Here is a 122,302-nt window from a genome sequence, read left to right as displayed (position 1 = left end):
GGAACAGAAGTAGATGTTGTTTAAGAAAAAAAGTTTGACGCCTTTCACGATGTACGACAAAGGCACATTGATCCCAAAAACTCACTCTTCAACACGTTGTGCTCAGGTGAGCTGGAAGTCTAAATTGTCTACTATTCTTGACTGGGCATATTGAGGTCGATTTTAATGGAGCAAAACAATATACAAAACAAAAACAAACGGTTGTATTCATTTTCAAAACTTTTGGGGGAAATCCTTATGAATTATTGATTATTATCTTAAGTGTGGCTACGTGTAAAACAGTTGTAGGGGGTAAAAAAAAGTATAATTTACAGAACTCGATATATATATAATATATTAAAGTACTTTTTAGACACCTGTTTGACAGTTGAAGAAAGGAGAGAGAGAAATGAAGTAAAAAATAAAAAATGTACTTTCGTCTTTATGAAGTTAAATAAACAAATTGGGTTTATATTTGGTTATTTTTAAAAGGGACAAACTTTGCCTTTTATCCGAATTGAAGATAGGTAGATAGTTTTTGCAATGTTTTAAACATAGAGCTCTGTTTGTTTTGTAGTAAAGAAACTAGTTGATTTAAAAAGAATAAATATTTAAAAAGAAAAACAGTATGTTTATTATAGAATGATGGCCATCTATTTAAGTGTAGCATCAGTTCAACTTGGTGATTTATAAAAAAACTAATTATAAATTGTTTTATCGTCGCTTAATTAAACAAGAGGGCAATGATAAGGTAATTATATCGCTCACATGATTATGAAGGCTCAACTCCAATTTCCAGGATATTTGGACTGGAACAGTATCACTTAGAGTGTTAACAATGTTTTGTCCATATTTGTGGACCGTGTTACCTAGTTTTTGACCCCAGTGACCAATATTCAAACTTGATCTTTAAATGATCATAACAACCTTTCTGGCCAATTTCCATGAAAATTGGCCATGGTTTGAAACATTTATGTTTCCTAAACTGTTCATAATGTTGTTTTCTTTTTCAAATTTTTGGGAGGGGGGGGGCGTTTACCTAGGTTTTTAACCATCAGTAAACAGACAGCTTTCGTGTTTTTTGATTTTCGTTGAAATGATTTCTTTTAATTTTAATAAGATGCTTATATTCCCTCTTTAATGTTTCAATAATGTTATTGATTATGGTGACAAACAGACACGTTCCGTGGTACTCACACAAATGTCAATTTAAACCAAGTTATTTTAGTAATAATTGTTATTTATTTAATCTCTGTGCATTAAATGCCGTTGATCATCATAAAAAATAACATATTTTGAAAAAATGCCTTGTAAATGATTGATTTTGAATAAAAATCCTAAAATTTGAAATCGTCATATCAAAGTCATTATTTATTTTTTTGTCATCAACCTTTGGAAAATAAACCATACTTATATTATTGGGAACCGTTCTCAATTTTTTCTATCTTTTCTCAAAAAAAAATATTACGTAACGTCAAAACCATTTATGCGACTTTTTTGTCACCATACATATTAACTAATTAAAGATAATTAAATCTAAGACTGATTGATAATTAAGTCGCTGATTAAGCAAACAAAAAATCCCTGACACGGTTCCCCTCCGTAATGAATTTCCTTTTTCATGTGCTTTGAATTTATTTTACTTCTTTTTTTTTTTTTTTTTCCTTTTTACTTTTCTTAAAACCGCATGTTAATTGCTTGATTATTAAAAATGTTATGCCGATTCAAAGTTAGTCCGACCGCATCAAACGAAGTGTCGTAAATCGGCTGTTCTCTTTCGGACCCCTACGTTCACGCTAAATAATCGCACTAATACACAAATATCGCACCAGAGAGGGTCACAAGTTGCGGTACATACTCTAACAACATTTTATGACCCAGTGACATCTGACCAATTAAAAAGCTGCTGATTAATATAACAGTTTATAAGCCGAAATTTCTTCAGTTCTTTAACGTGATTTACTGGTCCGTCTGGTATCCTGTCGCACATGTCACGTGACCTATCGGTAAAGTTGAGGCAATCAGTTGGGGAAATGGAACGCAATTGCGCACCGCTAGCGGGGTATTTAATTGTTTCCTTTTGAAGTTTATTATTACATGTATTATTATCATCAAGCATTATTATTGTATTATACCAGTGTCACTTCTGCCTGTGTATTCGTGTATGAAATTCCGTTAAAATATAAAATAAAATAACAAAAAACTGAGCTTCTGACAGTCTTTTAAAGTCCATGGTAGATGTACAAATAAGAACGGGATATTATATATTTTTTCCACCAAATTGATAATGCTTCACATATTTTTAATAGAAAATAAAAGGTATTACTCGATCATTATGATCTGGCCTTCTTGATTTCTATTATTATGAATATCATCTATGCACGGGCATAGAGAATCCAGTTTCTGCCGGGATAGACAATAAATTTCATACTTTGTCCAGCGCAGAATTTATTTAGTACTGGTGTCCGATTTACTGGGCGAACAATTTATTTTCACAAAGAATAGTATTTAATATCTTTTTTTTTTGTATTCATAGAGAAATAATCATCCTTAGACAATCTTAAAATGGTTTAGAAATTTGTCAGGGGACACCTTACCACAAGTCATATAGGCGTTAACATAAAAAATGTTGTCTGTTTTTTTGTTGTTGTTTTACTTGACATTGTTTTAGAAAAAACGAGGTTGAATGTAAGTAAGCCCTTGAATCCGTACAAAAAGTCCATAAACTCAATGTAATATCTTATCAGATTAAACGGAACAGACAAATTATTTTCACAACATTAGGATATTTTAAGCAACTACATTTTAATCAACCCCGTGGTCGTGCGATTTTGCCGCTATGCTTAATTATTTATGTTTCATACATTATGTTACGTACATTGCCCGACAATTTCTTAATTTATAAAAAAGGCTAATTGTTGAGATTTTCATAAAAGATGTACGGTGAATGTACGATACATGTATTACGAGAAGTATGGACCAGTATGGACCTGTAATTCACGGATATATGGAACTACCGATTTCCCTCATTGTGCCTCAACAGGGGCGGAGCGTTATCGATAATCGACAGGTTACGCGAATAGGCAGATACAAATAGTATTGGTACCGTTTTAAAACGTTTAAAAACACATTTTTTCGGACTAACTGCTTTCCAAAATTAAATCACGAATGTGTTCAGAAAAAGGTTGATAAATCTACTTAGCAAAAAATCTGATTTTAGGTATTTTCAGTGATAATTGACTCCGTTGTCACCTTAAATCGAATTGTTTTTGATAAAGCAAAATAATTTGTGTATTTATTAATTAGCTTTTTAAGTGTTTTTGGAATAATTTTTCAAAAGTGGGGAGTCTATGTTCGATTTGTTGTGGACTTTAAACCACTTGCCTATCATCACTTTGGGTTCGAATCCCACAAGAGACATTGGATTTTCTTCATGTGAGAAATCTATCCAACTTTAAACTGAGGGAACGTCAGTGTATCTACTAAGGTGTCCGTTGTGTCTGAAATAATGCACGGTGGATATCTGAGGTCTTCTGTAACCAGTAAAGTTGAAAGTCGCCATATGACTTACACCTGTGTTGGTGCGACATAAAATCCAAACCAAGGTAAAATTGTGTAAATAAAACAAAAAGAACCAAATATTCTGTGCCTGTACATATATCGTAAGCAATATGCAACCAAAAATTTAAGTCGTTGAATACACAGTTGCATATATACAGTTGGGTAGGGGTGGGAGGGGTAACGATATTACACAAATCAATTCTGTACATTTTTTAATGTGAAAAATATATATTCGGTAACAATTCTATTCCTATGTCAACAAACAAAACATAGTGCACTTTGTACCCACTTAAATCTCACAATATGAAACAATTACATTATAACAATGTTTCTCTACAATGCCTGAACTTTATAAATTGCATAAACATTTTGTAAACGTAATACATTTTCTACATAGGTATAATTAAAAATTATATATATTGAATGTATTATATATTCAGACTTTACAATATTAAAATCATAAAAACCATATTTATATCAGAATACAAAGTATTTTCAACGTAATAACACGTAGCCTTTTTCAGTCAATCTCCATAATTGATAAACAAAAATTACAAAAATAGTAATATATGACTGATACATGTACATGTAAACAACATTACAAAGTTTTCACTGTGATGTTTTCAGTAAAATTTGTCGGTTCATCAATGAGTTCCATAGTCGTTAACTCAACAGAGTGAAGCTATATTTAAATTTGCATAACAATTTTGGGTATTTGAATGAATATATTGGAAAAAAATAGTATCGATAGCCAGAGAAAATGAGTCGTCTATTAAGATATTGTCAACTGAGTCAGCATTAGGTGGCATACACAAATTGCTATTTAAGAATCTTTTGTTTTGTAACGCAATGTAACCTCAAACCATATTATTCAAAATTATTTATTTCAAGATAACCCCTCTGTTAAAACTGAAGTTGGTTTTTTAACATAGATAATTACAACTCAATAATTGTATCCGTGTTTGTCTTTACGAAGAGGCGAGTGAAATGTAGAAATTCACAGAATTTCTCAGTTTTCTTTGTAAACAGATTCGCTTTCCGAATTCGAAACAACTCAATAGACAATAATACAATCTCTTGATTTGAATGCTTTGAACATTATTTTATACAAAAGACAGGTGATTGTTAGGTAAAGGATCAAAAAGAGAAGATAAAACACAGGCAATCTAGCTGTATTGACTCTAGAGTTCTTGTGAGCATCGTCACAATTTTGAAATAGGTGTGTGTTTTAAAACTCAAATAAACAAATTCATAACGCTACTTGCATTGAAGGCTGACGATATCTTTAGCTTTATTTAAAACCGTTTTGTGATATCTATAAAGTTATTGTCACTTTATTACAGGTAGGTCAATGTTCAGACGCAAATACCTAGTTTCAATGTCGAATTTTGGAAACAAACTTAATTGAACTGTAAATGAAACTTATCAATAGGACATACATTTTTTTAAATGGGGCTTTATATATGTATAAGTGATTTAGAGAGGAGAGAAAAGAGCAAAAATATAAAAAAATGGTAGATAAATAAGAGTACAAATATTGTAGTAAAGCGAAATTTCAAGCTGGTCAAACATATCACAAGTTGTGGTAAACAAATTATCAATATATATTTACTCAAAACCGTATTTACTCAACCCTTTCACACACGCGCGCGCCCACACACTCATACACATGCACACAAACACAGAGTCGTATGCATATTCTTTAATACAGTAAATGTACATGAAAAAAACCCCAGAAGATATCCACAATTGCGCGCATGCACGCACGCATATTCATAATTACTTATATGCATAGTGTCAAGTTTACATACCAAAACTGTATATGTACATGTTTATATATAAAATATTTACATAAGTGTATACACTGTTTCATGTCATCCTGGTCAAATAAACAAGCAGCACACGAAATCTTTGTTTTTAAAATGAGTATAATATGAGATTATATAATACAATGATATATATATAATATACAAATATGTACTTTGTAAGGTGACAACAGACACTTTCCATGGTACTCACACAAATGTCATTTAAACCAACTTATTTTAATAATAATTGTTATTTATCTAATCTTTGTGCATTAAATGTCGTTGACCATCATAAAAAATAACATATTTGAAAAAATTGCATTGTAAATGATTGATTTTGAATAAAAATCCTAAAATTTTAAATCCTTATATCAAAGTCATTTTTTTATTTTTTTGTCATCAAACTTTTGGTATATTAACATACTTATAATATCTGGGGAACCGTGTCTCATATTTTTTCTATATTTTCTCAAAAAAATATTACGTAACGTCAAACATTTTATGCGACTTTTTTCACCATACATACTACGTAATGAAAGATAATTAAGTCGCTAATTGAGCAAACAAAAATCCCTGACACGGTTCCCTCTGTAAATGAATTCCCTTTCATGTGATTCAAACCGCATGTTAATTGCTTGATTATTAAAAAAGTTATGCCGATTAAAAGTTAGTCCGACCCGCATCAAACGAAGTGTCATAAATCGGCTGTTCTCTCACGGACCCCTACTTTTCACGCTTATTAATTGCATAACACACAAATATCGCACTAGAGAGGGTCACAATTTGCCTTTAACATGCTCTAACAACATTTTATGACCCAGTGACATCTGACCAATTAAAAAGCTGCTGATTAAAATCAGTTTATATATCAAATCTTAACGTGATTTACTTGCGAACAATTTATTCAAAGCATTCACTGATAATATATTTTAATATCTTTTTTATTGATTCATAGAGAAATAATCATCCTTAGGCAATCATAAAAATGGTTTAGAAATTTGTCAGGGACCCCTTACCACAAAATAGAGAGAAATAAGAAGTCATATAGGCGTTCACATAAAAAATGTTGTTTTTTGTTGTTGTTTTACTTGACATTGTTAGATACGAGGTTGAATGTAAAGCAAGCCCTTGAATCCGTACAAAAGTCCATAAACTCAATGTAATATCAATCAGATTAACGGGACAAACAAATTATTATTTCACACATTATGGATATTTTAGCAGTCAATCCGTGGTCGTGCGATTTTCCGCTATGCTTAATTATTTATGTTACATACTTTATGTTACGTACATTGGTCGACAATTTCATAATTTATAAAAAAAGGCTAAATAAAAGGTAGACAATAAATGTCGAGATATTCATAAAAGATGTTCAGTATTTGTACGATACATGTATTACGAGTATTATGGAGCGGTAATTCACGGATATATGGAACAACCGATTTCCCTCATTGATGCCTAAACAGGGGGCGGAGCGCTATCGATAATTGACAGGTTACGCGAATAGCAGATAAAAAAGGGTATAGGTACCGTTTAAAAACGTTTTAAAACACATTTTTCGGACTAACTGCTTCCAAAATTAAATCACGAATGTGCTCAGAAAAGGTTAATAAATCTACCAAGCAAAAATCTCGTTTTATGTATTTTCAGTGATAATTGACTCCGCTGTCACCTTAAGCTGTTGAAAATGATGTGATATTTACTGAAAAAAATGATATTGACCTCGGCTGTCACCTCAGTTAATATTAATATTTTCAGTACATTTTCAACAGCTAAAAAGTCCATATTTGTATATAATCAAACATGTTACATATTATTCAACACCAAAACAAAAAAACTTTTAAAAATTACACATCATCAAAATGTTCTGTAAATATAACACGTAAACATATAAACATATTACATATTACACCAGTTGCACATATGATCAACATGACCAACATATGACATAAGAACATACTACAACATACACAATATAAGATCATCATAACACAACCAGTATTGCATGTCCACTATATAATATCATCAATATGGTATACATATGACATGGCATCATACTAAGACAATCATCATTGCATATCCATTATATAACATCATCAACATGTCATTTTTATGGCATGACACCATATAACCACAACCAGCATTGCATGCCCGCTATATGATATCATCAACAAAAGATTTTCTACACAAGGGCTCGAAAAAAGAAAACGCTGTTTTGAATTTATACCAACACAATTTGTTGTTGTAAGATTTGTTTTTTTTATCACATTCCTGAACAAGAAATTGAGTTTACAGTTTGAGCTACATGTTTTATAATTTTTTTCCGTGGAAGAACTAATGAAAAATAAGTTAAAAAACCTATACAGACTGCGTTGTAACTATGTTATATTATAACGGATGACCGTACCAGAGGCATGTGCTGTCAAGAGGGCGTTAGCTGTATATATGTATCATTTAACAAAAGTTGAGATTACACTTAAATCACGCACATATGAATACAATACCGTCATAAATAGTTCTTCCCTCTGAAAAACCTTTGCAAACGCGCAATTATGTCTCCTTTTTCTTCGAAAAGGAAACCAGTAATGGAAATCTATTAACCCAGGCTTCCATAACCTGTTCCAATGTTTTGCATTCATCATCTGCTTCTTGATCATTCCTAAATATGTCCTTTTCTATTTTGACCTCGTGTGTTTCTGTATCAACTGAAAGTAATAGTCATACTTATTTTCAGAAAAATTACTACTTTTCTAGACAGAATTCATGGACAAAAAAGGTGAATATCAAGTACCGGTAGAAACGTTTTTATATAACATTCTAATAGTATAACAAATATTAATTAGGTTCTAAATATTAAAGCTTTTATTTTTAAATTAAATGCATATTCTTCACATTTGCTTTAGAGTGACAGTTTGACATTAAACCTCACAATAATTATGTTTCGACAATTAAATTCTTTTTTTGCGACAATCGAATTCAACATTTTCAACAATTTTAGGAAGTAAATTTTATTTGAAAGTATTTTTCATAACAGCCAATACAGCTATTTTGTCTCTTATGCTTAAATGTGAATTTGTCTATAATGTAAGGTGTGAAATATAATAAAAGTAACGTTGATTGTATGTATTTTTTCACACCTAACAAAATATAACCAATGGACTGTCAGCATTTGCACCTCGTAATGTTCAAATAGAAAATAACATTGGATCCAATTTTTTTCAATTTAGCCTCGTTGTCAATATCAAATCCATATCATACCCCATATGATACCATTTTCATTTCATGAGTCCAAAAAATTCATATATGTTCAGAACACATATCAAATTATTTCTATTTATTGAAGAAACAAAGTTCTGTCAATATGTCAAAACGGTAATGCGGAATAAAGAGGTCATTAAACATTTTTGACAATATTATTTCTACTGGCTCGTACACAGCTGCAAATATAATATCAGACTTGGCTAGCGCCTTGTCAAAAATAGCTATGACATATGTGTACTCGTAAAAAGAGTTCAGTGTTGTACTCATGTACAAATGTAGGATAACCTCATAATATCAGACATTTGATGCATAACAACAAAAACGATAGTATTATGCATGATGTTGGCAAGTGTGAGATATATATTTCGATATTACGTATATTTATATAGCAGACAATAAAATATTCGGTTACAAAACATAAATATTAAAGTGACATAATGTCCATCCAATGATAAATGGTCTGAGAACAGGTTAAAATCATAATAACATGACATTTTTTCATTATTGGTTCAATCTTATATTTTACTGAGGAAATATAATCAATAATCCACATGACCAACGGAAATGCCTATACATATCCTTTAGAATGTCCCTGATAGGTGCAATTCTTAAAAAGTTTGGGGCCGTCTTTTTATATTTTAGATCGTCCATATAGTGTATCATAAATATCTATTTTTTTCTTTATCCATTATTGGTCAATCATCCTTTTAAAAGTCAATCTTTTGAAATACTAGTTTATCACTTATGCAACTCAACTTGACAGTGAAAAAATGAGCATAATGTCACTTTAATCATAATTATCAATGTTCATACTATATTACTTTTTTCAGTCAGTAGTATATGGGAATATCCAGATATTACATTTCTGTTGATCTTATTAATATTTTAAATACGTATTGAAAATATGTCAATGGTAAAACAATTACATTTTATGAAAACGTGTCCATTGTAGACCAATCCACTCAAATACAATTAAGGTATAAAATAAAAACTTTGGTTGTACATTTATTTACCTTTGAATGCCTTAAGAAGCATAAGTTTGACCTCATTAATGTTTTTCAGATATTCAAGTGGAAGACGAATTGGTGTTTTTCCATCTTTTGAAGAAAATTCTATATGAACCACATCTTCTGTAAAAAAAGCAATGTCATCCCAAGTACTTTTTAGATGCCTATTTGGAGGAGGTGCCTTATGTTTTAAGTGTTTGTTAACGTAATCAAATAAGCTATCAATGGATATGTATTCTGTCCTCTTGTCCCAATAGGATAAACAATGCTGGCAATTCTCAGAACATTCTCTTTTCTCTGATCTAGCTTTTAATCCTTGAATAACATACGTTGTAAATAAACTGCCTTCATCTTTTAAAATTGCCTTTTTATCCTCGCTGCATGCATTCATCTGAACGAATTTTCTCTGTTTATCTTCAAATTCTACCATTGGGGGAAAACAACGGTCAAGAAATAGAATCAGTTTATCAATTTTGTTCAATGTTTGTAACTGTTCTTCAAAGGCATTTAATGATATCAACTCTGATGATTTCCCAAGCTGAAACATGTTTGTTTCGGAATACTCATTTAGCCCCCCGTCATCTCCATGGCACGAAATGTATATCAATAATGTATCGATATCATCATTTTTAGCAAAGTATGCAATATGCTCCTGAATTTTCGTCCATGTTGGCGTTTCTTCCTTTCTGGTGTCTGCCTTTGTATCGACCGGTACAACTGTCCTCACGTTACATTTACTATAGTAAATAATTGTATTATGATTTATTTTATCCCAAATGACAAAATTAATATATTTTTTTCTTTTTTTTTATAATTGATATTTATATATCTTACCAATACATGTTAGCATACATAAAACACTGTCTTGTTATGAGAAAAACGTTAAACTATAGTTTTACCGGAGTAGTCTATAGCAAAAATAAATTTTGTAATCCCTTAATGGATAGCTCAAAATAGAGATAATGGACAAAGCTATTTAACGAATCTAACAAGGTTAATCGCTCAAAATGTTAAATGCTAGTTTACCTTATACCAATAATGCGTGGTGCCTTTGAGGTAACTACTCTCTCTAACTCAAGTATTTCTCTCTTCATGGCTGCTGCTTTGTCAGGATTTTCATCATCACCCGCAATAAGTAATGCTCCCCATTTACTGCCTTTGATATATAAAAGAGAAATGTTCGAAGATTCATTATGGTTTATCAAGAGTATCGAAAGTCGAACTAAGCGGGAACTAAGTATAATCAGGCATATATATAACAGACATAAAGCAGATTTATTATGATCTGAACGACCCTCATACAACACAAAAAGCATTTTGATGCTTAGGTCCGCTAGAATACGTTTCAAACCAAAACGTTATTTTTAAAATGATCTGAAACTCCGACATCCGGCTGCGGATGAAAGATTATGTGCAAATATAACCTATCATGTTTATATGATTACTTATTTAACGTATTATTACACATCGATTAGGCAGCTTTGTAGGTCATATGGGGCATTAATGTACATCGATTTTAACAAAAGTGTCACCTATAATTATATTTTGCCGTCATATTGAAGTCTAAAACTGAAAACAATAACCATAACCAGTATCATTAAATATAAATATATATAATTATTTATGCACATCTGTTATGACTGATATCCCCCTTGTGGCTGAAAATTTGCTCTTAAGGGTGTAAGCATCAGAATTGCCGCCACAGTTGATCTCTGCGTGATCTTAAGAGGCGACTAATTGGTATAAGACATCTCTTAGCTCCAGCAGATTAGTTGCTTTTGGCTCCTGATGTTGCTTTAAGATTTAACACCCGCTGTTGGCTAAAGTCATCTTATCTGTTTATTGCGTCATTAGACCATAATTGCGATTGTGAGCCGAAAAAACAAACAAATGAATGATATAAATATTTTCATCGGGAAAGACTTATTCATTAAAGTTTTGTTAATTTTGATTGTTTTTTAGCTTTACTGTTTAAGGTGTCACTACAGGTGTCCCTTCATCCAGAATGTTACACATGCACAGGAACTGGAGTAGAAAAACTGACATTCCGTTATTTACCTGTATAGCTTCCTTGAATAAATAATCTTAAGTCAAATTGGTTAGAACCCATTGTGGTTTTGTAAGTGATTTGAAGTCAATGACCTTAACGACAAAGCCACGGCGGCCCTCGTTTTTTAAGATTTTCGACAGCAAAGAACATTCGGCAGCCAAAAAGGTATTGTTACAGCAACTAAAAACAATTGCTCTGTATTTAACAGAAAGTTTTTTCATTTGTAATTTGCATTTGTTATTTGTATACATTATTGGGCGATTTAGATAACAATTATGAAATAAATAAATTAATTAATTAATAAATTACAAAAATATGCATATACATGAACTCGTATAATCATACCTATCACAGATTTCAATGTCGCTCCACAATAACATGTTACTGGATTTAGAATACTATTTTTCTCGCAGGCAATACAGACTTGTATCTTCTGATTGCAGTTGGCATAATGATTATCGGTCAACGAAGAATTTTTAGCTGAAAGTACAAAAGTTTATATAGGACAGCAAGACTAGTGCTTATGTAAAACTAAAGCGAATTGATGTTTTGTCTCCATAAATATAGATGCTGTATATGCTAGATAAACGATAATGCACATTTGTTCATCTTCACGAGTCCTTTGAAACTTGTATCATTTAAATGTTAAGCCCTCTTCAAAACAGCGGCCCGAGAGTTATTTATAGCGCGCAAGGGACGTCCGTTTCTAACAAAGAAGATAGAGAAACGAATCGGCGTTTCATTAATATACATAAAGTGGACCGTTCGAGGGGTTTTATCATTTTTGTATTTGATCAATGCCAAATTTCATTTACCGCAATAACTCTTTTGATTTGACAATTATATGACTGGTCATGTAACCTTTATATACACCTTCACGTTGTAATATGTCTTAAATCACTATTAGTTTTATAGCAATTATAAATAAATTAAAAAAATCCCGTCTGACAGACATTTCATTGTGCCATGATAACTGCACAATTGTAAAAAATAATAAGTGGGCATACCTTAAAAATACCGAGAGTTATGGGTCTAGTCATTTTCACTTGAACATTCACTTGTTTTTTTTTTAGTTCAGATCTATAATTGGCACATTTCAATGTGATTTACTTAATAAATGGTCTTCATTGTTTTCACGTAATTGTTTATTTTCCCTTTTTATCATGGCATTGTTTCATTGCAATCATTCGGCTGAAATCCAAACGTAGAAGGTTAAGCAAAAAATGAATGCAAACTTTTAAAGCGGACACTCCACCTCTGAAATGCTGAATAAGTAATAGTTCTGGTTGTTAAAGATAAAGCGATGCATAATTTCCATCTCGCTACGTAATCTGCTGTAGTCAAATAATCAATATTATTTTACAATAGATTAAGCGCTTGAATTTGGTTTGCAAATCATGGTCTTGCAATTACATAATAAGGTAAAGAAGCAGACGCTTTTTTGGTTGGGTCTATTATGTTTTGTTTAGGGGGGGGGGGTTGTCATACACACATTTTAATTGATATGCATTTATTTTTTTTCCAACGATTTTAATTATTTTAAAATGTTTTATGCATCATTTGTTAATAAAATTGTCCGATAAAAGGTAAAATTTTAATAAAAATGAAAATAATTCACACCTTTATGTGTATTGATCACGTGACGGTTTAAGCCAATGAAAAAACATCAACATACGGACAGGCAGAGAAAAGGTTCGAAAAAAAAAAAAAATCGATAATCATTATGTAGCAAACAGACATTTAATTGCAAGTTTTAATTTCATATTATTTTTTCGGCAGAAGAAACTGTCCGAAAAGGGTCAGGCATTGTCGTAACGAAAAATGGCTGCCGTTTACAGTAGCACGTGCTTATCCAAAACACCACCGCGACTTAGCGCGGGAATAATAACTATAGTTAACCTGGGCGCGTCGTATAGGATGAAAAAAGTTTTTTTATATAAATTGTATTTTAAATGTCTTTAGGTTTTATTGGATCAATCAATAACATATATTGATGCTTTTGTAAATAGATACTCATATTAGTCCGATTAAAGTAAATTTTAGCGTCAAACAAATTGCAACACAAGCTTTTTTTTTACAGTTTTGGTCCGATGTACACATCATATAAAACAGGTAAAAACCCTAAAAAATCTAACCTTGGCAAACCAGAGAAAAAAGCAATTCAAAATATGCATTTTTTCGAGTTTTTATATGGCTCTGCTTGTACACCATACACAGAGTTTTATGCTGTAACCGGTGTCGAGGTAATTGTTATGATTACGACAAGAAGAGAAAACTGCAAGAGACCATTATATTATTAGAAGTTCAGAAACAAGAAAAAATGTTGAACGTATATTTATTTAAGACAAGTTGCAGAAAGAACATAAACTTTGTGGCGATGTTGTCAGTAAAGTTGAAACCTTCGACTTTCATGTTTAAATCAAGTCTTTGTGTAAAACAAAATACTTTAAGAGTGAAGTGAAGACCTAGGAAGAATTAAAGGCGTAAATGTCCTCCTGTCAGCTAAAATACGTTACCACCATTGTTATAACAGTAACAGTTGAACATTTCAAGACATTCTTTTCATGAAAAGTGCAAACACACGACTTGCGAATCTAGTGAAAAAGACCAACAGCAGTTTTGGAGAAAGCTTTTTAACCACGATGCAATACTTTTGAAAGTTATTAAAAGGACAATTTCTTTTAATGTGACTAGGTGTAGTCGAACTAATGAGCATTATGAGAGACATAGAGAAGTGGAAATAATTCGGAATTCTCTTTATATAATAAGGAAGAAATCATAAATAGGGTTAACAAGATGTAATGGCATTCAAATGTGAAATATTTTTTAAAACAACCTAACTTTTTAATGATATAAAAATTGACATTTTGTACATATAAAATTCTAAATTTTGAACCATTATTAAAGATATTACTACAGCTCATTTTCAGCATAAAAATTGAAGGTACAATCTTAACTTACTTGTTTTGCAATATAAATAATTGAACAATGCTGGCGATGATAAATGAAGTTATTTCTACGAAATCATGTATAAATGATAATTTGCATAAAATTTATGAGACTTTGGTAACGTACAAATATGTTAAATGACTTAGCAAAAGTCTCTATGACGAGTTACTTTAAAAAATTGAGTATATTACAAGGTGCAGTGTTAGTAGGATGAATAACTCAGTTTGTTCTCTATATTTTCATAAATCTTTCAAAAATAGTTAAAAATTGCTAGAATATTGTCACAGTAATTGATGTAACGTATGTTTCATTTTGCTTTTAAAATGTCATGAGTGATTAAGTTTCTTTATTTATATAAGCTTATGTGATATAAGTAATAGAAAGAGCACCGAAACACGAGGCTATCTGATTTGTACGAGGGGGCATAGCCCCCGAGTATTAATCAGATTGCCGAGTGTTTGGTGTTCTTTCTCTTTTGTATCATAGTCAAACATAAAAGCACGTTCCCTGTTGACACAATATGAAACCCCGGCAAAAATGAGCCAATGAACGAACATCTGAATATGACATTTCTGTCGCTTTCCCTTTCTCTGCCGTCACAATATGTAAACCCCAGCAAAAATGAGCCAATCAATGGGCATGCTCTGGAGTGCGGGTAACTAATACCCGCACTCCAGTTAACGCACTGTGCATGTATATGTATACGATTTAACCCTGACACATTTTCAATAGAAAAGTCTCCAAACTATGATACAAATATTGTTTGAACCTCTTATCAATTGTAAATATTATGTTTTTTTAAGATAATGTAATTCAAACGTTTTGCATTTTTAATATGAGTGGGTGGGGTAATAATCTTGTGTGTCACGAGTGAATAAATAATAAGAAAGGCCAAACCTCATATTGTTCATTGCCAATTCTATTTTTATGAACACCAAATATAAGTTGGCGAAAAAACTACCACTCTATTACAGAGAAAGACAAGAAGTCGCCACATATTAAACATAACGATATTATACATAACGATTTTTATCCCTTGACAGGTACTCGTAAACTACCTTCCATAAGTCAAGTTTCCGAAGGTATATTTTTTAGGGTTTTACTACAAGGTCGATGCATATATATTGTTTGCAAAATACTAAAGAAAGCTTGTGTTGCAATTTGCTTGATGTCAAGCTACAAATACTCAAAACTTTAGTGGCCTATATCTCAAGTTCAAAATTGTAATATTTTTCTTAAATGTCTTTAGGGTTTTAAATTACGATGAAATTCTACCTTTGATGTATTAGAAAGGGTGTTAATGTCCTGCCAGATAAAAAGTGGACAGATCGTGACCGTGTTAGCTATGTTAACAAACAAATTTACGCGGGAATAAATGGTGTTTTATTGCCTCTATTATTATTTCTGTTGGTTTGCACATTTTCATATATTCTGATCAGTGGAAGACGTGTAATTTTGTGATTATGTTTTAAACATTCAGTTGGCCGTGCATTTTTATATATATATTTTGTTTTCCTTGAAATCATTTTTTTTTCATCTGAAGGAAAGCAACTTTAATATGATGATACATTTATTACATGAAAATGATGACATGTTTGTTCATTTTACATAACACCTTTCATGCAGCAAATCAGAAGTAAGTATGCAATCGTACCTATATAACATACGAATGTATGTAATATTTTTCTTGTTTATAAGAATGTGGATACCGATATATGTCCATATAGATGTAACGCGTTTACTTAAACAAGTGTGTATGTTATCTCAAATGCCTTATATTGAAATTTAAGTTGGCGTTCCGTCCACGGTATTTGTCTCAGTGTGGCCTATCCGATGTCTCTTTTTATTTGTGAATGGTAAAATTAAAAGGGTGTGGCTTATACAGTGAAGTTAGTGGGTTATTGTCCGGAAAACAATATGATTACTTAACTGATGTCACATTTTAACATTTTTAATGACCGTGTCCGTCGTCTGTCGTTTTCTACAATTTCTTTTAACAACCATTTTTCAAAAAAAACATTTGACAAAACTTCATAGAAATAGACCTTAAACTATGATGCATATATAGGTGACTCAAGTTAAAAAGATTTATAGCGTGCAGCATATCCTTGTAATCTTTTTTTTTAAATCATATGCCCCGCCATTGTTCTCTTGCCTTTTTGGCTAAAAAGGAAAATACATTTTTAAAATTCTTCTGATATGAAACTGCAATGCCAATAGCTTAGATATTTGACATATGACATTGCAAATGAACCTCTACAAAATGATATGTAACTCGTGTCCTTTGGTCTAAACTGGTCCCCGCCTTGGGTCACTGGCTTAACATAGACTTGTAAAGTAAAATGATTTAAAAGTCTTCTTCTAAGAAACTGCAATGTCAAGTACTTTGGTATCTAGCACCACCTTGCAGCCATGTTCATGTGCAGATATATAAGTCATGCCCCGAGAACAAAATTGACCCCGCCCTTTGGGGTTTGTTTGTTTTATATATACTTTTATTTTAAACTTCTTTTGTAAAACAACAATATAATGCCCAGAAATTAGATAGTTGGCATGTTAAGCTCTACTTAAGTTATACAAGTCAAATCCTTATGTTAAAAAATGCCCACTTTGTTTATATGAACTTGTATGGTGAAAATGTATTAAAATATTTTTGTTTGTCGAAGCAATGTAAAGAGTTTAAACATTTTGCATTTTTCATCACCTTGTCGTTTGCAACAAAAATTTTATAAATCATGTCCCTGGATTCAAACTTTACCCATCCCAGTGGTCACTCACTTAAGGCATGCCCCTTGGGTCAAAAGTGACCTGGTCTATTGTTATGGATAATATGTTAATACAGGCTTGCACAGTAAGAAATCCTTGAACAACTTGTTTTTTTCAGTACAACCTAGGGCTAATATATTCTAATTTAAGCATAATATTGTGGACCCTCTTGCCAGTTAAAATAAAGACTTAAGGAATATACGATATTCTTCTTTGAAAGCTAAAGGCCAAGACATTACGATTTTTTAATGTATCATCACTTTGTGGTCCTCAGTTTGAGGCCCCGTAAAATTGTAAAAAGGGCCCCTCATGATTGTTTCCTGGAAGTTTTAATGACTTTGGTTAATTTGGTGTTTTTATAGACATCGCACAAAATTTATATTTTGTCAATAACATAACACAGTAATGAATAGAATTATTCAAGGTAAAGAACACAAAATCAAGTGAATAAACTTTGGAATAAATTATTTCGTAACATTACTAAAGATAGCGTGTTTTTTTTTATAGATTTACTTCCGAGTTCAGAATCGACATTAGCGCGCTACTTTATCTAGCGAAATAACATTACTTAACTCAGTTAAAGAGAATACAGTTCGGTACAGCCAAAAAAGAAAGGCTTTCATACGGTTATTTATTTCAAACGTGAAAAGATTTCAGTTTATCAAATTATACCAAGACAAAACACAAGAAAAGAAAGAAACAAAAAAGAAAATGACAAAATAAACTCTTGTAAGCCAAGTTTAACTATTTCTATTTTTGTCAATAACATGCCACAGTATTGTATAGAATTTATCCAGGTATAGTACTCAAAATTCGTCAAGTGAATAAACTTTAGAATAATTTAGTTCGTAACATTACTTATTTAAAAGAAAGCGTGTTTTTATATATTTACTACCAATAAAGTTCCCGATCTTTACAATAACTTTTTTTTTTGGGGGGGGGGGGGGGGGTTACGTCACATCGACACAGTATAGATCATATCGCGACGTTCCAACTTTACTGGTGGAGGAAGACCTCAGGTGCCCTTCCGTGCATTATTTCAGGCACGAACGGGCACCTGAGTAGAACCACCGAAGTTTCGTAAGCTAGCTAGATATCTTCCTCACATGAAAATCCAAAGTTTATGTTGGGATTCGACCGGTGTGGTAAGGGGAAAGTGGTTTGAAGTCAACGACCTTCACCACTCGGCCACGTTACAATAATTTACCGTAAAAATATTTTAAGCATGTAATACATTTGAAATGCCCTTGATATATAATAGACATTGTTTCAATGAATTTGATATTATCATAGAATTTTATTCTCGGCTATACAACGAGAAACAATGCATACTCGTAACACTTATGATAAAATTGATAGTAAAAAATCTGCATTCGCCTCCCTAATACGGACCTATATAAAAACCCGCTGTTTTCTTGTCCAAAAGAGATAATTCTTAAATTTATGCTCAATTTATGGACATGGTGAGCTGTCCTGTGCATCAGTTACTAGGTGGTGGAATAACGTCCTCGCAAGATGCACCATGTGGCCATCGAAGAAAGGCAGCAACCAGTCCCATGGTAGAAAATGTCAGAGAAATTGACAGATGCAAGATTCAATGTTAGGAAATAACCTGTATAAATAGGGGAACTCATTCAATACTAAGGAAGCACCTTTAAATGCATAAGATAACTGCGCCATGGATACCCTATTTGCTTACTCTTCCGCGTAAAATGGCAAAATTTTTGCTTAAAATATACCCAAAATAAAACAATCTCGCGTTTGGAATATCGTCACAATCGACGAGACATGGGTACATTTATATGAGCCCAAACGAAAAACAAGATATGGGCTACAAAACACATAAAAAGGCCATATATAGCCAAAGCACAATGCGCGTAAGAAAGATCAAGTATGCAGTTTTCCTCACGAATCAAGGACCGGCTATACAAAGAGTTATCCGAAAGGTAAATCGGTCAATAGCATGTTCTACAGATGCGCTGTTCAAAAAAAGTTGAAGGAATATTTCAATAGACGTAGGCCCGTGACAGGTTTTCTGGGGGGTCAAGCTGCTGCATGACAACGTGTCTAGCCACAAAGCGGCTATTGTACGCGATCTTTTAAGGCAGGAAAGGATTGTAGAGCTTCCGAACCCGCCGTATTCCCCAGACCTTGCCCCCTGTGACTACTTCCTGTTCCCGAGTCTCAAAAAGTACCCCCTCACTAACAAAAAACAAAACACGCAAAGATCTTGATTCAGCCATATTCCAGTTTTTTAAGGGTATACCCAGAAACGACTATAAAACTGCCTTTAAAAATTGGATAAAAAAGTGCATAGCTCACGGAGGTGAATACTTTGAAGGAATCCAATAATTGGTTTGTTTGATTAACAATTCCTTGCTAGATATGCTAGGAATTGCATTCCAATTTGAACATCCCTCGTATTGAAATTTTCAAAACACCAAAACCTTATTAGTATAACTTGTAACGGTAATTGATGAAGTAGTAAAAAAGTTATTAAGTTGCCAAGTTACTATTTCATGTCTCCAGTTTATGTACTTTGACATTGTTCAAACCTTTTACCAAAAGGTGATGCTAAATGATAATGTTAAGGGTAAACACCTTACGTACAACGGAATAAGTAAAAGATATATGTTTTGCCCTTTTGTTTAGATGTTTCATTCTCATTGTAAGAATTAAAGAACATATTTTTGATAATTTCTAAGAGATGGCGACTAAACTAAAATGTGAATAAGATAAAATTATCCGATTTAAAATAAAAAGGAGCAAAATTTTGAAAAAAATGGATTATGTGAATAGCATATTACTTGCATGAAATAGTTTGGATAGTTCTACGAAAATAGACTTGAACGGTCTAAAGGTTAACAAGCGTCAATGCCAACGAGATGGTCCTAACATTAGTCCACATTTTTCTCTTAAAATTATTTACAATAATATTTTGTAATTCTTAAACATTATACCCTGTAATCAATAAAAGTTAGATTGTTAAAGATATATTATGCTCATCTTTGAGTGAAATATTTGTATTGCTGAAAATTGTGTAAAGCTATTTAATTATTACTGAATGCGTCTTATTACAGAAAAGAATGTACAAACTGTGGATGTCAAAATACTTCTTTGTTCACATTTTGCTATTTTAATATCAAATATTCTCCGATAGTTTTCTACATCTAACATGCTTTAAAACCATTATTTAGGCATTATTTAACTCATAATTCTGAGTCATAATGTGCCTTGAAAGTAAAGAACTTACAGATTGGATTAATGATACAATGATGACATTTTTCCTCTTGACATTCATACATGGGTATTCCTTTTTTCCATACAATGTCCTAAAATTATCGTAAATATTTCAATAAAACCAGAGTGAAATACATTGTAAAATAGTTATAAATATAGAATTGAGAATTTCTTTAATTATCCGTTTAAACAGAATGTCCTGATTTGATAAAACATTCATTAAAATACATTGTATTGTCGTGATTCATATGGAATCATTATCATACAATAATTTTTCAGTCGATTTAAATTTGACCAAAACGGGAATAAAATCGTTTTTAAATATGATTGTGTATTTTTATTGATATGAATGTGTTATTATTGAATATTTCAATATATCTCTTCTGTCCCTATGCGTATAGCAAACTATGTCATCTGTTATGATTAAATGTCCTGTTCCCTTATTTAATTAACAAAGATTGATAACAAGAGCTGTCAAGGAAGACAGCAAAGCTCGACTAATTAAAAACTGGACGCAGTAAGGGAGACAAAACTATGAATGATATTAATATCTTTGTATCAGTATCAAGAAAACACTCAAAAGTTTAATATCTTTGCACATCATTATATGCATATGACCTTGTCAATTAATGTTAAACTGACATTTCTATTTCTTTTCAATTGTAAAGGACAAAGATTAGAAATCTGAAGTAAATCCTTTAAAAAAATAAAAATGATTAAAGCAAAAAGAATTTGAAGATTTTAAAGTAAATTATAAGTTCAAAGGGGAAATAACTCTTGAAAAAAAGATGCTAGAGTTATGAACCCGGTAATGCATGATATGAGTAATGACTAAGAGCAATGAATTATTTGTTTAAAGCAGATACAATGTATAATAACAAAGATAATACTAATATATAGACCCTTTCATTTAATACCGTATTCAAGTTGTCGCCCTTGGATGACGTCATTGGGGGATACGGTGGACAATGCCGATACGATTAAGTACAATAAAAAGAGGGATATAAAGATCTTAATCCTTTCTCTTGTAAGATTGGCAGATTGAAATTGCCAACATTTTGTGTAATTGAATAAGATATAACATAAAAAGGATGGTGAGATGAATAAAAATGTTTACTATAATAAGATTAACGATTTGTTTTAATAATAGACCATATTGCTGGGTAACTGATCATGATTACCATTTTCGTTAGATTCTTAATAATGAAAATTTTACTTGGCTGTTAAATCGTACAAACTTGCTTATACCAGAGATATAGATAATGTATCTATGTCTCTGCTAATATGCAATACCCAAAAGATATTTTGAGTTTCAAAAATGTAAGGATTCTGTAGTTTCGAAACACGGCTGCGTAATAATTAATTGCAAAATACTGCATGGTAACTTATAAAAATCATTTTGATTTAAGCATTACTAAGACAAACAAGATATGTTTGTAAAACATGTATGCCCCCTATCAGCAGCCAATTAGTCATGTGATAAGGTTATTATGCATGACTTCTGACCCAGTGATCAAACAATTAATAAGGGTTATAAAGTATCTACTGGTCATGACCTTGACCTTTGACCTCTTGACCCAAAACTCAATAGGGGTCATCTGCTGGTCACGACCAATCATCATACAAAGTTTGAAGTTCCTAGGCCTAGGCGTTTTTAGTAAATTGATCAGAAACCGTTTTTACCTACAAGGTCAATGTGACCTTGACCTTTGACCCCTTGACCCCAAAATCAATAGGGTCATCTGCTGGTCATGACCAATCACCATGCCTAGGTTGAAGTTCCTAGGCCTAAGGGTTCTCTTATTATTGATCGGAAACCGTTTTAACATACAAGGTCAATGTGACCTTGACCTTTGACCCCAAAATCAATAGGGGTCATCTGCTGGTCATGACCAATCACCATGCCAAGTTTGAAGTTCCTAGGCCGAAGTGTTCTTTAGTTATTGATCAGAAACCGTTTTTACTTACAAGGTCATTGTGACCTTGACCTTTGACCCCTTAATCCCAAAATCAATAGGAGTTATCTGCTGGTCATGACAAATCACCATACCAAGTTTGAAGTTCCTAGGCCTAAGTGTTCTTGAGTTATTGATCAGAAACCGTTTTTACTTAAAAGGTCAATGTGACCTTGACCTTTGACCCCTTCACCTAAAACTCAATAGGGGTCATCTGCTGGTCATGACCAATCATCACACAAAGGTTGAAGTTCCTAGGCCTAAGCGTTTTTAGTTAATTGATCGGAAACCATTTTTACCTACAAGGTCAATGTGACCTTGACCTTTGACCCCTTGACCCTATAATCAATAGGTCATCTGCTGGTCATGACCAATCACCATACCAAGTTTTAAGTTCCTAGGCATAAGGGTTCTTAAGTTATTGATCGGAAAGCATTTTTACCTACAAGGTCAATGTGACCTTGCCCTTTAACCCCTTAACCCCAAAATCAATAGGGGTCATCTGATTGGTCATAACCAATCACCATACCAAGTTTGAAGTTCCTAGGCCTTAAGGTTCTTTAGTTATTGATTGGAAACCGTTTTTACCTACAAGGTCAATGTGACCTTGACCTTTGACCCCTTGACCCCAAAATCAATAGGGGTCATCTACTGATCATGACCAATCACCATACCAAGTTTGAAGTTCCTAGGCCTTAAGGTTCTTTAGTTATTGATCGGAAACGGTTTTTGCTTTCAAGGTCAATGTGACCTTGACCTTTGACCCCTTGACCCCAAACTCAATAGGGGTCATCTACTGATCATGACCAATCACCATACCAAGTTTGAAGTTCCTAGGCCTTAAGGTTCTTTAGTTATTGATCGGAAACCGTTTTTGCTTTCAAGGTCAATGTGACCTTGACCTTTGACCCCTTGATCCCAAAATCAATAGGGGTCATCTACTGGTCATGACCAATCACCATACCAAGTTTGAAGTTCCTAGGCCTCAAGGTTCTTTAGTTATTGATCGGAAACCGTTTTTGCTTTCAAGGTCAATGTGACCTTGACCTTTGACCCCTTGACCCCAAAATCAATAGGGGTCATCTACTGGTCATGACCAATCACCATACCAAGTTTGAAGTTCCTAGGCCTTAGGGTTCTTTAGTTATCACTCGGAAACCATTTGGTCTACGGACCGACGGACCGACAGACCGACGGACCGACAAGTGCAAAGCAATATACCCCCTTTTCTTCGAAATGGGGGCATAAAAACAACAACATAAATCTATGTAATTTCAAAAAAAAAAATGTAAAGGCATAAAAAGTAAAATTCTTTTGAATGTACTTGACTGTATACTATTTGTGTCTACAAAAATGCACTCTCAAAAAATCGTACATCACACCAATATTTTTAAGCTGGTAAAGTAATATTTTCAACTGGATATTTCTTAATTCATACTCAGCTTATCAAATATTTAAAAAAAAAAGAAAGTTGTGAAACACGTTCACAGAAATTCGTACTTAACTGAATTATAATTTTACGTATTTTTGACTGTGCCAGTTGGTAGGACTCTTGATCGAGTATCAAATCAGTAAGGCATGACCAATAATGTCCCTAGGATGATCCATAACAAAATTCGGACCATAAATATTTTGACAACTAACAAAAGTGACGGAATCTGATGTAATGTTATAACTCTAAAAAATGCACCCTGGTGATTTATGATATCACAGCCAATTAAGTGCCGCTTGTATATACAACATATGCACCCAGTTAATTAATATGTTACGGCCCAGTGGCGCTTATATATACACATCTATTTATCTATGAAATAAGTAACTGGGAAAAGGTGTCTATTTTTATAATCATAAGAATAGATTTTTAATATCAAAATTATCTTAATATCTTCTGGTGTGAATCTAAAATTATAAAAGTCATTGCCAGATGGGTTTCCTTCTTTCCGGAATATTTATAAAATTATATCCTTCACTGGTTCTTTGAAATATTTTTATACGGCATAATGAAAAAGTAAGTATTGGCAGAATGCATTCTGTTATTGTTCTATTAAAGCTTGAAAAACAATCATTTAAAGACATTGGCAATCTTATCACAAATACGCCGGAATTTTCTAAATGACTGAAAATAACAGAGAAAACTAGAAAATGACCATTTAAATTTATAATAGGCAATTTCAGTGTGTATGGGTGTTTATATAATATAAAAATTTGATTTAGTTACTAGCTTCTTATACTGGCATTAGAGCAAATCTAGATCTAATAAATATATTCACTTTGAAATTTCGCTGTTTCACTCCGTAGCGATAATTAATCTCAATCTTTGTTTTTGTATTTTTTTCTATTGTCTTGATATTGAATTTATGTATGCATGGGTAAGTTTTACATGGTAGAATCATAATTGAACGATCAGTATTTACGTATTTAACTTTTCAATAAGCTAACATTCTATGCGGCCTGCATAGTTTTATCCCCCATTTACGTCACATCCGGTAAGGGAAGTAACTCTTCCCTGACTGTTATCGCTTAAATGAAAGGGTCTATATAACTTGTAATTATATATATATATATATATATATATATATATATATATATATATATATATATATATATATATATATAATTTACAAATACAGTCTAAATTCAACAAGAGGGCCATGATGGCCCTGAGGTCGCTCACCTGTATATAGCCCCCTCCCCCCGGGCCAATTTTTTCCCAAGGGCTTTTATTTGTTTATTTGAACAGACTTGGTAGACACCCATAAGAAGATGTTTCATGCTAAACATCTAAGTTCTAGCTCATTGGGTTTTTAAAAAGAAGATTTTTTAAAGTTTTTACTATACACATATAGTTAAAAACAATGACACCCCTGGGGCAGGGCCAGTTTTGACCCCAGGGCTTTTATTTGAACAAACTTTGTAGATATTTACTAAAAGATGTTTCATGCTTAATATCTAAACTCTAGCTATTTGGTTTTTTTCAAAGAAGATTTTTAAGTTGTTGCTATACACAAAAAAAGGAAAATCAATGACCCCCGGGCAGGGCCAATTTTGACCCCAGGGCTTTTATTTGAACAAACTTTGTAGACACTGATTAGAAGATGTTTCATGCTTAATATCTAAACTCTAGCTATATGGGTTTTTTCAAAGAAGATTTTTTAAGTTTTTACTATATGCATATAGGGAAAATCTATGACCCCCTGGGGCGGGACCATTTTTGACCCCAGGGCTTTTATTTGAACAAACTTGGTAGACACTAGAAGATGTTTCATGCCAAATATCTTAGCTCTAGCTCTTTGGGTTCTTTAAAAGAAGATTTCTTTAAGTTTTTACTATATGCATATAGGGAAAATCAATGACCCCCTGGGGCGGGGCCAATTTTGACCCCAGGGCTTTTATTTTAACAAACTTGGTAGACACTCACTAGAAGATGTTTCATGCCAAATATCTAAGCTCTAGCTCTTATGGTTGTTTAAAAGAAGATTTTTAAATATTTTTCTTTCGGTTGCCATGGCAACCAGAGTTCTGCATGGAATTAAATTCTTTGAACAATTTTTAAAGGTGACCACCAAAAGAACATTCCTGTGAAGTTTGGATGAAATTGGCTCAGTGGTTTATGAGGAGATGTCATTTAAAGCAAAAGTTTACGGACGGACGACGGACGGACGGACGCCGGACGAAAAGCGATCACAAAAACTCACCCTGTCACTTTGTAAAGTAAAAAATAGCATCTGTGAATTTAATTTCCAAGTTCAAGGGGGAATAATTCTGGAAAATAGTCATGCTACAGTAATGAACCTTACCACACAACATTTGGGTAATGATATGAATTAAATTTTGTAAGTTTAAAGTAGATTCTTAAAAAATATAGATGTTATAATATTATTTAGGAAAATGCTATTTTCAAGCGGGGATAATCTGAAAATATTGCTTCTAAAACTATGAACCTTGTCACATAAGATGTGGTTGATGATAAGGAATATGAATTTGTTTGCAGTAGGTACATATAAAACTAAAGAAGTTATAGTAAAAAAAATAACATCTTAAAGAAAAAATCTTAGTTCATGGCAGATAATTCTTGCAATATTGGTGCTAGAGTTATGAACCGTGTCAATTAAGATGTGGCAAATGATAAGGGACATATATTTAAAGTATGAAGTTAATCCTTTAAGAAATGAAGACGTAACAGTAAAAATAATATTTTTAAGGAAAATTCTAAGTTCGAGGGGAGATAAATCTTAAAATAATTGTGCTAGAGTTATGATCCTTGACACATAAGATGTGGTTGATGATAAGAAACATCTATTCGAAGCAAAAGTTGATCCCTTAAGGAATAAAGAAGAAACAGTAAAAATAATATTTTTAAGGAAAGTAAAAGGGGAGATTAATCTAAATATATTGGTGCTAGAGTTATGAACCTTGTCATATAAGATGTGGTTTATGATGAAAGCATATATTTGAAGGTTGAAGTTCATACCTTAAGAAATGAAAAAGATATAGTGAAAAATATTTTACAGCACCAAAACTTCAATCTGAAATCTGGACGCGGACGCCTGTGATGTAGTTTTTCATCCGAGATGTCCAATGTTCGAACTCATCCAAGCAATTACCTAGACAAGTATCCTGCCCAAGTTTGATAATAATTGAGTCAAAAATGTGACCACTAGAGTGTTAACAAGGTTTCTCAATATTTGGGCGGTGTGACCTAGGTTTTGCCCCGAGTGACCCATATTCAAAATTGACAAAGACATTATCAAAACAAACTTTCGATAAAAACAGTAACCACAAAGTGTTAACAATATTTTTAAATTTTAGTCTTGTGACCTAGTTTTTCATTCGAGATGACCCATGTTCAGGTTCATCCGAGCAATTACCTAGACAAGCATTCTAACCAAGTTTAATGATAATTAAGACAAAAATGTGACCACCAGAGTGTAAACAAGGTTTTCCCATATTTGGGCAGTGTGACCTAGTTTTGACCACAGGTGACCCATATCTTTACATAGAAATCATCAAAACAAACTTTCAGACCAATTTCCAGGACATTTGGACCAAAACAGTAGTCACTAGAGTGTTAACAAGATTTTTCTATTTTTAGCTCCTTTGACTTAGTTTTCCAGATGAGATGACCCATGTTCAAATTCTTCCGAGCAGAAACGTAAACAAGCATTCTGACCAAGTTTGATTACAATCGAGTTAAAAATATGACCACTAGAGTGTTAACAAGGATTTTCCATATTTGGGCGGTGTGACCAAATTTTTGACCCCAGGTGACCCATATTCGAAATTGACCTAGAAATCATCAAAAGAATTGTTTAACCAGTTTTCAGGATAATTGGATCAAAATACTAGTCAGTAGAGTGTTAAAAATATTTTTCTATTTTTAGCTCCTGTGACCTAGTATTTTATCCGATAGGACCCATGTTCAAACTCATCCGAGCAATTACATAGACAAGCATTCTGACCAAGTTTGATGACAATTGAGTGTTAACAAGGTTTTTCCATATTTGGGCGATGTGACCTAGTTTTGGCCCCCAGTTGACCCTTATTCGAACTTGATCTAGAAATCATCAAGAGGAACTTTCAGACTAATTTTCAGGATATTGTAATCAAAACAGTAGCAACTAGAGTGTTAACAAAATTTTTATATTCTTAGCTTCTGTGACCTAATTTTTCATCATGACCAATGTTCGAACTTATCCAAGCAATTGCATAGACAAGCATCCTGACAAAGTTTGTTGATGATTGCAGCAAAAATGTGACCGCTAGAATATTAACGAAACAATGTTGACGGACAACGGACATTCAACGATCCTAAAAGCTCATCCTGAGCTAGCTCAAGTGAGCTAAAAGGCATTATTATGACTTAAAAGAATTAAAAGCCTTAATTTCTAGTTTTCTGATAACGGATAATAATGCAGATTCAAGTTCAAATCTTCATCCTAGAACAGTACTATTTTGCATGCAGGGTATTGAATTACAAACAAAAATGGCCTGTCAAAAACATAATCACCTTTAATAATAACTTCTTTATTGAATCATCTTATTGATATGAGTTGCCACGTGAAATATGATGAAATAAAGGGAACATATTGTTAAATACCTTGCTTTTGTTATAAATATGTGGTCCGGAAGTATTTTTGTCTGTTTAACACCATTTGAATTTCTGAACAGTTTTGTATCAAAATCAATCTTAAAGGTAAATATCAAATTTGTTTTTCATGACAAACCATACGGCCTTTCATAACTTTATACGGAATTAAATGGTTTTAGAAACATACTTGTAATTTTTCAATAATATTTGTTTCAAAATCTTCGATAGTCCATGTAAACTTCTCTAAACACATCTGGGACAATTCATTAAGCGTTTCTCTTATTTCTTCATCGACCCAAACTTTTCTCTGCAAAAAAATATACTAATATACATTTACTAACATACATATATAACTTGTAATAAATCGTTTCAATAACTTATGTGAATCATTTAAAAGCATTCAAGCCTCTTTGAGTCGTGACAATTACTTCTGTGATTTAATAACAAAGAATTAAATAATAAGAAAGAAATTGTTAAAATGTTAGTTTCCTGTCTACTTTTATGTACATTAAAAATGGCAATTTTCTATTTTACGTTCAAATATATAAGTTAATAGTTTATTTGTTCCTGTAACTTGTTAAAAAAAGGACATGCAAAACCAAAGCTTTGATCAAATATAAGAAAATAGTTCAATATGTCATATTCCTATCAAATATCGTTTATTAATTATTACTTATATCTTACTTCATTTTTTTCAAAAGAAACAATATTTTGCGTCGTGTTCTAATATATAATGTTAAAAATTCAATTTACTTTTCTACATATGTACACAAACCTAATTTTCAGTATCGGACTTCAAAAAAATAGTAACCGTGAAGTGAAAGCAATAAATTTACTAATTACATGCTTTTTAGAAGGAAGTGAAATTGTACTTTTAGACATTTACAATGAAAATATCAAAACATAATGTCTCAGTACACGACCTTTATTTGAAGTTGTGGAAAAAAAAAATTTAACATGAAAATTTTGATGCCATGATACTTCGTGACGGAGAGCATAAAATTTGTTGCGGAAAAATAAATCAACATAACTCAAACCACTTAAACATGCAATTTAATAACAATTTATATTAATAAAATATATTTCGATATTTCATGCAACAAAAACAGATATCCTCTTTCATATAAAACTAAGAGGAAAAGCTAGAAACTTACATCCAAGTTATCTCTAATCTGATTTACATCCATGTTCTCTAATTGAACTGGATTTTTTTCTGCAGGTCCTAGGCTTGTCAATAGTTCCCGGATAACTGATAGAAATAACAGAAAACAGTAATACGCAAAAACGTTTTAGATTTAAACTACAATTTATAATCGCATTTTCCATACAATACAATTTTAAGTTTAAATACATGCAAAATGTATATTACTGATGCGATATTCTGGTCATAGTTAAATGTTAACAAATATTGAAATACAAAATATGGTAAACAAGATAAACAAAGAAAAGCAGCGTCGTTAAATGAACGCATCCCCCACAAGTCCCAGCAACAGGGGCCAGCGGCCAGGATGACCCCAATCAAAACAGGTCAGGACACAAGGCAGAACACGAGATGACTATCACTTCATAATACATGAAAGGAAATAAAAGTAGCCGACAAGGAAACCAAAAACAATTAACTGTTTAATAGGTCAATAAAGTAAAAGGGCACAGGGGAAGGGGACTTGAGAAACGGGAAACGGGAGGGGCAAAACGTAATATCGAGACTACTCGAAATTTGACATGTTTTGTTCATTCAGGAATAAATGGTACAGGACAGGGAGGCATCCAGGAACGTTTGTTTGTTTGATTTGGTTTTACGTCACACCGACACAGTATAGGTCATATGGCGACGTTCAAGCTTTACTGGTGGGAAGACCTCGGTGCCCTTCCCTGATTATTGAGGACGAATAATTGATAGAACCCAGGAACTTATTTTTATGAAAGGGGGTGGGGCGATTTCAACTTAAAATTCCCCGATTTAATTTGTGATTCAAATTTTTTAAAAATAGGAAAATTCAACGTTTTAAAACAAAGCAATTCACGAATTGACGATTTCAGCTTCACGAAGTCACTTTTTGAACTTTAAGTTACCTAATTTCAACTTCATCTATTCACAATTTCAACATCGCAAATTCAAATTCATGAATTTACGAATTCGTCTTCACGAATTCACGATTTTAACTTCATGAATTCAAGATTTCAACTTCATGGATTCACGATTTCTACTTCATGAGTTCAAATTTACAAATTCGCGATAAACTTAATGAAGTTGAAATCGTTACTTTGTGAAGCTGAAATCGTGAATTCATGAAATTGAAATTGTGACTTCGTGAAGTTGAAATCGTGAATTCATGAAATTGAAATTGTGACTTCGTGAAGTTGAAATCGTGAATTCATAAACTTGTAATAGTAAATTCGTAAAGTTATGATCGTAAATTCGTGAAGTAAAGATCGGGAATTCATGAAGATGAAATCGGGAATTCATGAAATTGAAATGTCCCCACCGGTCTTTATACTATTCTCCGCTAATTTGTAACTGTGTGTTCATGCAGAAAAGTATACTTAACACCGGTTACTTTGTTAATTTGAATGCTGTAAAGAACAGGAACAAATCGTCAATAACTCAAATGACACTGACTTGTTTCTTATTCTTTCAGGTTTTCCTTAAAGCAATACCTAAATTTACCACTTAAATTGAATCAAATAAATCAAGTCTATGTAATGTCTATCTGCCATCCTAACAAATGCTCTATCACTTAAATTTTACTGTACTTGATTGGTATAATTACAAACAGTTTTAACTGAATATAAAATAAAAAGTTGCATAAATATGTATTTACAAGATATTTTTCTATCTGTAGGTATTGGACAGAGCAATTTCATGTTTGTTACATGAGGCCTAAGAAAATGTTCACAACGTAAGGTCCTTACTGCAAACATTTGAATCAAATGATATACGTTATACGTAATCAAGAAACGTACTAAATTATACAAAGACTTTATTACAAAAAGACTAACAAAGGTTTTATTTTGATTGCTGTGTAACTTACTTATTCCAAAGTTATAATAATCTAAACTCTCTTTAATAGCATCGTTGCCTTTTTGAGGATGTGTATAACCAGCTTTTTCAGAGTAGGTTTTCGATGTATCATTTTTTTCTCTGGCCAATCCGAAGTCTATGAGACGTGCATTCAGATTTTTATCTAACACAACATTTGAAGATGCTATGTCTTTGTGAAGAATAGCACCCCTATTCACAACAATAAAAATATAACAAAAAGGAAAAGTACATTATTTGATAACAAATTGCATTAACGAACCTCAACCGAGTTAACGAACCTCAACCGAGGTTAAGATATAAATCATAAAATAGAATTTGAAATTCCTGCATTAATCAGGTATTGCACTAAAATAACCTCAAGCTTTTTTCTTATCTATTTGAAGCCAGCTTTGAGTAAGAAAGACATTGGGCAAATGGAGTGAAAGAAATGATCTTAAATTTTGCGTACACGATATAAGTCGAGATCTCCATCTCTAAGTATTAAAAAATACTTCCAGTCCTTGAAGGTAATAAAACCTTAGCAGTGACCCGTGACAAATAATTAATTGACATAATATGAAAATGTAGTTTTAACAAATATTGGTTATCTAACAAAAAGAAATGTTGAATTAAACGTATAAAATTATGATGAAAAAACTAAAGACCTTACTGTAACATTATAAACTCCAATAAAGGATTAAAATATTATCTCTCGATAAATAATAAGTTACAAAATTAAGTAAATGGATACCTAACATTTGGTACTTCAGTGTGAATATACTTTATCGCTAATGCAATGTGCAGCGCAATCCTTACTCGTGTACTCTGCAGATTGATTTTCATCTTATCTTCACTAGCTTTACCATCTTTAATAGCCTTTTTGAGATCACCATTTTCAAAATAGGGAGTAATGAACCAAGTTTCTCTAGATAAGAAACAGACTTATCAATTTAAATAGAATATGCACTTATTTACGTATTCATTCACATAATAGAAATACATACATACACATGGCAAAAAGAATCACAACACCTAGTTCATAAACCTACTATTTAAGCATTTTCATTAATACTATAATTTTAATTATAAGCATACTGACATAAACCTTGCGCTGTGCTTACAGATCGTGTACCAATTGAAACATACACATGTCAGACACCAACCTTCAACACACTTTTCAAAAATGCATCTTTGTTTACTTAGTTATTATATAGGACTTTCAAAAATGACTTCAGAAGGATGTTTGATTGAATTGGATATCCATTTGGCGGATTTTCCTCTGAAGGCCATTGCAAGAGATAATGTCGTCATTCATCAACAATAGGCTCCAAGTAAGAAAAACCTTAAGAAACAGATGTCGTATTATAATCGTAGCGATCTGGGTTGAACGAAGAATAATAATATGTTTTAAAATAACCAGACATGAGGCGTTTTAGTTTAGGTGATGTACTTCGCTTACTCTTCCACGAAACAGTATTGGTAGACTTGCGTCAAGAACGGCGTAATTGAAATCTTGTATGCGGAAGATAATTCCACTAACTGGACGAAAATTGATGATAACAAAATATGTTTAAACGTGCATGGCGTGCTAAACATTTGGCATATACTTAATATATATCGTTAAGTGAATTTCTTCTGGTAATGTAAAGGGGACAAAGCTATGTCACAAACATCCTTGACATTGTCGCTGTGCCACATTTTGAGACCTATATTATGCCCTATTCTGCTCGTGCAAATACTTTATTTACACCAACAACATGAACAACCTCAAGACTATTGCACATGTGAAAGGTACAAATTTGACAGAGTACAAGAGTTTCTTAAGTATGAAATATCGCCGACTTTGAACACGCACATCATCAGGCAAAGAAAATTGTCCTAATGTTTTCCTAAATTCAAGTTCAAAGTATGAGAGTTGTTCGAAAATATTTAGACAAACAACATAATTTTTGAAAATTAAATGTGAAATTTTTTCTCAACTTTAATGTTACAAATTACATTGCAATCAACAATATATAACAAGATAAAATAAATAAAAAATATACATGAAAGAAACTTGCTGAAACTCTCACCGGAGCACGCGATGACGTCAACGTTTTGTTTAAACAATACTAAGTAACGCTAACTGCGTTGGTTGTCATAACTGTTCCTCGTCTCTTGGTAAAATTGGTGTAATCATAATTCGGCTTCTGGGATATTTCTATAACATAATGCGTCATCTTCTCTCCTATTTGATCGATAAAACCGCTCTGAAGTCCTCAATCGTTTCATCTCTTGGTCAGCAGTAAACGATTTGGAATCTATCTAGCTGGGACTCAAGTTATACATAATGTTTCTGTAAGTATTTTATGTGCCATCCCACAGACTTGCGATGTCGTGCATGTTTTTTTTAGATGTTCTGTTTGAACGGCATTTTTAACTAACATGCTCTACTATCAATAACTGATGGAAAGCCGGTTCTCTGACTGTCCTGGACATTATTTCTGTGTCTACTGTGTCTACGAAAACCTTACGGTTTGACGAAAGATAGTCCATGGTTCACTAAGTGAAGCAGATCAAGCGTCTGGATGTACGTTTTATTATCCCCTAGTTTTACGCAATACCTGATAAACGAGTAGAACCACTGATGCAGTTTTGCGTTTCCATGACCTTTCTTTGATATTTGTTATTCAAACACCTATCGTAAGGTCATTAATGAAGCACTGCCGTTTAAAAATGAGACACTAAGTGACATATTTATTGATTTTGGTTTGGTCACTTTATGACCCATTTGAATTAAGCAATTTGCATATATTCATACTAAACGTTTACAAATTGCACAAATAGAACAAATTAAGTGTTGCAATTCTTTTTGCTTGTGTAACATGAAGTTTTCAATAACAAAATAGAATATGTTTACGGTGTAAAATGTGTTTAGTAAAGAATTATACAAAACTATTACAACTTATGTTGTCGATTTATTAATGTAGCATCAGCCTTTTTAACCTTAAGGAAAAAAAACAACACGACTTAATGAAGCTTACCCATTTGACTTCTTAGCAAAAGCTATGAGCGGGAGTATAAATGGATTCAATAGTCTAATAGCCATCATTTCCTTAAATGAAAAGCATTTGGAAGAACGTAAGCGTAAAACAAAGTTTTTTCCTAAATGGTAGCGATTGTATTTGACAAAATGCTTTAATCATGAATTGAATAAATATGTAAATACTTAATTTCAGAACAAAAATATATAAGTCATATCATAATGTTTGACACAAATATTGTATAAAAGAAATATATATATATAAAATATATTTGAAAGACATAAAAAAATACCATTCGGGCGTGTTTTTCGGCTTGTTCATAGACCGTTGTTTGTATCTTTTTGACGGCGACAGGAATTCCAAATACTTCAGAATCATCTTAATAAAGATAATAAGATTGCAATTGTCAAACAATCCTGTCATTGCATTGATACTTGTTGAATTATGTCGATGCATGCTATTGACAGATTCCTTATATTTGTGATAAAAAAATTAGATATATGAAACACTTATATTAATAAACTAAGACATATAACTTTCTATCTTTTGATAACTATTTTGAATAATTGCGTCTGTATGCTAAAAACAATATTTAAATTATAGTTTAAATAATATTCCATTTGTGCATGAGAGAAAGACGAATAAATTTTTCCATAAATAAGCCACGTGCATGACCATGACTTTTTAAAATGATGTCTATGTTTGGCATGACAAAAAAGTTCACGACTTCACCTTTAGAAATTTTTTTCAAAAAAAGCTTTTAAAAACAAAAACAGGGTTTTGGCCGAACAAAATTTTTTTTTAATTTTCTCTAAACTGTAATATGACCCTTTTTTTTTAACAAAGGGACGAGGGTTTTTGCGCAGGATAAACCATCTCATTATACTACACAATTGTTCAAAATTATTCTAATTACTTTGATGCATGAGAGAATGATGATGATGCATGACTGAGTGATGGGCCAGTCAAAAATGATATTTTCGAACAATAAAGACCGTATTGAAAATTTTATAATCTGTAGCTTCATCTTATTCTAATTATTGGCTTTCATGTTTTCAATTTGTTCTATTTTTAGCCAAAAAATCTTGACCCGTTTGACCCTTAAACTTGTTATATGATCCAAGACTGACAGTTTATAATATGAAATTTAATTATTCTATGTCCTTAAAATATTTTGTAATGAATCTTTTATTACTTTTTTTTTGTTTTGAAAACTTAATATCAAAATCTACGTAGAATATAATTTATCATACGGTTAAGATAATCAAATGGTTCATTCGGTATGGCATACTGCTGTAACATATGAATCCGGTGATATGGAAAGGAGGTTATACTTACTGCTACGATATACTTGACCAAAAGCACCTCCTCCTATAGCCATCTCATATAATGATCTTCCTAATGTATCAGTCTGGATTCCTGTTAGTTGTATTAATCGACCATCAAACTTGAATGATTCTTTTTTGATTCCTTGCAGTTTAAAAAGTTGTTTTCTAAAAATAATTTGACCAACAAAAAATGTTGGGACAGTTTTTATAAATAATCCCAAAACAATGTAATTACAAACATATTGTCAAAATAGGCATATCAAATAGGTATCTCTATAGAATCTGCAATGGACAAATCTATAACGTTACACTACCATAATGTAGCTTTAAAAGTAAAGAAAAAATAATTTCCAAGAATGGCCCTAGTAAGTTTACAATATTTTGAAATTGATTGAAAAGTATGAAGTAAATTAGAGTTTCCAAAAGCATTCATACTGTGTGTTGTAAAATACTTTACATTTTTTACAAATAAGCTGGCCATAGATTGTCAATTTAATAGCTATCAAATATAAATTGTGTTTCTCTTCAAAGAAACTAAACTGACTTGATCAGTAATAGGAAAAGAAGCTTCCCAAACATATCTTGTAAATTCTCCCATTCTAATTAGACAACTGCAGTAATAATTTCATAGACTTCAATAATATAGTTTGCAGTAAAATAACTTCACCCATAAATGAGCATAGTTAACCTTTAAGTAGTATGTTTTGAAATTTTACTGCCTGTAAAAGATCGACATTTTACATATTTTGATCAAATTAATAATAAATGACATTTATATGTACCAAATTTGCCTAAAAGGGAAAGCAAAGTTAATTTCAAATACTATTGACTGTAACAGATTACTTATAAATAGATATCAATTCTGAGTGCATTGATGTAGAATAATGCACGGTTTGAGTTCAAATGCGTAGTAATATAATCACGAAGGCCGATAGGCCTGAGTGATTAATTACAAAGCATTTGAACGAAAAACGTGCATTATTATACAATAATGCACGAAAAAATAATACATATTACCATTCTTAAATAAATATAAATAAAAAATATAATTATTATTATAAAGTTCGACTTTATGTTTGGTGGTTAAATTTGTTTTCGATAGAAACGTTCTTTAAAGGCTGATCCAATGGGTTGAAAAAAACTATTCCTTAGTCAAGTCTTTAAATCTACCGTGTGTAAAAACATTTTGAGAATAACGAATTTTGAAAACGTTGATAAAACTTTGTTTGTTTATTTTATTTCACTCTATAATTTTTCAAGCGAAAAACAAATTATTAAAACTGAAATAAATTTAAAACTTAACTCGTTTGCGACATTAAAATAGCGTACTTGATTTGATTGTTTTGCACGTGTTGTTTGGCGCTACATTGTGACGTCACGTAAACAACACTTTAAACGTCTGTACAGCGTTAACGACTGAATTAAAGATATTGATGTTCGGATTTAATTTTTTCTTTCATTCTAGATAGTTGTCACAACAAAAATCGACAAAAAATTGTTTTAATTTATCAGATTTTTTAAACAAAATGGCGCCCTCAATGTGAAAATACACAGGGAGATAATCAGAACGGCGAGTGCATTGTTGTAACATAATGCACGCTTCGGGCCTTATTTGTTTATATAGAAAATTGTCCGATATGTTACTAGAATAATATACAACATCCTATGAATGATCTAAACCTATAATCTCAAAAATGAAGGCACAAAGGCATTTCACTTCATGCAAAATAGAAATGGGCAGCTCTAACATTTGGATAATCCAAGATAAGAAGAATTTCAAAACAAATTTGCTAAAAAAGGGGCATAACTCTATCATTAATGATTTGATTACAGTGAAATATGTATTTAAACTGTGTCTTGATATAACATACTTGCCAAATATGTACACAAAAGTTTAAATTTTTCAGAAGTTATCTAGCGTAAACCAATAATTCATAGGAAACTTGCTTAAAATGAGCATAACAGAATCAATAATGACTCGATTGCAGCGAAAACAGAACTAACCTAAATATTTTATATAAAAGGTACATGCCAAATATTATCACATCATTGATTTACTTCAAAAAAAATCCTGCGACAACTAATGGTATACGGACTGACAACGCCGTACCAAATACGTCCGAAAGTCTTCGAGGGTACGTAGTTAGTTACAGATTATTGCAGGCTAATTTGATAAAATGAAGACATTTACTTTACCTTGCAGCCAGCACTGCATTAGATCTCTGTAAGTAACACAGTGTCTTTTACCTCTACAGTCGCAGCGATTTTCCCAGTCTTGGTTTTCTACTAGGGGAAACATGCATTGATTTGAGAAGACATTTGACTGACAACATTTTACGAACATTTCAATATTGCATTTATTCCTAATGACTGATTCCAGCATCTCAATAACTTTTTGTTTCAGTTCAATGCACAGAGCGGAACATGGGAGTTTTCCATCTGAACTGTACCGGGTGACCCATATCTGGATAACATGATCATGATGAAAAATATTGAGATCATGATTATCCTTCTTAAGATTGAAAATTGCGCCTTTATAAAAAACCACTGGCATTGATCCTTTGTAAACCAATTCCCATTTTTTAATGCAGGCGGCTAAAAATTTGTTGAAAATGACATCTGGTAAAAACCTTTCTTCAGTTTTTTTGCATGTTGTAAAACAGAGTTTACTGGAATACTTGCAATCTTCTGTATCAACGGTTGAAGTTATTTCTTCTGGTGGACTATTCGTCAGCTTCATTGGCACAAAGAATAGGTTTCTAGCCTAAAAGAAAGAAATACATTTTTAAAAGTAAAGTTGTTGTATGTGTATAAAATAAATTAATTGATCCATCTTAAGATATTTTATTCTTTTCAGCCTATACCTTTCTGTAATTATTATCCTTTAACTGTTTGGACAAGTCTACATTTATTAAGTGACCCAGAGATTAAGCTGGTTTTTCACCAATCGTGTAATTTTGTAGAAGACTCAATACTGCATGTGAAAAATATATATGTTCTGTGCATTGCACTTTCGGAAAAAGGTCGATAATGTCCTAATTTTACTAAGAACTTTAAAAAAACATATTCAAAATCCACCTAATGGTCTTACAGTTCTAATGTAAATCTGCCAATTAATAAAGAACATTATGTTGATACGTATGGTTGCGAAACAAGAACGACCGGACAGCAAATTGTCGTCGTAAAGGCTTTCTCCGGAGCATTTTGTGGTCAGGTGTGCAAAAAAAGCTAAAAAATGAAATCCTTTTTTACTGATTGCTAAGATAAGATTTATATATTTTTACCTACTTTTTGATATAACAAAATTCTCTAAACCTTGTTTTTTTTCATATAAAATTTATATGTGCTTGATTAATTTCAATTGAGCCCATTTCCCTTAAACGTTACACGATCTAGGCAAAGATGGTTTTGAGAAAATAAATTTTAGAATATTTCGTTTTTTTAAAATTTATTTTTTAAGGTAAAATAACATTTAAAATTTACGAAAAAAAAGTTACTTTTCCTTTCATATTTATTAATTTTACCTCTAGTTTTTGATTATTGTTTTAGAATAACAATTAAGCACTTTTAAAATTAAATTGCTAAATTTGATGTTTAAAAAAATTGATAACTCTACACAGTCTTTTAAATATTAAAAAACATATTTTAGCTTCATTTAAAGAAAATATGTTATGTTTTAAAAACTAAACACTATTTGGGTCACATATAAAATATAGTTATTTTAAAACTGGGGTTTTTTTTAAAAAAACCCAAATTCACTTCCCTTTAAAAGGAATTCTGCTTTAAAACAAAAATTTGAAAACTTTTTTACTGGAATTTAAAACATATAGGAAGGATTTCATGGATCTAAATACATTTCTGTGATAAGAATATTTTACTCAAAGATAAGTAAAGTATATCTTTAAATTTTTACCTGAATTTCGTTGCTTTCCTCAAAGTGTGGTTTAGCAATTAATCCTAAAATCTCCAGGTATTCCAGTAGTAAGGCTTTATTAGATTTGAAATGGTTTATGTTGTCATCTTCTGTCCATATTGCATCTACCCCAATATAAAGAGTAATAAGTTTTGTAATTATCTACTTATAATTGTTGTTTATGGTCATTGTCATGGTCAATTATCTATGTGCTATAAAAAGTAAAATAATGTATTAAAAGTGTATCTTATTCTTTGATTCTAAGAAAGTTGTGCGAATCGATAAAATTTGAAAACATATATAATTATCTAAGATTTATTCTCCTGCTAATCAAAGAAACATTTGGTAAAGTTGCTTAACTTAGTTGTAATTATTATTTTACCAACAGCAATATACACTGACATTCAACAATTTCAACAATACCTTTACACGTAATGAAAATATTATTTTTCTGTTTTTTTGTTTGGGTTTTTTTTTTCCAAAACACTTTAATCAAAATGAATGGAAAAAGAAAAACACCTCGGGGGTTTTTCAAACTTTAAGTAACCCATCTAACTGCTGGAGCTAGGAATTTAAAAATAAGCACCCAGTAATTTTTTACGATACAAGGGATAAAAGGGGGGTTTTTTTTAACCCCCCAAAAAAAACCTCAGCCACAAAGGGGGGAATTTGTTTTCAAAACATTTTTCCCAATTTTCTTCTAGACCTTTAGCTTTCAGGGACATCATTCAACCAAAACTTATTGGTCTACAACAAGCTTCAAATAAGAATTGAGGTCTGGGTATTTAAGTGTTCATGGAGACTCTTTTGATAAAGGGTAACAAGAGCCAAATCCGGATTTACTTTTTCACTTTTTCTTAAAGCCAATAAATGCAAGATAAAAACAAATCTTTAAAAACAAGAACACGATTATTTTTTCATTTATATGGTGGATGATTTGTGCCATTTGTGATTTCGCCCCGCGAGAATTAACAAGTTAAAATGGCGGGGGCGCGGAGCGAAAACACACTAATTAGCGGGGAGTCGGAGCAAAGATAAAGTAATAGCGCGGGCGCGGGCGATTTTTATGTTATAAAACGACGTGGACACGGAGCTAAAACACGCTATTTAGCATTAGCGTGTTTTCGTTCCGCGCCTCCGCCATTTAAACTTGTTAATTATGGACTTTTCGCTTGGCGGGATCGCGGGATAAAAACACGCTTATAAGCGGAGGCGCCGGGCGAAGTTTTATTAATTAACTTCGCTCCTGCTTATTAGCGTCTTTTCGTCACACGACCTCTTTTATTAAACTTCGCCCCGCGCCTCCCCTAAATAGCGTGTTTTCGTCCCGCGAACCCGCCCTTTCATTTCTTAAATCTCGCTCCGCGCCCAGATAGTCACAATTATATATGTCGAAGAATGTATCATTTCCATAATGTTCAATTTTACACATGATTATTATAAATTTATTATGTCTAAATTTTATAGTTGTTAATCAAAAGATTGGAAAATTCCATTAAATCAATGCCATATGTTAATACATGCATTTTCAATTAATTAGTGCATGTAATGTCGCCGGAGAATTATACACAATCTAAAAATCATTTTGATTATTTTAGTTTGAAAATTGACGTATGCTTAAAATCACATATATAAAATTCAATACGCCCAAGGGTCTTAAAATGTTCAAAGGATGATAAAAGACATGTCCGTTACCGTCGCTGCCCGACGGTGCTATAAATACAATCGACTTCTATCAAAAATACCACCATATTGTTGTAATAATGTTTATTTTCTTAAATTTGGACAGAAAACTTATACAAATATACAAAATTTTGTTCATTTTATGAAATATAAAAAAGAGTGTTTTTCAGAATTGTTATTTACGTGAAAGAGAAATATATTTCCTTTCTGTATCTTATAACGATGTTTTTTATCCTTTGATCAGGCACAAGATCATTAGAATTCGTTGTGATATGTCGTCTAAAATATTTTTTAATGTTTAAAGTTACCTAATACCAGCACGTATCAAGAGCCAACGTAGAAAGAATACACTTCAAAATGAAATGTTCGTTATGACTATGATGGGTTAATACTTCTATATCTATAATGTCTAAACATTGCGTTTTAATATGAAAGATTTAAGTTTGACTAATTCACATAACATTTAGTCTCAGTAAATTGTTATTATAAAAACGACCTTAATAAAATTTAAGTGTTCTCACTCGAATTGTTTGTTATCAAAATTTGAATATTAATTTAATATAATAGTTGTGTATAATATTTATTACATCATTGATATTGATGACATTACAGGAAAGAATTTTTCCAGTATCTTTCAAAGTTGATATAGTTTCCTGCACCATTATCTGCAAAGTGAGGTAAATCCGCTATGTTTTGTAAAAGGTTTTCTTTTTTATACATAGCTATAGTAGGTATAGAAACTATGTATACAAAGAAATTTGTACCAGATTCTTATAACAGAAATAATACGTGTCTTAGAATTTTTTTACAGTAGACGCGAATATGTATGTATTATAAATATGTTTTGAGGTTTTCGTTATCGTGTTGTAACGGACAATTTATAGACTTTTAAACGAAATTTTAGGTTTGATACTAACTTTTACCGTCATATTGCAATTTTTCCGTCTTGATACGGATTATTTTAATTTAATAACATATCATACATCCAAATATCAATGATTACTTAAAAGCGTTATGAGATATTTTAATTTACAATTTCATATACTAAGCACGCCATTTAAGTGTAATTGCTTAGCTTAGTCTACATATTACCTTTGTTTAAAGAAATATGCAATTTGAAATATACACACATGTTACGTGGTAACGATCAATTAGCCTTTTCCTAATTTTCAGGTATGCCAAAGTCTCGAGTTAAGGTTCAGAAAGTTTATACGCAAAGGCTCAATGAGAAAAATAACGATCTATATTTGGCAAAAGGACACTTGCGGAGGAAATAGTCACATACACCTAGCCATCGTTTAACAAACAAAGAAAGGGACGCACGTAACAAAAATAGAGATTATCTGAAAGTTTATCGCTACAACAAAACACAGACTGAAGAGCTGGCACAAAACAAAGATGATCAAAAACCGGCAACACCAGGCACAAGTAGGTATGAGAGTGGACAGAATAATTCACGGCTTGTGGTCAATATTAACTTCCCTTTCCAAGGCTGTTGATTGTAAAGGGGTTGAAGCTGGCAAAAAATACCTTGTAAGGATGAGAGAAAACTATTAGTTATTGAACGGAAAATATGGATCAACAATGAGATCGATGCAAAGGCTTTAAAGAAAAGCAGAAGCTATCCCAAACACGCCAAGATCAAAAGCAGCACAAACGCTGAAAAGTCTACTTTATTACCTGAAGAAAGTGTACGTAAAGAACTAACCTTTACTACTGCACATATTGAAAAATAAGAGAAAGATCATCAAAAGCTTCTCTGAAATTCGAAATATGGTTGCCGGGAATATCTTAAGAAATTATTAAATGTTATCAAACTTAGGTTAGAAAACACGGATATGCAGAAATAAGTTATCATGTTCTTAAACAAAAAGTAAACATGTTCAAAGCATTACCAGCATACGAGAGGTTAACAGAAATAGAAACAAAATAATTGATTTTTTTATAAAATCCCGGCACAAAGTTGTCATTCACAGCTTTTAAAAGAATAAGACCGTCACATATTTTGCTAACGTCATTGATAACTAAAGATACGTGTTTGTGTACAAAACACTAAAACATGTCACTTACCCTTAAATGCAGCAAGGCGCGAGAATATTGACATTTGAATACATTGGAACACAAAGATGATCAATCTGCTGTCATTAAAAAAACAAAACCTCAAACGACAATATTGCCGTCAGCGAGTGGAATAGGATAGAAGTTGAAGTAAAGCGCCAAAAGAAATTTAAAGATGAGAATTGTCGAGATTAACATGACAAAGGCTGTAGTTTCAGAACATGTAAAGACAAAAGTAAAAAAGTTTTAAAGTCATGAGAATTAAATTTCGTTTTGGAACCAGACTAGCGTCACACTTCACCCATAAGTAGTGTAATAAAAAACAAATGAATCGAATGAACTGCACCATAAAAGCACGATTGTAGTGTCAGACACAACGGGTTATAATGCTAGCACAGTACTGACAATAATCGATGAGTGATGAGTATATCCCATATCACACAGTTTAATCCAAATATATATTGTATCAATTATTGTACCGATGGACCGACTTCCTAGTATCGCAAAAGAATAGATCTTTAATTTTGTTGCTTGCCATGAAATGAAGTTTCATGTGAGAACGAAGTGAAATTACTGGGGGCCGGTCATGGAAAGGGTCCTTGTGATGGTTCGGGATGCACGGTTACTCGTTTGACCGACGAAGAGGTAAAACCCCGAAAACAAGTATCCACGATGTGGCTGACCTTTACGAGGGACACAGTCTTCCGCTTGTACGATGCAAAGAATTCGATTGGTATTCATTTTATCTGAAACGTTGATATAGAACAATTGCCTGTGAAAACAATTCCCGGAACTATGAAAATACACGCTGGGCAAGGCTTATGGGATGTGGCCGTCAGTGATACAAGTTGTTATTATCAGATTTGCTTGACAGGTGCTCCATGTGAATCCATGAGAGAAGAAAGCATGTCCATCAGAAAACAGGCCAAATATTCGAACGACATTTATCAGGAAGGTGTTTTTGTTTTGGCATTATGTTGCGAAAATGGTACATTGGTAAAGTTCTTTATTCAGATAAAACGATAGTACAAGTGAAATTTTATTCAAAGAAAAATGAAGGCTTTGTTCCACTGGCCATCACGTGAAGATGTTATTTGAGTTGACATCCATATGTACTATGCAAGGTTTCGCCGCCTTTCAAGTCTGGAAATAACCGGTCAAATGCTAAGTTTACCGGCTCCTGATATTGAAACAAGATGGCCAAGAAGGCACTAGATCGCTCACCTGACCCATTATTTCATTGTAGGTCAAGCGATATCAACAATATCAGAAGTATGTCAGCTGTTATCAAAATTCAATACACCATAAAAATTACAACCCTGGTCCAAATTTATATTCTGTATGTCAAAAAACAGGAAAGTAGGTCAAATGATATCAAAAATATAAAAAGAAAGTCAGCCGATATCAATATTTGATTCTGCATCAGAAATTACACCCCTGGTTTAAATTTCAAGTATGTACATAAAAAACGAGACACTAGGTTAAACAATATCATTAATATCGGAAGTAGGTCATAGCTATTTCTAGCTACTATGACCTAGTTTTTCATCCGAGATAACCCATGTTCGAAATCATTCGAGCAGCAATTACCTTGGCAAGCATCCTGACCAAGTTTGATGACAATTGAGTGACAATTTGACCACTAGTGTGTTAACGATGTTTTTCCATATGTTGGCAGTGTGACCCGTTTTTAATCCCAGTTGACTCATATTCAAAGTAGTTCTAGAAATAATCAAAATAAACTATCGGATCAATGTCCAGGATATTTGAATCAAAACAGTAGCCACAAGAGTGTTAACGAGATTTTATTCGTTTTAGCTCCTGTGACATAGTTTTTCATCTGAGATGACCCATATTCGAACTCATCCGATCAATTGCATGAAAAAACATAATGACCCAAGTTTGATGGCAATTGAGTCAAAATGTGACCACTAGAGTGGTCAAGTTTGTTTTCAAATATTATTTGCTCCTGTGACCTAATTTTTCATTTGATATGACCCATGTTCGAACTTATCCGACCAATTACCTAGAAAAGCATCCTGACGAAATTTAATGATGATTAGGCAAAAAAATGACCAAAAGGGTGTTAACGAACAAATGTGACCGAAACCATTAGTGTTTACAAGATTTTTCCATTTTTAGCTCCTGTGACCTAGTTTTTCATCCGAGATGACCCATGTTCGAACTCATTCGAGCAATTACCTAGGCAAGCATTCTTACAAAGTTTAATGATGAGTAAGACAAAAATGTGACCACTTGCGTGTTAGCAAACAGATGTGGTACTTTAAATTCATAAAAAATAGGCCAGTTTTTAAGAAACAATGCACAGATTAAGAGAAAAAGTGGGGGAAAAACTATCCACTATCCATATTGAATAAGACGAAGGTAAGCTTCATAGAAAAGAAGAAAAAATGTATTGTTCTGCTTCATTGTAAATTATCTGCCCTTGAATTTAACGAAAAGTCCAATTCAAGGGCAGACAACTCGAAAATGAGAACGGTGACCCGATTTTTTTTCCGTTTAAAATGTTTCTATTATCATATTCTATTTAACAGTTTTAATTTTGCCTATATGTCTATATGAAAACTCCAGAAAACGTCTTTAACAGTTACATTATAGCTAATTCTTTAAATAATTTTCAAATAAGTTTAAAAGAATATGTAAATGTTAAATAAAATGTGTTCTGGAATATTGTTCGTACTTTATATTACTCTTCTTATTGTGTCAAGTCTGAACAACAATTTGGCAAAATATTAGTGTTTTAAAGCTGGGTGAATAACTACATTCAAATTTAACTTTGTAGTTTATAAATTGCAATTGAGCATATTCAAAACGCAGGCCAAACGCATTCAATTACATTATTACGAAATAAAAGTTCTCTAAATATGGTTTTTTGCATGAAATGTTCGTTATATCTCACAATTTATTTGTAATGATAGGTGACATGATAAATGTATGCTTCATACGTTAAGTTATTTGTTCTAAAGTTTGTATACAGATTCCGCAACAAAGGCGTTTCAATTTTTATCTAAAACAAGTCTGGTTGTTTATTATGGCAAACAAATATAATCACATGCATTTAACCAAACGATAATTTACAATGGTTGACAAAAGGCACATATGAATTCAATAATAGTTTCAACGGAACGTTTGTAAACTGTATAATAATGTAGAAAAGGGAATATACCCTACATGTGAAAAGGACCATACGACACATGAAAAGTTCTTAAATGGGTTTTGCCTACTGACAGTTAAAATTAATTTCTTTTTTATGTTGTTTCTCGTAACGGACAATTCATTACGAAATTAAATGAAATATTCACATGCTTAATTTTTTGATGAAATATTTCTTGAAAGGTGGACTTTTTATGTTCAAAATGTTTGCACATAATTTCTAGAAGGTTTATACTTTTTAGAAGGTTTGCACTTTAATGCTTTTACACTTACATAATTTTCATGATAAGTTAAGAATTTGTCTTTTTACTGCAAGTTAGCACCATTTTAATGAAAAGACGTGACTAACTTAATTGCGTCCTGTGAACGTTGCCTATGCATTGTTGATCCTTATTCTCGATTTTTTCCTAGGTTTTATTGTTTAAGGTAATAATAAAATCCTTTCGGCAATAAAAGACTTTCTTGCAAATTTTATATCAATCAATATTTAAGGTCAAGGTTTTACTCGCATATCTCTAAACACGTTACATAATCGAAAACTAATGCTGACAAGAGTACAATGATATTTTGACACAAAACTAATTTAATGTTTGTTTACTTATACAAGTCTTTTTTATCTCAAACATATGCTTTGCCTGCTTTACGTATTAAACATATGCGATTACAAAAGTAAGTTCTGGCACTATAACCAGATAAGCTAAATAATGGTAACGTGAATAAGAAAATAATACCAATCAATTCCGGCTTTAATATCCCTGATTTCTCAAAATCTTTCCACATTGCAGCAACCGTTTTTGTCCATTCATTTGAACACTCTTCACCTGCCATTGTAATACTCTTAAATGCGTCAATCAACCATTGTGGATCTATAATTACATGTTTTGTCAAGCTTTCCTGACTGAAAAATTAGCATATCAAATTTAAGTTTGCAAGATGGTATAGCTTTTTCACATTGGCATAAGGCCGATTTCAAATTGTTACATTTAATTTGTGTTTCCTACCAATTAGTTTAACTTTCTTAAAATCTGTTCATAATAATTCTTGCAGCCAGGATATTTTGAACATAATGAACGTCGGAAATCCAATTAGGCCTTCTATCTAATTCAAGAAAGCCCAAATTTAATTTCTTTAATTGTAGCCTTTTTTTAAACAGTCTGCCTCGTAGGTTTTATATGATTCTATCAAGTTATAAAGAACAGATAGACATTCATCGTAGACGTAAGACGAGGGGAAAAATATTGCGCTTTCATAATTCTCTGTTGGCTATTAAAAATCCTTTAAGTTTAAAGATGACTAACTTCCTTTTAAACAATAGCAACCAAGGGCTGTCACACCTGAGCCTTAGATGCAACACACCAAAATGATGTGTTTGACATTTGTGAAAAGTTATTTTATAACCCTTCCATACAGGACAAAGTTACAATCTGGACACAAAAGTGTCTTCCACCTCCTAGTATGACCTTGATCGTTTAGACAGTGACAGAGGCATTCAACGCGTCACACCATCTTGATGTGATAGACATGTGTGCCAAATTATTTTAAATCCTTCAATGCATGACAAGGTTACAGTCCTGACATGAATATGTACTTTCAAGCTCTTGTGAGTGTGACCTGAACCTTTGAGGTAGGGATTTAGTCTTTAACGAGACACGTCGTTTGGATGGATGTGTAAGATATATATTCTACGTTATTTTAAAGTCCTTTCATACATGACAAAGTTACAGCCCGGACCCAAATGTGTGTTCCTTTAATCTTTAATTCGGAGAATGTGAACCTTGAAACTGTAAGTGTGACCTTGACATTTGTTGTAGGGACATCGGTCTAAGATGCAAAATATATCCATGATGAGGTATATATTTGTGCAAAGGTATTTTAACCTCCTTCAATGCATGACAATATTACAGTCCGGACACAGTTGTTGTGTTAGTTGTGAACATTTAATGTCTAAATGAGACTTTGACCTTTAAGGTAAGGAAATGGGCACGAGACAAGACACTTGGTCTTCATGTAAGAGACATTTGTGCCAAGTCATTTTCAAATCCTTCATAGCATGACAAAGTTACAATCCCGACACGAATATGTACTTTCAAACGCTTCTCTTGAGTATGAGAACATTTGAACTATAAGTATGACCTTGACCTTAGAGGTAGGGACATAGGACTTGAACGCAACATGTTGTCTTAAAGTGGTAGACATTTATGCCAAAGGATTTTAAAATAAGTTACAGCCTGGACACAATGTGTGTGCCTTAAAACTCTAATTGTGATAACGGGCACTTTCAAAGTGTAAGTTTGACCTTTGAGGTAGGACATCGTTCTTTGACACGACACATCGTCTTGATGTGGCAGACTTTTGTGCAAAGTTTTGTTTAAACCCCTTAGTGCATGACAAAGTTATCAAACCGTTATATACACTAAATATATGAATTATGTACAATCAAAATAATATATTATACAAAACATTGCAGTTAGCTTCGGCTAAAAAATGTTTTTAAGATTTGTGAAACATATTTTTTTAACATAAAAATCCCCCATCTTAAAACACTATATAGATCTGCCCCCATGGAACTTTTTTTAAACGTAGGGCGATTTTGACCTCAGGCTAATATATATGTAAATACTTACATTGTTAATTATGTTTAGTTTAAGCATTTTTAGTTTGGCGTAATGTATTTCAAGATATTTTTATCATTATATAAGTCTTTGAAAACATGACTTCCAGAGCGGTTCAGTGGTCAGGGATCAGAATTGTTGAAGGCCATACTATATTTTTACATATCAAATATAAAAGCTATTGGTATTGAAATTTTATCCAAAGAGCATGATTTTTATCAATTTTGTAGAGATCCACAAGGAAATGCTTCACATAATGGTGGCTTATTTGGAACGCTTTTGTGCATCCTGTTGGCGCGTTTTGTCATGCGGCTTGTAGACGCGATGTCACATTGTCGCTCTGTTTAAATCGAAGGATTGGCTTATAAGCCAAACAACAGGGCAACATTGCGACAAGGCGCCGCACCACACCGCGCCGTTTGGCGTGCTTCGCTAGAGATAAAACAAGGCGACGGCGCAAAACGTGCCGTGTCGCGCTTTGTTGTCCTTTCGTTAGCAACAAGACGAAAAGGCGATAACGATATAGGTTGCGTTGTCGGTATCGATAATGCAACGCGCAATGTACCAAATTAGCTACCATAACAAAATAAGTATCTAAAAAAAGACATATAAAAAAACATATAAAAGTGTTTTTCTGATATAAATTCGTATCTGAGGAAGGTCAGACCACCGTTCTACTCATCGTCTTATCATCAGTAACATAACTGCAAACAATTTCCTTTTATCGGTTCAAACGATACAGACACTTAATTTTATAATTCATACATTATAATTAAGGATGACCTAAACATTTAGGAAGACCAGACATCGGCTCAGTAACAGTTTTTATTTCATCCAACCAGTTCAAAAGATAAAAAGCGGACAAGATTTTGCAAACAGATATATGGATGAATGTACTGGAAGGTGCATAACAAAACAAGCTAGTTTTTGTTTCTGCCATAGAAAAATAAGGCTGATAAATGAAAAATATTTGTTAAATATCAATCAAATTTTAGACCTAAAATATAGAATATTTCCTGCTTCATGGTGAAAACGTAGATACAACTCTAGCTCATCATCTTCAAGTGGTGTTGGTAATGCCAGATTCAATTCTTGAAGTTTTTCTTTTCGTATCAACTGAAATAACATAAATAGATTACATTAATATTTATACTGAAACTGTTATGATTTGGACACGACCAAGTAACAAGGACCAGATAAATTCATTTTAAGTAAAACGTTTTGTTTAGAGATTATCTTGTACTTTAGGAAGCAGATTATTATGCTCACATTTAGGAGAAGTATTTTGGTGGATGGCGCTTCATTTATTCTTTTATTAGCAGGGTACGCCGCATCAGAAATCAGTTTTTGGTTTTGAAACGAATGTTACAGTAGTACTTTAAGTAAATCCCTTAAAAGCCTGGCTTCTTCAAGAACACTAAGATACGATATTATTGCTCTAGCTTCTGCACGTCGGCTATAGAAATACGTCTTATGTATCATTGAAGCTCAGCTTCTCTGATATTTTATGTATATCAGTTTTATATATATTTTTAGCTTCACTGGTTAGTTAGATGATCACCAATATATATATGGCAGCTCAACTTCTTTATAAGTTCTAGATATTGATTGCATTTCATTAAAAATTGTACTATTTATAATTTGTTTTATTAATTCACTTCATCACCATTTAACCTGTAATCATTTCTTTGTGCTATCAATTACGGGTAAACATGTAATCATTTCTTTGTCCGATCAATTACGGGTAAGTTACCATTAGGAAATTTATATTTATATGATATACTGTAATAAGTGGATGAACGCACTTTCAAGGTATAATTTTCTTATAATCAAAGGCTTGCTCGGAGATACGTTACACTGTCTATGCAATAAGCTTGGAAATATCTAGTTTTTTAAAACCAAAAGGACTATGTTTTTATGCAAACAAAGACGAGAAAAAGATCAACAAGGCAAAGGCAACGTACACAGGACACAGCCCCTGACACACCCCAGCTACCACAGCAGGGCACCAAGATAGCACCAAACCGAAACCGGGACCTATTTAAACAGATGTTGGAGAATAACTGCCTTTGATATTATTTTATCTTAAAGAATATTGATAATTATCTTAACAAACTTATTGGGATGATGATTAGGCAGAGCAGGACCGTCTGACTTAAATATTCGCAACTGAATTACTACTACTTAGTACTTTTTGCAGAACGATATGTTAATTTTTTTTAAATTATCATGTAAATTATGAATATAAAATTATACATCTAATGTAACAAAAGTATCTGGTAATCATTTGCACTCAAATCAAAGTGTAACTAGAGCTATCATTAAAGGTGATTCCTTACCCGACGTTTTGAAAATACGTGGTCAAAGATAGAGATGAAATGTCCACTGTCTTAAACAATAGAAAGTAAGGAGCGGACACTGACTTGAACTCTTTCTATCTGACCTTTAAACGGGGTTGTGACATATTGGTAATTCTATTCATATCGTATCATAAGGGTCATTATGCGAACTAAGTTATTTCAAAACAATTTAAAAAGCAGTTTAAAATAATTTGAGTGGACAATAAAATGTTTACCAGATATTTTGCGATCTGATGTACATTTGTTTAAGCAATTATAAAAATTGTGTTTAAAGTTTGTGTTTATCAAGCAAACCTTCATTTTTTCATCTTTTAGCTTCATGATAACATTTTCTAAAGTCACCCATTTCGCTGGAATATCTTCTTTCCAGTATTCCTGCCGAGCTGCAGCATCAAATATATGCTCTCGTAGTCTTATTATATTCTCATCTTCAACACTATTGTCAATAATAAATGTTTCCTCTGTCAAGTGGCATCTGGCAATCTTATCATCGAAATGACCATTCAAAGTTACTTTCGCTTTTCCTCTTGATATTCCCTTAAAGCAAAAAGCAACAATTTTACAGCTTTAAAATTGCTAAAATGTTTCACAAAAGAACTGTCATCATTTGCAATCCTTCGTTAATTTCTAAAACAGAGAGATCATTTGAAAACAGCCTCCAGAATAAGTTAACAAATCCAGAATTAGTTTGGCATTGAAATATACGATTATTGGCCGGTTGTATAAAGATAGCATAATGATTAAACGCTGTGGCCTCAAATGGTTTTTTTTTCATACTCCCATTGGGTTTTACGTATCCCATGGGGGTTCAGTTGGGCATAACCCCATTTTCATAAAATGTGAGAATAAAACTGTCGGAGGAAAAAGTATTTTTTTCTTAATATTTTTACATGTGTTGAAAATATAATACTTTTGATAAACTTATAAGTATTTGAGGAATATATTTTAAGAAATTTGCAATTCTCCCATTGGCGAAACTAACAAATTATGGAAATGAGAGAAATCTCCCAAAATTAAAATGGTGTGGAAATCTCCCAAAATTAAAATTGGAAAAAATCCCCCATTACAGCGTAATTGGAGAAATACCCTATTAGAGTGTAATGGGAGAATAACATAAAGGCAGAATTCATCCATATATTTTTTGCTTAAAAATCGGATCGGAAGGTTAACGTTGAAAGTTTTTCTATCAGCTAATATTCGGTTCCTGTCTTGAATGAAAAAAGTCCGATTATTTATTTATTTATTTATTGCGTTACTATGATACATTCTTATTTAACTTAACCGAACAAACAGGTTAACATTCACAGGAGGAGAAAATCACGCAAGCACCGCTATTGTTGCATATTTTTAATATCCGTGACAAAAGATATTATGTAAATTTACATTTTATTTTTTCATTGCTCAACCCTGTCTTTACCGTGGAAGGGATATAAATAGAACATCTAAGGAAGAACATTTAAATGAATGAAACATCTAACACAATCAAGTTCCAAAATCAAAAGAGATTGACCAATCAATCACCTTTTGAAGCATCTTTACAGATGTTATTATCATCTTTTAAAATGCATTATTGTAGATTTTTTCTGAAGATGAGAGTTTGTTTTGAAATTTTCATGACCCGTCATGATATCATTAACACATTTGTCAATCATCTCACAGTTTAAGACAATAAGAGCAAATAACCAACTATTTTCGTTCATAATGTAGGTAATTAAGCATTTATTATCCTATTTGAAACAAACCTGTTTTGTAAACAAAAGATGCAGTGATCTAAACAAAATGGTATCGTATTTTAACACAACGATAGATCAAAACGCTTAAAGCACAGAAAACAAAGGACAGGGATGATCAGCTTAACTTATGCCTTAGGATAACATATCATAACCCAAATTTTTTACATGTAGATAAATGCAATTTGTTAATGCGGCATATATAGTTGTACATCTGTTCAGTAATATAATTAAACTGCCACACAAAAGTTTATTTCTATATTCAAAATTTTACCATTTCATGTGACAAGTAAAATACCGCTTAAAGGTGAGTGGTCACCATAGTTAAGTACTAATTTTTATAGTTGATCGTGTATAACAAGCTTAAGTAAATTTATTTTTCATAATTTAAGCATTAAATCATCGGAAATTGCATAGGTATAATCATTATAAAGTGCGGTACCAAACATATGTAAGAGTTGCTAACCGTAATGCAGGTGCGATCCCAAACCGGAAGTGACGTACATATATCCCTATATAAATTGTCGATAGTTTATGATAACGATATTAAGCTGTTGTGTTTCCCGTAATATGATTTGAATTGACATGCATCCATTTGTGATTCTCCATTATATGTTGGAACAAAAGCCACCATCAAAATCACTTTTACCTCCAAAAACGACTATGAAATCGACGATCCTATCCCTTGTATGGTGTTCAACTTATGACGTGAATATATTGTTCAACTTTAGACGTGAGTTAATTTAACGAAAAACATTAAAATATCACTTTACCCCAACATGAATAAATATTTTAAATTATTCAGATGCGCCGCGCTTTGAAGATTAGAACCGCATGGCTTTAATCGGAGCCATTCGGTAATAAGTTTTTTCCAAAATACAAAGCGAGGCACATTTGAATATGGCAAAGCTGAGGAGGCAGTTGTGACTTTGTAAAGATTTTGTAAATGGAGTAAAACGGCAATAATCTTGATGTTTATTTCGCCTGTTGCGTTGTTAATAATGATGTTGAAGTTTAAAATTGACCATCATCGTGGAGAATAATATCTTCTGTGTCGGTGGATAAAAAGATAATGTGAAAATATTGGAAATGGAATAAAAAGCACTGTGATACTGACAGTAATTGTGCGGGTTTTTTTCCGGCGAACATTTTTATCGTGTGTATTATTATAGACGTTGAAATATGATTTTGTTCAAAACGGCTGATAATAAGTTTTACATACATACATGCATGCCTCATTGTTTATTTCACGAGAGGGCTTTTGTCCGCCCAGTCATTTCCACGGAAGACTTTTGTTCGCCCTGTCATTTTTGGACGGGAGGGGTTTTGTCCGGAAGGGCTTTTGTCCGTTTCCCATTTTAAAACAATATCCGCTTCTTTTGATTAATCCAACCGACCGCCATTTTAGAAGTGTCAATGCTGTCGGTCTAGTCATAATTATATACATATAAAAGGTAAAGGTCTTGTTTATTATAGGTTTACCCCTACTGAAAGGGCCGGCCATTTCTGACTTATGAGACACCTTTTGCTTACCATGTACTTACCACTTTGCCAGGCGCCAGGCGGATAGAAATTGGTAACCATTTATTGAAACTACATCGCTGCTTACGAAGCGGCAATTTCGGAACGAGTCCCAAGAGAAACATTTATCCTTCAATTAACGCTCCCAATGGACTCGAACTATCTACCTCCCAATCCGAAGGCGGGCACCTTAACCACTCAACTGTACAGGTTGCATATGTGTAAGTCTTCGTACTCTACGTATAAGGCCTTAAATTGTATCAGACTAACTGGATATTGGTAACATTAATGAATAAAAATTAGAATAGATGAGAAATATTACGATTTTGATTGGATGATTACCTTTGATTTCATTGACCGTATGACAGTCATTGTGCAATAAAGTCGGACGGGGTGTGGTCAGTGCAATTCTAATTTTCTAATTACCAATGAGAAAGGGAATTATTCTTTGGATAATAACTTAATTGGATTGCAACATAAATGACTGGCAGGTCTGATTGCCCCCTTAAAGTATGTTGACACCACTTGAACGTGTGACATGGCCCTAGATCGCTTCCCTGACCCATCGACCTTATCCGAGCAATGTCTTAGACAAGCATCCTGATCAAGATTGATGACAATTGAGTAAAAAATGTGACCTCTAGTGTAAACAAGGCTTATCCATTTTTGGGCAGTGAGACCTTGTTTTTGACCCCAGGTTACCCATATTCGAACATGTTATAGAGATCATCAAAAAATAAAACGTTTAGACCAATTTTCAGGATATTTGGATTAGAACAGTAGCCACTACAGAGTTCACAATATTTTTCTTTTTAAGCTCCTGTGACCTAGTTTTATATCAGAGATGACCCATTTTCGAACTCCTCCAAGCAATTAACTAGTTAAGCATCTGGAAAATGTCTGATCACAATGAGTCAAAAATGTAACCATTCAAGTATTAACAAGGTCTTTCCATATTTGGGCGGTGTGACCTAGTTTTTGACCCCAGGTGACCCATATTCGAACTTTACCTAGAAATCATAAAAACAAATCAGACCAATTTCCAGGATATTTGGATCAAAACAGTAGCCTATGGTGTGTTAAAATATTTTTCTTTTTTTAACTCCTGTGACCTAGTTTTGACCAGAGACGACCCATATTCAAACTTGATCTAGAAATCAGTAGAACAACCTTCATGACACATTTTTAGAATATTTGGATAAAATAATGCAGCCTTTAGAGTGTTAACAAGGTTTTTATATTTTTAGCGCCTGTGACATCGTTTATGACCAGAGAGGACCCATATTCAAACTTGACCTAGATATAATCAAAACAACGTCCTGACAAATTTCAAGGATATTTGAATAAAAACTACGGCCAGTAGAGTGTTAACAAGATTTTTCTATTTATAGCTCCTGTGACCTAGTTTTTAACCGGAGATGACGCATATTCGAATTTGACCTAAAAATCATCAAAACAACCCTACTGATTAATTTCTTGGATATTTGGATCAAAACTGCAGCCGCTAGAGTGTTAACTTGCTTTTTCAATCTTTAGCTTCTGTAACCTAGTTTTTGACCGGAGATAATTCATTTTCGAACTTGATTGAGACAAACATTCTGACAAAGTTTGATTATGATCCAATCAAAACTGTGACTGCTAGAGTGTTATCAACCCAATTGTTGACGACGCACGATACACAACGCACGACGACGGACACTGGACATAGCCCCATCACTATACCTCACCTTGTCCACTTCATGGTCAGGTGAGCTTAAATATATACGCGTAAATATTTTTTACAGAAATAAGACCCTTAAGAATGATTTTTTCTGTTTTATTTCTCTCTTTCTTTGTTTGTTTGCAATCCAGTTGAATAATTAAATAGCAGTTTGTGTTTAAAAATCGGCGTGTTTAAAAATCGTTTATGGTCGATGTTCAGTTAGAGCAAATAAATATCAAAATCTTGATTGCTTTTTAACATAAAATAAAAATTGTACAACACGTCAAATGACAAAAAACAATATATAGTTTGATTCATAGCAAAAAAAAAATACTCATAAGTATAACTGAAATGAATGTTAACAAAATAAGGTAGGGATATTCCTACGTCATCAATTAAAATGGCGGCGGAAATTACCGATCGCGTTACGAAAAAAACCGACTTTCTAAAACACGTTATTTGTTTTTCATCAAAAGACATCTAAAATCACTTTTCATGTGTTTATTGTAATCTCCGTATCAAAATCTTTGCCTATTCTTGACCACAGACCTTTAAGCCGGTGCTATGTGCTGGGCAGTAACTTGCACTTTCCATAACCGTCCACAAGCATACTCTATAATGTGATATTTTAAAGCAGCATATGCATTTATTTTTTTAGCATTTTGATCAGATCTGTTGTGCTTACGGTACCATTTTCTATCGAATCACTACAATTTTTATCATCGAATTCCATGAAAAGTTTCTAAAGGGACCATATACTTTTATCAGACTTGCATTACATAATTACAAAAATACTGATCATTTTGCTAAAAGTTTCTAATTGCAATATGAGATTTTTGGGATGTGTGTTTGTTTGATTGGGTTTTAGATCGCACAAACACAGTAAAGGTCACATGGCGACTTTCTATCTTTTCTGGTTGAAGAAACCGGGTGCCCTTCTGAGAATTATTTCAGGCCCGTACGGACATCTGACTAGAACATCGACGTTCCGTAAGCTAGGTTGAGGCAGTAGGTTTATGAGACTGCAGCGTGTACCTAGCAAATGCCTAACAGATGTTTCATTAATCTTATTAACAACAACAACTTAAAAAAATATATACATTATGATTTTCGTCATTGTTTCCTTGCCACTTTGTTTGGTCAAAAATGATTCGTAAATGATTCCAAAGATAAGAATTATATTTGAAATTCAGAATATAAATAACTATCTTTATAAAACTCAAGCTGATCATTCAAACTTTCTTAATTAACTATAATTATCTGATACGCCAATGTCTTATATCTGTATCATTATAAATATCTATTATGTCAATAGTAATCAATATATATCCATGCAATACAGTTTTCATTTGAACATCAAAGTTACAAAAAAAGATATATTTATTTACTTTAACAAAGTGCTCTCTGCGAAATCCAAAAACGATAACAATAAAACACGGCTTTTTATGTGCATGGAAAATTCCATTTTACATTGGGAGAAGAGGTTATGTCATATTTTATACTGTAAACTTAAAAACCGTCTTAAACGATATGAAAACGTTTCAATTCAAAGAATTAGCGTCTACTGAACTTTAATACTGTAACGAAAATGGAAAAGTTACATCCCTTATTAAGTACACACCATTTGTTTGGAATCAAAGAAATATCTTTCTGGCGAGAATTCTTATAAACTTGAATTTGTAAGTTGGTATCAAATAAGTTTAACGCTATTTCTTGATTTGATCACCTTTTACTTTTCAATTTAGAATAAATAGAATTTTGCAGTTGTATTATTTAAAGTAGAAAAGGTAAGATAATCTTCATTTTGGCAATGGTTTTCGAGTCATGTAATTATACGTACAAAAGTAGCGTATATTGAATAGGTAAGCAGTGAATTATTTAATGATAGTAATATATTCAAACGTTTGCAAGATATTGAAGACGACAGGGAGCGCAAGCAGTCCCGAGTCAATTTAAAGGCTGGTGAATGCTAGAAATTGAGAAATTGGTGTTTTGACTGTCAACAATCCTAAATGCTATACATGTTTTTATATTCTTTGTTGCACAGTGCATAGCGCTGTGATAAGGCTGATAAATATTAAGTAAAAAGAAAGCAATGATTAAAGATTAATAAAGGAAGAATAGTTTTATTAGTAGAGATATAGAAAACGAGATAGAGGGAACGTATATACGAATAAGATTTCATAGGATATTGATTTCATAAATTGTTTAATACGTGCATATGTATGTGACTTCGATTTAAAAAGAAGAAAATTGATAAATGAATAAAGCGGGAATTGGCCACCTCGCAAATGTATTAAGACAATTAAGTTTCGTCATGGTTTAATTCAGGAATGTCGTCTCCGTTTATCAATCTATTGTAACTTACATTATGTTTTACTTCCACAGGTTTAAAATTAACCATGTCCGGGTTAAAAGAAATAAGTAGACATAGATATTTCTAAATTTATTTATCTATTCAACATAAAATGGTTTAAAACTGTTCACTATTTAAGAGAGAAGATTTATAATCGGCTGAATAGTTCAGTCGGTAGAGCTGCTAAATGGCAGTAAAAGGCTGTACTTTCTTCTTTTTGCGCCCAACGGGGGTCGTGACCTGTATATAGCTCTTCACGTTGTTCTTTAACCGCGAGAAAGTCGAGGACGAATTTCAAAATAGCATGATATAGAAGAAAAAAAATTGAGTAAGCAACCGGATAGCTATGACGTAAGAGCCGCGGAAGGGTATTCCGACATTTCGATTCGAGTTCCGGTCAGGTGAAATATTAAATTATAATCACTTTGTATTTGCTGATTTTTGTCCAATTCTGTCAGGTCCATCACGTGGCGGCTTGGTACTGAATTTGTGCATGCATCGGGCAAATCTTTCAGGATATATTCATTATCAACGATATGTTTGACATATTTCCACACATAAGTTTAATAAAACTTTGATTTTTTTTTTGGTGTCTGTTTAAATGATCCCTCTTTATGGGCATAATGGAAGAACGCTTAGTTAATAATAAGCAAGTTTGATCATGAAATGGTAGACTCAGTTTCATCAAAGAACGCATTATTGAAAAGTCAATTATATCATTTTTAATCAGCCCTTATATGAACTGCAAATACACGAATTTCGTATCCGTGTATTACGAGCGAGGCAAAACTGAAAAGGTCAACGGTTATTCACATGGTATCTATTGATTTAAATAGTTGAGTTCGCCTGCATAACATCTTTGCATCAGCAAAATAGTAGTAATAAAGAAATTTTCTAACAATAACAAAATGCATTTTAGCGATAACTTTTCTCAAACACTGCAAAGAAAATGAAATAAAATTACACTGATGTGCTTGAATTTATTGCCCAGGAATACAGGAATGTTCATTGCCGTACATGATGCAATTACGGACCAATATCAGTAATATACGGGGGGATATACCAGTAAAAATATTTATTCACGGTAAGAAAATTGTATCAACTCGTATGTGACATGTTTTTGTCACTTTTATACTGAATGTACATTTTAATTTGGAAGTGAATGTTCTTAGGACCCTCCGTGTGATATTGCTTTAGGCCCACTGCGAGATTTTGCTAAACAAATACGAACGGCAGTAATGACAATCATAAAGGACATTAAAATAATAAAATTTAAAATACGAAATAAAACAGCCGGTCAAACTTAGTTAAATCTGAGCACTAGTAATCAATCAAAACATATTTTTAGCGATGTCTTTATGCCTAAAATGAAAGAAAGTAATTATAGCTCAATGCTATCCGTTTGATGTCGGTAGTTAGCCGACAACTTTTTAGCGATACAACTGGATCTACTGTATTGCAATATAATGCTTTATACACCTTTATGTCAGACGATTCCGAGATGACTTGCTGATGAACATAACGATAAAGTGTAGCTGATATTGTAGAAAAATATGTATATCTCAAGATTAATAAATTCAACTCAAAGATATATATATCCGTTTGCAGGTATTCGTTTCTACATATACATGATTTATTATATATATAAATGCGCAAGGCGAATAAAAACTGTATTTGTCTATGTCATTCAATTATTTTGCAAACCGTTATTTATTAAAGTATTTCTATGAAATATTCATTTTATTGTAGGAAAGAATGTATACTTTAGGATATAAGTGACTTTCCGGGTACAAACGATACAAGTGCATGTATGCTTAAGAAAATTCGGACAAAAACAAACAAATTAGGTGTTTTATATGTTTAATTATTAAGTGTAGCCCTATTTGTTTATGAAACATGGGTAGAATTGTATGGAAACATGTATATTTTACGATTAATAAATATATTTATAGATATATCTGTGACTTTATCCGTGAGAGTGAACATTATACATGACTTACTAGGTAAAAGGCGGGCGGTAAATGAAATAAGTGTTTTTCACGTTTTTTTTTCAAGATGTTCAATTCGTACACATGACGTTAGTTACTTTGATATCTCTATAAGATATTCACTACAATGAAGAGACGAAAATAAACTTAAAGTAACATTCAATTTTAGACACCTCAGGCCGGTTGTCAGTCAGAATAAATACAAGTACATGTATATCTAAGAAAAGTCGGACAATACAAATGAAGTCGGTGTTTTTCATAATTTTTAATTATAAAGTATTTTAATGTTTGGCTGTATTCATTAAGTTATCTTTATCAAAACTAAACCATATAGTAGGGTCATGTGCACATTTTAAGTCCAGACACTGTGTGTCGGTATATTACCTGATTGTACAACTAATGTAAAATGTCATTTGTATTAATATAAATGCATAAAAGTGACAATTCTTTGGAATGCTTACTATTTGTGTTGACAAGTAAGCAACTCATGCATCATATTTTGATAACGGGACACTGTCATAAATCATATATTGCGTAAATTTAATGCAGTGGGTACTTTATTAAAAAGTAAAATAACATGATAATATTTTTAGACTTAAATGATATGTTTATGTTTTCCATATTATGCCTTTTGAACATGTAAAAGAAAGGTACTTTGTTCATTCAACGTACAAAAACAAACGAAAATGTTGTTAATAAATGAAAGCATAATCGCAAATGTGACAACCTATAACATTATTGCTTGTTGGTAGTCATTCCCAAGAATAAAGTCTGTGAGGCTGGCACAATAAAGCCCTTAACCAAAGTTGTATCAAAATTAGTACAATTATGATACATGACGTAGTTCTATGTAATGTAAGAACTGTACCAAGTGCTCCGTTGTAATTTATGATGTTACAGTCCGGCGCCGCTTGTATATACACAACATATATACCATGGTATTGTTCGGCAATATTGGCCTGAGACATTTGAATATCCAATGACCTTTTGTCGGTAATTGACCTGACGCCAAACGGTTTACCACCCCGCCCAATTAATCACGTGGTGAAGAAAAACAAAATATAAACATATGAAAACTGCGTTAATCGCCGTAATAATAGTTTTTCGAAAAGTTCTATGTTGACGACAGCCCTTTTTATAAAACAAATCCTTTTAAACTTGTATCAAGAATTAAATATCGAAATATTACACAAACTTGAAGACAACACTCTATTATTCTGTGAATTTCCGTCTTGTTGCAGTAAAATTATGTATTTGTATTATCTATGAATGTCTCTTGCCCCGCGGAAAAAATCATTTATCAAAACGTATAAGCTCTTTGTAACAATTATCAATCCAGGGCTTGGCCTTTATGATCAGAACGGCATAATTTATACATTTTTATAAAGAAATTTACCAAACTTCATTTCAATGCCCTTATTTCTAGCTTCATCAAAATGAAAAAGATTGCTGGTATAAACGATTTTTGTATAAACATCCCCCAACTTCCAATTTTTTGTGACTTACTTACTGTAACACTGGATTGAACTGGAACTATATGTATATATCTTGTGAAATACAAAAATTATATGGTTTGGACAGAAAATGATCATAGTGCAATACTTATTCACATAAATATGCTCCTTTATTATCGATGTCATTGTCAGCGAGTTTAAATAGTAAAATTTTCACGATGATGTCAGTAATCAGTGAAGGCCTCAGCATGCACTAATGTTTTTACCAGGCAGCAACAATTTTTTGGTGTTTTACCCGTAGAAATCTTTTACAAAAGCACATTTTTAAAAACTAACTGTCCTTAGAGTAACGTATAATTTATTTAGAATATTGGGGGTTTTTTTTGTTTTAAACAATATGATTTCTTTCCTCGTACATTTTCATGTTGTTATAGTAAAGTGCGATGTAATTCAATAAAGAGTACACATTTTTTCGGATGTCATAGCATTTTAGTGACCTCTCCTAAACATGAAACAAAGGACAAGAAAGTAGGTCGCATGCCAAATCATAGTTCATGTGATTATTAAAGTTCAATTTTACATCCCAAACTGTGCACATGGTCCAAATTTCATGGCTTTTCATCAAAGGAAAATAATGAAGGTCAATGTCTCCTTGGGCAGGACAAAATTTTGACTCAAGGGTTTAATTCAAACAATCTTGATAAAAGTCCACCAGACAATGTTATATGTCAAATATGCAATTAAGCTGTAGCGTTCTTCTTTTCAGAAAACATTTGTTTAAGTTTCTGTTGTTACTATAAATACATGCAATATGTACATAATGAAAATCTATGACCCCTAGGGCGGGACCAATTTTGACGCTAACAATCTTGGTAGAGGTCCACTACACAAAATTTATAAACTCTAGCCATTGTCAATTCAGAGAAGATGTTTTTAAGTTTTAACGATAAACATGTAAGGAAAACCCCGGGACAGGGCAATTTTGACACCAGGGGCAAAATTTGAACAACTTTGGTTGAGGGCCTATAGGTTATATTTTATACTAAATATCTAAGCTCTAAGCCTCGTACTTAAGAAAAGAAGATTTTTTATTTTTTACTGTATGTACATAGTGAAGATCCATGACCCCCGGGGCGGGGCAATTTTGTCTCCAGGGCTATATTTGAACAATCTTGGTAGAAGTCTACTTCACAATTTGGTATGCAAAATATCTAACATCTAGCCATTGTCAGTTCAGAGAAGATGATTTTTTAAAAGTTTTTTACATCATAAATAAAAGGAAAACCAATGAACCCTCAGGGCGGGGCTAAACTCTGGTAGAAGACCTATAGATGATATCATATATCAAAGCTTTAAGCCTTGTCCCTTCAGACAGTTGTTTAATTTTTTTTAATGTTCATAGTAAATATCAATGACCCCAGGGATATAATTTGAACAATCTTTGTAGAGGCCTACCAGACTATACCTTATGCAAAATATCTATGCTCTAGGCCTTTGAGTCTTTACAAGAAGATTTTTCAAATTTATTGTTATTATTTCTTTTGTTGCCATGTCAACCAGATTTCTGCACGGAATGAAATCCTTTGAACAACTTTGTTAAACCCTTCACCAAAGGATAAATCCTGCCAGTTTGATAAACATTTGACCAGTGTTTTTTCAAAAAAGATTGTTTAAGTTTACTTTTTAATCTATGTAACACACACATACACACGCACACAAACACGCACACACACACACGCACACACACACACACACACGCACATGCACACACTCACACAGGTGAATCGCTATATGTCACCGCATAGCAGATGCTGCGGTGGCATAAAAATTGCCCAGAGTATTGTTCATGATATAATGTGGCTTTTATCTTCATGCCATTTGTACATATGTTGAAAAATATGATTTTGTGTACATTAAAATGTGTTTCCAAGCATGACATACAGGGCTAAAGAGAGTCATCCTCATGTTTTATATAATCACTTGATATAAAATTAATGTTTGCGATATGTTGGTAATAGCAAAAGTTTTTAGGTATACCACATCAACAATGTTTTGACCAAAATATTGAAACAGAGTCCATGCCTTTGCCTAACTTATGTCTATAAAAAGAAAAGATATGGACAAGATGAACCCATATAAGCACTTTTTTCATACTCAATGTATCACTAACTAGAAATGTGTCCATAGGACACGGGTGCCCCCACACTCCATCGATTTGTCAATCTTATGTCTCTAGGTCAAATATTTGTTTTTTGCTACATGAGCGCAAGTTGAAAACTTAAAATATTTTATAAAGTAAAGGGCAAATACTACAAATACTAAATAAATTCACAAGAAAACCCCAAGGTGCTTTTCAACATTCTTGTAAACTTTCAGACCTACATGTCAAAAACTTTTTGAGTTACTTGCAGCACAAGTTTAATAATGTAAATTTTTACTAAGTCAAGGACAATCACTCTAAAAATACTAAAAAAATTCACACGAAAATACCCAGGTGCATGCACAAACTTCACATGCTGAGCAACGTTACTGTAAGGTTTCATGACTCTCGGTCAAATACTTTTTAGTTACGTGCGACACAAGTTGAAAATTTGAAATTTTTACTAATTCAAGTGCAATTACTCTAACAATACTAAATACATCCATAAAAACCCAGGTGCACAACTACAATGCCCAACCTATAGTGGGGACACAAAAATTAGAATAAAGATCTATCAGACAAGGCAACGTTCACAGAACGCAGCCCCTGTCACAATCAAGTCACTCCAGCATTGTACACAGAAGGCACCGATCTAGATGTTTACTAAGGCTTTCAACTGTCAAATTGCAGTAACTCATTTTACTAGTCTACTATTTACAATTTTCCTTACATGATGCACTAAGAAAGTACTTTTGAGAGAGTTTTATTTTCTGTTTTATAATTCATTATGATCCCTTAATAATGGAATGACTTCACATTACTTGTATTGTTAGAGATACAATCAAAAGTAAATGTACTGAAACATTCTTTGTTATATTATTGTCAATATGTTGACACGCAAGAACAGAAAAATATTGACAAAGAAAAAAACAACTAATTATCATAGTATTGCCAGGAATGCAAAAGTCCCCTACCAACTAGAACCCTAGCAACATTCTGAAGGGTCAAGATCAATTATGCCGTTGTGGAAGACATGGATGAACAAGAATCGTTTTAGTTCTTAGTTTGGCTGTATTTTAGTAATGTGCTCACTTTCCCTGCTTGGTAAGGCAATTTTTCTTTTTTCAACTCAGATAATCAAAATATCTTGGCTCAGGATGTATATGATAGCTTGTTTCAACTTTTCTCTATTTTAAGTAGATTTGTTATAAAGTTCCAAAATATGAAAAACAAGATCAACAATGAAGGGCGGCGTTCAATGAACGAAACCCCCAGCACAACCAGGAACACAGGACCATCGGCAAGGTGCCCAAAGGATCCCAACCAAAAACCAGACAGGGCACAAGGCAAAGCGCGGACGGAATAATTACTTGAATGATACATAAAACGAAATTATGGAACAGAGAAAAAACAATTTATTTATTGACCAAAATTTATATAAAGCAAAGGCGCGCAGGGGATGGGGATGCCATTTAAAAGTGATATCAGGAAAGAGCTTTAATTCTAAACAGCCCTAGTTGTTACCTAAATATAACTTCAAAAACTAAAGAGGAGATAACTCTTGAAATAAAGATGCTTGACTTATGAATATCAGGTGTCATGTTTTGTGGGGCAGCTGTAAATTATTGCCCCGTTCTTCATTTAAGTGTTGTAATATTTGTCAGGTCTTTCGGGATCATTGATTCAAACACTTTTCAATGATGAAAACTGAATAACGTTCAAGCCGGTGCTAGCGGCATGAGGGGTGTATTACTTTTTTCATTATCCCTCATGTCCAAACTCATCCAAACCGAGTCTGCAATTTTCATGTAATTTTGTTGTGATTAATGCTCTAGAGGGATCATTCTCTTTCCAGAGCTTTAGGAACATTAACATACATAATGTGAGTGATGACAAAGAACAATTATCTTAAGTTTAAAGTCTAGATTCCATTAACCCATTACTTCATAAGCATTTTGTGAAAAATGGCTGTTTTCATTGAAAAGTATCCCGTTACAAGTTCTTCAATACTAATCAAACTTGGCACAAATGTTGACTGGACCATTGCCTTTGTAACAACATGCTCAGGCTTAAATTTCCTGTTACCATGGCAACGATGGGACATCTCAAAATTGCCAAAAATCACTATTTTGCCTTGATTTTTTTCCATCAAAATTGATTTCAAAGTGCTGCAACTTCTCAATGGATTGAGATAGAGTCAAATACTTTTCAGCGTTGATTACACATTACCTAATAATCGATCTGGGGTCAATTTAAGCCTCTCAAAAGTCCAAAATTTTCCGGCGATGAGGGGCAACTGCCGCCCCCTTCAAACCCCCAAACAGAAGGGGACACATCCCCCTCCTGGCAACCCCTCGATGTACCATTTTGATGGGGGCGGCACCGAAAAAAGTGATTACTTCTTTTAACACAAAAAACAGTGTTTTGGGCCTAAAGAGGGCATTTTTTCATTGTTTAACACGTCTATTAAGTAGTTATGAGAAATTTCATATAAATCAAACTTACTTGAAAAGGGTGACCTTACAGGGTCCTATTTTCAATCTGATTTAAAGGGAAATAATTGGGAAATATGGAAAGCACAGTAATATAACTTGGCAAAAATGTGTACTTTGTATTGATAAGTATGTATGAAAATTATGAAGCCATACGTACAGATAAAACTTAAGATATATCCACTTTGCCGGTTAAGGTTAAACCTACCCATATTTTCCTATGGAAAAAAAATAAACCGTTGTTTTACAAGTTGCCCAGATCATAAGTATGTTTGTAAATTATGAGGAAGAACTTAGGAAAAAATGCAACTTGCCGTTATTATTGACGTAAAAACAGACGGCCGGACGGTTCAAGTGCGATATGCCCAGGGGACAATGAAACATATTCTTTAAGTGTAGGCTTCTCAAAGTAGATTTAAATATACGATGTGTATTTTAGAAATTATATTGCTATCTGATAATGCAATATCTAAATATATTGATGCAGTTTCAATACTCTTTGTAACAAATAATTTTGATGTACCTATTTAACTTTGGTTAAAAAAAATATGTCATTGTGCTTATAGTAGTTTTTGCACCAACACATTCTGAAGCTGCACTTACGTGGTGTTTTTTTCTATGTCAATGAAGTCATTTTCATCATTTTTAACTTTCAAATGTTAGTTACTGGTGTAACCTTGTTTTTCCTAACATTATAACGACAAAAAAAATGATTTTATCAAAACAAAAAGTTAAATGACATTTTGCTGACGATATAAATATAATAATTTTAGCGAAAACGTTTCTATATGAAATTGTATTAGGTAATGAAAACATACCTTTGGTAACTTGTCTGCAAAGGTACAAACCAAAACAACAGGAGGTCCATTTTTCTCAGAGTAACCGCAATAATGGTGGATTGAATTCAGCCAAAAGTCAATGTATTCTAAAATGTAAGTATGTTTACTATACTCTGATCGATTAATGGCGGGAAAAAATATATCCAAGGAGCGAAAATCATAAATCTTAAGTAGAGACCAAGTAACATTAAATTACATGACAAATATTTCAGTATGGCCAATGTAGTAACTAAGAAGAGTATTGATAAATATTTCATTTGTAGTGTCTATTTGTAGCTCTTGTTAACCTTTTATTGGTTTATATAATATTTCAGAAGTTAAACAAAGGCTCATTTCTGTTAAATAAAGAATAAATGAAACTAATAATTTTCGAATAATAATGAAAGACTGACGAGAAACAGTTTATGATCACAAATGCTCACCACTAATCATAAAAAATTAAAGGCATAATTTTAATAAAAGATTGTTTGAATTTGTTGAACACATACAAAAGATTGAACTTTAGTTGTCTGGTTATAATTGTGCAAAGATATTGACCTAAGTGTTACTTTTACAAGTATCAAGTTTTTTGCAAGTCTCGACCCTTGAACCTGTCTTAATGCATTGGTTTCTTTTCTAAAGAAAGTTGTAATTAATTCGTACTTTTAATTTGATGTTAACTTTGTTTAAAAAACATTAACTAACCTGAAACCTGGCGCTCTGTGCTTTCTTCTTCACTCCAATGGTCTTTTACGTTTTCTTTTATATATTTAGATATATCGGTTATAAGCAAATAGACAGCGCGTTTGCAAAGAAAAACCTGATGGGTTGAATAAAACATATCCTGTCCAGCAAAATCCCATATAGACACATTTACAGCACCCTTTTCTTCATTCTGTAGTACTTCCTCCATCAACATCTACACAAAAAGATAAGGTTAATGGTAAAAAATACGATTACAATGACAAACAGTGCACATAAATGATGATTTTTTATGATATAATCTGCACTTTTCTAGCATTAAACTAAAAGTGACCCAACATATATCTTTCAAAAGAATACCACTAACAATAAATGGGCTCTACCAGCACCGGCCTGTTTGTCAATGTATTTTAATGACGAATGTAGTGACTTAATTGCAATATTGTTGTTTTGATGCATCGATGGCACTGACATTAATCCAGCCGATGACAAAGTGGACAATAATTGGTATCGAAGGTACTTATGTTCAAAATATAAAATAGGTAATAGATCTACGGAAAAATGGATGAAGCGACGATTGTTTGCCGGAATATGTCTAGGAGCACAAAAAGTGGCAAAGGCCACCTTGACATCGGAAAAAACCTAAAATCAAGTAACTCCAGGGACAGAGACAATTTTTACTTGAGAGTCCTGATAAAAGTATTTTGTTTAAATCTACAAATTGATTCTTCTGGAAATTGTTTCACACTTACATGTTTATTTTTTATATCAGAATTCTAAATTAAGTGACTCCGGCGGCGAGCCAAATATTGACCCAAGTAGCAATATGAGTTCACACAGGAATATTTAAATGTTTGTCTATATAAATTAAGAGTCCCCTAGCGCAAGCCAAATACTGACGCAGTGGGCATGATTAAAAATTTACATCAGTTAAGGTCCACAAGCAGAATCTAAATGTTGCAAGTCAAACAGTTCTTGATATTGTAGTTTCAAATCAGATAAACATCTATAAAAACTGAAATTGTAACGAAGTGCCGAATACCCACTACACGTGCTTGTCAGAATAGTTATTTAGTTAGTTAATATTTTTTCACACAAGGATGATGCAGTAGTTTATAGAGTTTTTCTTAAATGTCAAATGTTTTTAAATTATTGCACCAATAAGATAAATCAAAGTTTGGATTTGGACTAAGTGATAAACGAACGAAGGGCAAGAACTCAAAAATTAGGGAAAGGGAGGGCACTGCACCTTTTATCATTCAGATGTATCTACCTTCAACGTTACAAGTTGATATTCTTTATAGTTCACATGTTAGGTCCCGGACAAAGTTCAAAGTGTAAAAAATAACAAAAGGCAATAACTTCAAAACTTAGGATGAGAGGCTTACAGTTCGTTTTTATTCAGTGCTCTTCTACTTAATGAGATCGATTTACCTACAGTTTTAAGTTGATACCTTTTATAGTTATGTCCCAGACAAAGTTCATAGTGTTAAAATGAACAAAGGACAGTAACTCCAAAAGTTGGGAAGGCAAAGTTACGTTTATAATGCACCGCACTTCTACTCAATAAGATCTATCTACCTGCAAAGTTTCTTGTTGAAGTTTCAGATTTATTCCACGGAAAAAACTGAGTATAAAAATGAACACAGGGCAATTACTCGAAAATTACACAAGGCAGAGTTACAGTTTTATTGTACTGCAATTTTCCTCAATGAGATCTGTCTACCTACAAAGTTTCTTGTTAATACCAATTGTGGTTTCAAGAGTAATGTCCAAAACAATTTTCAAAGTATAAAAATGAACAAAGGGCAATAACTCTTAAATTAAGCAATACAGAGTAATGGTTCTTTAAGTTGATATCTCTTGTACATCCTGAGTTATGTCCCGGACAAGACCGACCGATCACTAGCTGTCTACAGTATACCCCCTTTAACTTCTTTTTTCGGAGGTATATAAAGTTATCTCTGCGGTTGGACCAATATACTACTAGCTGACTACAGTATACCCCTTAAACTTCTTTTTTTAGGGGGTATAAAAAGTTACACCTGCGGTTAGACCAATATTGGTCTAAGTGGCATGATTTTAATAAATTTTGTACAGGTCATCAAGGCAACACCGCAAATTTGTAAACTTTATTTTATTTCCTTATATGCCACTGATGTCGGAATAAGTGATACGATGTGTAAAGTCAATGGTTCATGTTAAATTTCATACTTGCAGAAAAAATGTTGTCCTTAAGGACTGGTAAGCGGATCTATTTCTTAATAACTTCTTTATTAAGTATTTATAAATTTCTGCTAAAAAAAGTCACCTCTTGGCGGGGTAATGCTGGACATTTTTTTCCTTTTTTTTCAAAAAGCGAAAAAAAAATGGTTTTAACAAATCTTTCAAAGAAAAGATAGAAAGAATTATGTTTTTTCTATCTTAAAAGGACTGATCTTGACGGTAAAGGTCATTTACAGGTCAATGTCATATCTAAATTATTCAACATGTCCGTTTGGTCAAAAGTCTTGTTTTGACCTCGTATGAATCAAGTCTTACATAAATAATAGAATTATGACAACTTAGCCAAAACTCCATTATTTGACCTTGGTCGTCAATGTCAAGGGCACTTTAACCTTTTAAAAGGTCTTTTCAAAAAGATTTTTTGTGCAGCAATGAAGATAATCAAATGATAAATGACAAAGTTACAGTCAATTATAGCAATGATCAGTATAAAATTCAATATTTTGACCGTCAAGGTCAAAGTCATACAAGAAGCATGGTCAATTATAGCTTTATACATGAAAACCCTTACCTAAAAGTTGATATGTTTATGAAGTTTTTCTATTTATAAATAACACATTTATAGCCAATTACAGTGGAAAAACAAGATAATTTTATCAATTTAACCTTGACGGTCACATCTTAATTGTAATATTTATATTGTAATATTCTAATATTTTTTCATTATATTTATTTTGTAAAACATCTTATATTGTCGAATTTTAAAAACAAACGTACATGTACATAAAAATATGAAAATTCAGCAAAGAATCAAATATTTTACCTGGACACTCAATGTCGTTTTAAGTTCATGGTCAAGGCCAGTACAACGTTTAAAAAGGCCTTGTCCAAAAGGCTGTTTAAGAATAACGATAATTAATTGATTAATTACTAAGTTACGGTCAATTATAGCAAAAATAAATAACATTCAAGATCGTGGTCATGAATGAGTCAAGGTCAATCTGAAGACCAATACATGAAGGTTTTAACCTAAAGAATGTTATATTTTAATATGAGGTCAATTGATTCATAAATAACTAAGTTATAGCTCGTTAAACAAAGACATTCAATAATCAGACCATCGAGGTCAAGGTAATTATGACCGATTGTCAATGTCTGTCTGGTTAACTTGAAAATCTATCATAAACGAGTTTTGTGTTCAAGTTAGGAGACATCCATTCAGAAAAAAGCACCAACGTTATAGCTAATTATAGCAAAAAAACAGTAAAAAAGCTATGAATGTATGAATAAAGCCCAAGTTAAGTCTTGTTCTTTTAAAAGCCTTGTCCCAGGGGTTGTTGTGGCCAAGTTTGAAGACAATGCATTAAGAACTTTCAAAGTTGTGATCAAGGTTAATGTTTGCAGAGGAAAACGGGAAGACCGCCATGACTGTTACAATACCTCTTTTTCCTTCAAAAAAGTCGAGATTAAAATATTTTAACCTTCAATTTGTCATTCCTTTTTTCTTTAGCTTTAGTTGTCTCGCCTTCTTTCTTTGTAAAGTCCTGATTTGTCATTTCTTAAAAAATAAACAGTAAAATATTAAGATTATCTTTAATGAAGACTAAAAGCAAAAGGGACGCATAAGTTTTTCAATGATTTCATTAGAACATTTTTAATCTTGCCATGTTGCACTTTCTTTAGGGATTCTGTTTTTCTCTATTTTGTTACAAAATTACATTTATGAGCCAGTGACCTAAGGAACGGCTCTGAAATTACATGTGGCATTCGAAAAGAATCATAAGTTGTTTTGGAGAAACACTAGTATGCAAAGTCTTGACCACGAATTATTGTTCACAAGTTGATCAGTTGTTAGTCCATAAAACATTTTTAGAGTTTCAACGTAATGTTCTCTATGGATATCTTGATTTTTTCGCAAGGAAACATGCATCGTTATCAATGTCAAAACTCTAAATATTCATTAAATTACATCAGTATAATACAGTGTCCATGTACAATTATCGATACAAATTCGAATCTTATTGTAATTGTCAAAGCAAAATCTGAAAATAGTATTAATGAATTATATAAGTATTCCTTTTTATAAATTATTGCATGTGAGAATCATTTATTCCTTCAAACTAAAAAATTTTGTAAGCTTTTACTGCAACCCTTAATTTTACACTGATTTATAAACTTAAGAAGAACTTTCATTAATCATGTTTAACATAATGTAAAATGATAGCCCTTCTTTTCAAGAATGTTCAGAAAATAATCTGCTTAAATCTTACCTGTACGTACTGAGGAGTTTATTTTTGTATCTTCAACTTTTTTCTGTTGCACACTGACATGACTTGGATCATCTGTATTTTCATATATAATATATAATTTCTTCTATTTGGTTCATTGACACTCAAACATTTGCTATCACTTTTGGTGTTAATTAAATAGGGTTTCAAGCATAAGAGATTAACAATAAATTAAATACGAATTATATTTATCTACTATAAACAAAAACATTTGTCAAAAATGCATTAATTAATGACATAATAGCATACATTTCATTGCATACTTTATCATTATTTTAAAAGTGCGTGAAAGTCGGTATAAGAAAAAAAACCGTTTAAATGTCATTGGGTAATTAAAATATCAAAATTAATATGAATCCATTATATCTTATTATATAGACCTGCATCAATAAAACTATTGATGAATTATAGTATTTTTAAATGCACAAATCTGACATCATGGTCTTGATTTAAAAATTTAATTAAACAACAAAATATGTCACCAACTTATAACTAACCGCCTTTGTAGCAGTCCAGAATGCAACAACTTAATATACGAGCGTATGTATTAATTTCAGGTATGTTAATCAATTTTGTAATTTCACCTTATACTGCCTTAACAATGTTGCCCAATTTTATACCTGAAATTTGAACCCTGCTAATTAGGGACAAACACGATGGTTCACATTACCAAATTGAGGCTTGCCAGTAGAGAAATCTATGCAAAGTCTTCTTGTAGAGCTTTACTATGCATTGCCAAATCTCGAATATCTTAGTCCTAGACTGTTTAGCCCTACCATTTGATAATTAATTGTTGTTTCATTGTTAACTATCAGATTCCTTATATAGGTCCCCGTAACGTTTAAGGGCACACATACCCTATCGGCGAAAAGCTAGCTCACCAGCAAGAGTGCTTTGTGTCTTTATATATGGGAAGCCAACTTTAGTTTTTGCATATTATTATCCTCATTATCAGTATTATGACTTACTACTAACGTTGTTACACTTTGATATATAATATTTTCATAAATATCCACTAAAACGTGGTATATTTTTCATATCTGGTCGTCTATATAAATTCTGAAGAAAATATTCAAATTTTATTTGCGTTGTTGCCGCAGCGATGGAAAAAATTCACCTTACATGGTGATTATACATGCAAACTCTGTTAGCTCTGGATGTCAAAGTTACCTATGTTCATCTATTTTACAAAAGTTATTTATGATTGGTTACTTCTGAATCAAGGTGTTAATTAAACTTAAAACGAATGAAACAAAGCAATGCTTTATGGTCATTATCTGACCTCATGGACATTGAAGATTTAAATGCATTTTACCACATATCTCCTAAATAGTTCTATTAAGTTTCATTAAAATTTTCTTTGCACATGGTTGGCAAAACAAGTCTCTGCATATAACCTATATCTAAGTTTTTATTTTAGCACAATCAACCGTATTGCAAGTAGGTGTGACACTTAATCATTTTGAGATCCTTCTTTTGAAATTGAATTTCTCCGAAAGATTGAGTAACTTAGTCTTGTTGCCAAAACGCAATAATTTGTTAATCATGAGAAGAGTTCGGCTAAGCAAATCTACATGTCAAATTTTAAATTTATATGGGGATTAGTTGTTTCACGAGAGCCAAATAAGTGGGTTCCTTGATGTTAAAATCAAATGACCTAACTTGGCGGGTCAGTGTATCCCAGAACCAAAACTAGGGATACAACCATTAATAAGTCCCAATACTGTATGTATTTTTATAAAGAAATTCATATAAATTATGAAACAATTAACCCTGCAAATCGTAACAATATAGTTATTTGAACACTGACTGAAATGCACAGCTACATGATGTTTTGTACGAAATATCAAAGCTAAGTGACTTTTGCTTTCTCAAAAAAATGTTGTTATTTAAAACTGTTAGTTACCGTAGCAACAAGAATTGTACAAAATATTATCTTTGTACTCTATGCAATTAACCGTATGTTATGTACCAGATTAGCTAGTGCATATCATAGTTATAGTTTTTTCTTTTCATACATACCTGTAGGATTTCTGGTATATATTGATTCTGTTACTTCAGTTTGCATCATTTGAGCAACGTCGTCATCTGTTTATTCACAAATTCATATTTATTAATTCTTTAAATATTTGGTCACTTGTTTTCGAAAAAAATTGCATATTCATGTCATCATTTACCAAGTCACGACCTCTCCGTGTGAGTTGGTTACAATGTTGGAGATTGTTTCAAAACCTTGTAGTTTCTTTCTTATTAGCACAGTTTTTTAGTTTAAAATTATCAATCAAAAATACGCAAATCACCACTTTTTTGTTAGTCCTGAACACATTATAAATCGTAGATCTATGGCAATTTCCAGATTTACTGGTGGAGGAAAACCTAAAGTGACCCATGTGCATTATTTCTGGTGTGTTGAACCACCGAAGTTCCCTTTGCTAGCTGGATAGCTTTCTCTTATGATATTATCAAAATACCTTGGCCTAGCATGTACCTTCAGTTGTTAGAGGCACGGGGTTTAATTAAGGGACTGACACATACAATTTGAAAGTAAACTAAATGTCCAATGTGTTTAATGTAAAAACAAGACTATGGAGTTTCAAACTTTATCATAAAAGAGGGCAATGACGGCCCTGTATCGCTAATCTGAGATACATTGCTAGAAAAGATAAAATTTTCATTTTTAATGTTAATGATAGTAATGAGGTCACACTAGAATATCACTTTCACCTAAGTTGTTATTTATATATATATATCACAAGCACATAGTCTCATGATGGTCATTTATTTAGTTGTGTCAATGTATTCAGATTCTTAATGTTAACAAGTACATTGACCTTGGGGATAGCAACTTGAATATAAACTGGAGGTAGCAACCTGGATGTTGTGCTTTGCAAATTATGCCATTGTGGGGATCATTTGTGCAGAGAAATATTAAAACTTTTTATCTTAAAAACGTTGCAGCCGTTTATGGAGCGGACACGAAATATAGACTTTTTAAGCTTTGAGCTCTAAGTGTGACCCTTATCTATAGGGCAGCAACCCAATTATTGCGCTCTCATATCGTCTCATAATGGTGATCATTTGTGCCAAGTTAGTTTTTTCTCAGCAGTTTAAATGTTATGGAGCGGACACAAAATGTACACTTTTAAAATCTTGACCTACAACTATTACCTTGACTTTGGGGGTAGCAACCCAATTATTGCGCTCTGCACATCTCATAATGATGATCACTTCTGCCAAGTTATTTCAATTTTTCTAAGCGGTTGAAAAGTTAAGAAGATGACACGAAACGTAAACTTTTTAACATTTGATCGTTTGAACTTGACCTGGGTGTAGAAACCAAATCATTGCGATATGCATATTGTCATATAATGGTAATAACTTGTACCAAGATAGTTTTATTTTGTTCAGCGGTTTTAAAGTTATGAAGCGGACACGAAAGTGTTACGAACGGACAGACGCAAGGACGTGCGGACAGACGGAGGGACAGACCGGCTGATAGACGGAGACTATTCTATCCCCTCCCCGCTTTGTGGAAGAGGATTAATGAACAAATGAACCACAGGGCGGTCCGATTTTGACACCATGGGCATGATTTATATCATTTTTGTAGAAGACCACAAGGAAATGTTTTAGTTATTGTTGTTTCTAAGGAGCAGTCTAAAAAGATTAAGTGACCAAGGGGCTGCGCCACAAATTAAATACTTTTTGTAGGGAAAAAGCACTCCACTTTGCACTACCACATGTCAAATAATCAAGCTGTAATCTTTATAATTCTTGAGAAGAAATATTTTAAGATATTTTTACTATACAAGTCTAAAAACTTTTGTGGCCCTAATGCGGGACCATTAACCATTATACCAATGATTCATATACATTTTGCAGAGGTCTATTTGGCAATTCCACATACCAGAAATCTTAAGTCTATATGTAACAGTTTCATTAAATAAAACGCATTATCCTTTATAAGCCTTTGAAACTATTGACCCGTTTGTTTGGGCTTTTTGACGCCTGTCGCATGCTTTTTAAAACATTTATCAGATGACGATGTTATATGCGAAATAATTTATCTTCGGGCAATGAAGTTTCTTAGAAAAAATTAAAGACTTTTTTTAAAGTCTATTTAAGCTCCTGTGACCTACGTATGCATCACTGAACAATTAATTTATATTTTTGAAGAGGACTTCTTAAAGTGACATTATGCCCATCCAAGGGTATTTAGTGAGTGAACGGGTGAAAGTCAAAATAAGTTTTAATTTTCCCATAATTACTTTAAATTTAATAATTAAGTTCGTATAAACAATAAATAACTCACAGATCCAAACGGCATTTCTGTAAATATCTTTAAGGATTTACCTGTTACGTTTAGTTTATAAAAAAGAGTGGGCAGTCTTTTAAAATTTTAGACAGATTTATGATTTTATCCTAAACATTTTCCAATATAAACTTTTGGTCAAACACCATTTTGACAGTCAATCTTTTCAAATATAAAGTCAATTTAGCACAACTTGACTATAAAAATATGAGCATAATGACACTTTAAGGATAATCCTTATAACGCTTTGTCAAAATAATCAAGCAGTTAAGCAGGAGATATTATTTGAATATTTGATAATGATGGATGAAGGCAAACTCCTATCACAAAAGCTCACCTCTGAGTACTCAGGTGATCTAAAATTGAGTCATCATATTTTATACCCTGTGATGAATGTCTACTATCGATCAATGTAGCCTTTACAGAGTACGACATTATGAGCATAAATCTATCTTAATAATGTTCATTCAACACTGTGTATATTTTCATCGCTTGTTTGTATTACCTTTACAAATAAAAGTAAAAAATAACAAAAGTATCCGAAGATATCTGAAAAGACCAATTAAAATGTCTTGCGAAAAATTGTAATATAAGTGGGTCCCATTTCGTGTTTCCATAATACACCTTGTATGTATGATAAATATAATAAGCATCGTTATGTACGCAATGAAAATTAATTGACCCCGTACACGGCTTGAAAAATCATATTTAACTCGGCTAATGGCTCAAGTGTTTCTTCAGTTGTGTTCAATGTAAAATCAACTGAATTTATAATAAAATTCCATTAAGTTCTATATGTGCCACATTATTAGATGGAATATTTTTATTGATCCACAACTTGCATAACAGTTTGACTTCTCAAGGAATTCCCTCAAATCTCAAAGAAAAAAGATATTTACCTGTTGTATTCTCTTCCAAAATATTAGCAAGCTGACCAACTACATTGAAACGTTCTTTACCTAAACATGGAAGTTCGAAAAATCATTCATCATTTTGCTATAAATCAACAATTTGGAAATCAGTTTTGGCTTCTGATATACTGATAATGGTTTGTGCGTGTCTTAGTACAAATATTGTTTTATCTCTCCCTACCTGTAACGTTGACATGCATTGGAATGGTTCCCTAAAAGCTTAGCACAAATGTTTATTTAAATGTGAAAATGTATCGCACTTAAGATCCAGAATTGTAGTTGAAATGCCAATCATATACAGCGTTCAAATATGCAGGAACATCGTAGCTTAAATTTATAGGTCAGCTGTCATACTTGCGAGTCAAAATCAACAAAAGCAGTCAGTAGCAGGGTCCTCAACTATTTTCAGTGCTTGATAGTAAAACCAGACCTTGGGTAATGTAAGAAGTAACAACCAAAAAATAATCTATTCAGGAGAATACGAAAAATGTATATGACTTAGTTAAGAGTGTCTTGAATAATAACCAAAGCATTTTATTAAGCTCAAAAGATACAAGTATTGACTAGTGGGCTATTAAATATGTGGTACATTCCGGCAGATGACATATTGGGGGCATATTTCTGTCAAAATGCTTGGTAGATTTACCACCTTATGTGTTCTGAGCAGGGGCATGATAATGAGCATTTGTGCAAAATTTCAATTCAAACTGCCAATGGAATTGAAGACTATTTGAGGTGGTTCGCAAGATTTAACGTAAATTATAAGTCATTAAAAGATTATGCTTCTCTCAGAATGTTTGATAGAATTACGTCTTCCTCTGTACATGTTGGAGGCATGATGTTGAACATGGCGAACATGTTGCGCTTTCTTAAGGGGTTCTGTTTTCTCTATTTTGTTACAAAATTACATGTGTGAGCCAGTGTCACAAGTTGATCAGTTGTTAGTCCATAAAACATTTTTAGAGTTTCAACGTAATGTTCTCTATGTATATCTTGATTTTTTCGCAAGGAAACATGCATCGTTATCAATGTCAAAAAACTAAATATTCATTAAATTACATCAGTATAATACAGTGTCCATGTACAATTATCGATACAAATTCGAATCTTATTGTAATTGTCAAAGCAAAACCTGAAAATAGTATTAATGAATTATAAAAGTATTCCTTTTAATAAATTATTGCATGTGAGAATCATTTATTCCTTCAAACTAAAGAATTTTGTAAAGTTTTACTGTAACCCTTAATTTTTACACTGACTAGGTATTTTATAAACTTAAGAAGAAATTTCATTAATCATGTTTAACATAATGTAAAATGATAGCCCTTCTTTTCAAAAATGTTTAGAAAAAAAATCTGCTTAAATCTTACCTGTACGTACTGAGGAGTTTATTTCTGTATCTTCATTCTTTTTCTGTTGCACACTGACATGACTTGGATCAACTGTATTTTCATATATAATATATAATTTCTTCTATTTGGTTCATTGACACTCAAAAATTTGCTATCACTTTTGGTGTTGATTAAAAAGGGTTTCAAGCATAAGAGATTAACAATAAATTAAATACGAATTATATTAATCTACTATAAACAAAAACATTTGTCAAAAATGCATAAATTAATGACATAATAGCATACATTTCAATGCATACTTTATCATTATTTTAAAAATGCGTGAAAGTCGGTATAAGAAAAAAAAAACGTTTAAATGTCATTGGGTAATTAAAATATCAAAATTGTTATGAATCCATTATATGTTAATATATATATAAACCTGCATCAATGAAAAACTATTGATGAATAATAGTATTTTTAAATGCACAGATCTGACATCATGGTCTTGATTAAACAACAAAATATGTCACCAACTTATAACTAACCGCCTTTGTAGCAGTCCAGAATGCAACAACTAAATATACGAGCGTATGTATTAATTTCAGGTATGTTAATCAATTTTGTAATTTCACCTTATACTGCCTTAACAATGTTGCCCAATTTTATACCTGAAATTTGAACCCTGCTAAGGGACAAAAACGATGGTTCACATTACCAAATTGAGGCGTGCTAGTAGAGAAATCTATGCAAAGTCTTCTTGTAGAGCTTTACTATGCATTGCCAAATCTCAAATATCTTAGTCCTAGACTGTTTAGCCCTACCATTTGATAATTAGTTGTTGTTTCATTGTTAACTATCAGATTCCTTATATAGGTCCCCGTAACGTTTAAGGGCACACATACCCTATCGGCGAAAAGCTAGCTCACCAGCAAGAGTGCTTTGTGTCTTTATATATGGGAAACCAACTTTAGTTTTTGCATATTATTATGCTCAATATCAGTATTATGACTTACTACTAACGTTGTTACACTTTGATATATAACATTTTCATAAATATCCACTAAAACATGGTATATTTTTCATATCTGGTCGTCTATATAAATTCTGAAGAAAATATTCAAATTTTATTTGCGTTGTCGCCGCAGCGTTGGAAAAAAATAATTTTTACATGGTGATGATACATGCAAACTCTGTTAGCTCTGGATGTCAAAGTTACCTATGTTCATCTTTTTTACAAAAGTAATTTAAGATTGGTTACTTCTGAATCAAGGTGTTAATTAAATTTAAGACGAATGCAACAAAGCAATGCTTTATGGTCAATATCTGACCTCAAGGACATTGAAGATTTAAATGCATTTTACCACATATCTCCTAAATAGTTCTATTAAGTTTCATTAATATTTTCTTTGCACATGCTTGGCAAAACAAGGACTCTGCATATAACCTATATCTAAGTTTTTATTTTAGCACAATCAACCGTATTGCAAGTAGGTGTGACACTAAATCATTTAGAGATCCTTCTTTTGAAATTGGATTTCTCCGAAAGACTGAGTAACATAGTCTTGTTGCCAAATTGCAATAATTTGTTAATCATGAGAAGAGTTCGGCTTATCAAATCTACATGTCAAATATTAAATTTATAAGAGGATGAGTTGTTTCACGAGAGCCAAATAAGTGGGTTCCTAGATGTTAAAATCAAATGACCTAACTTGGCGGGTCAGTGTATCCCAGAACCAAAACTAGGGATACAACCATTAATAAGTCCCAATACTGTATGTATTTTTATAAAGAAATTCATTTTTAAAAAATGCAATATAAATTATGAAAGAATTAACCCTGCAAATCGTAACAATATAGTTATTTGAACACTGAAATGCGCAGCTACATGATGTTTTGTACGGAATATCAAAGGTAAGTGCCTTTTGCTTTCTCAAAAAAATGTTGTTATTTAAAACTGTTAGTTACCGTAGCAACAAGAATTGTACAAAATATTATCTTTGTACTCTATGCAATAAACCGTATGTTATGTACCAGATTAGCTAGCGCATATCATAGTAATAGTTTTTCTTTTCATACATACCTGTAGGATTTCTGGTATATATTGATTCTGTTACTTCAGTTTGCATCATTTGAGCAATGTTGTCATCTGTTTATTCACAAATTCATATTTATTAATTCTTTAAATATTTGGTAACTTGTTTTCGAAAAAAAAATTGCATATTCATGTCATCATTTACCAAGTCACGACCTCTCCGTGTGAGTTGGTTACAATGTTGGAGATTGTTTCAAAACCTTGTAGATGCTTTCTTAATAGCACAGTTTTTTAGTTTTTTAGTTAAAAATTATCAATCAAATAAGGAAAATCACCACCTTTTTGTTAGTCCTGAACACTTTATAAATCGTAGATCTATGGCAATTTCCAGATTTACTAGATATATATATCACAAGCACATAGTCTCCTGATGGTCATTATTTGTGCCATTATTCATTATTATGTATTCAGATTTTTAATGTCAACAAGTAATGGAGAATACTAACATTGACCTTGGGGATAGCAACTTGAATATAACCTGGAAGTAGCAACCTGGATGTTGTGCTTTGCGAATTGTGTCATTGTGGGGATCATTTGTGCAGAGAAATATTAAAACTTTTTATCTTAAAAACGTTGCAGCCGTTTATGGAGCGGACACGAAATATAGACTTTTTAAGCTTTGAGCTCTTATGTGTGACCCTTATCTATAGGGCAGCAACCCAATTATTGCACTCTCATATCGTCTCATAATGGTGATCATTTGTGCCAAGTTAGTTTTTTCTCAGCAGTTCAAATGTTATGGAACGGACACAAAATGTAGACTTTTAAAATCTTGACCTACAACTATTACCTTGACTTCGGGGCAAGCAACCTAATTATTGCGCTCTGCACATCTCATAATGATGATCACTTCTGCCAAGTTATTTCAATTTTTCTAAGCGGTTGAAAAGTTAAGACACGAAACGTTAACTTTTTAACATTTGATCGTGTGACCTTGACCTGGGTGTAGAAACCAAATCATTGCGATATGCATATTGTCATATAATGGTAATAACTTGTACCAAGATAGTTTTATTTTGTTCAGTGGTTTTAAAGTTATGAAGCGGACACGAAAGTGTTACGAACGGACAGACGCAAGGACGTGCGGACAGACGGAGGGACAGACCGATTGATAGACGGAGACCATTCATTCTATCCCCTCCCCGCTTTGTGGAAGAGGATTAATGAACAAATGAACCACAGGGCGGTCCGATTTTGACACCATGGGCATGATTTATATCATTTTTGTAGAAGACCACAAGGAAATGTTATAGTTATTGTTGTTTCTAAGGAGCAGTCTAAAAAGATTAGGTGACCAAGGGGCTGCGCCACAGATTAAATACTTTTTGTAGAGAAAAAGCACTCCACTTTGCACTACCACATGTCAAATAATCAAGCTGTAATCTTTATAATTCTTGAGAAGAAATATTTTAAGACATTTTTACTATACAAGTCAATAAAATTTTTGTGACCCTAATGCGGGACCATTTACCATTATACCAATGATTCATATACATTTTGCAGAGGTCCATTTGGCAATTCCACATACCAGAAATCTAAACTTTATATGTAACAGTTTCATTAAATAAAACGCATTATCCTTTATAAGCCTTTGAAACTATTGACCCGTTTGTTTGGGCTTTTTTGACGCCTGTCGCATGCTTTTTAAAACATTTATCAGATGACGATGTTATATGCGAAATAATTTATCTTCGGGCAATGAAGTTTCTTAGAAAAAAAAATAAAGACTTTTTCTAAAGTCTATTTCAGCTCCTGTGACCTACTTATGCATCACTGAACAATTAATTTATATTTTTGAAGAGGACTTCTTAAGGATAATCCTTATAACGTTTTGTCAAAATCATCAAGGAGTTTAGCAGGAGATATTATTTGAATATTTTATAATGATGTATGAAGGGAAAACTCCTATCACAAAAGTTCATCTCTGAGTACTCAGGAGATCTAAAATTGAGTCATCATATTTTATATCCTGTGATGAATGTCTACTATCGATCAATGTAGCCTTTACAGAGTACGACATTATGAGCATACATCTATCTAAATAATGTTCATTCAACACTGTGTATATTTTCATCGCTTGTTTGTATTACCTTCACAAAAAAGTCAAAAATAACAAAAGTATCCGAAGATATCTGAAAAGAAAATTGAAGTGTCTTGCGAAAAATTGTAAGTATAAGTGGGTCTCATTTCGTGTTTCCATGATACACCTTGTATATATGATAAATACAAAAAGCATTATTAGGTACACAATGAAAATTAATTAACCTAGTACACGGCTTGAAAAATCATATTAAACTCGGCTGATGGCTCAAGTGTTTCTTCAGTTGTGTTCAATGTAAAATCGACTGAATTTACAATAAAATTCCATTAAGTTTCGTATGTGCCACATTATTAGATGGAATATTCTTATTGATCTACAACTTGCATAACAGTTTGACTTCTCAAGGAACTCCCTCAAATCTCAAAGAAAAAAATATATTTACCTGTTGTATTCTCTTCCAAAATATTAGCAAGCTGACCAAGTACATTGAAGCGTTCTTTACCTAAACATAGAAGTTTGAAATGTCATTCATCATTTTGCTATAAGTCAACAATTTGGAAATTACTTTTGGCTTCCGATATACTGATTATTGTTTGTGCGTGTCTTAGTACAAATATTGTTTTATCTCTCCCTACCTGTATTAAAATGAATTAAAATGGTTCCCTAAAAGCTAAGCACAAATGTTTATTTAAATGTGAAAATGTATCGCACTTAAGATCAAGAATTGTAGTTGAAATGCCAATCATATATAGCGTTCAAATAAGTTTGCGTATCCATGCTTTAACTTTGCAACCTGGTGTAGATCTCTTTAGAACAATTACATAAATGTTAGGTTAAATGTGCTGTATGTCCTACATATGCAGGAACATCGTAGCTTAAATTTATAGGTCAACTGTCATACTTGAGAGTCAAATTCAACAAAAGCTGTTTGTAGCAGGGTCCTCAACTATTTTCAGTGCTTGATATTGGGTAATGTAAGAAGTTACAAAAAAAATAATCTATTCACAAGAATACGAAAAATGTACATGACAAAGTTAGGAGTGTCTTGAATAATAATCACAGAATTTTATTAAGCTCAAAAGATACAAGTATTGACTAGTGAGCCATTAAATGTGTGGTACATTCCGGCAGATGACATATTGGGGGCATGCTTGATAAATTAACCACCTCATGTGTTCTGAGCAGGGGCATGATAATGAGCATTTGTGCAAAATTTCAATTCAAACTGCCAATGTAATTGGAGACTTCTTGAGGTGGTTCGCAAGATTTAACGTAAATTATAAGTCATTAAAAGGTTAATATGATTCTCTCAGAATGTTTGATAGAATAACCTCTTCCTATGTTGGAGGCATGATGTTGAACATGGCGAACAATTAGCAGTCAGAGAAGTAGGTAATTTTTATTTCGGCTATATTATCACTAGGTGTATACCAAAAAGGAGGGATTTAAGTGTAATTATTGTGAGGTAATGAACCCAGCAAAGAGTCATGTTTGTCACCAGAATGATTGGACTGTGTACACAAGTGATTTCGGCGTATAAATGTGAAGATAAATTTCTACTTATGTCATTCAAAATATTGCCTTTATATTTAAAAACAAGTTCAGAAAAAAATATTTGCAAATATTTAATCCACAAAGCAGTCATCTGTTTAAAGTCATTGTCAGTCAAAGACTTATAGACGCAAAAGGCGAAACAGGTGAAAATAATTATTTGAGAGTGCTAACAAATAGTTTCCATTCTTGGGCGTTGAGTGACCTACTTTAACACCTACGGTGACCCATATTTTCAGTTTCACTAGAAATCATAAAAACAGCATTTCTATATTTGGGCTCTGTGACGTAGTTTATGACCCCAGATAAACCATATCCGAACTTGAGCTAGAATTCACAAAAACAAAATTTTTGACCAATTTCCAAGATATACTCAAAGGGATATTTAGGCAAAATAATGACAAAAATATTTAAATGATCTTATGTACTCAAATCACGCTAAAATAACTTTTCTTGAAGTTTCAGCATGGATTTCTGTTTAAATTCTATATATTTTTGGTTTTAAGCGTAAATATATTTATATATGTTGCACACAATTTAGACGCCAATAGAATCACAAAATAGTTTTAAAACAAGTCAGGCGACTTGAACAAACCCTAAAAGTTACAATAACATTCATTGTATGATTAGAACAAGCTTAAGTCATTCATTTTACATGTTCTTTAACATTTCCAGAGTTCACTTTGACAACTATTGTGAAAAGCTAGCGCTCTAACCTGACCCACGCGGGTCAAGTTAGGAAACCACCATTTCATTCTTTATATGAAGAAAAGTTTTGTTCTTTTGGCTGTCTAATATATTCATTTTGAGGGCATTTACAGAATAATGAATGAAAAATTCAAAACTAAGAAATGAAAATTTTGCCTGTGTCTCTCTTTAAAATGTTACTTCTAGAGTGTTAACAGGGTGCTTCCTCATTTCAGCTGTGAGACCTTGTTTTTGACCCTAGTTGTTCCATACCCAGAAATCGTGTAAACAATCTTTCAGACAAATGTACAGGATATTTCGGCTTAAAATGGTTCCTGTAGAGTGTTAACAAGGCTTTGTGGCCAATATTCGAATTTTAGCTTGTAATCATCTGAACAACATTTCTGACAAATTTAAAAGGAATTTTAGATTCAAACATTAGCCTTTAAAGTGTTAACGTTGTTTTAAATATTTGGACTGCGTGACCTATTTTAGGATCCTAGATGACCAATATTCTAACTTACCTTGAAATCATCAAATTACAGACCCAATTTGGCTGAAAATTAAACCTGAACAGTTTAAGCTTTTTCAACATTTGTGCTGTGTTACCAAGTGTTTACCAAGGTGACTAATAGTGAAGCGATCTTGAGCTAGAAATCATATACACATTTTGCGACAAATTTCCGGAATATTGAAACCCAAATGGTAGTCTTTATAGTGTTAATTAGTTGTTTTTCTTTCAAATTTGAGCTGTTTGATTTATTTTTTACCCCAGATAACACATATGCAGACTTGACCTTAAAATCCTCAAAACAAGATTTCTGACTAATTTCTGTGATATTTGAACCAAAACAATTACCTTAAGTGTATTAACAAGGCGTTTCCATAGTGTTGCTGTGTTACCTAGGTTTTGACGCCATGTAACCCATGTTCCAACTTGAGCTATAATTTATCTTAATAACCTCTCTAACTAAGTTCAAGGATATTTAGACAACGAATGTTTTCAAGAGTTTTTTCTTTCTCCTGAGACCTACTTTTCCATCGGAGATTACTTTTCCTAGTAAAAACTGTGGTAAAATTATAGGTAATGCAAATGTTTTGCAAAAGAGTTTTAATCAAGATCAAATATCATATGAATATCTGTCCTTTCAAAATTTACCTGATTTGGGCAACATCCATGTTCCATCCTCCAAGCGTCTACATCTGTCTGTGTGTACATCTATACCTTCTGTTGGCTTTCTTATTGTTATATCAACTGGCATGCCCAAAAGGCGTTTTGTAAGTGTTGATTTCCCAACTTCATAATGACCCACTACCATAACTCGAATGTTTCGAACTGGGACCTTTCCTTCCTGTAACGCTTTTGTAAAGATTTGTATAGATCTATCATCCATTTGCCGAATCTCTTCGGGCAGCTCATCTGTAGAGAAATGAGATAAAGTAAGTAGCATAATGTCTGTGGGGATCATAGTTTAATTTGCAGATCACTTTTCAAAGCCATTCAATCTTTTATAGATTTTAACTGAAGCATGGCCCTTGGTTCGAAAAACCCATGATTACAACCACCCCGGGGGGTAACCTATCAGATCCCAACGCTGTAATTTAAACAAACTTGGTGGAAGATGACTAAACAAATTTTATGTCAAATGTCTTAGTACATGTCCCATATTCTCCGGTCAGACCACAGAGGTATTATTTCAAACGTAATAAGCCAACATTCACGCCATATATCTTAATTTCAGAGAAAAGTATTTTCATTATTTTCTATATTTATATTAACTAAATTCAATGACATTACCGGGAGCAATTATAACCCCACGGATATGGTTTGCAAAAACTTAGAAGATGTCCATAAGCTTATGTTCTATGCCAAATATATTAGATCTAGACATTGTGGTTCAGAGGAGATATTTATCACTACAAACATGCGAAACTGATAACGCCCTTGGGTGGGAACAATTTTTACCCAAGGAGCTATAATTTAATCAAACGTGGTACACGCTTACTGCGTGAAGTTTCATGCTAAATACCTAAACTCTAACCCTTGGTTTTTGTATGAAAAGGCTTAAAAAGTTATTTTGATTCTTTTGGTTGCCATTTATGGTTCCCATGGCAAGCAGGGTTCTGATTGGAGTAGCATGTTTTGAACAATTATGTAAGAGCTTCATACCAGGAACATTCCTATTTAGTATTATCAATTTTGGCAAAGTTGTTTAGGTGATCTTGTTTTAAGAAACTGTTTGACGCCATTTTTAAAACAAGACAGACGCAGGGTGAAAACTTAAGCGCACTTTTAAGCACTTCATGCTAAATGAGCTAATTATGGGAGAAAATAGATTTTTAAGGTTACATTCCCTTAATAAATGCATTCTTATTAGGATAGTTTAATGTGAATATATATTTAATATCAGTTGAGAAATTAAACAGAGGGCAAAAACATGTGCTCTTTCTTTTGATTTTTTGGAGGAATATATTTATATGACAATATTACTGTATTAAGACTATGTAAACTAAGTAATCCTAAGGTGAAAGGATAAGGACATTTTTGACCCCGGGTACATGATTGATACAAGTAAAAAATTGCTGGCAAATGCAGCAATGTGATTGTCACGGCGGAAAACTAAAATGAAAGAGAAAAAACAACTCCGACAAAAAACAAAAAACACAACAGTTAAGTGTAATGATAAGGTATCTCCAAATAGCATTGCGCTGAATTGACATGTTAACTTGTTGAGAAGGTTTTTAAGTATTATAATGTAACTTGTTACAAGAGCAATGTATATGTAGTAAAGCAGTTATTTATCATTCTTTTTTACTGCACACCTCTTGAGTGAGATTTATCCAAGAAGTTTAATGTTGATATCTCAAAGGCTTTATTAGTTATGACCTGGACAAAAATTAAGTATGAAAAATAAAATAGGACAATAACTGAAAAAAAGGCACGATTGGTTATCATTCTTATATGCTGCTTTTCACCTAAATGAGATCTATCCATCTGAAGTTTCAAGTTGTAACCTCGAACGCTTTTTTAGATAAGCTCCAGACAAAACGTATAAAACATAGCAAAAGGCAATAACTCAAAAATTATAACGGATAGAGTTCTCATTCTTGTGCACATCATCCTTTCTTAATCAGATCTATTCACCTATAAAGTTTCATGTTGACATCTCAAAGACTTTTTGACTTATGCTCCACTCAGGTGAAAAAATAATTATGAAAATTAACAAAGGGCAATAACTCAAAAATTATGAAGTGTGGAGTTATCACTCTTGCGCACTGCAACTTCCTGAGTAAGATCTATCTACCTATGAAGGTTCATGTTGATATCTCAAAGACTTTTGTAGTTATACTCTGGACAAAATTTAAGTATGAAAAATAACAAAAGGCAATTACTGAAAAATAATGCACGGTTTGTTATTATTATTATGTGCTGCGCACTCCTCCTCAATGAGATCTATCCGCCTATGAAGTTTCAAGTTGTTACCTCTTACACTTTTTCAGATATGCTCCGGACACAAAGTATGAAAAATAACAAATGGCAGTAACTTAGAAATTAAAAAGGGTAGAGTTATCATTCTTTCGCACAACAGTCCTCCTCACAAAGTCTATCCTCCTATGAAGTTTCATATTGACATCTCAATTTTTTGACTTTATTTATACTCCACTCAGGTGAAAATTAAGTATTAAAAAAGTAATAAAAGGCAATAACTCAAAAATTAGGAAAGGTAGAGTTATCACTAAGATAGAGATCTAACCACCTATGAAGTTTTATGTTGATATCTCAAAGGCTTTTTTCAGTTATGATCTGGACAAAAATTAAGTTTGAAAAATCACAAAGGGCAATAACTGAAAAATTATGCAGGGTAGAGTTATCATTCTTGTGCACTGCATTTCTCCTAAATTTGATTTATCCACCTATGAAGTTTCAAGTTGATATCTCCACCTATGAAGTTTCAAGTTGATACTTTTTCAGATATGATCCAGACAAAAATGTGGATGGACTGACGGCAGGAAGGACATATAGACGGACGGAGACTAATTCTATATCCCCCTCGCATTTGCTCATATCTAACATATCTAAAGGAAACTCAGAATTTTGCTCACAATAATGAGACATGAATTCTGAATGAAGTTTGATGTTGTGGTAAAGGCTTGATTTACGGACCAACTTAAGTTATTGAACAACCTGGTATGGTGAATGTTTATTGTGAAACGAATATAGAAAACCAAGTGTCAGTTTAGAGAAAAAAATGTGTTATTGCGCAAGAAAAATGAAATTATTCAAAAAAGACAATTAAAGCTTTTAATTGCAAATATAGAAACTTAGAAATGTAATGTTCAAAAGACATTTTACACGTGAAAAGATTTACTCCGACATGAGAACACATAAGTCCAACTTTCTCGTCCTTTCCTGTTTTCGCATTTTCGTATTTTGAGGCGAAGAAGCGAAAATACGACATGGCGTAAATCAGCCACCATACATAATCCTTTAACTGTCCATTGTCGATATTTGAGAGACCGGTGCGTATACAATCACTGTAGGGAACGTGTTACAGTAGTATAGAATTTTAAAGATTGAGGCTTATTTGTTGGGAGGACAGGTAGGTGATTTTTATCCCGGTCCATACTACAAGTAGTTTAGTTCCTAAAAGATGTTTTTGTGCTTAAATGCTTGTAAGGAACAGAATCCGGTATCTAGTCATATATTTCTTCAGACTCTGCACCGCAGATTTATCGCTATATAGTCTCATAAATATGCAGATATGACAAGTTTGAAAATTTGAATCGATAGACCATCGCATTTTTCTTCATTTTCGACATTATGTATGCATGCCTAGAAAAAGTAAATCTGCAAGACGTTAGTCCCTTATGTTAAGAAACGTTTATAAAAGTAAATGACCAGTTGAACCTATTTTCTTGTTCGTTAAATGCGTTTGAAAAAATAAACAATGTTACAGTACAGAGCGAGGTGATTTTCGCAGGGTTACAGCAAAGACCTAGCGACTTTGATCCGATTGTGTTACAGTTTATACCCAGGTTTCGGTTACAGTTTAGACTGCGATATTTTCTGTACATACTAGGTAAAATGTATGAATGTTAAATAGACTTTTAAATCTCTGTGAGATTATTGGCCCGATGGCTATATTCGTCCGTCTGACGTACACATATAAATACTTATTGTCATGCCTTAATACGTGTGTGCAATCCCATCCGCTTAGTAACTTCTTGATTAAATGTGATGAAATTTACCTGACTGTCTACCAATTAAGTTGTCCAAATGGTTTCGGTTGCAATCGGGGATACGAAAGCCCAAAACATAGATTTTGAAAAAAGGCAATGTTTAAAGACCCTTCTCATCTCGAACCAAAAGCATTCAAATCAAATCATGATCATTGGGTCATTTCGAATGCGTCTTTGTTGAAGTTACGATTATTTGTCATAATTGAATTAAAAGTCGTTTTTTTTTATTTCAGACATCCTGTATAGCAGTTTTCATGTTTCTGAAAAAGAAAATAATATTGAAAGAGTATAAATTAAGGTCAGACTATTACATTATCTTCTCTAGTGAACCTGATGGGCGTTCATAAAAGTGGCAGAGTCGGGATAAGGCCGTCGACTTCAAATTATCTTTCATTTACTGCTGAAGTTGAAATCAAATCATGACTTTGGATTATTTGTATGTGAGGAATCTATCAAGCTAATTTACGGAAGGTCGGTGGTTCTAGTTAGGTGCCCGCTCGTGTTTGAAATGTTTCACAAAAGGTATCTGGGGTTTTTCTTTACACTTAAGTAGGAATGTTTTCACATGATCTCAGTGTCGTTGAAACTTAAAATCCAAGAAAGCCAAAAAGTAACAAACCCTTTTAAATATTTACAAAATACATTATGGTAGATGGAAATTCCAAATTAAAATAAAATTTAAGATTGTTATATTGCTCACTTAAATACTGTTTAATCATTCTTAGGGCATTGCCTGCTTGTTAATTCTGTCTTTTGACAGCTTAACTATGGTATGCAGGCTTCATAACCTCCGATCCCCTGTCAAAATTTCATTTTATTTAGTTTCACTCATTGTATTCTCGTTTAGGGCACACGCAAATTTTAACCTGGGGATAATATGCCGCTTGTCATAGAATGGAAATAACGTGTCACATTGAAAGTTCCATGATAACCGCCATATGAACACATCCACAGATGTTAAAAATCTAAAGTGTACCAGTTCATGTTTTAATGTGAATTCTGCCGAAGCCGATGCTAGGAGGCGTGGACAGTAGCTTGCAGTTACCACTATCGTCTATGAACAGGTTTAATCAAACTGAGCCTGCAACATTTTCATGTTTTCCGTGTTGGACTTCTGTTAAAGATTCTTTTTTCTCTATTTTATTACTAGTAGCCTAATAGGCATTATTATAATGTGTAATGAAATCAAGCAATAATCTTTCATCTCTCGATACAATTCGATAAAAGTTACTGTTGTTGTCGTGAAAACAGTCCTTACTTAGGACATTACTTATTCATCAAAAAGTCTCAATCTGAAACTTAAAGTAAAACAATAGCAAACTACTAGTATAACTTTTCTGCTGAAGAAAAAAAGTAATACAACCTTTCAAGAATGTATTAAATAGAAAGGTATGAGTAATTTCATAACAATAAGCGATGCACGAACTTTGTTTGAAATTTGGCAAGTATCCTAAACTGTAACCGAAATCTGGGTATAAACTGTAACAAAATTGGATCAAAGTCGCTAGGTCTATGCTGTAACCCTTCAAAATTAACCTCGCGCTATACTGTAACACTGGTTTTTTTTTTCTTCAACTGGTCATTTACTTTTATATAAACGTTTCTAAACACAAAGGACTAATGTTTTGTAGATTTACACAATGTACTTTATCTAGGCATGCTTAAATAATGTCGGAATGGGAGAAAAATGCGTAGGTCTCCCGATTCAAATTTTTAAACTGTCAAATCTGCACATTTATGAGACAATTTAGCGATAAATCTGGGGTGCAGGGTCTGAAGAAATATTTGGCTAGATACCGGATTCTGTTCCTTACAAGCAAAGCACAAAAACAACTTTACGACCCTACTTCTTTTCTCATCTTAAAAATTTTATACTGTAACCGGAAAACGCGATACTGTAACACGTTCCGTACGGTGACAATGCTAACTGGCGAATTTCTGAAGTGTGTCATAAGGATGTGCGAAAATGTGTTAATATAAAACACTGATATTTCATGTGTTGATAAAATACTGATTAGATTCTATATGGTTTTGAAAAAAAAACTGTTTCTATGTAACTTTTCACGGAAATGGGCTGTACAATGATTGCGTAAAAAATCAATAAAATGTCGGCTGTAGAAATCGAAAGGCATTTTGTCACATGACTTATGCCCATGCTACCGAAAACTACCCATCACAATATCACGGCGTTGAGACGCCGTGAAATAACTAACGTACAGATCAACAACAAAAAATACTGCATGCAAGTGACCTGTGAAATTGAATCATTATCCCGCAGACACGGATTAAGAAAAGAAAATAAAGAGCATTATTAGTTTAGAAAAATAATGTCATATGCAAAAATCGACAAAAGAGCCATAAAGAGCCATAATTCAGTAAAATCCGTATCAAAATTATAAGCCTTCATAAGTGACTTTCAGTTTTGATCCCAAAGACAAATAAAATGTTGATGTCAATACATTTACATACTTTTGAAGATTGATGTTAAGTGTAAAATTTAACCAACAAATCAAAATGGCTATATTTCACATAATTGATACTAATGATAGCGATCTCAAGTTATGATCCCGAAGATATGTATTAAGTTTCAAGATAATATCTTAGAAGTTTGAAAGATTGATTTAAATTTACATGCACAATTTTAGCCAAGAAATGTCTAAGTTCCTAAAAGGCTATAATCCTGTCAAAATACGGTTTAGAGCTATAAACCTTAGACAGACACCTCATATTTGCTCTCAAATATGTGTTTGAAACCTTAACACATTCCTTTCATTAGTTGTTAAGACACCAACTGGCAAGCAAAATTTAGGATCATTACCGAACCCAATGAAATGGATAATACAATATCTTGCTCTATTTGCACCATTATCTTACTTTTACATACAAGTTTCATTACAACGTAGTATACCAAAATTAAATGTAAAACATAGCTCAAAATGGCACTAAAATCTTAACTTAATGAAAATCAATGACCATCCAGGGTGGGCCAATCTTTACCCCAGGGCTATAATCTTGGTATATTGCACTACACAATGTTTCATGTCACATATCTTACCTCTAGCCTTTTTCAATTCAGAAAAGAAGATTTTTAAGCTTTTATTTTATACATATAAGGAACACCTATGACCCCCCCCCCCCTGGGCAATGCCAATTTTGACACTATGAAATAATTTGAAAAACATTTATAGAGGACCTATGGACGATATTGTGTACCAAAAAAATGGGTTAAGCTTCGTTCTTCGGGCCAGCTGAAGATGTTTTAATGATTTATTATATGTACATAATGGTTATCAATGACCCTCGGGACGAAATCAATTTCAGGCCTTAGGGGTATAATTTGAACAATCTTGGTAGAGTTCTACTACACAATGTTTCATGCCAAGTCTCTAACCTCTACCGTTTGTCAATTCAGAGAAGAGGTTTATTAGGTTTTTACTATATACATATAAGGAAAACATATGACCGCGGAGTTGGGTCAATTTGACATAAGGGGCAAACTTTATAGTGGACCTATAGATGATAGTATATATTAAAGCTCCATGCATTGTACCTTTAGACAATGTTTTACTATATGTACATACTAAAAATCAATAACCCCAGGGGCGTGCCAATTTTGACCCCAGTGCTATAATTTGAACAATCTTAGTGTAGCTCCACTTAACAATGTTTCGTACTAGATATCAAACCTCTCACCTTTGTAAATCTAAACATTCAAAATTGGCTCCGCCACGGGGGTAATTGATTTCATTATGTACAAATAGTAAAAAATTTTAAAATTCATCTTGTCAGAAAGTAAAAAGTATGTGGTATATACATGTACTATCATCTTTGGTCCCGTTAAAGTTTCTTAATTTTGCCCCTTGCGTCATAATTGGCCTTGCCCCGTGGGTATAGGTTTTTCTTACATGAATAATCAAATAAGGCTATAATTATGTTTTTACCATATGCACAAAATGAAAAATCAATGACATCTCGGGCGGGGAATATTTTTACCCCAGGGCTTTAGTTTTGGTATAGGACCACTACACTATATCTCATGCCAATTATCTTACATCTAACCTTGTCAGTTCAGAAAGGTTTTTTAGTTTTTATTATATACGTATAAGGAAAACCTGTTACCTCCGGGGCAAGCCAATTTTGACACTAGGGGTAAATTTGAACACAATTTGAAGTGGACCTATAGATGACATTATATATCAAAGCTCTATGCATTGTACCTTTGTAGACGACCTATAAATGATAATATATAACAAATATTAAAGCATTAAGCCTTCTTCCTTCAGACAAGTAGATTTTGAAAGCCAATTTTGACCCCAGGGCCCTTATTCGAACAATCTTGGTAGAGGTCCAATGGAAAATACATTAGGCAAAAATCTAAGCTTAAGGATGTGTGGGTCTTTAGAAGAAGATTTTTTTAATTCTTACTAATTGTTTATTTTGGTTGCTATGGTAACAGGATTACTGCATGAATCAAATTCTTTAGAAAGCTTTCGAAGCCCTTCAGCCAACCACCCAAGAAACAATCCTACAAAATTTGGATAATATTTAACTAACTGTGTTTTGGGAGAATTTCTTTATAAGTTCACTATATAATCTATAGAACACACAATACACATACAAAGTTGTCTTATATATTAATATATATTATCAAATAAATTTATTATAAATTAAAGTTCATTATAAAAATAATCATGGAAACCCAGGCACTAGACTTATAAATCTACTCATTCAAAGTTTAAGGGGTGATTCTTCTGAAAATATGGACTCAAGATTTATATTCCTTGTCATATTATATTGATGCGTGAGTTAAAATTTTAGAGTTAATTCTTTTAAAAAATTGTTTGAATAAAAAAACAATAACTTCTAGAAATAAAATCTAAGTTCGGGGGGGGGGGGATTTGGACATGGTCAACATAGCGTATTGAATCTTCTCACACACGATTTGAGTGATAATACTTGAAGCCTGAAGTAGAACCCGGGACCCTCGGAATACCGTTCCGTGGCTCTACCGACAGAGCTATCCGGCCGCTTACACATGTTCTCCACTAAATAGTGAACAGTTCTGAACCGTGACATACTCCCCTGCTATATTAAAATTCGTCCTCGAATTTCACAGAGTTACAGAGCAATGTGAATTAAACTCTGAGCTGTATTCAGTCACGGCCTCACGTTGGGCGCCAAATGTCACAGGGTGAAAAAAATGTGCAGCCTGACCCGGACTCGAACCCGAGACCCTCGGAATACCCTACCGCGGCTCTATGACTGAGCTATCCGGCCGCTTACACATCTTCTCCGCTAAATAGTGAACAGTAACCGAGAAAGAAAAATAAGAAAGAAAGAAAGAAAAAAAGAAAGAAAGAAAGAAATTATAGCGAACAAACATTTTTTTCTTGAAATTTCTAAGACATATGAAGATAATTCTGTAAATATAGGTATTTGAATTATTAACCTTGTCACATATATGTTGTGGTTGATGATACGAAACATATATGCGAAGTTTAAAGTAGATATATTAAAAATAAAGAAGTTATTACGAATTTTTTTTATGACATCTCTAATTTCAAGCGGGAGGGGTAAGTTCAGATAATTTTTATGCCCTAGTTGTGAACCTTGTCACATATGATGTGGTTGATAATCAGAAACATATAATTCAATTTGGAAGTAAATACTTTAAGAAATAAATAAATTACAGTGAAAAAGATTTTACTGATTAAAAAGTGTAAAAACTTCAATCACAAACAAAGAAAATGTGCAGCCTGACCCGGACTCGAACCCGAGACCATCGGAATACCGTACTGCAGCTCTACGACTTAGCTATCCGGCCGCTTACACATCTTCTCCTCTAAAACGTGAACAGTTCTAAACCGAGAAAGACAAAAAAGAAAGAAAGAAAGAAAGAAAGAAAGAAAGAAAGAAAGAAAGAAAGAAAGAAAAAGAAAGAAAGAAAGAAATGATAACAAGCAAACAACTTTTTTTCTTGAAATTTCTAAGACAAAGGAAGATAATTCTGAAATATAGGTGATTGAATTATGAACCTTGCCACATATATGTTGTGGGTGATGATACGAAACATATAATTATGCGAAGTTTGAAGTAGATAATTAAGAATAAAGAAGTCATAAAAGAATTGTTTCATGACAGCTCTAATTTCAAGCGGGAGGGGTAAGTTCTAACAATTCTGTTGCCCTATTTGTGAACCTTGTCACATATGATGTGGTTGATGATCAGAAGCAAATAATTCAATTTTGAAGTAAATACCTTAAGAAATAAAAAAGTTACAGTGAAAAAGATTTTTCTGATTAAAATGTGTAAATACTTCAATCACAAACAAATCTTAATTATAAAGGGATATTCTGGCAAATAATGACAAAAATATTAAAATGATCTTATTAAGTCAAACCACGCTAAAATGACATTCCTTTAAGTCCCAGCATGTATGTTGGTATAAATTCGATATAGTTTGGATCGTAAATATATACCTATATTAGTTGAACGAAATTTAAACGCAAACACAATCACCAAATAGTTTGTAAACAAGTCATGTGACTTAAACAAACCCTTTTAGTTACAATAACAGATAGTGTGGATATTGTATGATTGAAACAAGTCTATGTCATTCATTTGACATGTTCTTTAACGTTTCCAGACTTCACTCTAATCGATCTCACCTGATCCACGCGGGTCAAGTTAGAAAATCACCATTTTATTCTTTATATGGAGAAAAATTTGATCCTTTTGACTGTCTTATGTATTCATTTTGAGGACATTTACGGAGAAATGAATGAAAATTAAAAAGTAAGACATTTTGCCTGTGTCTCCTTAAATGCGGTCCAAAGTATACTAATGTCTGTTGTATGAAAACAATAACCAATAAAGTGTGCTATATGAAAATAATAACTACTAAAGTATGCAGTATGATGACAGTTAACTCTAAAGTGTGATGTATGAAAACAGTTACCACTAAAGTGTACAGTATGGAAAAAACCCTGAAGAATACTGTATGAATACAGTTACATAATTATTTAGTGTGCTGTATGAAAACATAATCACTCAAGTGTGCTGTATAACAACTGTAACAACTTAAGTGTGCTGTATGAAAACAATAACTACTAAACTGTAGTGTGAGAAAACAGTAGCCATTAAAGTGTGCTGTCTGAAAACAGTAACTACTGAAGTGTTCTATATGAAAATAGTTACCACTCAAGTTTGTTGTATGAATAATGTAACCACTTAAGTGTGTTGTACGAAAACAATAACCACGAAAGTGTGTTGTATGAAAACAAGTACTATTTAATTGTGTTGGATGAAAACAGTAAACACTTAAGTGTGTTGTATGATAACAATAACCACTAAAGTGTTCTGTATTAAAAAAGGAACAACTAAAATGTGCTGTAAGAAAATACTAACTTAAAAAATGTGCTTTATGTAAACAATAACCACTTAAGTGTGTTGTATGAAAACAGTAACAACTCAAGTGTTTTGTATGAAAACAGTAACCACTTAAGTATGCTGTATGGAAACAGTAACCAATAAAGTGTGCAGTGTGAAGACAGTTAACTCTTAAGTGTGTTGTATGAAATAATAAGCATTTAAATGTGTTGTATGAAAACAGTTACCACTAAAGTGTATTGTATGAAAACAATTACAACTCAAGTGTACTGTATGAAAAATGTAACCTATTTAGTGTGTTGTTTGAAAACATTTACCTATTAAGAGGGTTGTATGAAAACAGTTACAACTAAAGTGTGTTGTATGAAATCAGTAACTACTAAAGTATGCTGTATGGAAACACTTTCCACTCAAGTTTCTTGTATGAGAACAGTAACCACTAAAGTGTGCTGTATTAAAAGAGTAACCCCTCAAGTGTAATGTATGAAAAAAGTAACCACTTAAGTGTGTTGTATGAAAAGAGTGACAACTAAAGTGTCCCCTATGAAAACAGTAACCACTTAAGTGTGCTGCAGGAAAACAGTCACCACTAAAGAGTGTTGTATAAAAACAGTAACCACTCACGTGTGTTGTATGAAAACGGTAACCATAAAAGTATGATGTATGAAAATAGTAACCACTTAAAAGTGTTTTAAGACCACAGTGAATATTTAAGATTGCTGCATGAAAACTATAACCACTGAAGTATGCTGTATGAAAACAGTAACCACGTAAGTGTGCTGCATGGAGAACATAACCTCTACAGTGTGCAGTATCAAAACAGTAACCAATGTGGTGTGTTGTATGATAACAGTAACCACTAAAGTGTGCTGAATGAAAAATGTGCTGCAGAGTTATCACTCAAGTGTGTAGCAAAAAATAATCACTAATGTGTGTTGTATAGAAAGTATTAACCACAAAAATGTGTCGTATAAAAAAAGTATCCAAAAAAGTGTGCTGTAGTAAAACAGTCACAGCTTTAGTGTGCTGTTTGAAAACAGTAACCATTAACGTGGTGTGAGAAAACAGTAACCACTGAAGTGTGCTGTATGAAAACAATAACCACTAAAATATGCTGTATGAAAATAATAATCACTAAAGTGTGCTGTATGAAAACAGTCACCACTTTAGTGTGTTGTATGAAAACTTTAACCCCGCAAGTGTACTGTATGAAATGGGTGTCAGAATAATCATGAAGTTTATATGTAGATCTGTATCTTACAACGAGTTAATATTTCCCTACAGTGATAAATATTGCTGTAGATGAAACAACGAGTTAATATTTCTTTACAGTGATACATTGTTTTAAATAGAGTGTAAATATCAGGGTTCGCTGTATGTATACATGTGTAAAGGTCATATCGTTTAAGCTAGCAAATATGCACGTTTTGAGAGAGATTTTACTTCAGTTAGGGCCCGTCTACACCTATCCAAGTCTTGAATGCAAGTATCATATTCTCTTGTATTGAATAGTGTAGACACCCTACTTGAATGAGTTTTAAAAAGAAATTATGTGACATCCAAGAAGATAATTCCTTGCAAGAAAGTTAGAACACGTTCTATTTTTCTACAAGTTTTTGGCTGCCAAGACACTGATAACACCAGTTTGACACAAAACATGTGCCCGAAGGTTTGATAGTGCTGTTATTTTTATTATTTTCTGACTTTTTGTTGTTGATTCAGTGTACATGCCCTTTGAATTTCAGTAAATGATTACAATGTCTTGGTCAAAGGAACAAATCAATACGCTGATACACAGAAGGGCAAAAAAAAAATAAATAAATACATTGTAAAAAAAATGAAAAAGAGCTCTTTTTCAAGTAGAGTCAAAATGGATTTAAAAATGATCTTGTTCATTTAGTGAATAACTTTCATCGAATAAAGAATTTGCATCAAATAAATTTTTGTCACATTTTTTCAATTTTAAAAAAGAATGAACGCATTTCATTTACTCCATTGTGTTTTAGCTAAATGCATCATTTTCCCGCTTTTTTTCACATATTTTACAGAAACATGATAGTCTTGCAAAGACAAAGGTATAAATTCTGGGCTATCTTAATGAGACATTTCAGTAAAAATTGTGCCTGAAAAAATGTTGAAAGGCCAATTTATTTAGCTTATCTAAATAACTTGAATAGGTGTGGAGAGACACGCTGATAGTGTGTAGCGGTTATTTTTTTATTGTGAAGAGAATTTTGTTGTTTTGAAGGGAGTTTTGTTGGTTTGTTGAAGTGGTTGAATATAATTGTGGTGATCAGGGTTTATTGGTTGTAATTAGTTGTTTTGGTTGTTGAGTTATATCTGTTTGTGAAGATATAATTGGTTGATATTGGTTAAATGTTTGTCTGGTCAAGATTATATTAGTTGAGGCTTTGTTTTGAGGATATATGTAAATATTGGGTGCTTTAGTTTAAGTTGTTTTCTGATGCTGATTATATTGTGTGAAGTTAATATTGTTGGATGAATGTTTGTGGTTTATACTGTATCTTACAGTTGTAAAAATATTCATATTTGTGTTACTGTATAAAAGACGTATACGTGAAAAGATATTTCGTATAAGTGGCTGATTAATGATGTGTGTTTGTTTTGGGTGTAAATAATGATCAGAGTTTGTTGTTTAAATGTTTATATTGATTTGAGATAGAAAAGATAAAAATACCTAAAAAATAGTATTAACTAAACAATTACATGCTAGTTTTCCCACTGAGAATATTTCAATTTTATGTCAGGCGGTGCTGGCCAGCCCCCATATCTTGGAAATTGGTTCCAATATTTATTACTGAATCTTTCCTTAGATTTAATAACATCAAGGCAGTCATTTCTCCTGACAATGAGTAACCACTAAAGTGTGTTGTATGAAGACAAAAGCCACTACAGTGTGCAGTTTGAAAACAGTAACCATTAACGTGGTGTGAGAAAACTGTAACCACTGAAATGTGCTGTACGAAATCAATAACCACTAAAATGTGCTGTATGAAAACAATAACCACTCAAGTGTGTTGTTTGAAAACAATAACCACTTAAGTGCGCTGTATGAAATCAGTACTGTTTACAACTAAAGTGTGTTGTATGAAAACAGTAACCACTAAAGTGTTGTATGAAAACAGTAAACACTCGAGTGTGATGTATGAAAATAGTAACTACTTAAGTGTGCTGCATGAAGACAATAACCACTACAGTGTGCAGTATGAAAACAGCAACCAGCGAAGTGTGTTGTATTAAAAACAGTAACCACTAAAGTGTGCTGTGTGGAAACAGTAACCACACAAGTGTGCAGTATGAAAACAGTAACCACTCAAACGTGTTGTATTAAAAAAAGTAACAATTAAAGTGTGCTGTATGAAAAAATGTGCTATATGAAAAAAATAACCACTTAAGTGTGTTGTATGAAAACAGTAACAACTTAAGTGTTTTGTATGAAAACTTTAACTAATAAAGTCTGTTGTATGAAAACAGTAATCACTCAATTGTGCTGTACGAAAAGAGTAATCACTCAAGCGTGAAGCATGAAAAAGTAACAACTTGTCCTTATTGTTTTCATATAACAGTAACCATAAGGTACGCTGTATGAAAATAGTAGCCACTCAAGTGTGTTGTATTGAAACAGTAACCAGAAAAGTATGTTGTATAAAACATTGGCCAATAAAGTGTGCTGTATGGAAACAATAACCACTCAAGTGTGCTGTAAGAAAAGAGTTATCACTGAAGTGTGTAGCATGAAAACAGTAACCTCTAAAGTGTCCTGTATAAAAACAGTAACCACTAAAGTTTGCTGTAGGAAAACAGTAACAACTAAATAGGGCTGTATGAAAATAGTAACCACTGAAGTATGCTGTATGAAAACGATAACCACTTAAGTGTGTTGTATGAAAACAGTGACAACTAAAGTATGTTGTATGAAAACAATAACCACAAAAATATGCTGTATTATAAATGTTACCACTTCAGTGTGTCTTAGAATAACACTTACCATTAAGGTGAGCTATATTTAAACAGTAACCACTTATTAATAAGTTTCGAAATTACAGATAAAGAGGTTTTTTGTTCTGTTAAAAACTTAAAGCTTGCAATTGCGGATGAAATCTTATTCTAGGATTTCCATCGATAATACAATTGGAAAAGCTTTTATAATGATTAAAGGTTGTAGACAACACTAATGGAATAATCTTACGACAAAGTCTGTATAAAGATCACCTACATTTGACTTACGAATCAAAGTAAATTCTTTTCGAGAACAATATATAATCTAAATTAATGGCATGTTACTCACAATGTTAACTAGCAGGAAAAGCGAGAAAGTGAAGCATTTGTCTGATTTTTTTAATTGGGTTCTACGTCAAACCGACACAGTAAAGGTCATACTGCGACTTTTCTGTTTAACTGATGGAGGAAGACGTCAAGTACTCTGCAATGCGTTATTAAAGTTACGAATGGGCACCTGAGTAGAACCTCCGATGTTTCACGGCCGTAAAGTAGCTGGATAGCTTTCTCACAAAAAGTAAAAGCGAAGCTTGAGCGAAGCTTTTGTGACACATATGTGTTACATATACATGTAGTTACGAATACATGTAGTTATAGCCATTTAAAAAGACGTTTAAAAGCACGTGATCGTCTTGCAATTAAATATAAATCAAAGCTAAATAATAATAACATTACAAAACACTTCAGCAAATTCCTAATTGGCAATCTTTGTTTGTATCGTATTCTACAAATAAATGTAGGAGAAAATAACATTTAATTCGCAATTTTAAACAAAATTTCAGCACAACTTAAAACGAACGCAACACGCCTAAGGCCACTTAGATTAGGTTGCGGTGGCTTCTTGCACACTTTGCGCTTATAGTAGCCTGGGTTCCAGTCTGTCGATTTTTTATGTACTTCGGTTTTGCAAATCGACACTGTCAAAACCACGAACGAATACGGAATAGCGCATCTGTTATGAATAACTTATAAGCAAAGAAAATGTTATAAATAAGCAAAAACTATCAACGCCCGAATCACAGGCTAGATGTAGGTCTACATTAATGTTTTATGTGCAAAATTGCAAATCATTCACTCACTCCGTTTTTTCAGAATAATTATTCTGATTGTGAAAAAATGACCCAAAACTGAAAAAAGACTTCCAACGCTTTTCACTCAAATCGGGGTAAGAATAGCACAAAATACGATTTTCAATTAATTCCTGAGTCTTTTCTGTTTATCTTTTGCATATCTTCCTGTTTAAAGTGCACCAATTGGTCTATGTAAGCTTTTCAAATATTATGTTTAAGCATCATGGGCCTCTGATGAGTTCCTTTAACAGACTATAAATCGATGTGTGTAATATGGTTTTATATATTTGTACTTACATTTATATTTCATCGTTGAAATCCTCGACGGTTGATCTAAATTTTGTATGGAGGCTTCAACAAGTTGTACATCAGGATGTGTGGCAATGAAAGCTAGTACTTTGTCTATTTCTTTCCTTTGAGAACCTGACGGTTGGTCTGATTTTTGTATTTGCGTGTTGATCTCGAGTATGTCCTCCGCTCTTTTCTTAATTTCTTCATTTTCACATGTTGTCAGCAGTTTAAATTTTAAAACTGAAAGGAAACAGAAGAAAAACTGAACTGCGATGATATACATGTATGTACATGTGTGTTGTAAAACACTATTATTGGAATCGTATTATGTATAAAAATTGCAGACATTGTTAAATTTTTATCTAATGTCTTATTTCACTTAATCGATTATATACTTACCATATTCTTGTTGAAACTTGATAGCTTTTTGGCTCAACTGGTTCAGCATATCGCTCAATTCCGTTATTGTTTCTATGGAAAAAGAAGGATTGTAATTATATACTTTCACAAAACGTTGTAAATTTATCACACATTAATAAAATAAATGTTTAAGAAACATTGCAGATAAATGTGTTCGCTGTTATTTTTAAATACTTAGTTACCTAGCAATACATGCGTTCTTAGAAATAAATAAATGTACCGTTGTAGACATCGTTTAAAGTTTTCACTTCAACACCAGATTCTCTTAGCTGTTTAAAATACTCCTCAACGTCACATCCTGCTTCGCCTTTTTTCTTATAAAGTTCAATAAGATGTTCAACTTGTTGTCTGTCGTCTTCAGCAATGTTGAATGAAAGATGTTTTAGGCAAATGATAAGGTCAGTCCAACTGATCAGAAAGGCATCTGCATCTAGAGACTGCAAGGCAAGTGAAGCATAATTTACCCTTGCACTTTTTATTAGCCCGATACACATGATCTCCTTTTGACTTAGGTCATCATCAAACGTGAGCAGCAAAACTGATGCCAGAAGAAAAATATCCCAGTTTTTATAATCTGAACAAGACTCGTGTGGGTATAGGTAACTGGAAAATTTCTCTCCAATATTTCTTGTCAGCGTTCCCTTCTTTTTTTCAAGAAATTTTGATAGGTCTTGGTCACCCAACTTCTTCTCCAGTATTCCACATAACACGATACGCCCTCCGTTGAACAAAAGTTTTATGAAACGTACAAATCTCTCGGGGTTTTTTTGGAAAAAAACCTGAAACTCTACAATAACATGTCAATCAATCTTAATCATTTCATTAAGAGAGAGAGAGAGAGAGAGAGAGAGAGAGAGAGAGAGAGAGAGAGAGAGAGAGAGAGAGAGAGAGAGAGAGAGAGAGAGAGGGGGGGGATTAGCCTGTGATATTGAAAAAATGAAAGACCTTTAAAGTTTTAAGTACATGAATACAGAAATGGTACATGTCAATATTATTTTATACAACAGCAAGAAAATAGTAATAAGATGAACACAACAATACAATTATAAATACTACTAACCCTTTGATGTTCTACTCAATTCTTCAACCTGAAATAGAAGGTACTTAAGCACATAACTACGATTATCGGATTGAAGATATTGTGCTTAACTTGTGTAACAGTTGCTAGCAGGCCTATCAGAAGTATAGTAACGGGTATGAAAATATGACTACAAGTTTATCTCCCAATGTTAGACTTACATAAAAATATATAAAAATTGATAAGTGCTAATTTTGGATTAAAATAAATTCGACTGTAATGAATTTATATGTTTAATACTGGAATATTTGAGATAGACATATGTAACTGCTGAAATAAAACGTAATTTAAAAGCATTGACCTTTTCTTGAAGGTAATCAAATTCTTTTTTGTATTTAAGCAACTCATCCAGTAACCTCTTAACTGCAGCATTCTCTGTATCTACATTTAGTCGTCTGTATTCATTTATTCTTCGTTCACAGTTTTCACTAGCCGTCGAGTCAACAAGTTCAACCACTCTCAACAAAATACCTCTGATTTTTGCCCAAGTCTTTTCAAATTCTGCCTTCGACAATTTAGCATCCGCTCGATGACCTATTATCTTGTTTCTGACATCTATCAATCGAAGAAGATCAGCACCAAGACTTTCGTCTTTCGGGTGTGGTTTATTTTGCCAACCGCGCTGTGGTTTTGATATATTATCTTTACACAAATTTAGTATAAGTCTTAGCAAAAGTGAAATATCGAATCTCTCTAGATTTAAACCTTGACCATGAACCAGATCATAGTCATACCTGTTTATGACATTTTTTTGAAATAGATCCCTTAATATATTTTGCTGCTCTGGAGATGAGAGAAAGTCTGTGATGTCATCACTTTTTATCAAATATTTGAACACTTTACATAACAACTCTCTTGTCAGGTCTGTGTACATAACACTAGTTCTAATGTAATACGTTCTCTCTTCAGACATTTCACACAAGATGAATTAGAAATCATCAAATTGCATTGTAAGACAAATAAGTGTCTGATATACATTCCCCATCACCAAAAGTTCTGAAAAAAAATTAAATACGAAAAATTATCTTATTGCTGAAATATGTCAAATTAGATATTTGTCATTGTTGCTTACAATATTTATTAGACATTAAGAACAAATCTCGAACATTTCTTTTCAAGGATACGAACAACAGTGACTTTGAGACTACCTCGAGTAGTCTTTGAATTTTCAAACGGAAAAAAAGATTTGACTAACACAAAATCGACCATTTAATCGTGAGATATATAATCAGTTATGCTCTGGACCAATAAAAAGGAGTTTGACGAACTCACGATTGCGATGTGAGTATTTAACACTATACAACATTTTTTTTTAATTTTCAAATAATACAGGAACACACTGGAACGAAATAACAGATTGCATTGCATTTTCCAGATCTTGTATCTATTTTTAATTATCTTTTCATATTTTAAATCGACCGAAATTTAACTTATCGGAGCATGTCAAAAATTTAACTTATCGGAGCATGTTAAATTAAAGTAAAATTGGTAAAATATTCAAGGACGAAAAAATGAAAAGTATGGCCAAAACAAAACAACAACAAGTAACCCGATAACATTAAATGACCATAATTATACTTGATGATTTTAAATTTTTACAGTGAATTCCTAACCAGGAAATTGAAATAATTTTATGAATATACACATTAGATATTTTGAAAGTATATGAATAAAAACACTATCATGTCATGTGATTTCATGCGTAAAGTTTATCATATCTTACCTGTAAAACTGTAAAACCACCATGAAAACCTCAATATCTTTAAATAAGAAGCCATTGTAAAACAAAACCTACACAAATCATTATTGTCTACTTAAGTCTCTTTTATTTCCCAATTTTAAAGTTATTTACAAAACATTCACATTTTATAAATTATCGTCACGTTTAAATGGCGGCTAGTTACTAAAAATATGTGTGTTTTGATTTCCTGTTGGGTTATCTCATTTACCTGTCAATTTAAATGTATCACTGTGAATAAACCGCTCTAAGTACCCCGATTTAATGTGGTTAAGTTTTCATAAATTTTTCTGCCATTTATGATAAATTATGATGATACATTTATGTATATTAAGTTGATTTGGTAACTCTCAGAAACGGTGGCTAACAAAATGTATACTTTCTGTCAAAAAAAATATCACTAAATCACTGAAGTCTTTTAAATAAAGACAGATTTTTGGGGGGTTATTTCCGAAATTATTTATAGAATTATCATGAAGACTTTGCATTTTTAATCAATAGTGCGGTTTCAAACCGAATCTGCAAATTTCGCGTAATTTTGTTGTGATTAATGCTTCCGATGAATCACTTTGAACATTACCAGATTTTTTTTAAAGTAATTTAAGCATTTAAACTTCAATACCATAAAGATAATCGTTTGACTGTGCAAGTCCGGATTGTGTATATCATATTCAAAACAGTCGAATCTAAATGGTATTTCTTTTCATAGTTTAACAAAAACATATTTCGTGTTTTGCGTTAAACCTTACTATACAATGCCATTCAATTGATCGGTTAATTTTAAATTTGTATAAGGAACAGTCATGGGTTGTAATAAGATATCATATAACTAAGTAATAAATATAGTACTACGCAGAATGTAGTGGCTAATTATGATGGTCTCTTTGTTCATTTAAATACCGAGGTAACTCCTAAATTTGTATTTAATCATTTGAAAATAATGCAAACTGAACACAAATAGAAGATCAAGATTTTTTTTAAAAATCGTCAAATGTATGTAACATTTTGATGAAGTGTGTTTTGATGAATAAAATTCATAACTTATATGTTAGTGTTAATTGAATGAAATTTTAACAATTAAGAATCCCGAAGAATCCCAGTAAGGAGCGACCGTGGGTCCTTAATTGTTAAAATTTTCATTTAACTTAGTTTTTAACCTCATTTTACCCTCAACCTGGAAGCCTCCATGTAATATTTGGTACTTTGTATAGACAATAGTCCATGATATTCTAATGACATCCAGGTCATTGTATAAACAACTAACACAAAGCATGTCTTGACTGTTTAATCTACTAATTCCAAGTGCGCTGGAGCTGCATACATTTAGGTGGGAATTCATGTTACAGGAGAATCATGCGGAAGTATAGGGACTTGCTATAGTTAAACATAAAGTGAATTATAAGCTACATAATTCTACATTCCTTGTTTTTTTGAAATATATCAAAAATAATATTGAATTATTATGAACGCTAAAATTATTTCAATTTCTACTTATAAAGATCATAACCAATAAAATTAGGAAATTATTAAGAAGACACGCAGTTATTTAAATATGAAATGTTAACAACGTATAAAGGGTCTACATTTTTATTATGAAATCAAATACATATTATATATACATTCTCAAAATAGAATATCGGTCAAGTTTACTTTATACTGTTTGAATGCTTTTCGTTTTTCCGAACTCTCACACATTTTTGATAAATAATTGCTTTATCTCATCACAGTTTACACTTGCCACATAGGGTTGTTGAGGTATTTGTTTGGCCTGACCTTGTGGTGTAGACATTAACTGATTTTTCTACTGGTAAACTTTTATCAGAACTTTGTGAGGCGACTTGTGGGAAAATTGACCAGTTTATCCGAATCATTTAAACACTGGAGATTTTCAAGGGGTAAACAGGGTCATTTTCTGAATCTTTACGTTTTATGGTGCAAGAATTTCTGTTTCGGCGCCGTAAATAACCACCGTTCATTATTTCTTACAACATATGATTTGTCAGTCTGTTTATCAACTACTGTCCCTTTTTTCATTGTTTGTCAAATGTACTCTGACTGTATCACCTGTTGTCAATTAAAGGTTTTGACTGTCTGTCATAGTACTTATTTTGTACATTATGTTCTTGTTGAAGTTCTGGTGTAACTCTCCAGGAATGATGGTTAGGAAACTACCCGCCTATATGACTGAAAAAATACTGTTGGGAAAAGGCGTAAAATGAAACAAACAAACAAAACAAACATATACTTGTTGAAGTTTCATACATACATCTTTTATGTCAATTTTCTGTGGCATAAGTTACTCACTGTTAATAGGCAAAATTGTCCGTAGTCGTCTGCTCATAATAGTTGTGATGGAGATTTTCATTGGGGTTGTTCTGTATTCTAAAATACTCATGTAAGGGTCTGTCTTACTCTCTTTGGCTTTTCTAAATAGCCGTTTTATTGTTTGGACTGTTTTCTCTACAAGTCCATTACTTTGACTGTAAAGTGGACTGCTTGTCACATGACTAAAATTCCAGTCACTTCAAATGACTTAAACGTTTCACTTACATAATAAGGAACATTGTCTGATATCAACTTTTCAGGTATGCCATGCCTTGAAAAGATAACCTTGAGTTTTCTAATTATAGAAACACTTTTGCTGCTAGTCAGTAGGTCAACTTCAAAGTAACTACTGAAATAGTCAACCGTGACTAAATAGTCATCATTTTCCCATGTGAACACGTCTGTGCCCACTACCTGCCATGGTCTGTCGGGTATAGGGTGACTTTTTAAAGGCTCTTTAGTGTTTGAATTTATGTTTTTCAAACAAATATCACATTTCAGTACATAGTCGGTAATATCGGAACTCATTTTCGGCCAAAACATTATATCACGGGCTCGTTGTAAGCATTTATCAACGCCTATATGGCCTACATGAATAGCCTTTATCATTTCCTGTATAAGTGAAAGAGGTATGAGTAATTTTTGACCTCTGAAAATTAGGTCTTTTCCCACGGACAATTCATCTCTGTGATTCGAGAAATCTACGATTTTGACGGGACAATTTGCTCTAGATTCCGGCCAACCACTTATTGTATCTGTTAGCAACTGACATTGTGAATCATTGCTAATTGCTTGCTTGACCTGTTCTAATTTTTAGTCGCTTACAGCTATGCTTGATAGCACTGTGTTCATATGTAGACAAAGATCTGCTGATAATTCAGGATATGTTACTGACAAAGATTTTCGAGACAAGGGGTCTCCTACAGGGATATCTTTGCCTGGGACATGGACAATACTCAAATCATATTTCTTCAACTGTAACAACATTCGTTGTAACCTTGGACTTGCATTGCATAATGATTTTTTTTCCAAATAGATGAGATAGGCTTGTGATCAGATTCTACAGTAATTATTTACAATTACCTATATTTACTGATGAAAACGCTTGCATGAAAAAACTCTACTTAACATTTCTTTCTAAATAGTTTATTTCAGCTTTTGTCAGGGTTTTTAAAGCAAAGGCTACGGGCTTTTTGTCCCGGAATAAAACGCTTCCTAGCACATCCTCCGAAGCATCACGTTGTATAATAATTGGCTTCGTATGATCAAAGTATTCAAGAACAAGGGCATATGACAGAATAGATTTGACCTCCTGAAATGCCTTTCCACTCAAATTCTACATCTTTCTTAAGTAATGCACACATAGGGGCTGTGACCACAGCTAATTTGGATGAAAATTTAGACATGTACGTACACATTCCTAAGTATGTTTGTAGCTCAGCCTTATCATTGTGCGGTTGCATTTCAGTAATAGCACTGATCTTTTGAAGATCGGGCTTCAAACCAATTTCAGATAGAATATAACCCAAAATAGGCCACTTGTGTAACTCTAATTACACATTTGTCAGGATTGAATTTATCACCACATGTCTATGAACGTTTAAAAACTTGTTTCAAATTTGAGTCATGTTCGTCCTTTGTCTGCCCATATACCAAAATGTCGTCAACGATTCCAGTAACGCCTGGTAATCTTTCAAAGGCTTCATCAAGTTTCTGTTGAAATATGTCATGTGAACATATAAGTCCAAAATGTAATCGCTTAAAACGATACCTACCAAATGGTGTGTTAATGATGAAGTTTCATCCAATTTCACACTCCAATAACCACTTGTGGCGTCAAGTACTGAGAAGAACTTTGCACCTGCAAGTTGCGAAGTGACTTCTTCGAAAGGTCTATACAGGGCTTCATTGAGTGCCTTGGGGTCTAGACATACCCTAAGTTTCTTAGTTTTGGGTTTCTCTACAATCACTTGATTGTTAACCCATTCAGTTGGATTTTTGATCTTGTCAATTATTTCGAGCTTTTCCAATCAAGTTCCTCTCGTAGTTTGTCTTAAAATGGGACAGAGGTGGGTTTACGACTGGTATAGAGTCGGGCCTCAAATGTAATTTTACTTCACCTGACATTAAACCAATGCCATCAAAGACATGTTTAAATTCATCGAGTATAGAGGGCTTGTAGCCAGTCTCAGGAGATATTTCCTGACTATCCAATGAGTAAACAACAGGGAAAACAGGGATGAGGATGTAGTTTCTACAACATAAAATGTAAAAGGCATAGTGGCTTGTTTACTTACAGGTTACTTGTAACCTGATTGTACCTTTGACCTTATTGCGATTGCCAGTATATGATTAAAGCTTTGCACTTGAGTGTTGTAAGGGGTACTTAATACCAAGGTGCTTGAATTTTGTTTGTTTGTTTTATTTTACGCCTTTTTCCAACAGAATTTCAGTCATATAGGCGGGAGGTTTTCTAACCATCGTTCCTGGAGAGTGACACCAGTACTAGACTACCTTCCTTCGCGCTAAACTACCTAAGCATCTCCCGGGGATCGAACCCACGCCTGAGAGGTAACTGGATTACAAGTCATCGACTCTAACTCCTCGACCACGGAGGCGGTGCTTGAATTTTGATTCTGGCATGATATTTACCTGACTACCTGTGTAAATTTAAGATGTTAGTACAATTTGGACCTATGCTTAAAGTGGCAAATGCTTTTTTCTTTTTGAAAATAAAGGGAAATTTTTTACCTATAAAAATAGGGAAAACCAAAAATCAGAATTTTTTGGGAAATGTCATAATCTGTGTTTGGCCCGAAAAGCATTCATGTTTTTAAAAGGCATATTTCTCTTTAAAAAAGGTTTAAATTTTTCCCCTTAGGTGGGAATACTGTTTTCAGAGAACTGGGAAATGTTAAAACTTTTTCCCATTTGGGTTTAAACATAAATGAATTTTAATACATAATTCTACACTCCCGGGCTATAGAAAAATTGTTTACAATATTATTGGGGAAGGAGTGTAGGGAAACACATTTCATTTTTTAAGTAATGTTTAATTTTACGTTAATCAATATAAAGATTAATAAAAAGGGAAAATCTGTGACCGAGGAAATTTAATTTTACTTGTGCCCCAAATTTTTTTTAAAAACTTTTGGGAAAAAATTGGATATTATGATATCAACCTTAACCCTTCTCTGTATTATTTAGTCGCTGAGGGTTTGAGGAAACTTCCATATGAAATATATTGAAATAACTCCTAGGGCCCTAAACAATGCGAAAAGAGGGTTGACACTATACACTTCATGGCATGCATTAATTCACAAATGTTTATGAAAATCATCATCCATTTGTGATTAATATAATTATGTAAGTTGTAATTCAGCAAAATGTTTGGGTTTGTTTATTCTTTCACCATGGAATAATTAACAAACCGACCCGCTATTAAAAGAGGTAATTGATTGATTTTCGAAGAACCTCTATATATATGGGTGAACTTTTAATGATTAATAAGCCCGAAGAAAGCAACTGGGAGGAACGACCGCGGGTTCTTAATTTTATATCTTCACTTGATAAAAACTAACTTACTTAGTGTTTAACCTTATTTAACCCTACCTGGAACGCCTTGCAATACAAATGGTAGAGTTAAGGAAGCACATTTTACTAATCAGTTTCGTAAATTAACATTTTTATGAATATCATGTTGATGTGTGCAGTATGCACAATATTTACATCGGGTACATCTTAATTTCTTCATCGTTGCAATCTTCTAAAAAGTATGAATTATGTTTTGTGATATCAACGAAAGCCTTTCTCTGTATAATTTTCTGTGGACATTTCCATGTGAAGCATACTGATATAACCCCTAAATATTTTTAAAAAGAGGAGTGAAACGTCATGTGCCTGTGTGCATTATTTAACAAATACTTGCAATATATAGTGTGATTAATGTATGTCAACTGTTTTTTACCAAATGTTTGTGTTTGTTTAGATATTCTGCATATGATATTATAGACAAAACGACCCCGCCTTAAAAACCAGATTGTTTGAAGAAACAACAAGGAACATCGCAATGCGATGCAACCAGGTTTTCAGCAAAATATTTCACAGAAGCTTTGTCATGAAGGGGCATTTGTTTTTAATTGAACTTTTAGGAGGAATTATGGCTCTTTTAATATTCCTCAAACAAAAATGATTGAGAAATTTTATGTTTGTCTATTCGCCTTTTTTCCCCAAATATTTAGAAAGGGGTAAACAGTACTTTATTTTTGCTTAATTTTTGCATTTTTGCGTCTTCTTGTCATTTTCTTTTGTCAACAATATTGGTGTGTGTGTTTTGTGCGATATCAAGAAAAGTATGTTCACAATTTTAAAAAAATACTTGAATGATGTCTTGGAAGAAACATGGGGAATTTAGTGAGCGCCCAGGGCACTTTTGATGACAAAGTTTTGTGAAAGTTTGGGTCAAAATCCATAAAAAATGTAGAAGTTGACGCACTGTAGAAATTGTTCACTATATATTCTGTATAAGAGAAAAAATATACAAAAGGGCCATAATTCGGTCAAATATTATCCAATCACAAAACCCTGACGACAATATGTGCAGGCACTTGATAACAAAGCTTCTAAGAAAGTTTGGTCAAAAAATCCGTTTGAGAATGTAGGAGGAGTTGAGCACAGAAGAAATTGTTCTCTATATATTACTGTATAAAGGAAAAAATATACAAAGGGCCATAATTCGGTCAAATATTATCCAATCACAAAACCCCGACAATATGTTGCCAGGCACTTTGAAACAAAGCTTCTAAGAAAGTTTTGGTCAAAATCCGTTAAGAAATGTAGAGAGGAGTGCGCACAGAAGAAATTGTTCACTATATATTCTATATAAGGGAAAAAAAACAAAGGGCCATAATTAGGTCAAATATATACCAATTGCCTCAAAACCCTGGCAATATGTGACAGGGCCACTTGATGACAAAGCTTCTGTGAAAGTTGGTCAAAATCCGTTGAGAATGTAGGAGGAGTTGCGCACAGAAGAAATTGTTTCACTATATATTTTATAAAGGAAAAAAAACAAAGGGCCAAATTAGGTCAAATATTATCTAATCGCAAAACCCCGACAATATGCGCCAGGGCACTTGATGACAAAGCTTCTGTGAAAGTTTGGTTAAAATCCGTGAGAAATGTAGGAGGAGTTGCGCACAGAAGAAATTGGGTTTTACGCATGCCCGCCCGCCCGCCCCGCCCGTCCGCCCGCCCGCCGATCATACCTCAATCTAATAAACCAGTTTTTTTCCTTCGGAAAAACCTGTGGTTTTCAAAATTTACCAATGACACGTCGTCATAATAAACGGTGCTCTTACATTCTGTTTACACATGAACACTTCGTTCAAAACTCTTAATCATTATGTGTTAGACTTAACAAATAAGTGACAAAATTTGTCTGTAAATACTATAGAAGGTCTTTTTTTTTTAAAAAAAACTCGAGTAAATTCGTTGGTCGGCAAATAATGTTGAACAGATGTTTAGGAGCTAACTGTTGAGTTTGTGGTTTTTGAGGTTCTTTCAAGTTGTCCTTTTCATTGGTGGATCTATTACTTTACTGTTTGAATATTGTTAAAATATATATTTAGACATAATGCCTGCTAACTTAATTTTAGCAAGAATCAATGCACGGAAGTAAATTAATAATGAATTTGAGTTTAGGGTATTTTACAGTAGTGATACTTGGGCTTCATCATAATATGAGTCCCTGTGTAAGAGTACATGTATTCTTTACATGCGATGTATAGCCGCTTTCATGGAATAAAAAAATTCTCGCAAACGCAGACATAAAAAATTATCATCTCTTTTTCATCTCTTTTTCATTTTTCACAACTCTATTGATAGTCATACAAGATTTTGTTCTGTTTAAATATTACGATGCAAGAAACTTTACTAGGTTGATAAATGACAATTAGAACATTTCAACTTAATAAAACTATTTAGCGACATGTAACTGCGAGGATTATTCTACAAAATTGCCCGTACTATAAGCTGACTGCCAACATTTAATAGAACATTTTATAGGAAATTTTGGTTTTTAGATAATATTATAATATAAGTTTCACCATTATGATTAAGTAAAGTATAGTCAATTCACAGTACTTAGAGCCTAAATAGGCATTTTATAACCTGAAGTCATCAAAACATTAACGGATGTAAAATGTTTGGGTTGACTGATCTGTCACTAGGGTGATATGAGGCCCTCAGTGTTGTGTATTGTTGAATAACGGTTAAAATGACATACATTTCAATAAAAATTTCCATGAATAGACCAAGTCAAACCAAGTCTATTTATATATAATATTATTGTTTTCGTTGCTACCGAAGGATCTGTTTTTCCAGTTTTTATTGTCGTTTTTTGGGGTACATCTAGTTATCTCTATGTTGATTTATTGGAGAGGTCATCAGACCTCTCCACGGTGTTCAGACTGATTGCTGGCGGCATCCATTTTTTGCGTATCTGATTCTTCTTCTTCCGGGTAATGTGCTGGGCCCCTCTGGAGCATCGTCGCACAATTGTGACTATTTACATGAGTGAAGGGAACATCAAGTGCAGCTAAAAACAGGTTAAAAACACCATGCTCCAGAGTTACTCGTGCAGCGCACCCATCCTCGTCTTGAAGACCTCTTAGGGACGGGCTGTCATCACGACTTCTGGTAGGCTGTTCCAAAGTCGGATCCCAGAAGGAAAACGACGCAGTACTTGTATGAGTTGACACTGGTAAAGGTTGTAAGGTACTTGTTGGCATGGCCTCGGGTGTGTGCTCCAGCAGGATCAGTATGTGATGGGCTCGGATATCCACCAGGCCTGTTAATGACTCTGTACATCATCACTGCTTTGGTTTGCTGACGCGGGCTTCTAGAGTGTCCCAGCTTAGAGCTTTCCATCATTGCAGTAAAACGCTGCTTGGTGTGACGATAATCACCTGTGCAGAACCTGGCTGCTCTTCGTTGGCAGTTCTCGAGCTTACTGATGTGGCCTTGGTGTGTGGGTCCCATACTGACGAGCATACTCGAGCTGAGGTCTAACCAGTGTTTTGTAACATGTCGCCTTGATGTTCTGTGGACAGTGTGATAAGTTTCTGCGTAGAAAGGCAGCGGTGGTGTTCGCCTTCTTATGGCAGTAGCGTCAATGTGCTGTTCCAGGAAAGCGTATTGTCAAGTGTGACCACTCAGATACTTTGCTTTCCTTCGTCTGCTTGAGTGTTTGGCCATGGATGGCATAGGACCAAGTTATCACTTTCCGCTTGTTGGTAATGCGAATCATCTCACACTTGTCGGGATTAAACATCATCAACCAGTCTTGCTCCCAGTTTTGTAGGCGGCAAGATCCTGTTGTAGTGCAATGCTGTCTTCCTCAGAGCTGATGGTCCTATATAGTAGGCAGTCATCTGCGAAGAGGCGTGCTGTGGGGAGACCGTGCCAGGCAAGTGTTAATGTAGACTAGAAACAAGAGAGGCCCTAGGACTGTGCCTTGCGGGACTCCTAATTGACTGGTGCTGGAGAGGATGTCTTCCCGTCGAGTACTACTGTTGTTGATCGGTTGAGAGAAGCTGTTGATCCAACCCAGAGTCTTGCCTCTGATCCCATAGTGGTGAAGCTTGGCCCGAGAGACGTTCGATGGGGGACCTTGTCAAAACGCCTTGGAGAAGTCTAGTAAGATGGCGTCGATCTCTGCTTTTGTTGTTCACGGCCCGTTGCAAGGTCCTGGACTGTGGTGATCAGTTGCGTCTCGCATGATCTCTTTCTTCCGAAAGCCATGTTGCATATCGGAGAGGATGTTGTTCTGATCGAGGAAACTGATCACTGGCTATGGACAATGTGCTCCATAATCTTTGCAACAGATGGATGTCAGGCGCAGACTGGGCGATAGTTTGAAGGCTTACTCTTGTTCCCCTTCTTGAATAGTGTGTGACTAGTCAGTGCGCCCTTCCAGTCATCTGGTACTTGGCTCTGATCGTCTGTTGTCGGAAGCTTGGAATATGAAAGTGTCAGCATTGGTGATATGGCTGAAAGCCAGTTCCCTCAGAAATCTGGATGAGATCTGGTCCGGTCCAGTGGCCTGTGTGGGTTGAGATTCTCCAGGAGCTTCTTGACACCCTTCTCATGGATCTGCAGTGGAGGGGCTGTTTCTTGAAGGTTAGGGCCCATAGTTTTGTAAGGTTCTCAGCATCTTCTTCGGTAAAGACGGAGAGAATTGGGCATTGAGAATCTCTGCTTTGGCACACTGGGTCGGAATGGCTGATGCATCTTTTTGAGTGGTGCAACGCCTGAGCTGTCACTCTTCATGCTCTTGACGTACGAGTAGAGCTTTTTGTTATTGGTACCAGGTCACTGACCATGTTCCTAACATACTCGTTCCTGGTTCTCGGCACTTTTTGTTTGATTCTGTTTCTGGATGCTCCTGTAAATGTCCCAGTCTGTTGGTTCTTTGATTTTCTGGCTTTCCTGTAGGCCTTCTTTTCTTCTTTCTGGCTAGACGCCTTATCAGTCGGTTACACCAGGGTTGATTGAATCTTGTGAATGTCATTTAGATGGCACAAACTATCGATGTTGTCTGAGCACTTCTTCTTGAAGATGGTCCACAGGTGTTAATTGGGTGCTCGAGTTGTGTTCCTGTATAAAATGTTTTTAGAAGTTGTTGAAGATCTTCGTTCATGGCCGGTATATTAGCTTTTTTCCATAAGTAAATACGACGTTGGACTGGTTTCTGGCGTCTAGGAACAATATCAGAGTCCACAGTCACAATGTCATGGTCACTTATGCCAGGAATGTAGTGATTGTAGTGAATGAATCACATTTATGGTCAGACACTCACATTGTTATTTCCATAGACTTACATTATAAGAAATGGTCCCTAATCCTACCTTAAAATTGAGTTTTCATGCTAAAGAGGTGATTTTTCTAGCAGAATGAAATGCTTGACACATAAAAATGCCTGTGTATATAGTGGTAGCCAACCAATTTTTTTGCAAAATGACTTCAAAAGAGGATTACCCCCCATTTCATTGAAATTTTCTAATTATCACAGGACTGACATACAATTTTATTAATGCAAATATCCGAGTCAAAATTATCATAGAGACTCATGAAATATTTCATTTCGTTCAGAAAACAGTATAAGTGTTACTTTTTAATTTAGTTTTTTACACTTAAAAAATACCTCATTCTCATCCAATCACCTCATGTATATAGTGATTCATACGGTTTCCCCTACACTTTTTTTTCAGCCAATACAATGCGTACCCTGACCTTATAGCAAAATTTATTAGGAGCAGTCTCGCATGCTCCGTTTCAAAAATACGAACATGACGAAAAATTAACATCGAAGTGAACAAATCACGTAGAAAAATCGGAAAATATCATTTACTCACTTAGGCTACGTGGATGTTTCATTCCGTTTTAAACATTTAAATTGTTATAAATCAATGTATTATTTTTGAATTAGCGTTTTACTATTCCATATTCGATAAATAGTAACAGTGAACATTTTTCGGGTACAATATCAATGGGGGCAATACACAGTTTTCAAGGCTTCTCGGCAAACAACTGACTGCGCCACAAATAAAACCTCACACACAAGTAATCACATGAAATGCATTTCATATTTAACATATACATATGTATCTCACAGCAAACAATTAAAAATACATGTCCACCTTCTAGTTTTCTGGCACATAGCCCTGTGTTTTTCATTGTTTTGGTCGCGAAAATCAACGACAAAAAGAGCGGATTACCCCTATTCGCAAAATACAACAATATATTAACGTCAAAAGATTAAATCACAAGCTATAGTGATTCTTCCTTCTTAAACAATGCACAATCTGAAAATAACATACAAACGGGGAGTCATGCACCTACTTTTTTCACTATTTTAAGTCTTCTGCATACCCTTTAAATTGAAGAGCTGATTCACCGCCTAGCTCCAAAAACCACATGTTCGCATCCGACAGGTGCTCTCTCAAAAAAGCAAGGGTTAACGCCACTAAATTCAATTTTACTAAATAACTGAAACACAATACTAGTCATTGAAACTTGAAATGTAGTAACTATAAACATTTAGAACCTCAAATATCCACTTCAATTTCAAAACTGTCTCTTATTTGTAAATTCCACCCTGGCCAATTCGAAACTAAACAGCCGAAACTGTGTACTGCCTCCTTAAAGCACAACAAAACATTTTTAAAACCACAATTTTGACCTTCATTTCTATAATTTGATCAATTTGAATGAAATTTACCACTGAATTATATAAGGGCACTACATGCTTCAGCAAATATTGCCAATAAAAAAAGGTCATGAATACTGAGAATTTACCTTAAAATTACCCATTTTTTAATGACAAAACAAGAAGTATTTCAAAGTCCACAAAACACATGATTATGATGCATTTACAATTCTACTAACATTCTTTCATGCTAAGCATATATTCAGGCATATTTTCAATCCATTTTAAGATGTGCCAACTTCTCTCCTGCTCCAATTTCTGCTCTAGAGCATGTGTTGTATCAAGATTTTCAATGTTCAGTTATTCCGCAAAAAAGCTGCCATGTTAGAATTTCGAGCTACAGACAATGAAAAAAAATGTCATTCTTTGAAAGAAATCTGCTTCCAGATACATAGCAAAATGACATTTCAAGGATTTAAAAGTGAAACTTATTTACATAATGCCAATTTATGGCATTGCGAAAGGAAAATTGATTGGCGATGTGTTTCGCGTTTGAGCAAAAATCAGCTGTTTTATGTTTATTTTTGACCGTCCCTTCAAAATCTGCTTATCAAAGTTAAAAAAACTGTCAGATAGATCAAAAATTGATATTTATTCAAGTATTTAGGCTATTTCAACCATTTATGACCACTCCCAGTATGAGACAGTTCTGAAAAACATGTTCAGAAATTACTTAAAAAATGGACTGGCTCGCAAAAAATGCCCGATCCGAGGCCTTCATTTGAACTAAAATGGTTGGAATCGATGCGATAGTCCAAAATTTTATACGAAAATTGCTTTTTTTCTATCATTTGAATGCTCCTGGAACCACTATGTTAGAGAAAATGACTCGGGTGAGCTTAAATGTGAAGATGAATAGCTCTCCAAACACTTAAATGCATGATTTTTAACTGTCAATGAAGAATTACCTCCCCTTGATTTTGCTCTCTAATATAGACATGAGGCAAAATATGCACTTTAAAAGCTCATATTTCACCATTGCCACAGCTTTGGGTCAATATAAACATGTAATTATGATATTAAAAAGTACTTACAAAAAATCAAATTTTGCTCTTAAAGCACAACAAAACATTTTTAAAACCACAATTTTGACCTTCATTTCTATAATTTGATCAATTTGAATGAAATTTACCACTGAATTATATAAGGGCACTACATGCTTCAGCAAATATTGCCAATAAAAAAAGGTCATGAATACTGAGAATTTACCTTAAAATTACCCATTTTTTAATGACAAAACAAGAAGTATTTCAAAGTCCACAAAAACACATGATTATGATGCATTTACAATTCTACTAACATTCTTTCATGCTAAGCATATATTCAGGCATATTTTCAATCCATTTTAAGATGTGCCAACTTCTCTCCTGCTCCAATTTCTGCTCTAGAGCATGTGTTGTATCAAGATTTTCAATGTTCAGTTATTCCGCAAAAAAGCTGCCATGCTAGAATTTCGAGCTAAAGACAATGAAAAAATGTCATTCTTTGAAAGAAATCTGCTTCCAGATACATAGCAAAATGACATTTCAAGGATTTAAAAGTGAAACTTATTTACATAATGCCAATTTATGACATTGCGAAAGGAAAATTGATTGCGATGTGTTTCGCGTTTGAGCAAAAATCAGCTGTTTTATGTTTATTTTTGACCGTCCCTTCAAAATCTGCTTATCAAAGTTAAAAAAACTGTCAGATAGATCAAAATTGATATTTATTCAAGTATTTAGGCTATTTCAACCATTTATGACCACTCCCAGTATGAGACAGTTCTGAAAAACATGTTCAGAAATTACTTAAATCAAAGCACTGAAAGTACTGTTGGAAGGAAATTTTCATAGAAATTCCCAATGCGTGTGAATTAAAAACAAAGGAACAGGTGCAAGCTTCAATCTACAGCTTGCTGATTTGATGACGTAAAATGTGACGTCATTGTTTCCGTTTTTGCACTACTCATGTTCAGTGGGGCTGATAACTAGTTCTTGGCCCAGGGCCCCAAACCCATAAGTTGTGACACTCATAATCAGTTGAAATCATAGGCAATTCTGTTACTAATATAATAAGAAGTGAATTAATAGATAATACTACTGCATTATGAACACAAAGAACCACTCAGTTTGACCTTAATCGGCCATGACTTATATAACTACTTCATAGGAATTCAAGACCATGCCATAAGCATTACTTAATCATAGTTAATGAAGAGACTTTTTATTTTAAACTCAAGGACAAGAAAGCTCATCATGTGCTTACATTTGTAAGTTCAAACATAACTAATTGTGTT

The 122,302-nt window shown here is 33.0% G+C and overlaps 2 protein-coding genes across 2 annotated transcripts; both read right to left on the bottom strand.

Moving 5' to 3' along the window:
* Positions 1-5,043: 5,043 nt before the first annotated feature.
* Positions 5,044-36,167, bottom strand: LOC132738746 (uncharacterized). Its single transcript, XM_060726335.1, has 12 exons — positions 36,048-36,167; positions 35,002-35,087; positions 34,710-34,780; positions 32,438-32,611; positions 31,697-31,896; positions 29,819-29,913; positions 28,852-28,971; positions 20,635-20,713; positions 12,012-12,146; positions 10,643-10,772; positions 9,623-10,353; positions 5,044-8,053 (listed from the first exon to the last, which is right to left on the bottom strand). The coding sequence occupies exons 1-12, from the start codon at positions 36,088-36,090 to the stop codon at positions 7,899-7,901; spliced, it is 2,019 nt and encodes a 672-aa protein (XP_060582318.1). The 5' UTR covers positions 36,091-36,167; the 3' UTR covers positions 5,044-7,898.
* Positions 36,168-37,216: 1,049 nt separating this feature from the next.
* Positions 37,217-107,575, bottom strand: LOC132738745 (uncharacterized). The gene is made up of 21 exons (XM_060726334.1): positions 107,415-107,575; positions 105,993-106,687; positions 105,674-105,701; positions 104,834-105,400; positions 104,593-104,664; positions 104,200-104,433; positions 87,342-87,602; positions 84,387-84,446; positions 81,892-81,957; positions 79,848-79,919; positions 78,466-78,525; positions 75,277-75,342; positions 73,237-73,308; positions 72,448-72,524; positions 68,744-68,957; positions 68,039-68,145; positions 52,132-52,374; positions 50,475-50,593; positions 47,597-47,763; positions 39,951-40,075; positions 37,217-38,801 (listed from the first exon to the last, which is right to left on the bottom strand). The coding sequence occupies exons 2-21, from the start codon at positions 106,602-106,604 to the stop codon at positions 38,202-38,204; spliced, it is 3,822 nt and encodes a 1,273-aa protein (XP_060582317.1). The 5' UTR covers positions 106,605-106,687; positions 107,415-107,575; the 3' UTR covers positions 37,217-38,201.
* Between the last annotated feature and the right edge of the window lie 14,727 nt (positions 107,576-122,302).

The sequence above is a fragment of the Ruditapes philippinarum genome, unplaced genomic scaffold, assembly GCF_026571515.1.
Source record: "Ruditapes philippinarum isolate M1 unplaced genomic scaffold, ASM2657151v2 ctg6902_1_1_1_1, whole genome shotgun sequence".
Lineage (NCBI taxonomy): Eukaryota > Metazoa > Mollusca > Bivalvia > Venerida > Veneridae > Ruditapes > Ruditapes philippinarum.
The sequence above is the reverse complement of the archived record's forward strand: the minus strand, read 5'-3'. Positions and strand labels throughout refer to the sequence as shown.

What these genes read in the sequence shown, in the direction of transcription:
- LOC132738746 (XM_060726335.1), bottom strand. Translation starts at nt 36,090, where the DNA reads ATGGCTATAGGAGGAGGTGCTTTTGGTCAAGTATATCGTAGCA. An exon ending in TGGTCAAGTATATCGTAGCA is followed by an intron (nt 35,088 to 36,047) that starts GTAAGTATAACC and finishes ATCTTTATTAAG; the next exon opens with ATGATTCTGAAGTATTTGGA. An exon ending in TTTGCTAAGAAGTCAAATGG is followed by an intron (nt 32,612 to 34,709) that starts GTAAGCTTCATT and finishes TTTCTTATCTAG; the next exon opens with AGAAACTTGGTTCATTACTC.
- LOC132738745 (XM_060726334.1), bottom strand. Translation starts at nt 106,604, where the DNA reads ATGTCTGAAGAGAGAACGTATTACATTAGAACTAGTGTTATGTACACA. An exon ending in TTTAAACGATGTCTACAACG is followed by an intron (nt 104,665 to 104,833) that starts GTACATTTATTT and finishes CTTTTTCCATAG; the next exon opens with AAACAATAACGGAATTGAGC. An exon ending in TAAAAGATGAAAAAATGAAG is followed by an intron (nt 50,594 to 52,131) that starts GTTTGCTTGATA and finishes ATGTTATTTCAG; the next exon opens with TTGATACGAAAAGAAAAACT.